General features: G+C 47.4%; 3 protein-coding genes across 3 annotated transcripts; 2 read left to right on the top strand and 1 right to left on the bottom strand.

Moving 5' to 3' along the window:
• Positions 1 to 10,813: 10,813 nt before the first annotated feature.
• On the top strand, positions 10,814 to 52,379 carry LOC119181934 (thimet oligopeptidase). The gene is made up of 16 exons (XM_037433180.2): positions 10,814 to 11,391; positions 13,840 to 13,979; positions 14,764 to 14,879; positions 19,669 to 19,838; positions 20,651 to 20,763; positions 24,347 to 24,401; positions 24,910 to 25,074; positions 32,350 to 32,511; positions 33,724 to 33,789; positions 35,806 to 35,910; positions 36,975 to 37,082; positions 38,100 to 38,173; positions 40,166 to 40,397; positions 41,543 to 41,674; positions 47,403 to 47,519; positions 51,972 to 52,379. Exons 1-16 carry the CDS (start codon positions 10,999 to 11,001, stop codon positions 52,059 to 52,061), a joined length of 2,238 nt encoding a protein of 745 aa, XP_037289077.2. The 5' UTR covers positions 10,814 to 10,998; the 3' UTR covers positions 52,062 to 52,379.
• An 8,052-nt stretch (positions 52,380 to 60,431) lies between these two features.
• Positions 60,432 to 139,378, top strand: LOC142774724 (uncharacterized). The gene is made up of 2 exons (XM_075875658.1): positions 60,432 to 60,711; positions 138,604 to 139,378. Exons 1-2 carry the CDS (start codon positions 60,452 to 60,454, stop codon positions 138,827 to 138,829), a joined length of 486 nt encoding a protein of 161 aa, XP_075731773.1. The 5' UTR covers positions 60,432 to 60,451; the 3' UTR covers positions 138,830 to 139,378.
• LOC142774849 (uncharacterized) lies at positions 62,345 to 136,933 on the bottom strand. Its single transcript, XM_075875991.1, has 7 exons — positions 136,862 to 136,933; positions 136,502 to 136,703; positions 90,525 to 90,626; positions 88,409 to 88,628; positions 87,132 to 87,333; positions 63,840 to 64,030; positions 62,345 to 62,622 (listed from the first exon to the last, which is right to left on the bottom strand). The coding sequence occupies exons 1-7, from the start codon at positions 136,931 to 136,933 to the stop codon at positions 62,439 to 62,441; spliced, it is 1,173 nt and encodes a 390-aa protein (XP_075732106.1). The 3' UTR covers positions 62,345 to 62,438.
• Positions 139,379 to 144,179: the final 4,801 nt, after the last annotated feature.

Raw genomic sequence — 144,179 nt, 5'->3', positions numbered from 1 at the left:
GATGAATCGCTCTCACCGAGAACGTAAATGCACTTTCCCACACAGGCGGTGGTGTGATAGCTCCTGGCTTGCGGCATGAAGGTGCACAGTTGCCACACGTCGTCGTCGAAAACGTAGCGAAGGACCGCAGTACCTAAGACGAACAGAAAAAGAAGCGTGAATTTCACTCATCACTTCATGTCGATACTGTTTCTCTTCGCTACGAATAGAAAAGTGCAGAGGGTTTTTAAAAGTTCACAGCCTGCTCTAACCCACCCCCTATCCCTCAGATATCGCATGCTCGGTTATTTTTCCAAAAAACGCCACATTCCCGCTGGCTCCCAGGCTAGGTCTGTATTGTTATGGCGAAGCTTCTGTTGAAAGAACTTTCAACAGAAGCTATGTGCCAAAACAATACGGACCTAGCATTGGATCGAGTTCAAGTTGTAAAGCATCCAATAACAAATGCGGGAACGTTACTTATTCGAATCTTAGTTCGCGCTATATATATCCGCAAATGAATTTGTCACTGGCATACTATACTTACCTTCCGTCATTAAAATAAGTCATAAGCGGAACAAAATCACTGAAATATTTACCAATACTGAAAATTGCGCAAAATGCATGGTGCACCATGTTGCCTGTCATTATGTTCTTTTCTCTTTCCTTCGTTCTCAAACTGAGCTTTGCTATAGCAATGCGAAATTGATTTTTTTTTTGTAAGATAAGTTTTTTGTAGGCAAGGTAGCTAAATTTATGTAACTCCAGGCAAGGTGTGCGTACAAACTATGTGCTGCAACGATGCGCAACAAGCGACATACCCAAGTCCTCCCTCAGTGGTTCTTCAGGATTGATGCCTCCCAGGACAAGCAACACTGGACGCTCTGCCTGGATCTCTGCCACTTGGTGGAGGGATCGAAGGCCACAGTGGAGCGATGAATTGGACCTAAGATTAGAGAAGAAAAAACACCATGATATGAATGGCTGTGCGAAACCAAATTTACAGTCGTCAGTAAGCTTAACACGACCGCTCCGACGCGTCAACTGGACTAGTTTGACCGACGCCAGACTCTATGCGCTGTTGCCGAGATAATACCTTCGTATGCTTCAATAGTATGTCAGCAATCGTCGGTAACGTCTCGGCAACAAAACTTAAAAGCTTGAAGCGCTAGCGTGGATCAACTGTTTCAATACACGCTGCGGAGCCTATGCGTTAAGCTTTCTCATAACTCTACATGCGTATTCATATTTTTTTATACGCGAAAGATCTTAAGGTCGAGCTCAATCCGATGTGCGGCGTGACCACCCTTACTGCGCATGCTCGTTTCCTCCCCCTCTCTCTCTCTTTTCTCCTACGCTGCCTCCTCTCTCTCGTCTCGCAACGCTAACGCAGGCAGCGTCTGCTTGCGAGTTTCTTGATGGGAAACACCGACACCTCGTGCTGCACAACCCTACACTGGCCACCCTGTATATATAGGCGCTAGATGTTTACCTCTAAGGTAGTGTCGTTAAGAGGTTTCTCCTTCGCGTTGTTAAACTATAATGATTCGCAGCGTGTGTGCTATAACTAAAAGCGGACTGCGGGTCCCTGTATCCAGTCGAAGTCTTCTGTGTCTCACTGCTCATTAGCAGTGATTGGCATGTTCAAGTAGGAAACACCGGTCCATCACTGCGTGCATTGCGCCTCCCCATGTCTCTCTCCCGCGCGACGCCGCGATGAGCGCCACCAGCGTCAATGACGCCGCCAGTGTAAGCGTTAGCGCCGACTGCTTCGCATCTACACATGGTTTCCCATAGAGGGAAATGGTGTAACTTTTTCCACTTTTTTGTTTATTGGAATGCGCTTGTGTAAAGACAAGTTTTTTTTTTCTTGTTCCCTGCTGTTTTTTAGGTCCCGTGATATTACTGAATCGTTTAACAGATTGATTCAAATTAATTTAACATTGAGAGCACACGCCAAATCAAGATGTATTACGCGGCAATCTCTGGGCGGCCGTTCCATCCAATACTGAAACCGCGAAAAGAATCGTCAAGGGAACATGGCTAATATTACTTCGCTGGTCTGCAAATGTCGAGGGATTGTTTTCGTCACGTCACAGGTACACCCAAAGCGATAGCCCTTGGGTTAGGGTATTTTGGTTGTTACGCTTTTTACAGTCTGCTTCTATAAATGGTACTGTCACCGCATATTCGTTTGACCGTCACATATTTTTATCACCTGGCTTGGTTGTCTGAATAAGCAAAAACGGACGCTTTCCCGTTCAAAACCATACAACACGGTCGTTCTTTAGCATAGTACACTGGAGAACATAACGACACCTTTTGAAACAGAGTGTACTTAAATTATGCGGTTCAGTGATGCAATGGAAACAAGTTATGAAACGGCGGTTCCTTCTTTGAGTTCGCCCTGACTGCATCACTGCCACAATATAGAGTAGTACGCGATCACTTTACACAATTAGTGAACATTTACGCCGGTGGATTATTCGGTTCCAATCTGTCTGCCCCTTCTGAGCGAGTCGCTTCCGTCTAAATGTGGCCGGTCGAATTGATCTCCAACTCAGAAGTGCCTAAAGAGCGCTCTGCTTGTGTCCTTTACGTAACCAGCTAAAGCTGTCCCTGAGTCTTACATCGCGACACACAAATCGTGTACTGTTTCGCCAACAAAGCGTGCACCTTCTGAGGAGAATGTTGCTGCGACTCCTGAATTGCCCCCTGAGAGGCGAGTCCAGTCGAGCGTTGGCCAGGCGACCGATTCCGGATGCATCACTTCCAGGTGACCGCGTCGGTGCAGGGCACCAGCAAGAACTCGCCAGAGAGAAGCTCGTCGTTCCTTCCTCCTGCATCCGACGCCCCAATTAATTACTTATCATTTCACTCTTGAAAACGTGTGAACCAGGGATTGCGCCAGGATTTTTTGGCTGGGGGTGGGGAAGGGGGGGGGGGGGGACAGACACGTCTTATAAGACGTTTCGAGGGGTCAGGGAGGTAGAAAACTTATGGGTTGCGTTCTGATCATGTCCGATGTTGAGGGGGGGGAACAAAGGGGGCATGCGAGAATTGCGGAGGAGCTCCTGCGACCCCGCCTTTGCGTACGCCCCTCTGGCGCCACCCATGGTGTAAACATGGTGTTATCACATGATATAATTGAAGAGCATGGATCGAATACAAACACTATGGCACAGCTTTGTTTGTTAATTCGTAAATGTTGATTTCATATCCCATGGTGGTTCGTCGTCTGTCTTGTTTAACATAAACATACTAACTATCCCAGCAACGACTTCCGCTATGGTGCAACGAGTTAGCTAGAAGTTCTCAAACAATGTGCAGACGAAGATTGAGAAAATTAAAAAAAAGTCCCATCTGTTTTAAGTTGATAGAGCTGAGGTACATAGAAAATCCATGCGGATTTTTTTTTCAGGAATGAACCTTTCTAGTTGACGAACAGCTCGCTGTAGACCAGTATCCTAACTCGAGACCAATTCGAGACGATGACATTATCATCTACCCCGGAAGATCGACGCACGAGCGCGAATTCACTTTTCGAAACACATCGGCACTCGTAATTTAGTAAATGTCCATGGTTTTACGTGCCAAAAACCTAGATATGCTTGTCTGAGATGTCACGGTTAAGGAATAAAAACATTTCGACCTCCGGGGGTTGCTCCAGGTGCACAATTGAGCGCACAAGTCTCGAACATCTCGCCTCGAAATGCCGGCGCCGCGGAAGGGCGTTCGATCCCTCGGCATATGAATCAATGGTCCAGCGCCACAATAACCAAACCACGACGCCGTGTCTTCACAGAACTGTATATGAGAGATTAGTTTTATGAGATCGCAAGGGGAAGAAAGGTTACTCCGAAATCCTGAAGGTGTTTTAAACTTTCTCAGCAACGTTTTCACGCAAACTACGGCCATTTCAGTCGTTTGAGCTGGTAATAAGACAAGAAAGGCCTTCCGCGGAGAGTTAAAAGTTAGACTCACGTCATCAATGTTGTCGGCGAGGCGTCTCCGGTCGTTTCCTCTGACGCTCCCAATGGTGGAAACTGTCGACCAAGTGTCAAGCTCGCCAAGTGAGGACTCCGACTCGTCATCGCAGCTAGCCGTGACGTATTCGCCATCCGTTTCCCGTGATTGGCCGCAAACTAACTTCCGTTCCACCCTGGTCGACTCTCGGACCAATCGGCCGCCGGCGGCCCCACTCGGGTGCTCTCGCCGTTGCTTGATTCTCGGATCGTGTTCTCCATCCGTCCACCTTGAAGGTGCTGACGAAAATTGGCTGTCGCTCCCTTCGTAGAACGCGCCCTCAGCATACTCCTCCCCAGCTCGTATCGTTTCGTCGCTGTCGGCATTCGAATTTTCCGTCTCCGAGTGTTCATCAGTCTGCGCACTCCTGAAATTCGGAGCATTGCGTGTTAAGCTACGAATTCCTTCCGGTTCGCCACGTGCTGACGCATACCTGTCCGAACTACTTCCTCCCTGCCCTTGCGACGACAGCTTTACTGAGCCACCAGTCCTGCCACTTTTGAATGTCCCGTTCCGATTATAATGGTAATCTTCTTCCGTGAGCTCATCGTCGGAGCCTTTCGCCCGTTGCATCTTGAAGACGAATCGTCTGCTGTTGTGTTTGCCGCCCCCCGACGAGCTACTCGGCAGCAGAGAAGGCCTGCCACTGCTGGCAGTCTTGTACTCACTGCTTCGCTCATTTTTGCGTCCGCTTCTATTTCTACCCTTGCTGTCCAGAAGACACCTGATCTCGTCGTCTGTGACGTCGAATCCCTCGTAAACCTCGGCAGGTACTTTAGCATCATCGAGCGACCTTCGATGGCGTCCGTTTCTGGCTGCGACTTCGATACCACGTCCGTAGTAACTGTCCCTGCCTTCCGGATACGTCTTGCCCGTGATGACAGCCCGAGACTTGACTATGATGTCATCGCCGTCGTTCTTGCCCTGCGGATAAGCTGTGGCAGTCATAGATTCCACGGAGACTGCAGGGACCACCACGGGCTCTTCAATAGGCAACGTCTTTTGGCCATTACGCCTGAACGAGTGTTGCACAGTGGCTCGCTTATCGACGAAGCTTTCTTCTGCAGAAGCTCTCGCTCCTTTAGCATCCATGTTTTTCAGTTTTCCGTTGCCAACCGATGCCGCCACGCCACGACCTTCGTCTGGGGACCTGAAGCGGAACTCGGGGGCCGGCAAGCCAACCATGGAGCTTGAAGAGTTGGATTGAATTATTTCTTCGCCCATGGGTACAGCATTGGCTTTATAAGTGGCGTAGCCAATGCCCGCTTCTTTCTCCAAGTTTTCTAGACTCGTGTTGGCTGGCAGGATTCCATCGAACGCGCTCTCATCACCGAACACACCTCCAAGTTCCCTGGGAGAGTCAATGCCTGCTCCCTTTTTATCTTCACGTTTGATTTTAGTCTTCGCCTGCAACGGAGCAGCATCTGATGCTATAAACTCGTGTTCTCGAACAGAACTTGTGTGCCAGTCGCTGCGACCTTTAGCGGCGTTCCCGTTTGCGTTCGTGACGTTACCATTGCGTTTTTCAGCGTTCTTGCTCAAGGCGCCTCCTCCGTACTTTGGCTTTTGCTTTGCGCTACTTCCGACGTAGGAGGTGTCGGTGTTCACGTAATCGGCATCGCCTCTGCATGGGTCTCGTTCACCTTGTTTGTCACCATAGCGCCTAGCAGCAGGAGCAGAGGACACCGTCTTCGCTGTTACGCTCAAGGCTTCAATCGACGTGTCACCGTAGTACGAACTCTCTGAAACCACGCCAGACCCAGCATTTGCGCCTCTGACACTGATATCACGCTTGTCGTCGTTCGCGTCAGCGAGTTTAGAAGGCAAGGGTGCCATCTTGTTCTCGGGCACTTCTGCACGGTAGGACAAATAGGGCATTTCTGTTTTATGGGCCCAGTCGTGGCGTCTCTGAACTCCTCCGTTGCCGTGCTTACGGGAGACAAACCGCTGGTCGGGCTTTCTTGGGACGTACGTCGCTTCATCGTAGCGGTCTCCGTAGCTGTCGTCGTGACGGCGTTCAGGTTTGGCCTCGCGTTGACGCCTCACGTCGACGACGTCGCGGTCGCTTCCATCGTAGAAGAAGTCGCCCCTGGATTTGCGGAAGGATTCCGGAGTTCGAAAGCTGCCGTCCGTGCTGCGCCGTTGCATGACTGCTCGCGCACAGCTTCTTCTCACGCATCACGTGCTTAGTACGTGCAGCGTGACCACTTTATGGGGTGATACTATTATGGCTACTTTTAAAAAGAAGAAGAAGAAGAAGAAGAAGAAGAAGAAGAAGAAGAAGAAGAAGAAGAAGAAGAAGAAGAAGAAGAAGAAGAAGAAGAAGAAGAAGAAGAAGAAGAAGAAGAAGAAGAAGAAGAAGATTATAATGATGATGATGATGACGATGATGATGGATGTACCATCCTGCTTCTCTGTGGTACGTCTTCATGGCAAAAGAAAGAAGAAAAAGCAACGTTATTTATTCAACTTCTTTTAATCGACTTAGATTGCATTTCATGATTTCTAATATTATCTCCTTGGGAGGCTCCTTGTAAGATCGTTGTCACCGGGATATCTGTTCTGTTGTATAAAGATTCTTGATCGAGTCAGGGTTGTTTTGATCGCAAATCTCTAAATTATAGTTAACCTATTTCTTCCAAACATTTTATAATTCAATAGATGTACAATTAATATGTACAATTGTACAATATGTACAATTAGATGTACAATTAATATGTGATTCTATCTAATTATTCGTTTCTTGGCCAATACCCCAAAGTGGGTGCGAACCGTACATACAGGCCCTCACCATCCTCATAGAGGAACGACATGGCTCGACCCTAAGGAGCTTCGCCCCTATGTGTCCCATGGTTTCACTGGCCCTCGCAAAACTTGCAGATTGATGGACAAAATTCTGGCTTATAGAGTCAATATTCCTGGGCTCAGAAACGTTCTGCTTTGAAGTGTTAATCCTTTTCGGTGGGCTAGTTGCCTTAGTATCTTTGTACTGAAAAAAAACAACTCAAGAAGACAGGGACTGCTGTGGCCGCGTGACTGCCTGTTTCTTGATTAATTTATGGTGTGGTGGCTGAAATTTGCATCTGCACAGGCTGCAATGCTGCGTTATATGTCTGAAACTGGTCAAGTGGCCCTTTCACTATCATTCCCCACCCGACGTCACGGTCGAGACGGCGGCAGCGTTGATGGTGGGGGCTCCCGAGCCGCCCCGTGCGCCGCTTCGTGACGTTTCGCTTCGTGACGCTTCGTCGCTAGCGAGCGAGGTGGTGTGGGCGGGCGCCCGTCATATCTAAAAAAAAGGCGTTACTAGAGATTTTAAATGCAAATGCATTCCTCAGTCGGGCTATGTCAGGCATCCGGCGTTGTCCGCAGTGGTGTCCGCGCGCCGGCAGGTGTTATCTTCCCGCTCCCACTTCCTCTCTCATAGCAACAGCTGCGGGTGCGCGCGCATGTCCTCACCCCTAGCGACCGGAGCATGTGGTGCTAGAGAGTGAAGGAGAGCGTAGGTGCAGTGCTTCGCCGCTCCTTCACTCGCCTTTCGCTCTCTCTCCTCCCTGTGCCCCATTCTCCCGTCCGTTCATACCTCGCACCCCGCCCTTGGACTGCTTCGACCGGATCCCCACTTTCCTATCTCCTTCTTTTTTCTCTCGCTTGGCTGTCTTCTTCTCCGTCTATTTTCCTTCTATTCTTTTTATCCCTCCTTCCCCCACCCCTATAAGGCACTGCGCCGTGTCGCCTGAAGGCAGACAGAAATTAGGTGCCTTTTTCCTCTTCATTCTAACCACTACCACCACCACCATACCTCACTCTCGACCGTTCGCAGGCTAGGTGCCTCTGAAAGACATACGGAAATCTTTGCTCGAGACACTGCTGTGAAACGCCAACGCCGAGCCGAGAATGCTGGCGCCCCACTCTCCCGTCCGCTCACTCCTCAGTTTCGACCGTTCGCTGGCTGGGCGCCTTTCAAGACGATGACAAAAGTCGTTGAAGGCGAATGTCTGACAGCAACGGTACCCTCTTTCGGTGCAAGAAATGCATTCGAATTTCCTTACGATTCCTTTCGGGGAAATGGGGGAAGTGGAAGTCTAGCAGTGCCGGATAACTCGTCCGCAGTAGTCACCACGCCATGCTTTCGGCGGCGTGGTCTTGTTTACAGGGCGCGCGCATGCGCTATTTACACCCGGCAACTATTCCAGTACTCGCAAAGTATTTTTAGTATACTGGTGTACCGGGAAGACTAAGCACCTGTATTATTCTCGTAACTCGTAACGCATCGGGGGAGACGTGGTCGTTAACTAAGTTACGAGCTTCTGTCTGGGAGTCGCTGATTACCAACTTCGGCCGCGGTGGTGGCCACCGTGAGCGCGACAGACACTTCCGTCCGCTGTTTCCACATGCTCCGCGCGTACCGTGATGCTCGTCTTGCCAGTGTGGTGATCTATATGGCAGATTTAGTTGAGCATCCGCAACAGCTTTATGAACGCAGCCTGTCAAAATGGCTGGCAAGCTGCGTCCTCAGAGTTGCTGTGGACGTTCAAATAAAGCGCGTGCGTACCTGTCCGTGTCCACTAACACATGTGCTCTATTTTCTCACTTGCCCATGTACTGGTATCCGGAGTTCTGGTTCTTATGCGTGTTCTTCCGCAATTCTACAAGCCTTTGAAATCGCGCGCTAAGCGATTTGCAAGTGATCGAACGCAATCTTCCTGTGCGTGCAGTGCCCCGAGCCGCATCGGTGCGCTTTGGAGACCAGTTTCGACTGCTGCTTTTCACGCCTCCTCATCAAAACCTCCCTATACCACTACTCAAGACTCACCTCTTCGCCCATCACTACCTAATAGTCCTGCCACTCCCCCCACTTCATGCAAATTCTACTATATTCAGCCGCCTAAAACAATTTGCGAAGAAAAAGGCTTCTTTGAAGCTAACCGCGCTTCGCCAAGCGCAGTTTTCACGGTAAGTAACTGCATCTCTATTTTCACACTTATATAAGACCTAGACGGTACTACTAAAAGTGAAAGCAGCTGATCAATTCCCAACCTTTGGCCTACTACTATACTGACGCAGCAGAACCCGGGACAGACAACCATACATGATAAACCTCCCACTCGACTACACAAGCAAGGTAAAAGTGGTAAAAGGAAACGAAGGACAGCTTCATCGAAATGACGTGGGCATAACACGTTATCCTTAGCTAGGACACGCGGAGATAGTGCCCGAACATGTTTTGCAGGGCCGAAATATCTACGGTATTTCCCACAGAAGAGGCACACTAGAATAATGGCTGACAACAAATATGAGCTCACTTGACGCATAGTCTATTGCACCACCTTTACTATATCCTAATGGCTGTCTGGACAAAGGGGTCCTCAATGGCTGAATCAGCCAAGATTGACATGACCTGCAGAACCAGACGGATTTCCTACTTCCCACAAAAAAACGTCACACCGATTCGTGCGAACTGACAACCGTTATTCTACACGCAGAACCGCAAGAGAAAATGTTGATTGACTTCGCGAAGTTCAGCAGTCTCCAAAAGCTTCTGCGCGTCACAGCTTAGGTCTTCCGATTCGTGAATCAATGTCGCAGATGCGCAATAATTAGGCCGCAATTTCAGCAGAAAAGATAGTCGACGCCGAATTTTTGTATTTCTCGCGTACAACCAGAAGCTTTCCTCACGGACTTACAGCATATCATTAACAGACTCGGCAGGTGAGACTTTTAAGCCCGCAAGTCCGCTACTGGTCCATTTGATCATATCATCGAGCCACCGTACGCGTTAAGCAAGCTCCTCCTAAGGACTCCGGAGAGGAAAACGACACGTACACCGCTGGTCTAGCCTCCTTTCTCTGGTAGATCAAATTTTGCGCCAAAGGAACCATGTAAGTGAGAGCCAACCAAAGAGGTTAAAAAAAAAAGAAAACTGCAGGAGTGGAAGCTCCCGCAATGCTTTACCAGCAATAGTGAAGCCAGGTTTTGCCCTCCAAAGATCTCAGAAGGATACTAGTTTCTGATGGTGCCCATTTAGACATCAAGTGGCTTTAACCTGTTAGTCGAAAGGCGACGTTAATAATAAATTAAAAGATAGTTGTTTCTGATGAAGTAACCCACAGAGACGAGTATCAGTGACTAAATCTCCAATAAAATTTGCCTTGAATTTGAGGCTTACTAAAAAAAAAACTGGTAACAGAAGGACGCACTTTGGGCACTTTCTGACCATAAAAGGTTGACGCGGTTGCTGGGCGTGTGGGGAAAACACTCCTTCTCCGAGCGCAAACGCCGACAGCTCATCATGACCTCAGTAAGGTGGCGCCTGCCGCAGCCGCCATCTTACAATGGGTACGTCTTCACTCGTGGGCGATAATTTTCACTCCAGCGATTTTTCTAAACCTCATTGCAGCCAAGAGAGAGCATCCACGTTTTTGTCGTGCTGCTACTTGACGAGCAAAAAAGTAGTTTGATGTATATCAAGATAGCATCATAGAGAAATCTATGATAGCATTGACTACTTCTCCCAGATCTTCAGAATGATTCTGGGTTCCGCTTTTTCGCTGTAGTAGCACGAACCATTAACTATCATCAGAGTAAGCAGCATTCTAATACCGCTTGTTTCATGCTGCTTGCCCGGCCCCTGTTTTAGTGTACGGTGTTCCACTTGTGAACCAACAAGCCTAAGCTACTCCTCTAAGCTCTGACCACCATACTTCCACAATTGTAGTAACTGAAACCGAAACTAGCTACTAACTGAAACCGGAAGCCAGACCAAGTTTGGTAGCCGATCATAGCCGCTGGAACGCACATGGCCACGCTTTGCGCACGACCCCAAAAGCAGCGCCAACAGCTTTGTTGGTTCGCCGACCGGTGTTTTTGCTATCTCACCCCCTGTCGCGACTTTGCGCATCCGCCGTTTCGTCCATCGCCCTCGCGCGGCTTTCGATCAGGGTTTCGAAAGCGTCGTCGCAAAGCATACGAGGAGGAAAAGGAAAAGCACATATGCTCGTTGCTCTCGCAGGGATCGCCAGACTCACGAGCAGAGTCGGAGCATCGGCGTCGCACTTCGCCGGCTTATCTGGTGCGAGAAGAGCTTGTTTGACCGGGGTCTTATCCGGACTTCGACCACAGCAGGCGATCCTATCGGCCAGGTGCTACTGCGAGTCGTCGTCGCTAGCCTTGAACGTCGCTCGAAGTCGTCGCTCGGAACCAAACGCCTTCAGTATGGACGCGGAGAAAGGCACCGCCCCCGGAATTCTCAGGGCATGGGACTTCGACATTTCTCCCGAAGACCTGCACACCAGGGCGTCCAAGATCATGGACGAGTGCCGCAAGATCTGCGAGAAGGTCGGCGCACTGCAGGGCGACGAGATCACCTTCGAGTCCGTGCTTGGGGTGAGTGCGAGTGAAACTACCGTGTGACGCGTGGCCGGGTTGACAGAACACGGGGATCGATGGCCGCTTGATTTTACGCTATCGTCGACTACAACAGTTCTAAGGAAAACGTCTGCATACTAAACGAAAGGCGGACTTGCGATAGTAATATGACCAGTTGAAGCTTCGTCGCTACCGATCGTGATTGGCGGCTACCGATCGCGACTGGCGACGAAGTTTCCCAATCAATCTGTCGTTAAACGCTAGCTGCGTTGCGCTTGCGACATAAAAAATTGTGGGGACAGTGGTCGCTCTTCACTTGGAAACACATAGCGCTGCAATCGGAAACCCGATTTCAGTTTAACTATCTCTCGGTAGTACACGTGTGCTAAGCGGCATGGATGCCAATTACATTCCTAACGCCGCATCAATTTGCGCAACTGGCTGTCGTGTCAACTTTGATGCCAGCTGTGCAGAGGCGACGCCCGAATTTCCTCGCATATCTGTACAGCAAGTGTTCGGTTTTAGCGCGCTACAGACGTGGCGACGTCGAAAAGTTTCGTGGTAAACAGGTCATCCTAAAATGTGTTGTAATCGCAGTCCTGTTCAGCATAAACTGATTTATAGAGAGGCTCTTAAAGAGTGTACTTTGCGTTGAAACTTCTAAGACAGCGATACTAGTTTGCTGTGATTATAAAGGTGTCTTAACAGCAACAACTTTGCTGTTCAGGTCCCAACGTGAATGTGTGCAAGTTTAGCTTTGCGGCGCTACACAGCTCATTCCTGCGTGCCTTAAATTTGCACGGGGTGCGAATTAGAGAAAGCAGCAGCATTTTCCAAAAGATTTCAGCAAGAAGTTTTGTGTCATCTCATCGAGTAAACACATATCACAGCCTGTAAGACAGTGATTGGAGTTGTTTGTGAGGCACTACAACGGCATTTGCACGTGAGCGAACATGCATTTGCAATGTTGTACAACTGTGTGTAAGAACACTGTGCACTCATGCATAGGTCAGAAGAAACTTGTGGAGCTCACTCACGAAATATATTTTGCGCCTAGGACTCGCTTGGACTCAGACTCTCCAAAATTTTTCACAGCCGAACTCGCCCGAACTCGCAGTCGCGAACATTTTTCTTGAAGCGTACTCATTTTATTTTTTATTTTATTTTATTGCAAATACTGCAGGCCCGTTTGTGGCCCAAGCAGGAGGGGCAATTGGCATTACACATAACACTGTTACACATACATACAAAGAATAAAAACAATAACAATAAAAAGGAGTACAATGCAGATTGGTCAAGGCATAGCACACCATACAATGCATATACTTAGCGATAGATGCTTTCCTGTCCACTTGGACTCAAACTGACTGAAGCATGGCTCACCCGGACTCGCTCAGGCTTACTGCTCGATCTTAGTCGGGGTGAATCCGAGTATGTTGACACTCGAGCCTGTTAGCCTACAATTATGGTTTTTGACCATGATGTGAATGCTCTATAACACCAATATCTCACTTAATTAATGCTCTTCTTGGCGCCTTTTGATATAGCACCTTTGAATACGAGCCAAGAGTGCTCGTAAACTAGTAAGGTCATTTTTATTGAAAGAAATGGAAGCGTAAATGTATATTTATCAAAAACTTCATTGGAAGAGTTAGCGGGAGGGGAGTAAGACGAGGCCATAACCTACATCATTCGCACCTTTGATCAATGAATATTGAAATGTTGTAATGGTGTATGAAAGACCCTGCTTCGAAATATGTGCGAGTAGACATGAGTATAAACGTGAATGCATGTATGACATAGTAAAGGCTAGAGATCTGTAGATATGACAATAGATCTGCAAAAATGTGGAACTCACTCAGACTCTCTCAGGAAATGTATCTTGCGTTTCGGACTCACTCGGACTCTCCGAGATTTTTTCTAGTCGTACTTACTCACTCACACTCGAAAATTTTCAACTGGACTTGCTCAGACTCTCGTCTCGATCCGAGCTTGAGCGACTCCGAGTGTGTCAACTCACGAGTGAGTTCGCCGACCTACGCTCGCATGTGTGAACCTTTGAACAACTTTCAAAGACACGCTGCGTGATCAGTAGAGTCAATTTAGGTCAAACTTTTACTGAAGGTATTTTATATAATTAAGGGCAACCTTGGGCAAAGTAACCTTTTCTTTGATATTCAAATAAAGTGCTTTTAACAATTCTAAGTTCTCTTCAAACGTTTCTTTTGGGCTCACATGTGGAATTTGTGCAACTAAGATTATATTTAGGACATGGTACATTTTAGTTGTGTCTGTTTTACCGATCGCTGCTAATGTTGGCGAATTTGGGAAATGTAAACTATGTTCGTAGACCTGGCATATGTGTAATTGATCTCTGAAGACTGGCTAATCATCATAAACATTGTTCTTTATGTCTTTTGTATGCCCCAATTTTTTGGTTGTGACTCCGCTTTTCTCGTTTTGCAGGAAATCGCTGAGGGCCAGCGTATATTTGCCAATGAGAGGCTCTACCTCGACCTGCCCATGTATGTTTCAGCTAAGAAGGAACTCCGGGACGCCAGTGCCGAAGTGTCGAGCAAGCTCAATGAGTTTGAAATTGAGATCGAGTGAGTTGTCAGCTTGTACACCATAGTTGAGTGTTTGGCCTCGGTCTGTGTGCACCTTGCTACATGTCACCCATGAAAGATAAAATGATAACACATGGACACACACACACACAAAAATTGTTTTAACCCAGCTTTCTTTTCTTCAGCCCTTCTGTTACACATCATCTGCTTGCATATGCCATTAATTTAAATAATTTGTTCTTTTGGGCAAAACTTGTTCAAACCTTTACCTCTCTCTGATAAGCTGTTGGCAAAAGGATGCTAGCTAGGCCACCATTGTCACTTAATGTTCTCGAGTGCTATTGTCTAAACACTTCCTAAATAATTTAAATGGACATAAATTCAGACAGTTCTGGGAGTAACTTGGTCAGTTGATTTGCAGATTCCCTCTTATCACTCCCACATGCTACGAATTTTTTTAATTCAGACCCTTACACAGATGTAGTAATGACTACTCCATCCTTAGTGACTGGTTACGGAGTTTTTAACGGTTGCACTTCCACGTAATTGTACTCAATTTTTCTCTTGGAAAGAATAAATTCTCTGTATCGGCGCTGGGAATTGGATTAAATTTTGAGGTTATACTTGCAAAAACCGTCATAACATTACACTGCATGCATAGTGGAGGACTCTGTATTTGAAAGCGTACAAAGTACCCCCCCTCCCCCCCTTCGTTTTTTTTAAGTACTACTCTCAAAGCACTACTCTACTTGCTTTGACCACCTTGAGTTCTTTAACATTTACATAAATCTAAGTTTTTTTCTCTTCTTTAACTCCCAAACAGCATGCGGACCGACATCTTTCAGAAGCTGCTGGTGCTGGAGAAGAAGGACACCAGCTGCCTTTCGCCCGAAAGGAAGCGTTTCCTCGACAGGCTCATTAAGCTCCGCAAACGAGACGGTGAGTGGTGGAAAGGGGCACCGTGGGACTTGGCTCATAGTAATAGTACTTCGGCCTGCAATCAGCTCTACAGTACTCACAGTCAGCTTTTTGTTACATTAAGTAGGAAAAATGGCGCTTAAAATCGAACGAGTACATGTGAAACACGACACAGGCGCTATTTCGTGTCTTCTCTTGCATTCGTCCATTTTCAAGCACTGTTTCTCTTACTTAATGATGAATCGCCAGCTAGCCTAAGTTGCTCTTCCAGTTTCACGTTACAATGTACGAAAAGCTAACGAGGCAGAGCTCTGGAAGAAACCCTACTGCACCCGATTAGTGTGGCGGTGCTTGAAAGGGTTCTCTGTTTCTTCAGAACAGACACTGAATCAGCATAGCTTTTGCGTTCAGTGGGTTACTTTTGCCTTAACTTGGAACATATTAAACGGAAGAGTAAGTCAGAGGGAATATTTGATATGGTAATCTGTCGGATTCGTTTGCTGTTGTAACTAGAATGTTTTCTCTTGTTGTTGGCTTCAAGGAGATGTGAATAATAATGCGAAATCTTTCTCGGGAGCAGTCTTGCTTTGGCAGACGTTGCCTCTTTAATTTATCATGCAATGCCAGAGAATGTTTGTCAGTATAGTGGTTGTGATTCCTTTCGGGAGGGGGGGGGGGGGGAGGTGCGGCGGTGGAAAAGAGATATTGAGAGAGAGAAAGGCAAGAACAATGAGAATTGAATGTCATAAATGTGCACTGCTCCTTATTGCAGTGATGTGCAACTGGTTTTTTGTTGTCAGTATAATAAACTACTGGCTCCCGTAGGTTACATAGCAGCTGGAAATGCATTGTGTAGGCGCTTGATACTGGCTGTGGTGGAGCACTAAATATTGCAGAGCAGCAAGTAACCTATAGATACCTCTTGACTGTTTGCGAGCAGTTTTGTGCTTGCATGCTTTTAGCAGAGATTTTCTCCTCATTCTGACCAACTTTCACGGAGAGAGCGACATTTATGTCTTGTGGACGCCCGCTCACTCTTCCTTTCCGGGCAACGAAACCATGCACACCCTAGCTCAATAGTTAGTGAGCCGAGCAGGTGCAGGAATGACGTGAAGCCTGCGTTGTGGAGAGAGAGCGCATGGTCTCGTACAATGAAATCACCAAACACTACCGATTAGGGAGGCAGCATTACCCTTCACCGCATTCCTTATTAAATAAACAGCAGGCGACTGCATGGCACCTATTACAAACAAGTACATTCCCAAGCTCAATAGCTTACAGTCATTGCTATCCAGATGTCTACTCCTACTGCAATCGGAGTAGACATGTAAAGAGATGTAAAGTCTGCAGTCAGTGGGAAGACCTGAAACACATTATCGGGGCATGTCCTAACCTCGTGAATGGGCCAAGCACAGCAGCGGGAGACCGCGCTGCTTAGCGCAAACGTCCAGGACCAGCTACAAGTGGTCAGGCAAGCCAAAGATGCTACTTGGGCTCAAGGACTCTTAGCTACCATCTAGGGGAAAGAATATAATTCCTCTGAAGCTTGCCCTTTTGTTTAAAGTTTTCTCTCTCTCTCTCCCCTTAAAAAATGCTGGCAAGTAATTCGTAAAGTGCCTCCAATTACTAGTGTCATTGGTCTGTGGGGCTTTTGCAAGACAATGCGAGATGTTGCTGTATTTTGTGAAATTCTTATTTTGCATTCTAAATGGAGTATAAGTTGGAGTGATGCTGCAGGGAAGATCGTGAAGAGTGTAGCGAGCTTTGTGCGTGTTGTGATCTTATAGTCTAAGTTATCCAGAAGGCAGTTGTGCCTCTGAGCATTGTCTAATTTTCTTCTTGAACGGCTATATTAGAACTGGTTTTCCCAACAAAGCAGCTTTAAATAGGCAAATCGGCACTTGTCATTTTATAGTGCCTAATCCTGCAGATCAGTATAGCTTTTGTTAGGTTAGCCAAGATGTTCAGCACTACGGAGACGCACAGCAGAGTTTCCAGAGGCTGCCGAACTAACAAGCAGATGGTATTCAATAAAGAAGCCCCCAAAAAGTGGCACGTTTTTTTGCAAAAAAGTGGACATTCAATGATTTCTCCAATTTCTGGAAATGTTTTTAATTCATATAATAAAATTTCATGAGAGCTGAAACTGTGGCTAATTACTTCGTATGACAAAAGTATGTGCAACTATGAAAGAAAGAACCTATTTACTTTTCAACTGTATCCAAGGTAGTCTACATTTGATTGAATGCAGGTTTGACAGAACATAATTAACTTAACTGGCTTATTCCTCGAGCATATGTTTGACTTTAACACTTAACTACTGAATGTTGCCGGTAGATGTGCTATTAGTGAAGGGCAAATCTATTGGGGAATGTGATGACCACTAAAGTAAGTATATATGCCGGAAGAACGTAAATGAGGCCGAACAATACGACAGGTGACTGGAAGATTCTCCTAGTGTCTTTGTGAAAAAAGAAGCCCAAATCCGCTTATCATTAATAGAACCGGCAACTTTGGCAGACAGCCAAAACAGAGCAGGTTTATAACGAAGCAGTGATGGACGTCATAACACTTACTAGCAAAGCTACAGGCCTGAAAGGTGTAGTTATGCCTATTTTAGAAGCTGAGTTTACACTTGTACAAATCTCTTACGTACAGAGACCACTCTGAACTAGCATTAAGCTCTGTAAATGCTGATAAGCTACACTCGAATCTCATTATGGTGTAGCTTCATCTTACATGAAAATAATTTTGTTATATCAGAAAATTTTATATAAAGATGTATTTCTAACACTTATCTATTACAGGACTATTTTTCATTTACCGTAACATCTGAGTTCGTCATATCTAGATTTGAGTGTATTTCATTTTTATATAAAAGTCAGTTTTCGCATAGGGCACCTAGTAACGTCGACACTGCTGTGACGTTAGGCTACAGTGTCTATTATGGCAACTTCACACACACCAGACGGTCTAGTTGTGGTGGGGTCAGGTATCAGAACATGCATATAGCCGCTTGGGCATCACCAGAACATTCATTATGGCTGCACGCGCATTGCCTACCTAGCCACGCAGCGGAGAGGCTGTGTAAACGTCATGATCTCTCATGTGAGCACGTTGTGAGAGGCTTGTACCATGTTGTGACGTCGGGGTACGGTAGGAACCGAAACAAATTTTTAAAAGCATGTCATGAATAATTTTTCAGTGTGCACTCGCACTTATTAGTAAATGTACTGGACTCGTCAGGACCTTGTCTTTCATACAACAACAAAGAAATAAAAACGATTGAAAATTTTGCATTTTGTTTTTTCTGTTGCAATAGGTAGTCAATAACCCACGTATCACATCTGGAAAGCTCCTTTGCTTGAGCACACATCGATTAATTACTTGAAGACTGTTTTATAGTTCTCAGTTGCAATTTCAGTTTCAGAGCTCCCCAAATGATGTGGGACCCAGAGTAGTGTATGTGCAATATGTGGCTGGCTACCTGAGCACGCAAAATCGCATACGCATGGGATACCTGAGCTCCACATTGACTTTTTATCAGTGAAGGCTTCCTGGGTGCTGCTACACAGTGGAACCCTTTTATAAGAGACCCTGATATAAGAGATAAATGGGTATAAGAGACATTAGTGTGCCTACAGTAAAATACGGGTCGATAAGAAAGTGCATACGAGGTACCCTGCTTAACAGACATCATTCATAAAAGCCAATAATTACTGCCCGGAGCATGCCTCTTATAAAGGTGTCTAAATGTAATCTCCTTCGAGGCGATGTAAACATGCGTAACCCCCGCAAGTGCTCTGTGGAAGCAAGGACGTCGGCATTTGTGCTCCCATGCAAGTCTGCCCCTATCTTTCTGTTGAACATGTCTGCCAGGAGAGAGTGCTTGCAAGGATCATGGCAGCCAACACACACTTGTGATGCAGGGGGCAGTTGGAGGTTTACACAGAAACCGATGGCAGGTTTTGCATGCAGTGGTGCGATACTTACTTCGAGATGGATTTTAAATACATTCTAAGCTATACAGTAGGTTTGCGATAATTCAAACTCTGAAAATTCATACTTTTAGTTAATGCAAACAAAATTCAATTTCTTGGTTGGTCCTCTATACTTTCAATGTATTTAAAAGCCTCTTAATTCAAACTCATCATTTGATTAATTCATACTTTTTGCAGTTTTTATACAAGAAAATATCTGCTGCTTTCCCGCTACTATTTAAAAATTTGCATGCTCATATAAATCTAACAGTCTGAAAATGACGAATAAGCACCTTTGGCCTTTGAGGAAAAAAGGCTTTGCGAGTAAACAAATGTTTTAGACAAAGCACACGCGCAACAAACTGTGATGCATCTCAACTGGTATAGAAAGGTTTGTGCTGAAGGCACATATAGCAAAGAAGCAGTTGGCCATTCATGATTTCCTTAAACGGTCTGATCAGCAGTAAATGTCCAATAAACTTGCGGACCTTACACCTCTGATTTCTTTTTATTGGATGTAGTTAGGTTTAAAAAAAATTTTTAAATGTGATAAAATTAATACCTAGTCATAATGTGTGCTGGCAGCTAGCCCAGATTTATACATATGAGAACTTCTGAGAGTTCAAACTTCTTGATAACTCAAACAAAATTCAGAGGTCCCTTCAAGTTTGAATTAACGAGAGCCGACTGTATTATTCATTTATATGTCTTAGATGACGCATCTGTGTCCACGCATATGTATCCCACAAATTATCTCGCTTTCAAAATTTTGCATCGTTACTCCTTCAAGAGGCTGGCTCGGGTCATGATGCACTTCTGGGCTTTTTCAGGTCTCCACCTGGATGCAGAAGTGCAGAAAAAGGTGAAGCAACTGAAGAACGACATCAGCGAGCTCGAGGTGAAGTACAACAAGAATTGCAACGAGGAAAACACGGTGCTCGAGTTCACCGACGAGCAGCTTAAGGGCATGCCCGAGGACTTCATCAAGAGCCTCGAGATGGTGCGTTGATCGTTTAGTCTTGCAGTAGTTGGTGTGGCTCCTGTCGCGATTGTGCTTCAAGAAGTACTGGAAGCAGCAGCGGAGAGTCGTAGCTTTAATGTTTCGGATCGTACTTGAGGTAGTGGTAGGCCTGGTATCAGGATTAATAATAGTAGTAGCTACAATAGTAGATGCAGCACTATTCCTAATATTGTAGCCATCTGTTATTATACATTCATATTGCTATAGTGTGATACAGCTTTAGAAGTCAGCGGCGTTACACTGCTCGAAAACGGATGCATACAAGCCTACACCAACGGGCTCACACTCCCGACTAACATCATGAGTTGGACGCCCAATGACCCCACCTTCAGAGAGCTTTGCTAAGTGCACAGCACAGGACTTCTTCGGTACTTGCGGAGGTGTTCAGCTATCGCGCTTCGGTCCTCTGAGCTTGGCCTCTCCTGACTTCTTAATGTATCCGATTATAGTGAAAACGCTTATACACTATAAAGGAAGTCACAGGACGACTTCTTATACACTAATACACAACTAATATGCTTATCTTAACTTGCTTATCTTCTATCTTAACTCTGCTTATCTTAAGTAGCCTATCAGCTTGTTTTAGCAATGTTCCTCGTCCTGTTCATCACTGTGCACATCATCATACTACTAGCCTGGTTTCACACCCTGAGAATGCAGCAAGATCGTTTCGCAGATGCTCAGAATGTTGCTCAGGTATTTCAGATGCACAGTGTCACGTTTAATGTGGTGAATTTTCAGCTTAGTGTACTGAGGCAATTGGTGTAAGTTGTGTAATTCCTTTCCCCTAGGTTGAGTCTGGCAAACGCAAGGTGACGCTGAAGCACCCGCACGTGATGCCCATCATGAAAATGGCCGCTGACCCAGAGACTCGCAAGAAGGTCAACTTTGCTTGCGAATCCAGGTGCGAGGGCCTTTGTATTTGCATACATCCCTTCACATGTGCTCGTCATTTACGTTTGTACAGGCATCTGCTTTGTACTAAAGCCTGCACATTTTTTTTCCGTCCACGTATGTGTGGGTGCGATTGTGCACATTTCCACACAGCTGGTTTGCGGTCCTTATCTCGAGACACGTCCTGAGATATGTCCTTGAATATTTTGGACGAGTCAAGGATGAAATGTGTCTGTAAAAAAGCTAGCCAAAGAAAGATTGAGGTGACAAATGTGTCTCAGTACCTAGACATGAAATAATAAATGTCCTGACAGAACCACCTAAGGTTTTTGCCTTTGTGCTAAAAGCAGCCACTAAAGCTTTTAATTGAGAATACAAATAATAATATAATAGTGTATATAATACTAGTAATTAATATAATATGGTAATTCAAGTGTTGTTGCTTCTAAGACTACAGGTCAGGTAGCCAACATATGGCAAGAGGAGTCAACATTCACTAATTGCTTAGTCAAAGTTAGCTGCTTATACTTAGTGTTGATAGAACGCGAATGAGTACACTGGGCTGGGACACCACTATTCGCAGTTTATAGACCTCTGGGGGTGAGTCCTTTCTAGTTATCGAGTCGCTTTAACAACAAAAAAAAAAAGTGGTATGTGTGGGAATGAAACAAAAATGCAAAACTGCTTCTGTGATCATGCTCCCACAACACAGCATTGCGCTTGCTCAAAAAGTTTGAATTTGCCTTTGGGCAATTAATGTAGTAAAACTGTGAAGGTTACTGGTTGGTGCTAGTTGGTAGGAACTCAAAGTGCAGTCACTTGCGCTCGTTTAAGAAATTTACCCCTATCCCACATTCGTAAGATGAGCACAAGAGACAATAATACAAATTCTATGTTTTTATTATCACATTAACCTCGAATTTTAGCATACTAATAAAAACCACCACAAACCATCATCAAAACTTCTTTTTTTGTTTGTTTGTCATGAAAGAGTAATGAAAAGGCACCTGTGGTAGAACACAACTACGTAAAACCAAAATTTTAAAAAAAATTACAGCTTCGCTGCTAGGGTGATGTAACAAATGTGATAGCAACAGATTGTAATGCTGTACGAAGATAGGCTGGCAGCTAATTCTTGTGAATCCAATCTTGCGCATCTCTGCAAAATGCTGGTGTAAAGGACGCACGTTCCAGGGACACTTTTTGCACAGCCTCTTATAAGAGTGCAGCTTGTAGAACGGTGTACAAGCAACTTACTGACGGCTGCCGAGATGGTGTGCGCACCCGTGAACGCAGGCCACACCTGTAAAATCAAAGTTCACAGTTGCCGCTCGAGCAACCTCTTCTGCTCCCGTTCTTTCAGGCTCGTTAAATGATGGATGGTACATTTTCTCTCTGCTTGAAAATTCGACAGATGGTCTAACACGCAAGGGTGACCTTATCGCACGCGCATTCCGAGCGACAAAGTCGAGCCAGCACATCTGATCCCTGCTTCAGCTGTGTTTGTCGCCCCCGCTCATGTGAGATTACCCGAACGTAGAATGTGCCAAGGGATCTTATCAACTTGGACTTTATACGGGGCGTGATGGCAACGGCAAAAACCTGTTTAAACTGTCCATGTAATTACTATCACTATAAAACGTTTCATTCCAACACCCTGCGTAAAACTATTTTATTCTTTTTGCAACTCGTGCGTGATAATAGCAATATGTGTTTGGTGCAGCGAAAGTCACAGGGTGCAGCAAAAGCCACGAATGTACTTCTGCACATTCGTATGCTGGACAGCTTGTAACGCCCCACTACATCATCGTCACATTTTCTTAGCCAACACGCCGCGCCTCTCGCGCAGCAGGTATAACTCGAGCTTCGCAAGGACAGATCGTGCTCACGGGCCTGGCGGTTTGGGACGCTCAAGCTGCCGTTGCTCCGCTACGGCAAATCGCCTTGGATAATAAAGTAGCGAAAAAACGACACGACCACGTTGGCCGCCGTCCCGTCTTTCTCTCTCGCTACATTCGCAGCAGCCTGCGTCCCGAATAAAGCCTTGACCTCGGCATGGGCTCGTCGCGACCGTCTCGCCACTCCTTTCTCGACAAGCTTATTAATGTGTCTAACAAGAATGAAGCATCTCCTTATAGATGAAGAGTGTCAGTTTCCTAATGGAAGGGGAGATGGGTGTATGCACGTTGTTCCGAGGTTTGCTACTCACATCTGGCAGCGTGAGGCAATTTAAAAGTGTGTAGTGTTGCACACTATCGTGAGAGTGTCAAAAGAGCTTGTTTCGCAGAAATTCCAGTGTTGGCATCGAGGTGGGTTGTTGGTCGTGAGCGACGGCAATGTCCGTGAGTAAAAGGATCGAAATAGATAAAAATAAGTAAATAAATGAAAGTACAGTTCGAGGGAGGTAGAGTCGCTCCCAAATTCGAAATTGTTTAGGAAAAAAGACACTATGTGAATGTTAAGTAGTGCGAGGAGGGTCATTAAAACGCGTAATATTGCATGGCCAAAGTGTAAAATTTCAGTGAGCCTAAAAACATGTGAGCTGTACAAGGCGTGAGTGGTTTTACCCCTAACAAAGTGCTTTGGCATGGTTGATCATCATCATCATCGGGAAAAAACGTGAACGAAGGGGCCAGATGTGCAGGTATAGGTATATAGCGAGCACATTGTCAATTGGCAAAAGAGAGTTATGTCGTAATGGCTGATCCCCACCTGTGCTTGTGGTAGGCATTCTAGGATTGCTTAAAAGGGCCTATGTTACACGCACAGATGCTTCTGGCATCACTGGGGTGTCTATTGAGAAGCTAAGGTAGGCTAGTGAGGAGGCAATGTCTACGGGTCCTGGTTATGCTATTGCATTCTTCTCTTGAAGGCAAACGCTCCTAAGAGACGCCTTCATTTTTTTTTTGCATGCCCATATTGCAACCTATAAATCATGGCTCTTTCTTGCAGAACAAAATTTGCCATTATCTTGTATTCCGTGTTGTATGCACTCATAGTTTTTCAACTTTTTCCCAGCATGATCTAGCATGATGTCTGTGTACCTGTAATTTTAATGCCGTTGGTCGTATGTGGTTTGCCATCGCCCTCTGAGTGACTGGCGAAATTGCTTCTGCCTGAAAGCTTCTTACCGATCACCAATGACTAATGGTGAATTTCGAAGAAAATTAGGTATACTAGGATAGAGCAAGGAGTAAAATACACTCAAACGTCAATCTAAAGAACCTAGATATAACAAAATTTTGGTTATAACAAAGTAAATGAAGCAAAATCTTCCAATAGATATAGCTTTAGGAATATACTTCTATAACGAAATTTTCATTATAACAAATTTATTTTCATGTAAGATGCAATAGTTGTAATGAGGTTTGAGCATACATAAAATGTAATGACAGCTGACTTCTCGTGCCCAGTATGTGCAGCAAAAAGAAAGAAGCTGTGAAAAGCCCTACCGTCACGCCAAGAGTATATTCAGTCTTCATTAGACACGAGCGCAAATGCTTGGTTCACATGCAGTAATGGGGTTGGTTGTGCTGAAAGAAAAATCAAGATGACAGTAACCAACATACAATTTGCATTCATTGTATATTCAGGTGCGTTACGGAGAACATACCCCTGCTTGAGAAGGCCATATCTCTGAGAGACCAGGTATGTACTACTTGCTGGTTCCAGTTTATAGATAGCAGTAGTGGCCTTGGAGTCATGTTCCAAGTGTGAAGAGAAATAAATGCTTCTTGTGATGCGAGTTGAAAAAAAAAAAAATGCGAACGCGGGTTGTCGCTGGGGTCGATGTTCTGACAAGTGGACTTGTCTTCGTTACGACAGCGACTGCTTTCCTCAGCGCGTGTATATAATATGCTTCGCACAGTCTCCTTTAACACTTCGTTCAGTTTCGAGGAAGGGGTACAAAGCATAGAGTACATACATGCACTAAGGAAAGCAGTTGCGGTTTTGGAGAAAACAAGTCTGCCTCTCCAAAGTTTGGTATCGCGACGCACCATGTTCACAAATTTTTCATCGCTTCAGGCTTCCACCTTCTCCAAAACTTTCACTTTATTTATTTGTTTATTTTTGTGGTTCGAGTGCAGCCCTCTGTGCAGTTGTTGGGGGAGACACTGCTATGTTTATCTATAATATCCTTCTTCACTGTTTTCAGAAAGCCCAAATACTCCACTATCCTACTCACGCAGACTACATCACCGAGCTGCTGATGGCGCGTTCGGCCGCCAACGTGAAGCGCTTCCTCACTGAACTGGCCGACAAGCTGCAGCCACTGTGGGCGAAGGAAAAGAAAGTTCTGCTCGAGCTGAAAGAGGAAGAGGTGGGTTGGTTCTGGATTTCAGAATTGCTCTAGCATTATTATGAATGAAGGTTTGCCATAGTGTTTGCGTAGTGTGCATTTGAAGCGGTACTTACCTGTGTATCAGCCTATGGAATGATCGGGACAGCAGTCCGGTGCCCGAAACCATAGTAGGTCGCTGAGAACGAAAAAAAAAGAAAAATCTAAGCTCCACTCATTAAACTATGGCACACCTGCCCTTTTCCTGAAACAGTCGTGCTACAGAAGGTTGAGCTACAGTCGTGCTACAGATTTTGCGATAACGCATAACACGGCACAAGAAGCAGATTGGACATGCGTTTGTTATCGTGGTATCGTTTCTGATGCAAGATGAACTACCAACATGCCCAAACGTCACCTGTTTTGAACAATTGTGCTAGCTGGTTTCTGCTCGAACCCTGATACTTTTTTTTAGTGTAACGTAAGTACTGCATATGTTAATAAATGAAGGTTCGTCATTAATGCCTCAAACATTGTTTTACGAGAGATGAGTGATTGATTTCGAGTGGACCTTGAAATTCTAGGCCACATGATCCACTGTGTTTGGCTTGCACGTTCTCAGTAAGCTCGACTACTAATCAGCAGCATTTTCTGACGATGCTCAAAAAGTATTGCAGAGCCTCATTAAGGACCTCTGACTCCAAAATTGAAACCTCAGATGCTTGAGGCCTGTGTGCACGCATTAAGATTAGGCTTGTGCGAATAGTGAATTTCAGTGTCGAAGCGAATTCGAAGCGAATAGTGATTTTGGTCGAATAATTTCGAATCGAAATCGAATAATATGTATGACATATAAAAAACGGGAATATTTATCATAATTTAATTAACCTGCACGATATTTCTTTTGAAATGAAATAGAAGCTCTATGCAAATGCCTTTTTTTTTTTCGTTGAAAGGAAGTCGAAACAACCTTGATTAGTAGTTTCGGTAGGATCTGAGTGATAACCTGTAAGATACATAACGTTTTAAAATTTATTATACTTAAATCATATAAACCATCATAACAAGCTTAATAAAATGGATTGATTTGAGGGTAACATGCTCCTTTAAAGGTGCCCTGCAGCACTTTTTCAAGTATACATGGAGCCAGTAAAAATGCTTGTCGTCTCATAAATTTACTGCCGCAAAGTTTCTAGAATCCGTCCAGTACGAGCGCAGTTCCAAAAATTTGTCGCATGCTGCAATTGCATTCTCCATTCTTGACCCGTCAAAAGGTCTGGAAGCTCAGTAGGGAAGGATGGCACAAGAACAGAAAAAAACGTCATGAGCGCCTAGCGACCTTGAGCATCTTTTCTCTTTTTTCTTCGAATACGAGGCCTTTCAGTGCGATCCTGTGCATACTTGTGGACAAGCGGCGGCCTCACGCGGTGGTCCGATAACGACGAGCGCGCCATGCTCAAATCAGCCAATGATTGTGACCAGAGCCGTATTTTCTTTCTTGGCTGTGACAAGTGATTTTTGAGCTTGTAGTGTCATTTGCTGAGGGAAGAGAGCAATTTTTAGCTTTGAAAGTTTATTGTGAATTTCAGGCCGCGTGCTGCGCAATAATACTTGCCTCGCGTGTTCTCGGTAGCCTCTACTACCGATCGGCAGCGTTTTCTGACCATGCTCAGCAAGTGTTGCAGGGCCCCTTTAAATCTAAAGGGGGGCTTCGCGGCAAAGCAAATTTCTCCTGAGTAGGTTCTTTTACGGCTTCGCATTACTACATTGCAGTGAAACCACCTTGACAGGCGGACTAATGTACATTTATTTGTTTATTGTGAATACTTCGAAAATATTCGATAATTTAAATTCGTATCGAAGCAAATTCGAATACTCACCTGTTCGTTCGAATATTCGAAGCATTTGAATATTCGCACAAGCCTAATTAAGATTCATCTTAAAGAACCCCAGGTGGTCGAAATTTCCAGAGCCCTCCACCACTGCACCTCTCATAATCATATAGTGGTTTAGAGACATTACGGGGGAAGGTACCGCGGAAACTGAACTTTTCTATTTGTTATGATATCTTCATGAAACTTTCAAGGTATGTTCACTTCATTAAAACTAGAAAAACTGCAAAGTTTTATGGAATTGTGTACAGGGCTTCTAGAGTTACTAAGGTCTAACTTGGTGGTTCACTTGTGTGCCTGAGGAAGAGCCGAAAGAAATCCCAGGACATACCAGAAGGCTGAAATTTTAAAAATTTTATGCAACTTGATGTAGCCAGTAGATATGACATTTATCAAAAGATAATTGTTTATCAATAATTAATGGCACCAATTTTCAAAAAAAGAAGCTTCTTACACCCTGGCAAATCATCCAGGAGCAGAATAGAAGAAGTGGCACACAAATTTGATAAGCAGTTCTTGATAAATCGCTTTCCTTAGCACCACAACTAGCTAAAAAATTCATTTTGAGAAAATGAACTTTAAAAGTTCAGCACATGTGTTTTCCTCAAAAAGCTCCAGCAGAGTAGCTTGAAGTGTCCTTGCGCACTTTTTTCCTCTTTTGTCTTCCCTCTATCTTCTCTAAGTGCCATTTAGAATGTTTTTTCAGACGTAGGGCATCTTTTTCAAGAGCCAGCTGCATCAATTCGAATTTTTTTCGCATCGCTGACGTGGATTCGCTGGCGTAGATGGCGTCGCCTGCGCGAACGGCGTTTCGACGTCTTGCATTCGCATCGACTTCTTCCTTAATTAGGAAATGCATCCTCAGATGAAGGGTCCACGGCCCATGCATGCTATTGGCCCAATGCAGACGAAGTGCTGGGTCTGGTGATTTTAGCAACACTCGGTGTTACGCTCGACGGTACCGATTCAGAGCACATGCTGGATCCGGCGATCTCGTACACACTCAATGCATTCGCGGCTCCAAGTACACACAGTTTGAAGTATTCTAGACTCGTGGCACAGTTTCACCAACGCAAGCATCTACGCACTGGGCCTTTGCAGCAGAAAAGCAAAATTTCGATTCTCGTAGAATCTGCATAACGCGTTTCCATGCTCCGAACTAGCGCACCATCATCGCGGGTTCGATTCCCGGCTGCGGCGGCTGCATTTCCGATGGAGGTGGAAATGTTGGAGGCCCGTGTACTCAGATTTGGGTGCACGTTAAAGAACCCCGGGTGGTCAAAATTTCTGGAGCCCTCCACTACGGCGTCTCTCATAATCAAATGGTGGTTTTGGGACGTTAAACCCCACAAATCAATCAACTAGCGCTTCGTCTTCGTTGCCGGCATCACGCACAGCAACAAAAAAAAGGGCACAGAACTTGTGCGAAAAAAAAAGAAGAGAAACTGATCAAAAATACAGCGCAAAGCAAAATGCGGCCTGTAGCAAATGTCTATCGAAGCGGACGGAGCATAGAGCAACAGCAAGACGAGTGCGCCGGACGTGCCATCGCCAGGAGGGACCGCCCCCGCTTCCAGCGCAGCATCCACTGGCAGACGCATTTTCGCCCGCGAGATATGAATGAGCTGCTCTGCCCAATCAGCGCTCCACATCGCATCTTTTAGAAATGCAGATAGCATCTGAACCGCGCCGTTGATGCCATTTTGAAAGGCGGCAAACGAGAGAGAAGGAATTCACGGTCAAAACAAGACCAAAATGGCACGGGACGGCCGCATGGTCTTGGAATGGCACGCTCGGAAAGTTAGTTTTAATTTTAGCTTTTGCGTGTGTTTCGGGCACTGCGGCGGCCACGATACTAGCATATCTTTGGCCTTTAGGGGTTGAACCAGGCGTTGATATTTACAGAATAGGTAGTTTGTTTAGGTGACATAAAACCCAAAAATATGGTTTCTCAAACGCAGACTTTTTTGCGATCTTTCGGTTTTTAAGGGCGGCGTTCCCCATTAAGGAGGCGAACTGGTCTTTTGGACTAAAAAGCGACAAATAAAATTTATTGTTTAAAATTGACATATTTGGTTTCTGCTGGTATTTGTCTATCTGACTGCAAATTTTCACACACCAGGAAGTGGCAATTTCTTGCAATGTCATTCTAACTGTCCAGATTCTTGATGCTGTTAATATGCAGAATCTGCAAAAAATGGGGAACAGACTTCGAGGCTCCTTTATAATTTGACAGCACCTGGGTTTGAAGATCTGCTACCAATTTATTAGCACTTTATTCTGTTGAAGATCTGCTACCAATTTATGAGCACTTTATTAGCACTACGCAACATGCACACCGTGATTGTTGCTTTTTGGAGAAGCTGTGTGTTATCTCTTTTTTTTTTCATTTTATTGCGATGACAATTATATGGACACTCTCGGCTGAATTTCGGCACCGGCGTGGGCGTCGATGTCATGCACCATATATGCACACGTATTTAGTATATATATGAAAACGCAAGAAAGAAAAAGATCCAAAAAAAAAAGACTCCGGCGTGCGGAATTTTTTCCTGAGAGGGCACGTGTTTAGCAGCCCTTAAACATACAAAAACGTTGTTTTAATTTTTTACCGCGTGCAGAGCTCCTATTAGAAAACTGCATTTTCAATGACACCGAGCTTGTGTGCATGTTATCTCAGGCGCTCCCTCACTGTGCAGAACTAGTTTCTTATGTTTTCAGGCGGGCGGGCTGGAGTGATGCAAAATAAGTTGCACTTAACAACTTGCAACATAGATCATACATTGCACAGCATCATATGCAATTAAATTGCACTAGTATCATAAACAAAGCTACAAATTGCAGTAAAAATGGTGCAAACAAAAAATTAACTGTCAGGGATTCTTTAAAGGGGTTCTGAAACACTTTTTCAAGTAAAATGGAATAAATTCACTGGAAGAGCTTATCGCCTCACGAATTCAACGCCGCAAAAATTTCAAGAATCCGTCCAGTGCGAGTGGAGTTACAAAGGTTTGTCGCATGCTGCAATTGCTTTCTCCCTTCTCTCATCCCGTCAAAAACGCTGCAAGCTAAACAGGGAGGGATGGCAGGGCCGCAGAAAAACGTCATGCGCGGTTCGTGACTTTGAGTTTTCTCTCTCTTTTTTTTTTCTTCAAATGCACGGCTTTTTCAGTGTGATTGCGTGCGCGTGGACAAGTAACGGCCTCCCGTGGCGATCTCTGTAACGAGCGAGCGCACCATGCGAAAATTAGCCAACAGCTGATAGATGGGTCGTTGATGTGTGATTTTTGGGCATATACTAACAGGATTTGTCTAGAGAAGAAATAAAAAAATGGCAGCATATCCACGGAGTGAATGATGGAGAGTGGGGCGAAGCATTTGTCCGTCCATGCGTCCGTCTGTGTGACCGTCCATGCGTCTGTTTGTGCGCCGGTCCCTGCGTTCTTTCATGCATCCGCCCCTGCGTCCGTTCATGCATCCATCCATGCATCTGTTTGTGTGTCCGTTCGTCCATCTATTCAACACTCCAAGTCCCACCATCTCGCATCTTTTTATCATATATTCCCCATATAGAAGCACCGCCATCCAGCGGACATTCCAAGGACTAAACGAGAGGTGGCACACGCACACTTTCTTATGGCCTGCGCTTTGGGTCCACTTCCCACCTTTAACCACCTCGAGTTCATGGTATATTCTAGTTCACTGTATTCATGGCACTGCGACCAAACGCTCGCTAAACCTTTCGAAAACCAAGGAGGTGACGCCCAGCGAGTATAACTAGCAACCTTTCCCTGTCAGATAGGGCTCAATTTACTTGCCAATGGCTGCTAATGAGAAATGAGAGACAGGAGAATTCGGCTTTTACTTTCTTACGGCTTGCGCTTCGTATCTACTTCTCATTTTTAACCACCTTGAGTTCATTCATGGTATATACAAGTTCATTGTATTCCTGGCACTGCGGCTCAACGCTCGCTAAACCTTTCTAAAGCTAAGGAGGTTACATTCAGCGAGTATAATGTAGCATCCCTTTCTTGTCCGATAGTGCTCAATGTACATGCCAATGGCTGCTAATGGGGATCGCAGCGTGCGCGTTGACTAAAAGCCGAATGCTCATGTCTCTCATTCCCCATTAGCAGCCATTGGCATGTACATTGAGCACTATTTTTTATTGTTAAACAACGCACAGAAGAAATCTCTCACTGGCACCACCTTGGAGGTCAAGTGTTATACCTATTTCGGGTTTGTGCCACTGGTGGTTACATACGAGGGACGCCCAAGCCACGCCATAAGGAGCTTCGCCCCTAAAAGCATTTTTTTTGCTGACTTTGATCATTTGTTGTGAATTCCGGGCTGCGTGCTGTGCTATAATATTTGGCTCGATGTTGTTGGGAGCCTCTACTACCGATCGGCAATGTTTTCTGACCATGCTCAAAAAGTGTTGCAGAGCCTCTTCAAGGAACTTACTATGATGATAACCCAGTCGACCCATGTAATAAATTTCTGCAGTGGGCCTTGTCTGGCATTAATGCCTTAGCCCCCCCCCCCCCCCCCTCCTTGCATTTTTTATGTGTTTACATTCTTAAAGGCAAAAATTAAATCGTCAAAGGCATTCGGAGTACAGTCTCATATTCTTTAAGTGGTGCAGGTGGCAAGTGACACTCTTGTTTCTTTACCAAGCACTTGTCATCGAGCACTTCAGTTTTTCGAATATTCAGAAAAGTTGTTTTAAATAGCAACACTGGAATGAAATCAATAGTTCCGGGTCAAGTTGAGAGTTATAATGAGTACATATGATCTCATAATAAACAATTGATGTAGTCTAGGGAAATCTATTTAAGGGTTTACTTGTCAAGAACAGCAGTTTTCTCTCTTGCTCTCCTCTTCCTAGTCCTCCGTTTTGTGGCCAGACTCATACGCGATCCGATTGCGTGCGGCAAAGGTAGTGAAGGCACGGGTGGCGAAGGCGCAAGTCGTCGTGGCCGATTCTTGTTTCTGCAGCGCGCCTCTGCCTGCTGGGAGGGCACGCATACTTTATTAAACACTGTTTCCTGGCATGCGTCAATATCTAAGCATAAGTTTACTTACAATAAGTTCTAGTTAACTGTATGTACAATTAAATAAACTTAATTGAACAAGCTCATTGGAAGAGATGAAGGCAGTTCTTTTGAGCAGCTCGCTGAGTTGCAGCAGCTGGCGAAGCAGGTGTCGACCACATGTTCTTTTTATGTAGCCTCCGAGATCCACTTCGGCGGCACGCGGAACTACAAAGTCAATCCTAGGAATACACCAGGGCAGACGAACAAAGATGTGCAAGTGCTGTTACTAGACACCCTAGTTAAGGATTGGGCTCACACTAGACATCTGAATCAAGGATTAGGCTCGCCTCCTGATCTCTTTACCCTTTCCTTCACCTCCTCTTTACCAGTGTAAACGCCAGGGGATCCCCTTCGATGGTGAGCTTCACTGCTGGGACGTGGCCTTCTACAAGAATCTGGTGGAAGAGCGACACTACAAGGTGGACCAGGAGAAGCTGCGGGCGTACTTTCCCTTGGACGTTGTCATGAAGGGCTTGTTTGGCATATACGAGGTTGGTACCACAACCGTGGCACGGAACTACTGTTCACCCCTTCCTTTTTTTCTTTCTTTCTTCTTTTTTTCCCTCAGAACTTTGTGTCCTGGTTGTGGCCTCTACCTGTCAACACCTTTCGCTCAGATTGAGGAACGTATCTGTTCTGTGAAGTGAGACACTGTGTTGTGCTGAATACTTGAAAATACAGCTTCTGTTTGACATTCCGAAGACCCTACACACTAGATTACTGGCAATACTTTAAAGGACACCCATGCATCACGTATTGTGAATCTTTGCACATGTTATACTGATGGAACACTACCATTTTTGAAAACAAGTTTTACATGACTGCAAATCAGTTTTGCGAAATCGCACAAGGTGGTGGAAGGGTTAAAGAAAAAGGAAATTGTCAACTAACCATTCGCAGCACGAAGCCACAAAGAAATCCATATGAATTTCTCGGAAATAAAGCTTCTTGGTGCCAAAAAATTGTTTCCAGTCCGGGAATCAAACCCGGGACCAACGTCTTTCCAGGGAAGTTGTTCTATCGATTGAGCTAAGTAGGAAGCTAGCTATTGGCTGTGTGAAGGGGAGAGTTCATGGACAACTAGGAGCATATGCTGCTCGTGCTATAAGAGTTTGGTTGTCAATTTCCCTTCCTTAAGTTTCACTGAGCTCTCACTCAGTTTACTGCTTTGCATGTGAAAATTTCAAGAATGCACTCGTATCATTATCGTACAGACATTTCAGGGGCGTCAAGCGGACAGTCACGTTCAACCCAACTCAAGGGCTAACGGGATTAGAGCTCATGCAGGACTTCAGAGATGTGTGTCTAAAAGTGGACCTCTGGGGGCACCATTTGTTGTGGCGATACGCATTTTGTCTGCGGGGCGTTTAAATGATGTTGCTGCGAGACATCTAAATGATGTTTTGGAAGAAAGGTCGGAAACAGATAATGCGGTGCTCGCCAGCTGCAGCCAATCAGGAAAGGCCGAATTGGACATGCCCATGAATCAGACACCGCGAGAGTAGCTTCCCTGGTAGAAATAACTTATTTTAATAATGACTGTTTTGCTGTACAGCAGTATACAATTTTGATGAGTGCTGTTAGTGCACTATACGTGTTTAGTAATGAAGCTTTCAAGAAGTCTGCTTAATAGCATACAATATTTGTCAGTTTGAAATACTGCTATTTCTTGCATTAATATTGCACTTCTGTTCTTTGTGCAGCTTCTTTTGAGGCTGAAGTTTGAAGAGATAGAGAAACCTGCCCTATGGCATCCTGAGGTTCGCATGGTAAGTGAACAATGCCATTTCTTTCATTTTTTCTTTCTTATTCCGGTATCAGCGTCGGTATCGGCCTGATTGATTGCGGGCGAAATATCGTCAATTTGTCCATGAGCTAAACATAAAAAAAAAGATCATAATAAAATAAATTTTTAAAAATTTCCTGGTTGGGGTGAGAATCAAATCCAGGCCATCTGTGTAGCGAGCAGCCGTTCTACCATAGATCCACGCTTGCTTGAAACGGCAGTGAAAAAAAAATCACTGCAGTCGAACCTCGATATTTCGAACGGCGATCGCGAAATAGTTCGATATATCCAGAATTCGATATAAAAAAATCACGAAAAAAATGCGTCAACAGCTTGCTGAAAACAACCAACGAACCGTTCAAGCGTGGTGCAGTAAATACTCACTTGAAGATTCAAACATAGTACTTATTGTGTTGGTTCAAAATATTGAAAAAGAGTAGCCTGCTTTTTGTTGGCCATGGCGCATTTGACGACTGCGTCCTCAATATAGTTCAGGCGATCCATTAGTGATAGGCCGGTGCCTTCAATCGCGCCGCAGTGGCGGCGCACAAGGGCCAAGGCAGCTACGATTTCAGCTGATGTCGGGAGTGGGGCACCATCAGCGCTTGCGAGATCCACCTCGGCAGAGTCTTCATTTGGCTGCTCAGCAGTAGCTTTGGCGACAATCTCCACATCCGTGAGCTCCGCCGTTCGAAGTTAGGCCTGTCGCGCACCACAGCGTGCGACAGGCCTGACTCCGAACGCACGAGCACTGCGAGCACAACGACCGATGCCTGCCGATGATACGGGGGAGGAGCTTGCAACAAGGGCGCAGTGTGTCGTTGACACCATAGAGACTGCAACGACTGCAAGCTGCAAGGCTGCGGCGTGAGTCCGGGTGTAAAGCGCGCACATGGCGCGCCCATGCCAGCTCGCCTGACTGCTTTTCCTTTCCCGGTGACAGCGGGGGCCGCGTCCGAGACAGTCGTCTGCGTCCTTTCCCTCCTACACTTTCCTCCTCAATCTTTACCTCCCACTTCCCCTTCCCCCGCGCGAAGCCGTGTCGGTGCCTTCGTATTGAAAGACAATAACAGCTCCGCGCTTTTCTCTTCACTTTCCTCATTCAATAACCTCTACCGCAAGGCTGCGGCGCGCGTATGCCGCTACGTTAAAGTGGCGCTTTCGGCGCCATTGATGTGTGCAGCATTCGTAAACGCCCGCCGCTCTACCGCTACTTTCGAGAGTTGCGGGAAAGCTCGCCACCTGTCAATGAAGCGCGGGCGGTTTGGGGTGGCTGAGTTCGATATATCCATTATATGTCAAACTTTGTTTGAAATAAAAAAATCAATAATGCATGCGATTTCCCGCGTGATATAGGATCCGTGTTCGATATATTGAGGTTTGACTGTATATATGAATGAATGTCATGTAATATGAGTCTCCTTAACGCATGTTATATTGCGTGGCAAAAGCCTATAATCGTTCCAAGCATAAAAAGACGTGTGAATGTCACTACAAGTGGGTGTTTTAAAGGCCCACCTATTACAAAGTGGTCAGACATACTTAATCAACATCAGCAGCAAAAGCATAACAAAGGGGGCAGATGAGTAGCTTCATGTGTCGCCTTACGGACACGTAGTGGATCCTTCGCTGATTTGCTAAAGCCACAGTTACGGCGTAGTGGTCATTTAACAACTTCACTTGAAGTTCGAAGCAACTAACGTTACACACGCTGTCATTCATTTCCTTGGGGCACGGCTGAAACATACACCGAGAAGCGAAGCCAGGCTAGCATTTGAAGAAGCGAAGTTGCCAGATCCTGATTGCGCTATCACATTCTACTCTTGAAGCGAAGCTCAAACATCCTCCAAGTTTTTTTCAATATAAACCTGGGAACTTGCACGTAAGTTTGTAATGTTAGGCTCACTTGTAGGGGTTTACATAACTGGGTGGGCACTGAAGTGCATTGATTACCCCACGTTCACTGTTATTTAGACGCTGCCGCATTTGATCACTGCAGTTCAAGGTGACCGACAGTGAGACCAAGGAGCTTCTCGGCTACTTTTTCATGGACCTGTTCCCGCGAGAGGGCAAGTACAGCCACTTCTGCAACATTCCACTGCAGGTAGGTGGAGTTAATGGTTGCTGAATAATTCGACGCTGTCACTTCCTGCCGCTGGTCTGGTTCAGTCGTAACTTCGTCAAACATCCAGAGGAGGCGACAGAGCGTCTTTACTGGAGTGGCATCCACGATCAGTGAGGACATGGAGGCAAATAGGTTATGCATTTTGTTTTGACTGTTTGCTCTTAGGGGCGGGTAAAAGTAAAATTATAGCAAAGGTGGCAGTGTGAGCTAAGCTGCTTGAGAGGTGTGCAGCTGCTTGACTGAACGCAGGTACTCGGAAGGTGCGCACTTGCTCGAGTGTGAGATCAGATACCCGAGAGTGAGCCTAGCTACTCGAATGTAAGCATAGCTACTCAACCAAGCACAGCTACTCGAGAGGTTTGCAACTACTTGAGTGGTATAGCAGCTACTTGAGGGGTGCACAGCTACTCGAGTATGAGTGCAACCACTCAAGAGAGCTACTCGACATAGCACTGCTCTTCTGTCTCCCAACCTTTTTTCCCTTATACATCTTGTGCTAGTAACTATGTCACGGAAAATGCATCAGCGCTAACTAGCCCAACTTTTTTTGTTGATGTCTTGGGCATTTCCCTAAACTTTTTTGTTTAAACATTCATAGAAAGGGCTAGTTTACAAAAATCTGTCTGACAGGTTGTTCATTAGTGGCAAAATTTCCAGAGCTCGAAGTTTTACTATAATATCTGCAACGTTGGTTTGCTTGAAACATTGGTGTTTGCTACTTTAGTTAGCTGATATACACTCACATCTTGTTATAGAATGAACATGGAAATAACTAAATATTGGTTATAACGAAGTAAATCAATTATTATCTAGCAATAGGTACAGTGCTTTATATATACCTTTATAACAAATTTTTGTACTTAACGAGCTTATTTTTGTGTAAGATACAACTTTGTTATAATGAGGTTTAAGGGTATTAGTGTTGTATTAAGCTACTAGTGCTTATAGTCACTACATTGGAACGGTTTTGGTGCCAAAGCTTTCTCTGGTAATTGTGGCTTTAATTTGTAGTATCTTTTTTCATTCGTTTGTTTGTTTTTCAGGCAACTTGTCGCAAGCCAGATGGCACTAGGCAAATTGGTGTCGTGGCCGTTGTGTGCAACTTCCCGAAACCCACAGCGGACAAGCCATCTCTGCTGACGCACAGTGATGTGAGTAGCTGTCAAAACACCGCATATTTTTCACCTTCAATAGAGATCAAGATACGTAGCAGAAGAAAACTAGACGCATGAGTAATATGAGCAATCGTTGATGTTATCTGTCTTGGCAGCGCTTTATCAGGATAACTTTTTTAGGCATGGAGACAAATGCTAACTTTTTGTTTCTTGGCACAGAATGCTGAAATTATTCGTACGGAATGAACTATGATAAACATATCGTTTTTCAATTAGGTAGCTTCATTGTTTTCTGTTTTACGTAAATTTGGGAGTTCTGCTCTGATGAAAAGCTTTTCCCAGTAATAAAAAAATGTCAATAGTGAGGGTTTGGGGGGGGGGGGGATCATATTTGTGAGCACCTTCTTGTCACACTAGGATAATTGTCATCCATTTCATGTGTCTTTTGGTGTATTATTCTTGCGCACCCGCTGTTTCGTGGTTATGAACAAGGGGCTTGTCATTCACATGACAGAGCATTCGCAAATAACAAATGGGACAACATCGTGCTTTTCAAGAAAGGAAATGCTAGCATGTCAGATGGCTATTATTGGGGTGTGACACAAACACAACCCAAACACTATCTCTCTCTTTTTCTTTTTGTAAGAGACTAGGAAGCTGGAACTAATTGATATTACTTATGTGTAGTGTAGATAAAAGGAGTGCTGAATTAACTGTGGTCTCTATTATATGCTCATGACCACGTTTCAATGCATAATTGCACACTGTAATTTTTTAATAATAAGCAAATCTAGGTCTAATAAAGTTACGGACTGTCGTCATTTATCTTGTTGCAAAATTGGTTTTATGTAGTGTGTCTCTTAAATCATTAGAATTACGAGCAGCTAACAGCTGCAAAGCGCATCAAGAATATTTCATTTGCGAGCTAGAAGCCGTGCTGATAAAACTGGCTGTTGAAGGTTTCGCGCATTGCGCAGTGGACGTCAAATTTTTAATGCGGCCACTCGTGATTGCTCCTTTCTTACCCTCTTTCTTGACTTTATTTCTGTCCAGGTGGAGACATTCTTCCACGAGTTTGGTCACACCATGCACCATCTTTGCAGTCAGACTGAGCTAGTCATGTTTGAGTGAGTGCAGCTTCCTGGTACTTTATGGCGAGCCCTGTAGAATTGAAAGCTTCCCACCATGCTGATTTGTTCGTCCTTTAAAATGTTTTAAAATCTTGAAAGACCCTGCAACACTTTTTCAAGTAATGATCGGATGTCTTCATTAAAAAAAGCTTATTACCTCACGAATCGACTGCTGAAAAAATTTTTAGAATTCGTCGAGCACAAACAAAGTTACAAGGATTTCTTGCACACTTTAACCACTTTTTTTTCATACCAGAGTGCATGCAGACGGATAAGCAGTGGGGGGGTACGAAGCGTAGACACGCTAGCGCTTAAAAATATTGGTTCTGATCTACCCTTGAGCAAGACACGTTCGTTTGTAAAAACATCGGCTTGACACAGGCTCAGCAGTTGGTGACGCTCACACGTGCCAGATGGCGCTGGTGGCAGTGGTGCTTGCATTAATTATTTCATCGCTTATGTGACCCAAGGCACTGTTGCATGAACCACGTGACAGCGCAATTTCAATGAAACTTTGTTCCATTGAAATCGTAGGCGACTATTTTGTAATGTGGAATTCAAGAACGTGTAGTGTTATATGCAATCTCATAAAGTCGGAAACTATGTCATTGTAACAATCTCGCTACAGCTGAACCTTTTTGTTATATAGACACTCATTGGAGAGCACTTCGTATCCCTTAAAGGGCCACTCACCAGGTTTGACAATTTTGAGCTGACAAGCGCAATGCGTAGATGAGACGTTCGGTATCACGTCTGCCAAAACTAGCAGCGCTTCACGCCACGGAAATGGGTCAAATTTCAAGATGAACACTGCTCCTCTTTCCTTTTGCGGGCACGTGCCCAGTGAATGAAGGCATCACGTGTGCATATGAATGGCACTACGTACACGGCAATGCAGTGATGTTGGTCCTCTACATAGACGACTGTGCTCTGACGTTGCCAACAGTGGCACGTGACATGGTGAAAATAATTTAACACGTCGTACATAGTTTATGTATTTGTTGCTTGAAGAGTATAATAAATCTCCAGATAAATAATCAGACGCAATAAGGGAATGTGAGCAGCATTTTTCAAAAATTTTTTTCTCCGCAAATTGCAATGAGATGCGGGGCTAATGTGCCGACATTTCGCATGCGTTTGTGTCCCCACGATTCCACGGTCAGCGCATCGAGCAGACGACAGCTGTGGAACGCTCCTACGCGTTCGCGCATTCATTGTGCTCATCCATTCCAGTGCCTATTCTGTCTATTCTGCCGCGTCTATGCCAGCGTTTCCAAACCATCCCACAGAAACGAGCAGTAAACCTCAAAATAATGCTGGACAAAAAAAAAAAAAAAACGCTGCTCTCGTGCATGGGGGTTGGGCTTGTTCGGGCACGTCATGCGCATGTGACCTCTTGGTCAGATTCCGCAGAGGGTAGGGAAGAGATTTGGCTTGCGAAGGCTACGCGCAAGAACGGCAAGGGTTTCGAGCTCGCTTCGTCTCATACTTGTTTCGCGCCACTTCAAAAAGCGGATTTCTCAGCTCGTAATGAACTGATTCAAATTTTTTTTGTGGCAATGTATTTCTCATCAGACACCCAACAATTTCTATAGTCTAACTCAAATTTGGTATGGGGCCTGGTGTGTGGCCCTTTAAATAAGGTGTCTCTAATAAGCAGGGTACCATGTTCTCATCTCATGATCAACCCTTGTTTTTATAGAAGCACAGTGGTGTGTCTTATACCCATTTGTCTATACCAGCAGTGTCATGTATGAAGAGGTTAAACTATATAATATTTAAGTTTGTGATGTGGACAATTAAACTCTACTGCCGTCTTTGCAATTAAAGGGGTGGTTATGTTTCAGTGAGCAGTGTGTGGCACTTCTACCAGGTGCTGCTCATAATCTGAAAACACAATTTAGAAAAATGCTTGTCAGGACTGTTTGGCACTTGTGCCGTCACATCGCTTCAGTGCATAAGGAGATTCGTGCTGTGTTTTCGTCGCAGGGGCACGACAGTGGAGCGCGATTTCCTGGAGTGTCCGTCTCAGATGCTGGAGAACTGGTGCTGGGACATGGAGAGCCTGGGCCGCATGTCCAAGCACTACAGCTCGGGTGAGCCGCTTCCCAAGGAGTTGGCCGACCCACTGATTGCCTCGCGGCTCGCCAATGTGGGCCAATTCAACCTGCGCCAGATCACCCTGGCCTTGTTCGATTTGGAACTACATGTCAAACCGGAGGTACGACTGTTGGAACGCATGCGTGCTGGTTGCGCTGCGAAGCTGGCTTTGCCTTTGCCTGATGGTTATACCAGAATGTACCATGACTGGTGTAAAAACAACTACCCTCAAAAGTCGATGTAATGAATCCAGGTATAATGTAATATTGGTTATAACGAAGTAAATGGAAAATAGTCTTGCAATATATATTGGGAATAAATCTTTACAACAAGTTTGAAGATATAATGAACTTATTTTCATGTGAGATGCAACTTTTATAAAATGAGGTTTAAGTGTAGTGTGTTGCATGCATAGGCTAGACAACCACTGGACCACAAATGCCATAATCGTGGTACTATTGTGAGTCTTCCTTTGCTGGGCACAAGTTTAGCCATTAGATAGTCCAGTCTTTACTAAATTGATTGCTGCACTTTTCACTCTTCCAACGGTGCGACATTGTAGAGCCTTCCACAACTTCTTTTTTTCACTTCCTTTGTTGCTGTTCAGTAAACGTAGATTCAGACTGAATTCTAGGGTATTCCTTGGCAAAACAATATGATAAGATCTCAAGGCATGGCTGCTCGGAAGACTCGTGACTTAACATGTGCACGCATTTAAGTGCACTGATGTTTCTGCAATTTGCCACCGTTAAAATTTGACCACTGTGGTTGGGAACAGAGCTTGCACCTTCGGGTTTAGCAGGACAGTGTCATAGCCACCGGCGCTAGGCTAGGTGTTCAGCAAATGCAGGGAAGCAAAAATACCCTGGTTTTGGTAGTTGAAGTGCCAGAATATAAATTTTTCGGTAGGGAAACTACAGTGGATGCCAAAGCTTTAGGAAGAGGCCTGGCTGAGGGAATTTCTTGGCACATCAACATTTACTTTCTTCTGCGCACTGAACTCTCGTTGAACAAGACCTGAAAGGGCCAGCAAAATGTGTTCCATTTAACAGGAGTTCTATCTACTGAGCGAGGAGTGGGGTGCAGGATCAAGCAGGAAACCAATCATATTGGGGGCAGTTCTGTTGAAGCAGCAGTCCCGTTTAAGAGATTGTCGTTTACCAAGAGTTTTCGTAGTTCCTTTTTGTTTGTGTTGGCCGTCCTTGTAGATCCTGTCAATGCACTTTAGACTGTATTTTTCTAACTCTGACCACGTCTCGGTTTCAGGCAGAGACGGCCAAGCTGTTTGCAGAGATCCAGGAAAAACTTCTCGGCTACAAGCCGCAGCCGGGGACCAACTTTGCTGCTAACTTCTCCCATCTGATGGGTGGATATGACTCCCGCTACTACGGCTACTTGGTGCGTATAAGGGGTCAGTGGAGTTACCTTGGTGACTGCCACGGGGTGTTTCGAACAAAGTCTCTAATATATTTTTGGCAAATCTTATCTTGTCTTTGGCTATGTCGTCGGGCTCTACATAAGAAATCTGCAGTTTGCGATTCATAACGGTCCGGCTTCATTAAGCCAAAGTTTATTTGAGATGGCCATGCAGCCACCGGAATTAATGCTGGTGGCCATGTAAGCTTTCAAATCCGTGTTTTGCACGCAGCCTTTATGGTATGATCTGAAGCATTGTGATGCATTATGCACCGAGCGTTGATAACGGTTGTTTGCGGGTGAAATCCCAACACATGGAGAATAAAATAGTGTGCCAACATAGTGCTGCGTTTCAAAAGCAAGAACTATGCCTATATTCATGGACACAGTTTAATAGTTTAATAAGGACTGGCACTTCATTAGTTCCATGGAAGAAAGAGGTACTGAAGTAAATTCCATGGAAGAAAGAGGTACTGAAGTAAAGGGTAATTAATTCTACCCTCATTAAGTCAGAAAATTAGATAATTTGGACATGTTCTACAGTCCTAGTCGGCACATACATTGTTTAATGGAATCAAACTCCCATTATGTTGGTCATAATTGGCTGTAACCTGGTGAATTCGGGTTATCCTGAAAGCCCGCCAAGCATGAAGCACTGGGGCGCAATTCTCGTGGTGTCAGATTCGGCAAAGCGCGTTCAGTTACGCAAAAAAAAAAAGAAAAGAAAAATAAGTCGTGGCACTCTTGACCACACACTGAACCTCCCAGCTCATTCCCAGCGTAAAAAGAAACTGCCTAATGTGGACTAAATGTACCGGAACAAGCTTTACAAATCTGAACATGCATATGAACGTGTTGAGATGTTTGAAGAGCGATGCAGGGAATGCGTAACGACCTTACAGGGACATCAGGCGAGTGGCCACGGTAAACTTAAGTCAAGGGCTAACATGATTACAGTTCATGCACGGCCTCAGAGATGTGCGTTCGAAAGCGGATCTTTGGGGGCAGCACTCGTTGTGGCGAAACAAGTTTCGTCTTTCTCGTTTGCATTGAGAGTTGTGAAAGCTGCGTGATGTCAAAATGGCGTTGAGGAAAAAAGACTGGAAACAAACAGCTCGCCAGCTCCAGCCAATCAGTGGAGGCCGAATTGGATCCACCACGAGTATAGCTCCCCTTGAAAAGAGCAAAAAGGGCGTTTGTGGACAACTGAAACAAGGCGGTGCAGTCCGCTTTGCCATGGCCATTATTGCAAACCGCACAGTAGCGATCGGAAAGCTAGAAATCTTCATGCCTGTTTACATTTACCACCCCATGTGACACTTCATTGGCCACAGGTGTTCATAAAGGTGTGATCGCCATTCACACTTGCGTTGTTGGTGGCCAAGGTTTTTGTAGCTGCGGCAAATTTATTTCGTTTACCATTGTATACCTGCCAAGTCTCCCGGATTGGCCGGGAGACTCCCGGATTTCAACCGTTTCTTCCGTTTGTATGGTTGTGGTGAAATTCTCTTGGAAATCGAAATTTCTGTGCGTGATCTGGCTGCATTGACAAAAACATAGCTCAAGCCACTCCAGTATGTTCGAACCTACCCCATTTTATTATAAATGAGTTTAAGAGGCGTTCATCTAAATGAACAGTATAATCTCAGTGATGCGAAACTGCGGCAGATACGAATTCTTGAAATTCCCTAGCGAAATTCCACTATGTTTATTAGGCCTCAATTCGAATGTTCCGAACATATTTCAAATCGCGGTGGGTGATACGAAGTTTAGTACGGAAACCGTCGAACGAAGGCAGAGAGCAGCGTGCTTGAAGCTTCAGAAGTATGCGTGCGACCAGCGCACGCACTGCCTTCTACAGTGCGTGTGATTGCCGTTGCCACAACCGCTGTGGACGATACCGCTGTCGCTCTTGACACGATTATGTATGGCGACGACGCAACTGACAGAACCCCGAAAGTGCGCGCTCAACCAGTCAAAGCAACGCTGCTTTCCACTAACTCTGCGGATGAGACTATGACAGATGCTATAGTAGATGGCATAAAACGACTTAGTTTTGAAGGCGCATGCGCAGCCGAGCGCACGGGGATTGTAAAATGAACTACCTTTTGCCACAACCGCAGTGCACGAAACCTCGGTCGCGGCAACGCGATAGCGATCTACGAGCTCCGAGGGCACGCAGTGGGGGGTTAAAAGCAGTAAATACATAAAAAATTTTAAAAGTTACAGTTTCGCCGCAAAGGCGAAGCAAGAAATGCGACAGCAACAACTTGGAATGAACAGCAAGCAGATCGAAATGTGCAGCGCGCTGCTCACACACAAATGACGCACGAAAACGATTCTCGCAGGACGAGAGCGAACTAACAACGTTTACCACTCAATGCTTAGTGCACCGTTTGAACAAAAACGATGCATGATAAGGTACAGATGATTACAAACTAACAAGTGTCTCGGTTGTTATACTCCGTAGTGTATGAAAAGCATGCTGTTTTTGCAAAAGGGGCGTGTGCAGAGACCAAAGTGACCTTTGTGGGCCCGGCAACTAGCGCTTTCATTTCAGTGAAAGCCGAAGGCACACGATTCCCCCACCAAAGGATAAGCGCGCGCGCGCACAGGCAACTGCTCCCTCCCCTCTATCCATGGGGCAAAGTACACGTGAGAGGCAAGCACGCGTCGGCGCATCCCGACGAGCTTGGCGCCAATACGGGCGGCTTTCTTTCTTTGAGTGTTCATATATATAGATACGTATACATACATATACGGTGAAGGACGGCGGTGGTGGCGACGGCAAAAACACAGCCTTGACTGTTCATATAGTTGCTATCGTAATAAAGAGAGGCCAGACACGTTTTCGCACTCCTGTCGAAAGCATCTAGTAGTGAGCAAAGCTTTTACTCGCGCTTTTGCTGCAGCTAGCTGCGCCATCCTGTCCGTTCACGTGTGTCCCAGCAAGACACACGCGAGTTGTTTTGACCGAAATAGATTCTGCTAGTTGTGTTGATCGTTTGAGACTCTTACCTTAGTGAAAAACTCTACCCTTGTGTGTTCGGCCACCCCCAGCCACTATGAAACCGCAACGCTGATGTTGGTGCTTGCGATTGAGACTCCCTGTCCACCCCCTTTTATTTTTCGCGATGTTTTGTTTGTTTGTTCGTCCTTGTTTTTTTTTTTTGTGCCGCGCACTCCCCCCTGCCCCCTTCGTTGTGGAAATCGCCCAGATTCAGAATTCTTGAACTTGGCAGGTATGCCATTGACAAAAAGCATGGCCACATGCGATTGTGTTGGTGGCTGTAGTCGTTTTAGGAGGGTTGCAGATCACATTTTGGGCTAATGTGGGGGTCTTGCACTGTGGTAACACTGTGAGAGAAGTCGCAGCATGAAGAATATTGTGGATTTTATGCTGCTCTCAGCGAAAATAAGTGCAGGATTTTTGTATTCATCAAGAAAAGGAGTGTGTACTTGTGTCAATACGCATTTGTTTCTTCTTGCCTTGGTACTCCTGATAATTAGTAATTCAGTTAATTCAGAGATTTTTTTCTATTCCTGCGAAAGCTGGAACTAACGAGCTTTTAATGTAGTTGCTTGCATAGTTATTGTCTGCTAAAAAACTTGAGTAAACGAGCGTAGTTAAGTTTCCCATCATTGAGGCTTGCACTTTGATTGGAGCGAAATTAGAATGTGTCTAGTGAGCTCATAAGTGATGTTCGTAGTAATAGTTGGACCAGCCTTGCTGAAAAAATCACAGCATATCTATGGAGTGAATGATGCTGAGTGGGGCAAAGCTTCGGAGGGTTTTATCAGTAAATCGTAAATCATCCATCCACTGGCCGCTTCCATCTGTCTGCCTATTTGTGTGTCAGTCTGTTCATCTGTCCATCCGTACATTCGTCCATCTAGTGAGCACTTTAAGTACTGCCATCTCGCATCTTTTCATCATGTATTCATCATATTCAAGTACCGCCATCCAGCAGACATTCCAAGGACTAAACTACTACGGTCAACTGCCGATTTTTCGGACCCTCTAGGGAGAGAAAAACCGTCCGAAAATTCGGGCAGTCCGAAAAATGAATGCAAGCAAAAAAACGCATTATTTTACTAATAATTTTCAATTCAAGCGAAAAAAAGCACTATTTTGCTAATATTTCTCAATGCAAGCAAAAAACGCACCATTTCATTGGTATTTCTTGGATCAAGAGGGTCAAGGTCGAAGTACCAGACTTCTGGAACTCTGCCAAAGCATCAGTGGGGTGGCTCTGAAAAGAGCCGTTAAAAAAAATGCATGCAGCCGACAGCGGGTGCCGTCAGGGCAGCCGGTGTTAGAGCTGCAGTGGCTTGAAAAACTTGTTGATCCTTGTTTGAACGGCGTTCCGCTTGCATGTGATCACATTCGCCTTGATCTGAGCAAGGGTCATGTCATCACTGTACACTGATGACAGCGTCATCAATACTCGCATCAATTCGGCGGTCGTAGGTAGCACAGGCATTGGTTCCTTTTTTTTGACATCGGAGTCGTCTGAATCCGCCATAACCTGACTGACTATTTCGTCGTCGGTTAGCTCTGCGCAGAAGTCGAGCTCGTTGTCAGCGTCGACAAATGTCAGTCAGCCTACGATCGGCCACTCTTCACTAACTTAATAACAGCGGCTTTTTTCTTCATCATTAACCGACGGTACTGTTTTCTGCGCTTCGATGGCATCAGCGAGGACGACGAAGGCGGAGTGGGGGCCATCGCAGGCAAGCGAAATCCTCACAATGTGAACAAAGGAGTTTGCTGACGAGCGTCGAAGCACCTAGGCTTGGAGCACCTGAACACGATCGCACAACCACGCACTAGGCCACAGAACACGTGTGGGCTGCGTAAACAAAACAGCGCGACGGTGCCTTGGATACTCCGGAGGTGGCGCTGGTAAAAATTCAAGATAGCCAGCGTGGCCAGACCGAATCGGCGTGTGACGATTAGTTCTAGTTCAAAGTAGTGAAACGCTTCGCGAAAGCGCTGCGCGGGAAGCCAGAGTGGCACGCACGAGCACAAGTGCTAAAGTGAAAGGAACGTTATTGGCGCCAAAAAATTTCCGGGTGGATAGTTTCGATTGTCAGCGAAGCACCCTTGCAGGATAAACACGGCCAGTGTTAGAAATCTCGAAGGCCGTGTATGTTTCTCCGCTAACAATCAACGAGTCCAAGCAATAGATGCCGCCACAGTAGACCGTCTCGTTCATTTATGCGATCGTAATCGCGTGTGAGGCAGTTGTGGTGGTTTCCATCGGAGGTCAGTGGTGGTTTCCGACCTCCCGTCACGTCAAAAAGTCAGGAAAATTGAACTCCGGGTGGTTCGAGCATCCGAGATTTCAGACTTCCTTATACATTGATTCTATGGGGCTCGTGGCGGTGCCGCGAAGATGTCTGAATTATCAGGCATGTTCGAAAATTCGGGTTTCTGAAAAATCGGCAGTTGGCTGTACTACATACATCGGGGACTCCCAACCCACGGCTCAAGGAGCTTCGCCCCTGAAAGTGCAAGACTGCTCTTCTCGATTTGCTGTTTGTCTCTTTATCTACCTTTCTATCTGCATATGTACTATCTGTCTAATTTAATTCTACATGCCGATGCCTGCAGCCATCCCTAACATTCTCTTTCTTGCATGCGTGTCCTCTGTCGCTCTCCTGTCTGTGCCGGCGAACGTCACCCACTGGCCCCCCGTTGCAACAGTGGAGTCAAGTGTTCAGCATGGACTTGTTTGACACGCGCTTCAAGAAAGAGGGCATCCTGAACCCCAAGACCGGCATGGACTATCGAAGACAGATCCTTGAGACTGGCTCGACAAAGGTGAGAGGTCAACTGTCAATTGTAGAAGTTTGCTCGCAAACCTTAACAGACTTTCATCGAAGAGACTCTGAAGTAAAATGCAGAATCAGTTTAGGCAAAGGAGTCTTCTATAACTCTACTTTCATTCATTTTGTGATTAGAGGTTCTGAAGTTGAAAGGGTATTTCAAGCCAAAGCTCTATTTTCTCAGTTGAGTGCCATAACCCCAAGGATAGTTCATAAGTACAACATCAGAGGTATAAAAGCTTTTTTTTTTTTTTCATTTTAACAGTGTTCATTTAACAAAGTTCCTAAATGCTGCCACATTGTCATAATGCTATAAATTTTTATTGATAGAGAACTGCATGCGCCCAATTTTTTTCCTCGTGCACATTTTCTTGTTTACCGATCGTGCGTTCACAATAAGAGTGACCTTGTTTGATTGTGAGGATTAATTTACTAATTCAACTGAAAGCAGTTTTCTTGTTATTGATACTCTCAGCTCTACAGTTAGGAATCTTGCTGGTATAGAAAAAAGATTGAGGCATATAAACATGTTGTGAAGATTCCTCTGGTGTTGCTTTCATTTGCTAAAGCTTTAAACTTTTATGTCAGTCACATGCTGATTAACAGCTCTGAAGTTCTTGGTTCTTCAGCTCTCTGGAAACAATGCTAACTGACACATACTATATTTATTTGCTCTAAAAGACTGTTTATTCATAAATGCTTGATATAAAACATCATCACTTATGCGTTACAACGATGTACAAAAACACGAACATGACATATGGTGTCTGCATTCTACTCACCTTCCACCTTGTAGTTTCCTCGTCAACTCACCTTCACGTTATAGATTTTGGCTGTTTGCCAAGGGCTAGATGATATTTCATTGTCGAAAATGGGCACTGTTTAAATTTGGTGCCCAATTCGTTGCATGAGCAATCGCAAGTGTTTGTTACCCGCACACATGCATTGCATGCTGACCTCTTGGGTACGTATATAATGATCTTGAAATTAGTACAAGGAATGCAAAACATGGGCACCCAATTCTGGATGTCTCTTGTGAACTGTACTGTGTTGTATGGGAGCTAGAGAATTAATGTGGAGAAGTTTCAGGAGCTGGATTGAGTCAGTGTGGCGAAAATATGGCTAAAATGAAATCTGGTAGGTCACATCAGGGCATTCAGGGCCTGGCGTATAAAAGCGGAATTTTGGCTTGAAACTTCAGCCTTTATTTGTTGGCATCAACAGCAATAGGGCTCAGACAGAATAACTCATCAGTCTGAGCTGATTTAACAAACACGAGTTAATTGGGTGCTCATTTCTTTGTTTGACATAACCTAGTTAAACTGACTGACACTGAAGTTAAAGCAGGTATAGAGAGCGTTGTTTGCGGTTTTCAGGTGCAGTGTAGTAATTACGAAGGTGCAGTGTGGTAATTACGAATTGGTGGAAATGGAATTGAAGTGGATGAAAATGATCTCGTACTATTTCAAGGTTGTTTGGTTTCTGCCAACAGCAAGTTCATGTTTCGTTCACTTTTGTTCCTTTCATTTTCATCATGAATAAGTACTATACTGTATATTGCTGCTAAATTCACTTAAACCTCAATATAGTGAACCCGGATATAATGAAATATCGGTTATGACCAAGTAAATGAACAATAGACTTGCAATAGCTATTGGCCGCGCAATCAAGCGCAGTCGCCGCCTGGTGGAAACTGGCTGAAGTGCGCAAGTGTGGATTGCTCTGTGCGTCGTCTGTTAGCCACGTCGTGTTTCTATGTGTGCGTACGTCATGCACATTCTCAAAGGGTGGTTTGTCCAGTAACATCAGTGCGAGGGTAACTGTTTCTACGTATGCCTGAAACAACGTACGAAAGCATTTGGCCTTGCTCGGCTGCTAATGCATTCTAATAAGATCGGTGAGTGCAACTTTCCAGTGTGCTGTTTATTGTCGTCGTGCCCTCCATTCACCAAAATTATTTTAGAGTGGGTGCCACTTCTTCAAGCATATCATAAAATGCTCTTGGTATCCTCCCAAATGTGAGGACTATTAAGTGTGAATGCAGCATTTTAGCAACATTTTTGTACAAAATAATGATCGAGGCCCTAGGCCACGCCCTTGCGTGCTGTTGGTAGGTGTACAACTGCCGCACTGTAGTTTATCGATTATGCAAGGAGCCTTGGTTGTATTTATTGGGCCATGGTACCACTGCATAGGAAATAGAAATATTTTATCACATAAACTGTGATACTTCAGTAAATGTAAATAGTCTGTAAAATGGAGTGGCCGTGCGCGCATCCGTATGCTTAGATTTAAAAATTCTTTGAAGAGCCCAGACGTTGAAAATAATTCAGATGACATGCCTTGAATTTAATGTTGCATAATTTCAATGAAAATCTAATCTATTTTACAGTCTTGAGTGTTTGTGTGGCATTGTTATTGACCGACGGAAGGCAGTGGTCATTTTTCATTTGAAATAAACAAAAAAAACATGCTTGTCTCATAAAGTAACCAGACCTTTGTTGTAGCACTGTCATGCATGTAATTCATCGATGAAGCTTTCTGCTGAGTGCTTACAAGTTTTTTTATACAGTAGAATCCTATTATAGGGACAGACTAGTCTTAGACATTTTTTGTTTATTTATTCAGTGATCTTGACGAAACTTCACATGATTCACAAATGCAGTTTTTTCTGCTGATTTCAAATATATTTAATTAGTTTTCTTGAACTCATCTTGTTCCTAAGATAACTTAAGTTCACCCTCTATTGTTTAAGGTCACCATAGAAAAAAAGTGCTTAATTAAAAGTGATATGGAAAATATGCCAATAAAGACTTATGACTAGAGATTGAAAGTATGCAAGAGTATTTTGTTTTTAGGCTTTTTTTAGTTCTATTACACTAAAATGAACTATTCGTTTTCAAAATTACTTGGAATTGTGTTATAATTTTGACGAGTAAATAATTAAAAAGGCTTGTGCTCTAAATTCTTCTCATACTTGCATTCTACGCACATACAGGTTTCCATTACAAAAACAATTATTGTTGTACCTGCTCTAGCTGCAGAGATATTGAGACCTCAAAATTCAACAGTCGTAAATTTACTTCTTTGAGAAAAATTTAAAAAACTGAAAACACACAGCTTCTTCAAAAAGCAACACTCATGGTGCAACTGTTTTGCAATCCTCATAAAGGTGCTCATAAATTTGTAGCAGAGCTTCCAACACAGGTGCCGGCCAATTAAGCAGCAGCTTTGAAGTCGGCTCCCGATTTTGTTGCAGGTTCTGCATGTTAACAGCTCCAAGAGTCTGGACAGTAAGAATGACATTACAAAAAATTACCATGGTGCGTGAAAATTTACAGAGAGATAGAAAAATACTTGCTAAAAGCAAATATGTCAATCTTAAGAAAATGATTTTTTTGTCACCTTTTGGTCTCAAAGACCAGTCTGCCCCCTTAAACGAAACTCTTTTAAATGAAATCGCTCCTTAAATTGAACAACTGCCCTTAATATGTTCATTTTGGTATTTAAATATTATACCCCTGTTTATCTTTCAGTAAACGAAACCTAATTTAAAGGAAACACATTCCTGGTCTCTTCAAGTTTTGCTTAAAAGAAGTCTACGGTAGTTCTACTGGTGCAAGAACATGTGCATATACGTGGTAAATGCAATTTAGCTCAAAGTGCTGTAAGGCACAAAGCTTTCGTGACTAGACTTATAGACTGTCCCACACTTCATGATGAACATAATAAGAAAAAAACTGCATATGGATATAAGTGCGAATGGTAGTACTAAACTCATCGCTCAGATATGTGGTCTTTCTACAATTTTTCTTTCTCTCTTCTTTTCTTGTATGCAGATAACGAAAAGCAGTTCTGCCTGCTACGCTACAGCAGTGCGTAGCAGGCAGAACACAAGCTAAACACTAAAACAATACTGCAAAAGCATGATTTAGTGAGAAAGCGCGCAGACATTCACCCAAGGCGAGCATCCCTTTGAAAGCCACAGTGTGTTTCACTCGCTGGTAATGGTAATGTTGCTTCTGCTTCATGCACCGATTCAGTAGAGAGGATCGTGATATTACCAGTAAACAGCAATCAACGCATTTTATTTGCCGACAATCGGCTGAGACCGCATGCACAGCACTGCCGCTGGGTGTATTTGTATACCCGCCGCCGACCACCTATCCGCATTACCGCAGAAACGGTGCTGCCACTTATAGGCTGATCTCGCCACGAATAATGTTAGAAATGTATACTTTAAAATGAATTTTTGGATATAACGAACTTATTTTCGGGTAAGATGCAATTTCATTTTAATGAAGTATGAGTGTACTACAGGCAATGTAGACAACAGACAATGGCTTCATTGTCTATTGGTTTAACTAGGTGAACGTGATTTTGTGTTTCACTTCAGCATCTCTAAAACACTTGGCCAACCATCAACTCGCATGTAACTTTTTCACAGGACGCCGAAGTGATGCTGCGAAACTTCCTGGGCCGGGATCCCCGAATGGATGCCTTCCTTGCGAGCAAGGGTCTCGCACCTCCAAGCTGATGTCATTTCTCATTTCCGTTGGAATGTTCTCCCAGCATACTCGCTCCTCGCGGTGGCCTTCTTTTTTCTGTAACTTTCTAAAAGCTCGGACCGTACCCTCCACCTCATCGGGAGTTTCCGATAGATCTGTATTGCTTGTCGACGAAGAAACCAGTGTGCTTTGCTTCTTCTTACGTGCCATGATGGCGTACGTCTTTGACGGGCAACGTGAAACCAGGACAGAGTCGTGACTTGGCGTCACGCGATACGCCTTTTCTTTTTTTTACTCATTTTTTTTTACTCTGTGTGTTCAAGTAAAAGACTTGAAACATTGTGGTATATGTATTGTATGTGCCACTTCTTCATTAGGTCCCTAACAGGCGACCTCGCACATAATGAAGCTGTTAAAGTGAACTTCAAGCTTATTGTTTGAAGTTCTTTCTACTTGTGTGTGGTCCCTTTGAAGTGTGCACTGTGCAAGTATTAGAAAAAAAAAAGGTTATTAATGTTTCGTATGCATGAAGTAGCTGTGATGCCTTCAGCAAGGCTTGTAAGCAGTTCTTGCCTACCTTACTACACAAAATTGGCCACTGTCACATATTTTTCGGGTTATGTTTAACATATAATAATTATATAATTATGAGGGTTTCATTGAGAAAGTATTTTGGTACATAAAACATTGTTCACAAAACATAGTACAATGAAAATTTGTAATGTCTTAGAAAGAGGCATCAGTAACAAAGGCTAATGACAAGGGTGTAGTAAGAGGGTGCACGCCCACTTGCCTCTTCACATCTCTCATTTTGCCCGAAGTTCACAGGGCTCCTTTCACTAGGCCACATACCTTAGTATGCTCCACTCTTCGGCTACAAACTTCTTTAAACATAAGGCGGGGTTGTGACAGCTGCGCCAATCTGATGCAATGTCCTGAAGCCAAACTGAAAGTTGGGCTAGTTAGTGGTATATTGGGAGAAAATGGTGTGCGAACGGACGGGACAAAGGTGTGCTGTCTGATAACTACCTTTGCCCTGTCCATTTGCGTGCTGTTTTTTACCATAATGTTTTTACCATTTCCTATTTCTTCATTAGGCTGCCAGCACCCAAGTGCCATAGTGTTTGCTAAGTGTTAAAGCTTCCTTACATTGGTGTTTGTTAGTTTGTTTTAATTTTGTCATTTCTCATTACAGGATCCTCCGTTTTATAGCTGCCGTTAACTAGAATCGAAGGCAGTGAGTGCCTAATTAAGAAATTGCGACTATTTAACTCTCATCTGATCGCATTATAACTTGTATCTTTGCGATTCAAGCTGGTGTTGCTGTTTAACGCACATACGAAAGCGGATGCCCAGAATGTATCATAAAATATTTGTTTGTGTTCCAGTTAAGCTTGACCTCCACAGTTCTGTCAGCTCCCTCTCTCTTTGCTCGATCGAGATATCGCAGAGTTGCGACGTTCACATGGTATTGATATTTTTAACGCACCTTACGAGCTTTGCGGGCGTAACGTTGGCGTCTTTCACTTAAAGGGGCCCTGCGACACTTTTACGGAAGCCTTATTTAGCACCAGAACGTGTGTAGCAATGATTGCTTAGACGAATGCAACAAGCACGATGGAAATGGGTGCATGAAAAGTGAAGGTATAAGTCCTCCAAGTTCAAAACTTGAGTAGAGGATGAGGATAAATGTTTTTTGTCGCGTTTCACTCGCCTGCTGATGTCAAAAACCACTTCCAATCACTGCGTACATCTCATAAAAACATACCGAAAATGTTACCTCATGGTGGCTTTCACACAATGCCTCCACTACCTCTCTCTTTCACTGTGTCTTTAGCATAATTACTACGAACCACGTGCGTCGGGTAGCAGACGCACCCGTGGTCACCGCGTGTAATATGCATACATATGTTTTAGGTGGGTTCTCGTGTTGGTTTGTATGCAAGACGAGTTATAGAAAAACACCGGCGTCTGCCGCATATCGCATTTTTGGCTCGCTAAAAACGTGGCATTCTTTTCCATCTTTAGTCACTGCCATACCATAGCCTCGTTCGCAGACTTAGTGTCGTGCTCATAGTTTTCAAGATACATCTTTTAGAAACAGTAATTATTTCTTTCTGAGACAGTACTAAAGTGTTTTTGCTGTTTTTAGCATTCACACGTATGACCTAGCTACCATCATCTAAATATTGCACACTACTTATCGCGTCAAGTCAATCAAAAGCAAACTTTTGTCGTCACGCGACATGACATGACGCTACTTTTCTTAACAAAAATAGCTGATGTGTGTCACTGTAGTCCGAAATTAAGACAATTTGTCCGGTGAATAAAAATTATAACACTGTCAATTTTGGCGCTGCCACTTGCGCAATGCTATTGGTGAATTCTACAGTACCAAAAGAACCGAGGAAAAATGCCCCCTCCTCCCCTAGGAGAATTGCGAGAAAATTCGAATGCATTTCTTGCGCCGAAAGAGAGTACCGTTGCTGTCAGACATTCGCCTTCACAGAGTTCTGCGATCGCCTTGAGAGGTGCCCAGCCTGCAAACAGTCGAGAGTGAGGAGCGAGCGGACGGGAAAGTGGTGCGCAGGATGGAGAGAGAGCGAACGGCGAAAGAAGGAGCGGCGAAGCACTGCACCTGCCCTCTCCTTTCTCGCAACACATGCTCCGGTTGCTATGGGCGAGTATGAGCGCGTGCGCCCGCAGCTGTTGCTATATAAGAGGGAATGAGAGTGAATAGATAACCCCGCCGGCGCGCGGACAACGCCGGATGCGTGACAGCCCGACTAAGAAATTCATTCGCATTTAAAAGACTTCGGCGCGCGGAATCGAACGTCCGATCTCTTGATTGTGAGTGCATGGGGTTAGCCACTGAGCCTCGAAGGAGAACCTTCTTCGATGTTCAAAGAGTAAGCTGATTGACTGCCACTGGCGGTGCCCATCTCGGGGAAAATATTGTGTTTTCAGCATTACCAGCGAGGTGGTGCAATAAGAGTGCGTCGCCAGATCTTCACGACGCCTGCTGGCGCGCGGACGCCGCGGAAAACGCCGGATGTCTACATAGCCTGACTAAGAAATGCGTTTTCATTTAAAATACCTGCTCAAATTATGTCCCAGGGCCCCTTTAACGGAAGGCCACGAGAGATTAGCGTACGACGCATGCACAGTTGCGGAAAACGCAAAGTTTGCTTTACGCTATCCTAAAAAAACTGTTATGACGACGATCCTTTTACCACGTTCCTAGGAGTCTGGCGAAATGCAGTCTAATGACAACTCTTGTGAATAAATATTAAGGACTCAACCCTCAACTTACAACTTTATTTGGAAAAAAAAAAAACTCCTTTTTATATGCGTGCAGACATGAGCGCTATTCCAGTTGTGCAGGACATGGTTGAACGATTGCACACTTAAAGCATCATGCAAGCAACTAAGAAAAATCACAGTATGTCTATGGAGTGAATGATGAGTCAGGCGAAGCTTCGAAGTCTTTTATCGGCAAACCGTGAATCATCCGCTGGCTGCGCCCGCCTGTCTGTCTGTACGTATGTCCGTCTGTCCATCCGTCCGCCGTCAGTCTGTATGTCCGTCGATCCGCTTGTATGTCCGTCCGTTGATCTAGTGAACACTCCAAGTACCGCCATCTCGCATCTTTTCATCTCCACGCAACGATACATCATCATCATGCTTCATCATATACAAGTACCGCCATCCAGTGGACTTTCCGAGGACTAAATCGATAGGTGGCTACTACCAGAGTCCTTCTGCTACTACTTACAGGAGACGCACTACCCGCGCTTTAAATGGGCTCTGAAACACTTTTTCAAGTAACCATGGGTTGAAATGGCTGAATGAACTTATTGCCTCGCGAATTCAACGCCGCAAGAATTTTAAGAATCCGACCAGTGCGAGTGGAGTTACAAAGGTTTGTCGCATGCTGCAATTGCATTCTCTCTTCTCTCGTTCCGACGAAAGCGCTGGAAGCTAAGCAGGGATAGAATTACTGTATAAGCTACTCTAAGCAGGGAGGGATGGCAGGGCCACAGAAAAACGCCACGCGCACTTCACGACCTTGAGCACTTTTCTTTTTCTTCAAAATGAGCTGCTTTTTCACTGTGATCGCGCGTGGACAAGTAGCGGCCTCCCGCGGTGGGGTTTGTAACGAGTGAGCGCGCTATGTTCACAAATCAGCCAATGGCTGATAGATGAATTGTTGACGTGTAATTTTTTGGCACATAACGTGATTTGTTGAGAGAAGAGAAAGCAATTTTTAGCTGATGTTGCTAATTTATTGTGAACTCCAGGCAAACGTTGCTCCAAGCCGCGTGCTGGGCTATAATACTTGGCTCGCGTGTTGTCCGGAGCCTCAACTACCGATTGGCAGCGTTTTCTGACCAGGCACAAAAAGTGCTGCAGGGCCCCTTTAAGAAGCTTCGTTTCTGAAAAAATGCACTTCAGGTTTGCGCAGGGTGACAGACTGATACACACATCTCGTTTAGCATTGATAAAACGAACCAATAACACGTTCTAGTGAACTCGTGTTCTCTGTTAACGTCGGAATGCGTTCGTGTACGTGGCATACGCGAAACCATGGTCCTATTTAACTGTTGCGCATTTGTATTGCGTTTCCAATACGCTCCTTGCCCGTCTAAGTTGATCTGAGCGTCGCTACTGCGCAATTTGCAAGGCGCGTAGCCGGTTCAAATGAGCCGTCACGTGATTTATTGATTCGTTTTCTATGCAGCGGCCGCCCGTGCCGCTCGCAACCCACTTTCCTCTCGCTCGCGGGAGTCATTATCGGGTATTCGTGGTCAAGGCTGCTGCACACCAGACGGGACTGTCTGAAAGGGGCGGCACGCCGCAACGGGCTTTATCCAGCCCACGTTGTGCAGTCGAAACGCGTGATAACCTAATCGCGCCGCTCTTCAACGCCAAAAGTAACCTCGTCAAAAGTAACCTCGTCTTAGCTACTAATTACAAGTGAAACGGTTGTCGCGCTATCTGTGGAAGAAATTTTTAAGTAATTTTCATTGTCTTGCCGCGTTTCAGTGCGTTATTTGGTTTACTCTCCCATCGTGAGGTAGCGCTAACATCGGATAATTTCTGAGATTGCTGATTTACTGGCAAGATATCGAAGGCGGAGTTTTGACAACTGTTGCGAGTTGAACGACTAATTAGCACTAGTGCGCCCGGCATGGAAAGTATGCAGAAAGGAGAAACCAGGTGAAGGTCTTTTTGTTTCTGGGGGAAAGTTGAAATGAGCCTGCGGTGTCGTTTCATGGGCGCCTTGCCCGAACGATGATTGAGCATTGCAACAGTGGTGACGAAGACGGCGGCCGCTTGGCTGGCGCCGTAAAGCGATCCGTAAAAGAAAAGTGGAAGGGTGGGTGTTATTGTGTTGTTCCGTGCCAACTACTAGTGTGTCACGTGTCGAAGCTGTCTCTCTCTCTGTGCTTTTCTTTTTGTATCTTTTGCAAACAGCTACCGATGAGATAAAACGAGACGGGAGGGATCTTCTGCTGTTGGCAGCGGCACCTATTCTTCCGCCTTTCGGTTTGTGTATTGCATGTAACAACATTAGGGAGTTTCCGAATAGGGGCCTGAAAAGTTTGGGGCCTCAAAGAAAATAGCGTTTAGGTCACTTTGCATGTGCAAAGCGCAAACCGCGTTTGGGTTGGGGATGCTGTTTCTCGAATTTAGCGGGAGCCCCAAAGTATGCCGCAAACGTTTTACGTCAGACATACATGACGGCACCCACTGAAATGACGGCTCTCGGCCAAGACTAGAGTGACATAGAATAGAGGGAGTGTCCAAAGCGCCGTAGACCCTATTGGAAAACTCATCGCTTCTGCTCGACCCAAAGGCCTGTGCTGTGGTGGCAGAAAGAGAATGTGGTCTAGAACGCGCCAGTTCTACATCGTCATCGAGGGGCGACTAGACTCTAAAGAGCTTCGCCCCTAAAATGGTTTTCTTACTCGGCTGGTCTTTAGCAGAGCCTACGGAAAACCTGCTTCTCTAGGTCTAGCCACTTTGAACGTGAATCTTTTGGACTACGTTGTAGCAGGACTTGGCTAAGAAGGACCTTGGACGGGACTTGGCGAGCTAGTTAAGAGGTGCATCGCCAAGTCCTGTCCAAGGTCATCCTTGACCAAGTTAGTCCGAGACGGCTGTTTCACCTCCCAGGTGGCTAGACTCTCAGAAGCAAATTTTCCGGAGGCGCTATTGACAACCGTTTTTAGGCGTATGTAGCACGGCTTCTGGTGCTAGCACTGGAGTAGGAGTGGAAAGCCGCGCTCGTCCTGTGTATGGTTATATCGTGCGTGCTTTCTGCTTGAGGTGCGCGCACAGCGGGATCCATGCTACTTGCCGTTCTTCGCGTGGCATTACAATTTGTTGCTATAGTATTCACTGCTTCGCACTGCACAATAAACGCTCAACTGTCTCTGTAAAAACACGTTTCTCTTTCGTGTTACCCGTAAGACACCCATCGAGCGTATTACGTAGGGGTTGGGTAGATATAAACACGATGCAAACATTACAACAATACAATTGGAAAGTAATAACTTGTGCAATAGGGGATGGCCCATAATTCACTTGCTAATCAATCGAATGAACACAAGTGTTCGTCCTAAACTGGATCAACACTTGAACAATTTATCAAACAACTTGAACTTAGTGTACAGCCGCCCAAATCTTTACCTATTGTGAGCGAGCGCCGACTTTTTGATGCGTCAGCGCCGTACGACGGAGCCGAGCTGTAAACAGGGCGAGAGGCAGTGCATGCCCACGCTCAGCAGGGTCCATGGTCTTCCCGGCTGTTCCGTCGTGAGAACGTCGCCCTGCATTCACTCACTCCAGACGAACAGGCTGCGCGTCTTGCTCGAATCTCGTATTCCGAAGATCAGCAAGCAATCGCGAGAAAATGAAATCCACAGATACGTCACACGCCCCCGCGCTTGAGATAAGCTGACAAATGTGGATCGTCTGAAGTGAGTTGAGGCGGGGCGACGTTCTCACGAAGGAACAGCCACGCAGACGATGGGCCCAGCTGAGCGCGCTTCGTGGCGCTTAGCTGGGCCCATCGTTGCCCCGTGTGTACAGAGCTGACGCAGAAAAAAAGTCGGCGCTTGCGCTCGATAGTTAAAGGTATGGGCGGCTCTACAGTGTCAATTTTTATGAATGGGAACACGGGAGTGCGTGGCCTGCGCGCTCCGGCGGCTGCTGGCAGCGCGTTAGAGCGGGAGCGAGAGCAACTATACTATCTTGTCACGTCATCTCGTGGTGAGCAATATAACCGTTCGTTGTTGATCTGGAACCAGCGGCAAGATTGCGACCCCCTCCCCCTTCAAGGTGATTACCGGCGAGAGCCGGTAATCGCCTTGAAGGGAGAGGGGTTGCAAGCTAGCCGCTCTATATCAGCAACGAATGGTTGTTTTGCTCGCCGTGAGATGACGCGACAAAATAGTGTGGTTGCTCTCGCTCCCGCTCTAACGTGCTGCCAGCAGCCGCCGGAGCGTGCAGGCCACGGGTCGCCGTGTTCCCTTTCATAAAAACTGACACTGTACGTGGTGAGGCGAGTATACGAACCCACCTTCATAGCTTAGCGGGCAAGGTGCGGTGCTGCTAAGCTCGAGGATGCGGGTTCGATTCCCGGCCACAGCGGCAGCATTTTAGATGAGGGCGTAGCTCATATTATCAAGTCACCGTTATGACGCGCGAAGCCCTGCCAATTATTATTGAACGTAAACGTCCGTGTGGCCATTATCGTCACCAACAATCATCTCACCCACCTCATGGCGCAAAAAAAAAATATCACAGCATACCCATGGAGTGAATGATGATGAGTGGGGCCAAGCTTCAGAGGGTTTTATCGGTAAACCGTGAATTGTTGGTCCCCTGGCCGCGCTCGTCTGTCTGTCTGTCTGGTCATCCGTATGTCCGTCGATCTAGTGAACTCTCCAAGTACCGCTATCGCATCTTTTCATCATATATTCCTCATGTACATGTACCGCCATGCAGCGGATGTTTCATGGACTAAACGAGAAGTATGCCTACCTACTACTACTATATACCTCGAAGATGCACGGCGCACAACTTAAGAACGTTCGCCCCTAAAAAAAAAAAGAAAGAGAGAGAGAGAGAGACTTTGGACATTTGCATAGCGCAGTTAGAAGAATAGTCTGGTGCTCACTGCTCGCGCATGCATGGACCCAACAGATTCCAGTCGATTGCGCAATCGCATTAGACGCGCCTGCCTGGCTGTCGATTTGTCGATGGGGTTCACGACGGCACCGGGACCGATCGTGCCGCGTAAGATGCGATAACCTGATAATATCAGTGGCAACTCGGTTAGCGGAGCAAGGAATGCCGACTCGGGCTTCTGAAAAGGACGTAGTTTTTCCGGATGTAGAATGCCTACGTCATGTGCTCGGATTCGACCGGCATGCCGTGCGGTGTTGCACCGTGTTTCGAGTTTTTATGCGTTCGCTTCTTCTACCCAACGCTTACGCCAAGTTATAACGCCACGTCCCAGGCGCTGCGTAACGTCTCGACTAAAAAGACGTGTCGCTGTTCCACAGCTGCGAAACCTGAAGATGTGCGTCGCACGGACACCCAGCGTATCCCGTTCGTGGAGTTCCTATTGCTCCGTGTACCGAAGCATCAACCAGACCAATTTTCGAGGTAAGCACGTGTGCTTTTTCCCAGTCACGGGTATGAATATCGTTATGCAGATCGGTGCGCAAGTTCGGTGCGCTACATGCGAGCTACTCTTTGTTGCTTCACAACTAACTTCACGGCCTTCGACCAACGAAGGCACTGTTGAAGTTCCTGCGAGCGACCCGCCCAGTTAAATGATTGTGGCACTCCTGAGTGCTCCAGTGTGTTTGTGTGTTGCTACTTGACTCCCTGCATTGACGTCTGCAGTGGGGGGGGGGGGGGGGCCGCAAATGCCGTCCCCTTGCCTACCCACACTGGCATTGCGTGCGCACGCACACTCGCACGCACACACAGAGAGAGCGAGAGAAAAGCTATACAACAGCGCTTAACCACTCCCCTAGGCGCAGTGCAAATGGCTTTGCGGCTCCACAAACTTTCCTCGCCTTTCTTGATCCTCGTCAAATTTATCTGTACCTGTCCATCGCTGATCCCATTTGATGCTCACATCGGTTTTGAACGTCAGAGATTAGCACTGCGCCCTGCGGTACGTGTGTTGCATCGCGAAACGGAAGAGTGGTTGGGGGGGGGGGGGGGGGGGGTCGCTGATTATAGAATACGATACTTGCTGAACGACTATCTTTGCCTCCCTTTAAAATTCAGCAGCGATTAGTCTCCAAGTTTTCGTTGCAGCGGAAAGACACCTAATGGAGCGTAATGTGGACGATTGCTACCGCATTTGTGCGTTTATCCTCGGCCAACCAGCCCCGTCCGCGCCAGCATTGCTTAGCGATGGCAGATTCTGTCGCCTGTCCAAGCGAGTATCGGGAGCGCTGATTAATATGTGGCGTTTAACGTCCCAATACCGCCATATGATTATGAGAGACGCCGTAGTGGAGGGCTCCGGGAATTTCGACCACCTGGGGTTCTTTAACGTGAACCCAAATCTGAGCACACGGTCCTACAACATCTTCGCCCCCATCGGAAATAAAGCCGCCACAACTGGGATTTGATCCCGCGACCTGCTGGTCAGCAGCCGAGTACCTCAGGACCTTTAGGGCCGTTCCGCGCGCCTGCCGCACAGCCGCAACGCACGTGCCGGTACCCCTACCGCATTAGGAAGAGGGGAGGGGGATGATTTTTACTTCAACCAACCCAGACACTTCAGTGGATGGGATGAGTGCTGTAGAAATCTAGCTTTAAAAGGCGTGCAAAAACGAAAATGATGCCATGGCCTGTGGCCTGTATTTCAGGGGCGTAGCCATAAATTTTTTCGGGAGGAAGGGGGATTCAACCGTAATTTTTTGATGTTAGTACGTGCGTTTCTATATATATATATATATATATATATATATATATATATATATATATATATATATATATATATATATATATATATATATATATATATATATATATATATATATATAATCACTTATAGTAAATACCGGGGAAGAAAGTTCGACTCCCTATATCCCCTATGGCTTCGCCAGTGGAGGAGGGGACGTCGCCCCCGCCCCTCCTATTACCTCACCACATCTCCACGCCGATGGTCGAGCACGTGTACCCAACTGATGAACAGGAAAGTACGACACCAAACCATTTCTCAACGCAACTACAAAGATTCATTTTGCTGGTACTTGCTTTCCACAAGCATGCGTTTGGGAAATGGGGAAAAAAGTTCTCACGTGAGAAAGTGAGTAAATAAAAAGGGAAAAAAAGGTAATATTTGGAGAGAGCCACTGTCGAGCCCGTCACTTCTTCCGGACGAGGCGCTTGAAGAAGCCGTCGATGGACCTCTGGCTAGACGCAAAGTGATGGCTGCCTTTCTTTCCCGTCGTCGACCAGGCCTCCTCAGACGAGGCGGCGCTCAGGGCGTGACCCTCCGGAAGGAGCACGCCGCCAGATGCCCCGGGGCAGCAGAAGTCTCCAGAAGCCCTGCATTCGTTCAGAAGGCGCTCAGGACAGGGTCGCAAGGACTTCGCTTGCCATCGATACTGCCAACTAAATTTGCTAGTTGGGCTTGTCGGTATATCGCATATTTTGTAGGGCTGCGTGAATGTTCAAACATTCGCTTATTTTGCGTATTGTACTTGCTATTTGATTGCTATTCACAGGAATTTTGCTACTCGAAGTTTTCTGACTTCTAGGATAAAGACATAACGTTGCTAAATATTGAGAAATAAATAAACCAGCGATAAAGCATTATGCAGCGTGCTAAATCTTGCGTTTTGGGGCGCGGAACTTCTTCCCGGCTCCATGGGTGCTCCGAGCGGTTGCTGCCCAACAAGCTTGGCCGGAAGTTCCGCTGCCGATACGCGAAATGCCCATCCACGATTTGAAGCAGCGCAATTGTTTTCTAAATGGACTTCGACCCGTAAACACAGAACTAGGGAGAACTCGTTCCTAAGTAGCATGATTTTCGACAACCGCGGCCTCGCGACGCCCTAGAAGCAGACGACGGAGGAATGAGTAGAGTCTGGCCAAGGCAGAAAATGGTTCAGTGGCTGTGATGCTGTGGCTCCTGCTACTTTCGCTCTCCTGCTTCTAAAGGCCCTTTCACAGGCCCTTGATGACATTCGGTTTTGTCCACCGCTATGTCTTATTAGCATCGGTGGGTAAGAACTGCGTTAGAAAATAGCCCGCTAATTTTCTACATTTTCCTTTCTTTATTTGGCAAAATATATTCAGATAACTGTTATTTTGAGCTACATAAAGGTTTGAAAAGATTCTCTTGAACATTGCGCACGTTCTATTTATCTCAAAAACCAATAGAAGACTTTCCTTACCCTTGAATAAACGTGAAAACCTTCTTTCAGTTTCGACTTTAGGAGTTGGTAAGTGAGGTGACTGGAAGTTTTGTTGGGGTACAAAGCTTGCAATCTTGAAACATCTATAGCGTCGTCGGCCGAGCTATAAATGTGGCAACGTTGGGCACGGCAACAGTGACGTGAGAAAGACCGCTTTCAGGCGGGTGATTTGAAGTACGCCAACGTGATGCAGATCGCTAAAACGTGATTTCGCTTCAAGGTAAGTACTTTCTTGGCACAGAAGTAGCACAACGAACCTTCTGGACCGCTATTTGAACAATGAACGCCGACTTCATATTTGCCTTTAGTGTTCCTTTAAGGGGTGACCATGGGTGACTGACTCACCTTGCGTGTCCGGCGTCCTGCGTCTTGACCGCCACGGCCGTGCTAGACTGAGCCCTGCGTGAGATGCCCTTAAAGTGCGTCGGACCCAAGCCCAGCAAGAGGTCGCCTGCTGACGATGACGCCTTGGCGGTGCCACCGGCGCAGCCAGCGCCCCCACTGCAGGCCGTAGACATGTCCTCCGAGTACGCCTGCTGTTGCGACAGAGTTCTTAGTTTCGTGTCTGACGCGTATAGGAAGGTATTCACGTGGCGTCCCCCGCAAGGGGTGCTAGCATAACAGCCGCCATGAAGCACCTCTGTTCTACAGTGCATATAATAATATACTTGTTCTATTCACTGTACTTATACCTTTTTTGGAAAATTCTCATGGCTCCCTCGTCCACCGCCTCCTCCTCTGCGCGTCTCGATCTTTCTCTTTACTTCTTTCTTTCGACAACATCGCCCCGTCGGAATTAGCAGTAACTTGTTTTAGATCGTTCTGGTTATTTCGGCAAATTTAGCTGCGCGCTCTCCACGCCGAATGCACGGCATGGTTACTACAGTCAGACAAAAGTGTCGTTAGCCGTTACGAGCTGCAAACGCCACATTCTTGTTAAGCACAGCTCTCTGGACATTTCGACCGTCTGGTGTTCGCTAACGTGCACTGACACCGCTCAGTGCACGGCCCTCCCGCATTTGGCCTCCATAAAAACGCGACCGCCTCAACCGCAATCGAACCCGCGACTTTGGGGTCAGCGACCAAGCGACGTGACAATCACGGCAAGCATAGTCGGTTGCAGTCTCAAAATAAGCCCCGCCCACAAAATCATACCATATTCTCAAATAGAACCCTGGTGGGATACGAAGCAGCAGCGTTGCTCAGGGGTGGCGTCATGGGTTGAACGGTGCTAACGCGGGTGCTGCGGTGAGCGATGGAAGATTCGCGAGTTTTGGCCGCAGTAGCAGAGCGAGCGGTGGAGCGGCGGCTGCTGCTGGTGAACGGACGAGGCGGCAGCTGTGGGGGCTGTGGTGAGCGCGAGAATGGCGAGGGTCATAGTGACGTCAACGGGCAGCTGCAGCGTGACCTACTTGGCACCGCTCCAACACTTCCGCCCAGGAGAGCGCGTTGCCGTGCGTTCGTACGGACGCATGGAGGGACAGCGTTACACAGGCTAGTCAAAGAGCTGCTTCCCATCTAAAAGACGTGCTTCGTCAGTCCATCGTATCCCTGTAATATGGAGTCGCCTGTTTTCGGTCGAAGTGCATGCGCACTTTCTACTAATGTGAGTATTTGTAAGTATGATCGGCGCATCCAGGATGAGTGAAGAAGGCGTTAACTGAATCTTTTTTATACTTTGCACGTGTGTATGCAGATATAAAAACGCACGCATGAACGTGCATGAGGGCTGCTTAAAAGAAAGAGCTGAGGTGTATGAGCCGGGCTATTTCTTAAAGGGACCCTGCAGTACTAGTTGAAAAAATGTCTGAAAACGCTGCCCATCGGTAGAGTTGAGGCTCCCGAGAACACGCGTGCGAAATATTATAGCGCAGCACATGGCCTAGAATTTACAATAAATACTCAGTCAGCTGAAAATCGCTTTCCCTTCTCTCGACAAATGACGCCACAGGCTCAAAATCACTGCGTTCCAGGCCAAGCATTGGTCATTGGCTGATTCGGACGTGGTGTGCTCGGCGCAGGAGACGGCGACATGCGTGCGTGTGCGATATCACTGAAAAGCTGCGCAGTCGAAGAAAACACTTCGCTAGCAGTGGATGAATCGGTGAGGCATTAAGCTCCTTTAGCGATCACACAAGGGCGCTTTGGTGTGCTGCTGGGCGCATCGATGCGCTTAAAACAATTAGGCGAAAGATAGCGGGACACCCTTTGCCCTGCACAAGTCCCGGTGTCATTCGTCCGCTTCTGTTTAAAAAGGGGGGATATCCATAAAATATTCAGCCGAGGCAACCGCGTAGGCTAATACGTACCCGGTACGAAATAAAAAAACGCCAATTTTTTCCTATCTAAAAAAAAACACAAAATTTGTTTTGCGCTTTTTGTTCACTCAGCGCTATCTCTTGGTTGCCCTCGGCAATTACATGCGCCACCGCTGCTTATCTTGCGTACTGTTGTCGAGGCCACAGTTTCCCTTCTCTAAATTAGCTCTTTATTCTATGATTCGGTCTCTCAGTAGCCATGAACCAATGAACGCGTCTTCACGCTCCGCGACGCTGACGTAAACGCTCACGACATTACCGTCTCGTCCGCCATTTCGACCTTCCGCTGCGCCGCCTATAGTCGCTAGAATGATCGAAGTGCAGCTAGGTATGCGTGCCTCGCGAGTCGGACCGGGCACCGCCATTTAAAAATATTTCGTCCGTGCGTGCGGTTGTTGCCGTCGTCGTGTTTGCGTTTGCCCGTGAGAGGATTGACTGACAGCGTTGCATCATCGTCACCCGCTGAAGACACAGCACAGTATACAGAAGACAAAATTTGTGCTCACGAGGCAATGAAACGCAAGAACTTTTGTACACGGACTAAACGACTAGAGCACAAACATAGCGCGAGGCACAAGGTGGCCAGCGTCACTGCCAGCGTCGCTAGATTAGCGAATGCGTTGTCATTTGAAATATTGTTAATGCTTTATTTGCTTCAGACCTACCTAACAGTGTGTTTTCGTAAAAACCACATAACGACACAGAGAAGCAATTAGCGATGCAATTAGGATACTTCTCCGAAAACCGAACAGCGCCGGCTCACGGCAACTATTGCAACTTTGTCGTCATTGCCGTGTGCACAACTCCCTAAGGGTGACCCTACGTTGACGGAGTTTGTTTTACCCTTTTCAGCCCTGGTGCCCTATGAAAAGGACAGGAAGAAATTTTGCAGCCAATGTGACATAATGAGGCGAGAAATTCCAAAGCATAAGAGGCGAGAAATTACAAAGGCTATCCGAACTGCTTTCAGTACACCTGCGCAAGCGTGGGCAGTAATTTGTTTGTCGTTGTCTTCTTCAGAACTCTGCAAAGTGGGAAGTAAAATGGTGGAATGCGATAACGATGACACTCGCCACAACCAAATAATAAATGACAACTTACTAATTAACTATTAGATCATTAGCTATTGTAACTTTTCATGTTGGTTTTGAGATATTTAGCTTGATACTTACAAAGTGGGTCTTCTCTAACACTAACGTATCACTCGCAGCAGTGGACAATCATCTGCTTCATCTTCATGTGCTAAATATAGAACACCAGAGATCACTGGTTGTCAGACCTCTGAATGCATTCAGGCCAATCCAGATGTGTAGCTCTTGTAAAAGCTCCTCAAGTCTCGTTATGCTAGTCGAGAAACTTGCCCACAAAACTTAGATAATACATAAGGGGTGTATAATATCGAGATACTACGTAATGAATTTCAATTTGCATTATGAAATATAGTAATGGTGCCCCATGGAGCTAGACAAAGACGACGATGAAGTGTAGTTCACTCAGCTTGCCCTTGCAAACATGGGCAGAATTCTGGGGCTGCAAAGCGGGATTCGGCAATTCTTTATGATAGTGGATCTTCCAAAGTGTTCGATAAGTAGACGTTGGTCATTCAAGCGCAATGAGAACCTGTGTATCACGAGCGCAAAGATTTTCTATTGGACAGTTTAGGCGTTGTAACTAATACGTGGTTGCTGTATGTTGATTTCACAACAACTTGCACTTAGACGGTTAAATAAATAGATGTATTTAAATTCACCATATTTAACTTCACATGCACTAAGCCCTGATGTCCCATATTTACGACATGGAGCATTTTTTTTGTATACAGATGGGACGCTCAACAAATCATTTTTGTGTTCTTGAGGTTGTAGTAACTTTAAATCAATGAGAAACAAAACTAGCTGCCGGTTAAAAAAACTTCAGGGCCGAAAGGGTTAGCAAAGTTTGGGGGTGGCAGTGTGACAGGGGTATAACTTAAAATAATGTGTCTTGGACTTATAGCGTTGCGGGTATTTAGTCGACGCTCTTTCGATGGCCACGACATAGTGGTTTTCAACGAAACAGCAAATTATTGGCACAGAAAGCAGACACTCAGCGCGTTTTGCATTGTCGACGCACCTTCGGTGTCAATGTCGTGGCGCCATCTGCTCAGTTCACATAAAAAAAAATTAACTGATCGGTGCTACATCGTTAGACTATAGGACCATCGAAAAAAAAAACGACCGAGAAATTCAACCGTACGAAGAATAATGCTTATTTTCAGCAGGCATGCCACAATGTTCCAGTTTGTAAACTTAATTTACAAACAGAAATCTTATTCAGGGTCCAACCTGGCATTTAGGCCTTCAGGTACGAGTCATAAAAGGAGGAGGAGGGGCGGGGGGGGGGTACAGGGGCCATGGCATAAAATTGGCTCAGTGGCTGGAGATTGCCGATTGCTGACTTAGGTATTCCAAAAAAGTCACAGCGTATCGACGGAGTGAATGACGATGAGTGGGGCGAAGCGTCCGTCCCTCCGTCCGTGTATCAATTTGTCCGTGTGTCTGGACGGACGGACGGTGGGACTGAGGCACGGAAGGACTGACAGATGGACGGACAGACAGACAGGCAGATGCATGGACGGACGGAAGCATGGACGGACAGACAGACTGACGGACGGAGGCAGGGACGAATGGACGCACGGACGGAAGAATGCACGAACAAATAAACGGACGCACGGATGGTTGGACACAGGGACGGACGGATGGACGGACGATTCGCCCCACTCATCATTCACACCGTGGATGATAGTGATAATGATGATGAGTGCGGGAAATGCGAAAAGAAGCTCCACTGGCTCCGCGCAGTTTTTTTAAAGTTGCAATCGAATAGTGGTGCAACTTAGGCATTGAAAAAGCTTCGGCTTTTCACTGTACATAATTTTATGCTAATGAGGCTGGGCTTTAGCTGTTGTGATTTCCAATAAAAAGTTATATGCTGCATAAGAAAAAAAGTGTTGTGGATCGTATGAGTACTGATATATGCGCAAGGTAGATGGCTAGAAGAAAAAACAACTGAAGAAAACGTTGATCCACTTTGAGTCTGAAACGGAAGACTTAGTACAAAAACACAACGTCAACCTAACTTGCTCCGTAAACGCTATCAGGTCTTCTAAGTTGATGACACTTTTTCCGGGACGGCTTTAAGCTCTCCCTTAGTAGAGTACCCTGTGCTCTAAATCGTTACCCCCTTTTCTAACCTCCCCCCCCCACCCACTTTTTCTAAACACACGCATTATAAAATGTCCTACGCAGGGACAGGGACGTGCCCTCCCGTAGTACAGTACCAAGTATTATAAATCAGTTAAGGTGGCGTTTCACAATAGTTCTCGCAATAGTTCGAAAGAAGTCACCAGACGACACCTATCAACCACGCTTGCAAAAAAGCGAGAAAATTGAGCACGCAAGAAAGGTCAGCGACGCGCGAGGCGGCCGAAATCGGCCGATGAAAAGCAAGGAGCACAAAAATTTATTGGGTTGAAAAACAAGATGGCAGCATATAGGCGGATCGACGGAGTGAATGATGGAGAGTGGGACGAAGCATCCATCCGTCCATCCGCCTGTTCGTGCGTCCGCACGTCCATCTGTGCGTCCGTCCCTGCGTTCATCCATGCATCCGCTCCTGCATCCGTCCATGCGTCCATCCCATCTGTCAATGCAGCCATCCGTGCGTCTGTCCATGCATCTGTCTGTAAGTCCGTTCGCCAATCTATTCAACACTCCAAGTACCACCATCTCGCATCTTTTCATGATATATTCTGCATATAGAAGCACCGCCATCCAGCGGACATTCCAAGGACTAAATTAGAGGGGGCACACGCACACTTTCTTACGGCTTGCGCTTCGTGTCCACTTCCCACGTTTAACCACCTCGAGTTCATGGTATATACTAGTTCACTGTATTCATGGCACTGCGACCCAACGCTCGCTAAACCTTTCTAAAACCAAGGAGGTTACGCCCAGCGATTATAACGCAGCAACCATTTCTTGTCAGATAGTGCTCAATGTACATGCCAATGGCTGCTAATGGGGAATGAGAGACAGGAGAATCCGGCTTTTAAATAACGCGCACGCTGCGAATTTTTCATTGTTCAACAACGCACAGGAGAAATCTCCCACCGGCACCACCTTGGAGGTCAAAACGTAAGACTGGTTACACACTGCGACTACGACTACTGCGAGGGACGAACGGGTGCCGCTTTCTGACAACCCTAAAAAGAAGAGGTTTAGTAGCTAGATGGGCGGGGCCTCATGTCCAAAGCTCCACTGGCTTGCACCGCCTGCCGGACGTGGTCCAGGTGTGCTAGTGGCACCTCCGGGTCCGAGCTAGCGAGGAGTGGCTCCCACTGCTCCAAAGAGTTTTCCATTCTATACATACGCTGTAAGCGATTGGGTTCATTTGGAAGACGCAGACGGCGTCTTTCACTTATAATCCGCCAACTGTGGCCATCGTTTCAACGAAACGGTGAAAGGTGCCCCAGTGACAGCTGGCGGACTGAAACCGGCGTCGTTTCACTAAGGTGTAAACACACGAGCGTACGCTCGCATATACACAATCACACACTCTCTCTGTCTCTCTGACCCTGTCACGTCCATGGAATAACGATTGAACATGGCATCAACCAAACGCTTTGGAGCGTTTGAGTGCACTGGCATCGCCGCTAACCTTCTTTCTCATGTAGAAACCTTGGTCCTGGCTTGATGTAGCGTCGCGTGAGCGCGTCCTTTTAGGGGCGAAGCTTTCTATAACACCACCCGTTCGTCCCCCGTAGCCGTTGTAGTATGTAACAAGTATAACATTCTGACCTCTAAGATGGTGCCGGTGAGAGATTTCTTCTGTGCGTTTTTGAACAATAAAAGATAGTGCTCAATGTACATGCCAATGGCTGCTAATGGAAAATGAGAGACAAGAGCATTCGGCTTTTAGTTAACGCGCACGCTGCGATTCCCATTAGCAGCCATTGGTATGTACATTGAGCACTATCTGACAAAAAAGGGTTGCTACGTTATACTCGCTGGGTGTAACTTCCTTAGTTTTAGAAAGGTTTAGCGAGCGTTGGGCCGCAGTGCCATGAATGCAGTGAACTAGTATATACCATGAACTCGAGGTGGTTAAAGGTGGGAAGTATATCGAGTCGGATTGTGTAATCACCACCCATGGGACAGCTCTATACTCTCCCATAGTACAGTACCTAGTACTCTAAATCGTTAACCACTTTTTCAAAACACATAGTATACCCGAAGCGCAAGCCATAAGAAAGTGTGCGTGTGCCACCTCTCGTTTAGTCCTTGGAATGTCCGCTGGATGGTGGTGCTTCTATATTGGGAATATATGATGAAAAGATGCGAGAAGGTGGTACTTGGAGTGTTGAATAGATGGACGAACGGACAATCAGACAGGTGCATGGATGGACGCATGAACGGACGCAGGGGTGGAAGCATGGACGAACGCAGGGACGGACGCACGAACAGACGCACGCACGGACGGGCGGATGGACGCATGGACGGTCACACAGACGGACGCATGCACGGACGGAAGCAAGAACGAACTGACGGACGAATTCTTCGCCCCACTCTCCATAATTCACTCCGTGGATGGGTGGGTGGTGGTGAAAACATTTAATAACCATTAAATGGTTACAGAGAGGTGATTGGGTTGGGGCCTTCTTGGCCTCCTACCCTCACAGCACTAGGTGGAACCCCTATTCCGGGGCTCCATTGGCAAGCAACGCCGCCCGCGCACGTTGAACCAGAGCCTCTTGGGCCTTCAGGTCTTGACAGCCGAGCAGGGCCGCCTCCCAGTCCTCTCTCGTGGGATTGGGGTTGGGGGGGATAGATGGATTAGACTGGCACGCCCAGACGATGTGAAAGGTGTCAGCCACCTCACCACAGAACTGGCACGTGCCATCAAAGGATGAATTGAAATGTTTTAGCACCGCCGGGCACAGTACAGTATTGGTAAACAGTTTTAAAAGGAGGCGCTCGTCAGCGCGATGCAGTCTCTTACAAGGGTCTGGATAGCGCCGGTGCTCCTCCTTGTAGTAATTGGTAATATCTTTGAATGAAAGGGCCGAATTGTCTGATTGCGAGTAGGCTTTCAAAGACAGGGAGATAGCCCGGGAAGAGAGTGCGCGGGCGGCCTGATCGGCCTGTTCGTTACCCCTGAGTCCTTGGTGACCGGGTGCCCAAACCAGATTTCGCGGAGTTGGATTAACGTATCGGCAGCTAGGTTCCAGTATGCGCTGAGCAAGCGGTGAAGCCCACCCTAGCTGATAGTTCCGACAGGCCCCTCGTGAGTCGGTGATGATATGTTTAGAAGAGGGATAGGTGAGAGCCAGAGCGATGGCAACCTCCTCCGCGTGTGTTGCGCTGTAGGCTTTGAAAGTGAGCCCGTTTACGGTGTTTGCGTTGTGTATGACTGCGGCAGTATACCACCCCCCATGGTGCGGGCCGGCAACGTCCACGTAGCACACGTGTTCCTCTTGACCAAAGTGTCGCTGCAACGCTTCCGCGCGCGCCTGGCGGCGACCACTGTGGTTTTCTTTGGACATGTTGCGGGGAAGGGGTCGGACCCGGAGGGCGCGTCTCCAAGGTTCTGGCACTCTCACCCTTTCCTCAATATAGTAATCGTGTTTGATGTGTATTCGGTCCAAGAGGCGGCGACCGGAATGGGTCTGTGCAAGGCGCGTGTATTGGTTAACGAGGTGGGCTTCTCGAAGTTCCCGGTAGGTATTCACCACGCCTAGGGCCAGAAGTCTCTGGTTGGACGTGGTGATAGGGAGGTCGAGAGCCCGCTTGATAACTTTACGGTGGATGACCTCGAGTTGATCATCCTCGTGTTTGCGTAGGTGCAAGTAGGGAGTCGAGTAGAGTATTCTACTCGTTACGAAAGCATGGGCAAGCCGCATTGCATCCCTGCTTCGTAATCCGCCCCGCTTGTTGGAGACCCGGCGGACCATACGGCCCACCTGGTCTCCCACCGTGCGAAGTTTGGCTATTGTGGTGTCGGCCTTGCGTTGGTGGTGTATGAAGAGGCCAAGGACGCGGATCTCCTTGGCCTCACGGATCGGTCCCGAGGGAAGACTGATATGGAGCTGAGTTGTGTCCTGAGGGGAGGGACGTACGTGCACAAATTCTGACTTAGCCGGGGCACACTGGAGTCCGCAGTAGGTTGCGTAGTCGTCGACTACAGTCGCTGCTGCTTGCAGGCATGACTCCATGTGACCCAGGTTACCTTGCGTGGCCCAGATCGTGATATCATCCGCGTAAAGAGCGTGATGTATCCCTGGTAAAGAAGCCAATTTGGGGGGAAGATGAAGCATGGCTATATTAAATAGGAGAGGAGAGAGGACCGCGCCTTGAGGAGTTCCCCTCGAGCCGATGACGTAAGGCCCATGTTCCTCATCTTGTATGCGTATGTAGGCTCGACGGTCTGTAAGAAACTGTCTAACATAATTGAATGTTTTATAACCACAGTTGGTCTGACTGAGGTGGTCAAGGATTACCTCATGCTTCACGTTGTCGAATGCTCCTTTAAGATCCAAGGCCAGGACTACCTTGTCATTGTGGGGGCATTCAACAGGATCTAATATGTCATGGTGGAGCTGTAGAAGTACATCCTGGGCTGACTTCTGAGGGCGGAATCCAAACATGGTGTCCGCAAAAGTGTGCTGTGTTTCTAGAAACTCGGAGAGTCTGTCGCGCACCATCGTTTTCATCAGCTTGCCGACACAAGACGTGAGGGAGATGGGGCGAAGGTTCTCCACGTCAATAGGTTTACCTGCCTTCGGGATGAAGGTCACGAGAGCTGATTTCCATTCAAGAGGGAGAGGAGTTTCTCCGTCCCAAATGCTATTGATGTATTTGAGGAGCGTGGCGTAGGCTGCGTCGGCAAGATTGGCCAACAGTTTGACCGTAACCTGGTCACGCCCTGGTGCAGTGCCACGCTTCATATTGCGTAAGGCCGCCTGGAGGTCGTGGAGCTGGAACGGGGTGTCCAACTGCGTGTTCTTTTTGCCTGCGTAGGAGTATGCGGCCGTCCGGGGGTCCTTGGTGGTGCACAGGTATCGGTCCCTGAGCGTGTTTGCCAGCTGTGTTGTCGTTCCTGTAAAGTTGTGCATGACCTTATGTAAGTGACGTTGAGTTTCCGTGCGTGTTTGTGTTGGATCGATGAGAGCGCGAAACAGGCGCCACGTGTTGCGACCAGACATCTGGCGTGCAGCCGTGTTGCACCTGTCCACCCAGTTAGTGTCGGCTAGCTGAGCAGCATATTCCGCAGCTTGCTCCGTGAGTTCTAGGATGCGTTTCTTGAGGCGTCTGTTATGTTTCTGTTTTTTCCATCGTTTGGTGAGGCTGCGGCGGGCCTGCCAAAGATGGAGGAGGTGGTTGTCTACGTCCGTTTGAGTTTCCGTGAGCTGTATCAGCTGTTCGTGTTGTTTCAGTGTAGACGTCAGTGATTTAGACCAGGTGTCGTATCCCGACTGGAGAGGGTCTACAATAGGTAGAGTGGTGCGGAAAGTTGTCCAGTCTGGGATACGAGCTTGTGTAAGTGGGCGTTTTAAGGGACGCATGTACACAGTTGTGTTTAATACACAATGATCACTACCGAGAGTGTCCTGTGTGTTCAGCCAGTCGGCATGGCGTATGTTGCGTGTAATTGTGAGGTCCGGGCAAGTATCTCGTTGAACAGAGTTGCCTACACGTGTTGGGCTGGCGGGATCAGTGTGGAGGGTGAGTCCAAGTGTAGAAAGAAGTTCCGCAAGCTTCCTTCCACGCGTGTCCTCTCGTGGGTAACCCCATAACCTGCTTGGGGCATTGAAGTCGCCGACGATCAGGAGGGGGTCTCGTCCTGCCACCTGCATAGCTTGTGTGAAAGTTTCGCTGAACGTGACGTTCTTAAGCTTTGGGGGACAGTAAATGTTTAAAATATGAACAGGTGGGTCAGATCGCCTTATAGGCAGCACCGACACCATTGTGTATGGGAAAGGCGGTGTTGTGGGGAGTGTGACTTCCTGGGCGGTATATTGCTTGTGAACAAGTATACATGTCTCCGGGTTGTGTTGAAATGTAGTGTAATTTGTGAGTTTGACGTCCGAGCCGGGTTCCTGAAGGGCAACCACGGCAACAAGGAACTCAAAGGTCTCAAGATAGAGGCGGAAATGAGCCCGCTTCTTGTGGTTCTTGAGACCTCTGCAGTTCCACTGTGTTAGTAACAACGGCTGAGTTGCTCTGGCTCGCGACCTAGGGTTGGAGGCCATGTTCGGAGATAGAGGGTGGGGTTGTGTTGTTAAGATTACTCAGTTCACCAGCACCCTGTGCTGACGTACTGGAGTCTTCAGAAAAGTCCGACTCATCTGGAGTCACTCTGTTAAATTTTGAGGGGCGATTAACGTCCTTAATTGGCCCTACGCGCTTGAGGACGCGTGGATTGTCTTGTATCCACTTTTGGATAATGTGAGTTACTGTTTGTGTCACCTGTGCGATGACTGTCTCCATATGACGCGCGATGGTGTCGTGGATAATTTTGGGGAGGCCGGCCAATTGTGTTTCTATGGCATTCACCTGGGTCTCCAGGGCCGCGACGCGACTCTCTACAGTAGTAGGAATCTCCCTGTCTGTTATATTTTCCTCTTCGTCGCTCAACGAGGGTTTAGTAGTGAGACTGGTTTTGAGCGAGTCAAGTTCGCTGGCTAGTTTTTCATTCTGAGATCGCAAAAGGGCGAGCTCATGCCTGAGTTTTTGTGTTTCGGTAGTGCTTGTGGCAGAAGGAGGTGGAGAGGAGAGAGAGGAGGGAGAGGAGGCGACCTCCACCCAACTGCCCACCTTGGGTTGGTTGCGTGCAGCGTTGCCAGATGGAGCGCCGAGAGCTGGAGATTCCGCCGCGCCAGGTGGTAGCGTTGCCGTTGCTGCTTTGCCAGGAATTGGCACTTTGCCAGTTGACCGGTGCTTTGGTTTTGTTGGGGTCCCCGATGTCCTGGACCCTGGTTGCTGAAGCCTGATGAATTTTTCAGTGCATTCGCGGGAGCTGGTGAGGTGCGGACCCCCGCAAACTATGCACGTTGGGTTGCATTCGTGGGGGGCCATCCCCTCAGGACCAGCGCCCGCGTTTTGGCCACAAAGGCTGCATCTTTCGGTGACCGGGTTGGGACAGATATCCGCCCGGTGCCCCAGTGCACCACAGCGGTAGCACGCTGGCACTGTCTTCTTGTACTCCCTGACGGGAGTCAGTTCTGCGTTATAGTGGACGAAACGCGGAACCTTCCTTCCCGCGAAAGTCAACACAGCTACGTTGGAGTTCCCCAGCTTGCGCGCATAGACTAGTTCACCGCCACGCCACTGCACACTATGTTTCAGAGACGCACTGGTTTCGAGGTTGTGCACAGAAATCACGCCGCGACACACATCACCGGTGAGCTTGAGGTGACCGCGAAGCGGCAGCGGTCCTTTGCTGGTGTTGATTTGAAAGTCCGACAGCAGTTTCTGAGCCACCTCGTTATTCTGCGTGCCACAGATGATGATGTTTTGCTCCCAATTGGGAGAAATGCTGATGTCATTCATGTGCTGCCTTCCGATGAGTTGGGAAATGGCAGCGCCGAGGTCACCTTGTTGAAACGCTGCCTTGAGGGCTACTGTGATGCGTGGCTTGAGCACGATCACGTAGTCGCCAGGATTCATCCTGACCGTTGGTTTCGGCGTCCACTTGGAGACTGGTGAAGTCTTTTGTGGAGCTTTAGGAGATGGAGCACGAGCGTCTCCAGTGGCTGAATTGTTGAGAGGAGTTTTCAGTGCAGACGCTCCTTCCGAGTTTCTTCGGCGGCGACGCCGACCCTCGATGAGTTGAAAAATGTCGGCTTGCTCCGCCGAAATGGTGGATGGGCCGTCGTCTGATGGATTTGTCGGGATATACGACCACGACAGAGTCGTAGGGTCGTAGCCACGTAGTTCAGGCAGCGCCATGTTGAGGAGTTGACCGAGCGGCGTCTCCGCATCCAGCAGCGGCGGAGCCGCCGCCGTGAGGCTTAGCTCGTTCGCTACGTTGTGATGCAAAGTTGCTCGAAGTGGCCGAAAATTGGGCGTACCTGGGTGAAATCGGTGTCCCCAGAATCTTGCTGACTTGGCAGATGCAGTCACACAAGTTTTAGAGCAGCCACATTGAAGAGAGCACGGTTCCAGCCGAAAATCGACGGAGCCGATGAGCGTCGCGTCCGATCACTTCGCGAAGCGCCCGCGTCCCCGTGGATATGCTGCCAATTTTTTTTATGCCACGCGAAACTGCTCAACCTAAGCCAATGTATCTTACGCTACAATAACGGCCAGGTACATTTCAGCTCAAAATAACCTGAGAATCCTGACGTTATTTGCTATATTTCACCCTCTCCAAATACAATCCAAGGGTTACCTATATAAAGTGCCTCTTGTTGATTATTAGTTGGACAGATGAGTTACACTAATAAAGAGGATTTAGAAGCTCCTAGAGCCCATGGTATTTGTTAAACGTTTTATGAGAAATACGTGGACCACCTAGTATATGTGATGACGTGGGATAATCCATAAGTTGGTTCACGATGTCTCCCATCTTGCTTTCACCATATTTGTTCTAGTGACTAAATGAGGTAAACTAAGCTCCTACGAAGTGTTCCCTTTAGGAAATTCTTCATTTTCGCCAAGAGCAGATTTCCAAATGTGACGTAATTGCGCGAACACACAGATTATCGAGTAGCTGTACAATAGAGCTCAGCGTCGCACTTAGTGGGAGGGCGGGAGAAAACGGGGTTATGCATATTCGAAAATCATAAGAAATTTTAATGGTACCTACAAAAGAGTCACACTTCTGAGCCCATACTCATGTGTTCTACGAATGTCTTTTCCTATACCCCGTTTGCTACATGAAGTGCAACGCTGTGAAGGCTAGCGAGAATTTTGGCAATGAATGCAATCGCACAAAGAACTAGTACGGTTATTTTTGCATCTGAGACAAGATTTATTCTCTTCTGTCTGCTTTGTGCGTCGAGGATGAAAAAAAAGTCCCGTTTTTTACGGCTTCTCTTTGTTCTTATTTCTTGATGTTTTACTTGTAGCCTTTCGCGACGCTCTGCAGGTGCGTTTGTGCGCGTCTCGCAAGAGCGTTTACAACGTTGAAATCTAAGCTCGAGACGCGCGAAGTTACTAATATTTCTGGCCGAACTTTTTGCATAGCTTTCACAGCGTTGCACCTGATGTATGAAACGGAGTATAGGTACATCTGTCAGCATAGGCGTGCACACGCAACACCATCTAGATTGCACACGAGGAAGACACTGCGAACGCCCCTCCCCCCCCCCCTCCTTTGTTCCCTAATAGTCGGTGCGCGAATTCTGTTTAGTATATAGTGCCTAGAATGCGCACCCATACAATGCATTGATAGGGAGAATGATGCTGCGATTAACCATTGACTCTCCTTTGAAGGGAAATCCTCCGTACGTGTATGTCCACCAGACGACGCCAGTGATGCTAAGATTATCAATGAGAGTTACGTAGCACCCTGGGGTCATTCAAGGGTGCTTTAAAGAAAGGTATATGGTGTAAACATGCAGTGTCTGCATAAGGTACAGTTCTTTGCTAATTTTCCTCGTTGTATAGATTATCGACTTCGTGTAGCGTAAATTGTACACGTATTTAAGCTTTTACGTGATATCCAAGATTTATTTCTTTTCTGCTAGATCAGTTGCCATTAACTGGAAAAACCAATATACACTTCAATCGGTGATATTAGCACGTACGATGAACACTAAAAAAAGCTGATGTATTACAATTATGCAACTGTAATAATTACGCGCGTAGATACATGTGTCAACGAGAATACAGTATACCGAAAATCACGTGTTGCATATTTCTGTCGTTCTTCTTCTTTCAGTGTAGAGTAGTGCAGCGTTGCAGAGTAGTGTGCTTGCGAAAATGATGTGACATCACAGGATGGGGCCGATCGGTAAATATATGGAGTGATTTGGAGAAAAGGTTCCATACGAAATGGTTTTTCTATTGCGAATCATTTCTTAGCCAACATCGGCGATATTGAGCGTATCCGTCCGTCCGTCCATCCGCCCGTCGATCCATCCATCCATCCATCCATCCATCCATCCATCCATCCATCCATCCATCCATCCATCCATCCATCCATCCATCCATCCATCCATCCACCCACCCATCCGTCCGTCCATCCATCCATCCATCCATCCATCCATCCATCCATCCATCCATCCATCCATCCATCCATCCATCCATCCATCCATCCATCCATCCAGCCGCCTACGACTTTTAGCTCTCCTGGCCGTTTCGACAACGGTATGACACCAAACTTGGTATGGCATAACATGACTGTATGAAAAACATATTTGACTGCTCATAACATGAAAATTATGACGTGTGTCATGAATGTCATGATTTACATTTCATGGTCCTGCCGCTGTTGCGGTGGTTTCGTTGACATGGCATGAAAAACTGTTATGGTATGACATGATTGCATGGCGAATACAAGCGACAGACCATAACATGAAAATCATGACATGCATGTCATGTAACAACATGACTACATGCCACGCTCATGATGCGCTTGCGGCCATTTCCCCTGCGTCACATATACCAAATTTGGTACTACGGTACGTGAATGGATGATGAAGGTATGCGACTGGTGCAAACATGATAATCATGTGCTGTGTCATGTAACAACATGACTACATGCCAAACTCATGATGCGCTGGCGGCCGTTTCGCTACTTCATTTATACCAAATTTGGTATTACGGGACGTGAATGGATGACGAAGGTATGATACTGGTGCAAACATGATAAACATGAGATGCCGTGTCATGTAACATGACTACATGCTACGCTCATGATGCACCCACGGCCGTTTCGCCAGCTTCAGATGTACCAAACTTGGTACTTCGTGACGCCAATGGATGACGAAGGTATGTGACTGGTGCAAATCGAGAGATGCGTGTCATGTGAGAACATGACTGCATGCCACAGTGAAGGCGCCAGTACATTTCGACGTCACGTGGTGAGCGTGCTCGCCGGCGTTCATTTCGTTGCGTCGCGCCAGCGTTGCCACGTCAGGCGCAAGTCCTGCCACGTACTCGCAGGCGCGCGCCGCGCTGCGTTCGTTTCTTTGACGCATGCGCGTTTCAGTGCGTCCTGCGTCCCTCCGTCACGAAAAGAGGGAGACGCAGTGTTGTCCGGGTAACGCATCCACACGAAATGCAGCACGTCGCATTTCCCGCCGGTTGCCACCGGGCCGCGCCGACGGACGCTGGTCATGCCTGGCGTTTTGCTAACGTAGCGTCGCTGTGTCCAGTGTGCGCGCGCGTAAACGCTACATTGGAGTATATTGGGCGCTTCATGATGTGCGTGGCCGTTTTGCTAGCTCCAAATACACCAAATTTACTGTTACGTGATGTTGTTGGATGACGAAATATATGACTGGTGCAAACATGATAATCCTGACACGCGTGTCATGTAAGAACATGACAACATATCACGCTCATAGCGTGCTCGCGGGCGTTTCGCTAGCTCCACATATACTAAATTTGGTATCACGTGACACGAATAGATGACGAAGGTAAACGACACATCCAAACATAATAATCATGACACGGAAGTCATGTACGGCATCATTTACCTCCACCTCGTTACGTTGTGCTGATTTTAAAGTCATATATCATCCTTGCTCAGTCGTGCTTCGCATATCATCGATTCTCGCTGTACGTGCGATCTGCCAGTTTTTATTTTTTGCTGTCATTTTTTTTTCTAGCAAGCACGAATATGCCGGCATTTCTAACGAAATCGGAACGCATAACTTCTCTTGGAGCGAAACAGTTACAGAATCCAGTTTTGTTTTATGCTTCTGCTATATCAGCAGGAATACACCTACTTGTTCCGTGAGGTTGTAGGTTTTCTTTATATTTACTATCAGGCACCGTAGACAAGTTTGCCATTCGGGTTGCCACAACAGTTTTTCAAAAAAATAAATCGGCATATCCTACGTACCATAATAATCGACGTTATGCGGAACATGCGTAGGGAAGGTGACCATGTGTCGATTTTTATATCGCGCACGTCGTAAAATGACGGTAAATATATGTACAAACCTTGCACGCACAGACACACGTTGCAGATGCTTGTATAATCAATTTTTTGCACTAGCGTGATGATGTCAACGGTGAAGATGAGTATTAGCAACACCAGAAGCGACAAGCTGATATGAAGCGTTGATGCTCGCGAGGATGGTACCCTTGAACGCTCTTACATAAATCGACTTCAGCGCATGGCGCTTAACTACAATTGACGTTAATCCGACGTCACAATAGTACCGTAGGAATACATTCGTTATCATGATATAATTGGATAGCCAGCACGGCAACCATTACTAACGTTTCACGAGCGTTCGGGTATATTTGAAAAGAAGTTCTGACACCTGGCGTGACTTTGTGGTAGAATGCTTGATTGCCATGTATAATGCTTGGGTTCGATTCTTGCTGAGATCTTGACATTTATTCTTTGCATTCGCAGGATCAGCGTTGCCGATGTCAAGTGTTTCGCAACGCTCACGTGTTAAAACTGCTTTTATGTGTTCTCGTTGTTGCTGGGTAGATTCCAAGTGTCGATCGCCTGTGGCACATACCGCCATACCAGTGGCACATACCCGCCCGCAGGTTTGTGCCCCTCTTTAGTGAAAAGTGTTTGACGGCGTACGTGACGGTATTATGGAAGTATTCATGCCTAGACTATCGCGTTATATTCATGATATCTTATCCTCCTATATTATTTTGGTTCACACGATCACTAGAGCACCCAGACGTAAGCGGCTGGATAGATAGATAGATAGATAGATAGATAGATAGATAGATAGATAGATAGATAGATAGATAGATAAATAGATAGATAGATAGATAGATAGATAGATAGATAGATAGATAGATAGATAGATAGATAGATAGATAGACGCCAAAAGTGCTTGCAGTACGCAAAGTAATGCTTCGCACTAAAATGTTCGTCAGTGCTACAGTATATGTATCAGCACTATTTTTTGCATTTGGTCATTCTCATGGGCGTCGAAGTCATGTTATTCTTTGTTGACCATGCATGCTTACTCTGAAATTCTCGGCAATTACAAGATTTGAGAACGTCCACCGAAAATGCCGACTCAGAAGTGCGATCTGTGTGACAATACTTCTGTGAATCAGTGTGCCAGTTTTTTGAAGTGGTGAAGGAACAAGATGATGTACCAGAGTGGACTGTGAGCATCGGACCATTGCTACGAATGCCAAAGTATTGACCAAAAGTCAGCTGAGAGCTGACGACTCTTCATTGTATTTTGTGGTACTTTTGTATTTTGTCGAGTATGTGAAATTTGAACAGTCTTCATATTTATTTATTTGTTTATTTATTTACTTATTTAACAATACTGTAGGCCTTTGCACAGGCCCATAAGACAAGAGAAAAAAAAACTGGCAGATCCCACGTACAGTGGGAATCGATGACATGCGAAGCACTAATGAGAAAGGTTGATATGACATTTTGAAATCAGCCTAACGTTACGAGGTGGAGGTAAATGATGCCGTACGTACATGACTTCTGTGTCACGATTATCAAGTTTGGATGTGTCGTTTACCTTCGTCAGCTATTCACGTCCCGTGATACCAAATTTAGTATATGTGGAGCTAGCGAAACGACCGCGAGCACGCTATGAGCGTGGTATGTTGTCATGTTCTTACAAGCCACGCGTGTCAGGATTATCATTTTCGCACCACTCATATGCTTTCGTCATACATTGACGTCACTTAACACCAAATTTGGTATACGTGGAGCTAGCAAAACGGTCGCGAGCGCATCATCAAGGGCCCAATATACTTCAATGTAGCATTGACGTGCGCGCACGCTGGGCCAGCGACGCTATGCGTTAGCAAAACGCGAGCACTCTATAGTCCGACGCCAGGCGCGACCGGCCCCCGTGGGCGCGGCCCGACGGCAACCGGTGCGACATGCTGCATTTCGCGCCGATGCGTTACCCAGCCAACACTGCGTCTCCCTCTTTTCGTGATGGAGGGGCACCGGACGCGCTGAAACGCGCATGCGCCAAGGCAACGCAGCGCGGCGCGCGCCTGCGAGTAAATGGCAGAACCGGCGCCTGGCGTCACAACGCCGGTGTGTCGCGTCGAAATGAACGCTGGCGAGCACGCGCACCGCGTCATGTCGAAATGTATTGGCGCCTTGACGGTGGCATGTAGTCATGTTCTCAAATGACACGCATCTCATGATTATCACGTTTGCGCCAGTCACATACCTTCGTCATTCATTGACGTCCCGTAATACCAAATTTGGCAACAGCCGCGAGCGCATCATGAGTGTGGCATGTAGTCATGTTGTTACATGAGACGCATGTCGTGATTATCATGTTTGTACGTGACATTTACATATGTCGTTCGCTCGCGTCGTGTAATACCGAGTTTGGTACATGTGAAGCAAGCGAAATGGTCGTGAGCGCATCATGAGCGTAGCATGTATCATCATGTTGTTACATGACACGCATCTCATGTTTATCATGTTTGCACCAGTATCATACCTTCGTCATCCATTGACGTCCCATAGTACCAAATTTGGTATAAGTGAAGCTAGTGAAACGACCGCGAGCGCATCATTAGCGTGGCTTGTAGTCATGTTAATACATGACATGCATCTCATGATTATCATGTTTGCACCCGTCAAATACCTTCGCCATGCATTCACGTCCCGTAATACCAAATTTGGTATATGAGAAGATAGCGAAACTGCCGCGAGTGCATCATGAGTGTGGCATGTGGTCACGTTGTTGCATGAGACACTTGTTATGATTTTTATGTTATACGGTCTGTCGCTTGTCTTCGCCATGGAATTATGCCATGCCATACCGGTTTTTCAACATGTCATGTGAACGAAACTACCGCAAAACCTGCAGGACCATTCAATCTAAATCATGACATTCATAACAAACATGTCATGATTTTCATGTTACGACTAGTCAAATATGTTTTTCATACAGGTATGTTATGGCATACAAAGTTTGATATCGATACCATTATTGAAACGACCAGGAGAGCTAAAAGTCGTAGGTGGCCAGATAGCTATACGCTCAAAGTCGCCGAAGTTCGCCGAGAAATGCTTCGCATTTAAAATACCATTAAGTAAACAAAACAAACAGCGTTCTCGACTCGGGGTTGGCGTTTCACAGTGGCGTCTCGAGCACACATTTTTGGATGGTCTTGATATGCGCCCAGCCAGCGAACGGTCGAGAGTGAGGCGCGAGCGAACGAGAAAGTGGGACGCAAGGAGGAGAGAGCGTACGGCGAGAGAAGGAGTGGCGAAGCACTGCACCTGTCATGGTACCTGATTAGTTAAAACCTCCTTGATTGTACCTGACGGCCATAATGTCAGTGTCTTATCAACACAAACGCTACAGGAGGAGGATACAACTTTATTAAAAGAGATTTCATGGGTTTCGAGCTGGCCGCTTGTCTGCGGCGACCTCTTGTGCCCATGCAATGACTGTTTTCTGCAGTTTTTCGTCGAGGGACCGTATTAAGGTCTCCCATGTCGTTTCGGAGGGAGCTGGCAGAAGCTCTCTGGGTGGGGGAAGGCCCTCGCATTCCCAGAGGATGTGACTTTGGTTTGCTATGGCATTTTTGTCGGAATTTTTGCATGTTGAGTCAACCACTCCACCTTGGAATATCTCTAAGCGGTGAGGAGTGGTTAGGCTGTTCCTTTCAATCGCACTGCCCTGAGGCGGTGGCAAGTCACGTTCAAGTCAAGGAGGTGGGGGCTCTGGTTGCTAGGGTAGAGTGCCTCTATGAGGTGAACCAGCGCATCGAGACACTCCAGGGGCGAGGCTAAGCGCGCGTGCCCGCAGCTGTTGCTATGGGAGAGGGCGGTGAATGGATCCCGACGGACGCCTGACATAGCCCGACTATGAAATGCATTCGCATTTAAAAATCATACCTGATGCTTTGCCCTCAGCGTTCGGTTTAGGCGACGCGATGACAGTTTGTATTTCCTATTTTCTTGTTGTTCGGGCAGATGGACAGTGAACAGCACACATTCCGATGAAGGCAGGTTATCTGCGCTGTATGGGGGCTGTCATGTTACTTTGCATAATCGCGGTTAGGGTGTTTATTACGGTTACCAGGCGGTATTCGCTACGGTAATTCCGAAAGTGTGAAAGGCATGCGCGGAGGACCTACCAAGTAATGCTATTACGCATCATGCAAGAAGCATGACGAGAGCCCTTTTACCTCGAGGATAATGAAACAGTCACACCCTACATTATACCTTATGTGCTGAGCAAGCATACTGCCTGTGCACTGCTCGTAGCTTCGGCAGCGCTGCAAGGTATTTCTGAGTTGTAGCTCAGGCACCGCGGTACGATTTGCTGAGTATGATATCAATTCTCAAGTATGTTTACAGCGCACTTGTTTACACTTGGCCCGTTGGCGTTGGCAAGAAACACCTTCGAGCGATGAAGTGAACATGCGTCGCGTAATAACGCGTTGGACGAAGTGAAGAAAGGAGGAGAAGAAATCAATAAAATTAAATAAAAGTTATCTTCGAGATTCGAACCCAGACAGATATACCCACGGTCCAAAGGTGTGAGCACAGGGATATTCAGAGACGCTAGTGGAACAACCATTCATGGGAACCCTATGATTGTGTTGCTCAGTGCTAGAGATGAAAAAAAGGAGTACAAGAAAGGAGGAAAAGAACAAAGAGAAAAAAAATCAGTAAGAGGTAGAACCTCAACTTCACCTTCCTAAGCTTTCTCAAGCTTAACTGCCCCTCTCTGTGCTCATATGCCCGTTTCCAGGCATTATTGGCTATCTCTTGGCTAGGCTTGGCTCGTATGCAAAGGAAGGACTCTCATCTCTGCCCTTCCTTGAGGCTTGCCACCATCAGTGTGAAACTTCACTCCTCCCTCCTCTTTTTTTTACTGGACACTTCAGGGTGATTGATTGATATGTGGGGCTTAACGTCCTTGTCCTGAAACTACCATACGATCACGAGAGACGCCGTAGTGGAGGGCTCCGGAAATCGCGACCACCTGTGGTTCTTTAGCGGGCACAGAAATACGAGCACACGGGCCTACAGCATTTTCGCCTCCATCGAAAATGCAGCTGCCGCAGCCGGTATTCGACCCCACGACCTGCGGGTCAGCAGCCGAGGACCTTAGTAACTAGACGACCGCGGCGGGGCTTGACTACAAATAGCGTCTCTGTTAAAAAAAATTGCGGTAGCTTCGCACCAGTTTTGCCGAGCCTGAAGTGAGTGCGAAGCCGGGAAGCCTAATTTTGGGGGCGAAGCTCCTTATGGCGTCACCCGTTCGTCTCCCGTTATCGTTTGTAACCACTGGTGGCACATACCTGAGAGAGCGGTCCTTGGAATGTCCGCTGGATGGTGGTACTTGTATACGATGAATTCCTGATGAAAACTGGTGAGATGGCGGTACTTGGAGTGTTCACTAGATAGATGGACAGACGGACAAACACGCAGATGAACAGAATGATGGACGCACGAACGGACAGACAGAAAAAGGGGCGGACGGACGGACATACAGATGGACAGACTGATGGACGCACTGACGGACAGACAGACGAACAGACGGATGGATCGAAGAACAGACGGATGGACGGACGCATGGATGGACACACGGAGGGACAGACGCACTGACGGTCATGGGGAAGGACGGACGGAAGCACGGAAGGACTAACGAACGTTTCGCCCCCAATCATCATTCAATCCGTGGATATGCCGTAATTTGTTTGTTTCGCTTCGTTTTTATTTTTCTTTCTTCTTTCCTTCTCTCTACGTTTTCCAGCTTTTTTCTCTTTATATAGTTTATTTCACTTTTTCTGCCCACTGTGTCGTTTTGCTCTCTCTTTTTCTCTTTCTCGCTTGCTCCTTTTTTCATCTTTTATATTTAAAGTTTTATTTAAAGTGATTCGCACTTAATATATTATTCAAAGTGCTCGAAGAACAAGTGGAGGAGTTTCTTTGGAGCGATCGCGTGCTCAATATGCTACAGTTGGCTATGGTTTGCGTAATTTTGCGTGCGTTACGCCTTGTCTCGACGGCAGCATACGACCGCCTGCCCCCCCTCCCCCTCCCACACGCCCAAAACTGCTCGACTATCTCTGTTCTGCCGCAGATATATTTCGAATACCTTGGTCGGCAGAGTACACGGTGACTGGATATCTTAAATTACGTGGCGGCACTACACCGTTCGCACCTCGGTACAGTCCTCCGCACGGGGTCTTCGTAGGAGCGTCTTGGCCTCCTCGGCCGACTTGGCGTCGTCCATGAGGTCCTGCCTGAGCGAAGACCCTCCGTCGTCCGAGGCCGTCGCGTGGTGATGGTGATGGCCGGACGTCCAGTGGCGCAGCCGATTGAACGCCTGCTGCGCCAGCAGCAGCTTGGCGGACTTGCGGGTCCTGCGAGACGCGCATTGCTCCTTGTAAGCGCTTTCGCAATGTCCTCGCAGCTCTACACCAATTGCTACCCTATAGACCCTTGCAGAGGCACAGAGACACTTTTCATCTGTAAGGTGCTTCGCAATCACATCAAAGAGCCTCCAGATGGCCTTACAATTGTCAGTTATCATCCGTGGTTTTCGTTACCTCTCGTTATAAACTTCGCTGCACTCACCGCGCGCCACCACCATCTATCTTACGAGAGGGATCTCGGGCACTGCATCACTTGCAAACCGAAACTTTCCACATCTTGTCTCCCTGTATAGATTCTATCCGAAGTGTTGTGCTGGCTATTGTCCGGGCTGTGGCGGGTCACCCTCAGTGTTCCATGTAACGATCGAGTGCACCGCAAGCTTCTTCCCTCCATTGCCAACTCTCTTTTACACGCTAAGCAAAAAAGAGCTGTGGGACGATGCCCTCTCGGCGGACCTGCTGAGGTCTTACGAAGTATTATATAGCGGGCTGTATACGCATCGCCAGAATCATCCTATGGATCCCGGACTAGAGGTTCCTCCCATGCTTTTCGCTCAATCGCAATTAGTAATAAAGATAATTCTCTCTTTCGCCCACGTTCAAGACGACGTGTTGTCACTTTCAATTTGCTTTTCATGCTATGCTCGTGAAATGTTAGTAACAGACCTTGGAAAGGTTTCAGGTTAAGGATGGCACTCATTTTTGCAACTCATTTGGGTGCACTATGCCGTATTTTAGAGGGGAGTGGCAAAGGGAAGGTAAAAACCGAGGGATCGCCTCTCTACAGCCTCTTTAGTTAAGTGCCTGAATGAATACGCTTAGCAAGGTTAAGAAGCAGCGTGGCTGATGTCAAAACATCCTGCATGCTTCAAGTGAATTATCCGCAAACGGCGTAACTCTTTCACAGTCAGATGCTCTGGATTCAAGGATTGTACTCTGCTTGTGAACTGCACGTGCTAGTACATTCCTAGACGATTTGGCTGAGATATCGACAGCCCCGTCTCCGTCTTACCGTCGACAGCTCCTACCGAAATAGTGAGGTTTCCCTGAAGTATGAACCCACCTCTTCTCGTGCGTCGCGAGGTTCGAGATCTGAGCCCTCCAGTCAGCGTCCGACGCCCACGTCCCTCTTGTAGGTGACGATGACGAAGCAGCCGTGGTCTTATCAGAGTCTTGCACGGCGCGTCCCTTCTGGCATCCTTTGTCGGCGAAGAACTGCGCGAACAGGCCCGGGTCTGGACGCGAGGACAGCTCGTACGTGATGCTTTCCGCCTGGGACTCGGCTGCAGCAGCGGCGGCCATGGCCGTGTCATGCTGGATCGCGTGGCTAGCACCCCCAATACTTCAATCTATGCCACTCTATTTCGTATGCATAGCCATATGGCTTTACGCTTTACGTACTGTACCAAAGTGGGGCTGGTGATTTTCTGCGGTGAACAGACCAAAGCAAAAAGTTGATAATACCTAATACTTTCATTGTGGGCATTTGGTTTGGTTATTTGGGCGATGTGGATGCGCTTTGAAAACGCGGACAGACGGGGTAGCTTGCCCACACAGAGTTGCAACGCGCTGAAGATCGAATACTTGGTCGTGAAAACGCCTCTTGTCCAACATTTCACTTGCCATGCGTACAGTGCCTAGAATATACTTGCGTTTGCTCTTCTGTATACGTCGTCGACCTTTGGCGCTAGAATAGAATGAACTGTGCGTGTGCGCACGCTTCGAAATGCGTTCAAATGTGCTCTATTCCTGAGACCCACAAGGTTCAGCAAATGTAATGGGGCCAGGATGTCCCCCACGTAGAACTCGACAATACTTATTGAAGTTTTGCGATGTCGAAACGTGTGCAGAGACTGTGTTGTTCAGGCGCGCCTTGTCTATATACCTCCTCTAAACATCTTCCCCTGCCCCTATGGCTGGACAGTTGAAGCGTCCGCGTGAACGTGAAACAGCTACCCAGGTACCATGCATGTGATTTCTTCTATCCTAATCCGAAAAAATAACGAATATTACGAATGTAAGTATAAGTGTATAAGCATAACGACCGTGAACGTGTTGGCGCAGACTCAGACCTGAGAATTGATCTTACAGGTATGTACATTAGGCTGGTATCTATTATGCTTCGACGCCGTCTTGTGTCACTGGGTGCCTTCGACTATCCCTCCTTGACAGTTCTGGACTGGAACATCGCATATTCAAAAGCGCATTGGTTGATGGCACGAGTAGTCAGGCAGTGTATTCGTTTAATTCGAGTATCACGCATTACTCCATCCATCGCAGTGAACCACTGCTAATACATGACGCAAGAACCTTTGTCAAGCTGGTTGATAGCAAATCTTTTTCACGTCCTCGTGTTCGTTATCTTGCTGTAACGAATGCCAAATAAATTTATTGATTGACTGATTAATTTATTGATTGATATATTGATTGGCATCGTGGACATATTTTTTATTAGTTTTCGACTCACAGGCTTTTGCTGTAATAATGCACTGTTATCTAAACCAGCACCTTTGTTTTTCCTCCCAAGTCTATTCGAGAACCCCGCTGAGTTCAGCAGAGCACTTCCCCACGCTCCCGCTCCTGGCTGAAAAACACGCTACATTTCCCCAATAATACAGTTTCAGAGCCATGGCTTCCTAGGTACAGGGTTTTCAAGTTTTTTCGTTCTCTCGCACCCACCCTGCGTTTTTTTTGAGCCTTGCATTAACCCGGAGAGAGTACAAAAGAACACAAGAACTTGGGGACGCTTAGCGGCTGGCGGTACCAGAACTAAAGCCTGAACCACAGTTGCGCGTGGCAGCGCGTGGCGTGTAGACTTGGCGCCATGCCCTCTCCCTATCAAGGAAGAGGGTGAACGGCTACACGATGCTGTACACCCTCTCTCTCTATATATATAAGGAAAGTGCACGGCGTCGAGCTTACACGCCACACGCTGACGCGCTGCCTGCAACGCGTAAGTGTGGTCCGGGCACAGAACTCCATAATTTCCGGGCACTTGATGCAGTGCGCCGTAATGACCAATCCTCTCGAGAGGCGGCGCGGGCACTTTCCCGTTCAATCGGGGAGAGGGGGGGCAGCGAAGGGATGCCCTGAAATGCGCTCACTGAAATCGCAGCCAGGGCTAGTTTCGAGGACAGAAGTACGGAAGTAAGGTTTTTGAGACATGGCGCAGTGCTTACCAAGCTCCCTGTAGAAGATGTCGCAGGCGTCGCTTTTCCAGATCCAGTCGCAGTGGGCGCAGCCGTCGAACAGGTGTCGGAAACCGTGTTCATCACTGACTTCTGCGAGAACGCGTTACGACCACCGTAAAACATGGTGGGGCAACCCACGAGGTCGGCCCCCACAACTCTTTTAGATGCGAAGCAGCTTATGGCGGCGGCTTTGTCCCTCCATCCTTCCAGCGGCGCCCCCCCCCCCCCCCGAATGCGCATGCGTGTTAGCTGTCTCCCACCCTCCTCTAGGAATATACTTTATACGGAGTGGCGCGCACAACAGGTGGTCCTATAACAGTGACATCAGTGGTCTACAGGCTGGCGATGCAGATTATAAAGGAAAGACTGCAGGCATGGATAGAAGATGAGGGGGTGCTGGGGGAACTGCAGAATGGGTTTCGGAAACACAGGAGGTTGGAAGACAATCTGTTCTCACTGACGCAGTGCATCGAAATAGCAGAAAAGGAACACAGGCCCCTGTGGCTAGCATTCTTGGATATCAAGGGAGCGTACGATAGCGTGGTTCAAGAGGAATTGTGGGGAATACTGGACACACTAGGCGTGGAACATGTAGTCACTAATCTTTTAGAGGCTATCTATAAAGGTAACAAGGTAGTTAAAAAGTGGGAAAAACTGGTATCCAAGCCTGCAGAGGTAAAACGGGGGCTTAGGCAGGGGTGCCCCCTGTCACCCTTATTATTCATGATGCACCTACAAGGATTAGAGGCAAAATTAGAGGGAAGTGGGCTGGGCTTCAACCTCTCTTTAGTCAAACAAGGAAAACTTATTGATCAGGCACTACCAGCATTAATGTACGCAGATGATATAGTGCTAATGGCCAACAACAAGGAAGATTTGCAGAGATTGATGGACATATGCGGTAATGAGGGAGATTGGTTAGATTTTAGATTCAGTAAGGAAAAATCAGCAGTCATGATTTTCAATGACAACGAAGGTAGTGAGCTTAGGATACAGGACGTCACGCTAGAGATAACAGATAAATACAAATATCTGGCCGTATGGATAAGCAATGGGACCGAGTACCTGAAGGAACACGAAATATACGTGACGACTAAAGGTAACAGGAATGCAGCAGTGATGAAAAGTAGGGCACTGTGGAATTACAATAGGTATGATGTTGTGAGAGGAATATGGGAAGGGGTCATGGTTCCTGGGCTGACGTTCGGCAATGCGGTCTTGTGCATGAGATCAGAAGTTCAAGCAAGATTAGAAATTAAGCAACGTGGAATAGGTAGGCTTGCTTTAGAAGCTCACGGGAATACACCAAATCAGGGAGTACAAGGTGATATGGGATGGACATCATTTGAGGGCAGGGAAGCTAGCAGCAAGATAAAATTTGAGAAGCGATTGAGAGAAATGAAGGAGGAGCGTTGGGCTAGGAAGGTTTTCAGCTACTTGTACATGAAGAATGTCGATACAAAATGGAGGAAGCGAACCAGGAAGTTGACTGGTAAATACTTAGCAAACAGCAGGTGGCCAAACCAAAAAGAACTATCGGTTAAGAAGAAAGTGAAGGAAACGGAGACTTACATGTGGAAAATGGGCATGATTAAGAAGTCCGTACTAGAGATCTATCGAACTTTTAAGCAGGAAATTGCCAAGGAAAGGATCTATGATAATACTCGGGGTAGTTCTCTACTGTTTGAGGCAAGGACGGGAGTACTGCGAACCAAGATATATCGGGCCAAATACGAAGGGGTAGACACAGTATGCAGTGCGTGTGGAGAGGAAGAAGAAACTGCCGAACACTTGATAATGTTCTGTAAAGGGCTTCGCCCTATAGTTCAGGATGATGGCGCAGAGTTTTTCAAAGCACTGGGGTTTAGGGACCGGGAGGGCAAAATAGACTTTAAGCGGGTAGACTTAACTAGAATGAGGTTATCTGATTGGGGGCTAAAGTCAAGGCACGAGTGAAAATTAAACTCTTCACTGCAAAGTACGAATCCTCAAACTCACTTTTTAAGGAAAAAATAAATAAATATAGTTTTGAGTTCATTAAGTATTACGGCTTGGTGGCGCTAGCCACCGTCCGATCTTAGGGTACAGCCATATCCATCCATCCATCCATCCATCCATCCATCCATCCATCCGACAGCTGCATACTCCACTGGGGGCGCGCAGGAGTTTCGTGGTATAAAATGACGAAGCGCGCGTGCCCATGTTCCATGCTTAAGTAGCAACCACTGGCACGCGTATGCACGCGCCTACGCGTCAAAAGCGTCTAGTCGCGCCTGTGGAGGAAAAGGGCGCGCAACTACTGGCACGCGTCGACCGCGTTGAAGCCCACGCGTCCAAGGCCGATGCACAATGTTGCTTGACCTTTTGGCTTAGAACTCTCCAAGTTCAGCACAGAACGGCACGTTCATAACTGGAGCGGGTTTATATGTTTTAGAGGATATGAGAACACGTTAAAAAATTGATAGTGCTTCACCCACCACAGTTTAGACTACTTTAGAAGTAATTGACATTCCAGTGCCCAAAGTAACTACAGCGGTATGCACCAGAAATCAACATCGGGGCGTGCGCCACTCCCGCGAATGAACATTCGCGTCTAGCATACTGTACGTCTATCATAGGCGTGTGCAGAGTTCTCCTTAAGGAGGGGGGGGGGGGGGGCAAAAGTTTGTCACAGTGCCCCTCCCCAGGGCTGACTTAGCACCCCCTCCCTATTATGTTAATATATGGAGTTGACATTGAGCTCCCCCCCCCCCTCCTCTCTGCGGTGAATGAGGCGTGGCTGCCCTCCTGATCAGGTTTACAAACCACCGGGTTTCTATACCTGCACTACCAAAGTTACTAACAATATCTTGCATATGCTGGTACCTTCAGTATATTTACACAACATATTTTATATCAGTCAACTTAATAATCACGCCTGCAACTTCATGATCTGACAGATTTAAGTCAGTCATCAGACTACAATTGAGGCCAGAGTAGCAGGCTTTTGGCTGATGTGTGTGTTCGAAATATCCTTTAATGCAACAAAGCACACTTGGTTCTTATTGATACAACTGATATTGGCCATAAGATAGGAACCAAATACTGCGTAGAATGCCTTCGGCCATTTTCCATAGTCGAAATGTGCTCTAATGCAACTAACTGTGCCTGACACTTCATGGTGTGACAGATATCGGTCATAATATTGCAACTGAACCTTGCATTGGAAGACTTCTGGGTATTTTCTTTAGTCAAAGTATTCTCTAACACGACAAACGACACCCAACTATTGATGAACTCACATATATCAATCATAATATTAGAACTGAAACCTTAATGCAAGCCTTCTGGACGTTGTCTTTAGTCAAAGTATTCTCTAAAATGACAAACGACACCCAACTGTTCATGAAGTCACAGATAGCGGTCATAAATATTGGAACTGAACCCTGTATGGAAGACTTCTGGACGTTGTCTTTAGTCAAAGTATTCTCTAAAACGGCAAGCGACACCCAACTGTTTATGAAGTCGCAGGTATCGGTCATAATATTAGAACTGAAACCTTAATGCAAGACTTCTGGACGTTGTGCTTAGTCAAAGTATTCTCTAAAATGACAAACGACACCCAACTGTTCATGAAGTCACAGATGTCGGTCATAATATTAGAACTGAAACCTTAATACAAGACTTCTGGACGTTGTCTTCAGTCAGAGTATTCTCTAAAACGACAGACGACACCCAACTGTTCATAAAGTCACAGATATCGGTCATAATAACGGAACTGAATCCTTAATGGAAGTCTTCTGGACGTTGTCTTCAGTCAAAGTATTCTCCAAAACGACAAGCAACACCCAACTGTTTTTGAAGTCACAGATATCGGTAATAATATTGGAACTGAACCCTGTATGGAAGACTTCTTGACTGTTCTTTAGTCAAAGTATTCTCTAAAACGACAAATGACGCCCAACTATTCATGAAGTCACGGATATCGGTCATAATACTGGAACTGAACCCTTCATGGAAGGCAGCCAAAATGTTCTCCAATGCAATAAAACACACCCGACACATCATGATGCAACAGATATTAGTGACCAGATCGGAACCGAGCACAGTGTGGAACACTTTCGGATAGTATATTTATTTATTTTCAAATACGGCGGCTCACTGTGAGGCTACTGCAAAAGTGGCGTACATATATACAAAATGAAAGGATTTAAACAGTAATATCACATCAAGTGTGCCAAGGTTAACAAATATCACTACCCTTGAGTGCAGCCCTGTAATAAATGAGAGAAATAGGACATTAATATAATACAAGTGCCTCCAAAAAGTCAGACACACTGGTATTAGGAATCAAACCAAGTAGATCAATCCAGTTTTTGATAACTTTATTTGAACGTGTTAGAGAGCTCCACAAATGACTTCTAAGCTGGATGGTGATTGCGGATCAGTGCTGTGTTGAAGACTTCAGCACTTTGCTGGTAGTTTGAATATCCTTTAACATCTACAAAATGCATCTGACACTTCTTGATGAGACAGACATTGGTATTGAGATTATAGCCAAGCACTGTGGCTTTCACGTGTCATCAATTGTCAAAATACCCTATAATGCAATAAAGCATGCCAAAAATTTTTGATGGGACAGATACCGATCAAAGGTTTGCACCAGAGCACCGCACAGAAGTTTTGGCAAGTTTTCCAACAGAACTAAACTGAATTTGCTTAAGTGCATGCGTATATATAATCAAAGTTAATGCATACACTAAAAAACTGAACCGAAATGAAGGACTCCTTGCAAACACATACAAATATTCAATGTTCGGAACCATCGAATATCTTCAGCTCATTACAGTCTGGAGGAACAGATAAATACAAGCACAGCTCTGAAAGGTCTCATAAGTCACTTGAGGTACTTTTTGCATTTCTTCTATACAAAGTGCAGTACCATACTAGTGCACCTTCATTCATTCTGTGCATACATGTGGTGATCTTCTCTTCCAACAATCGTGTCATCGTGCAGCTGATTTCAAATCAGGTGCTTCTCACAAGGTTTTCAGTTATCTGTCCAGCTGTAAACAGAATGTGCATTATGTCATAGTAAAGTGTAAAACGACGAAGAAGCGCCATTGTATGCCTATAGCTATGAGTATCAGAATGAACTATAAATTAAGAATGTGTGTGTTAGAATTCCTCCAAACAACGTATGTGCTACTGAGCGTGGCAGAGAAGCAGAAGAAGCGAGAAGTGAAATAGCAGGCAATACCAGCAGCACTTAATCATGCAACTTTCTTTTTCGATCACCACAGCAACGCACGCTCGAGTTTCTGTCTTGTACGTGAATGGAAATGAGACCGCTGACAGCTCAATGTGTCAGCGTCGCTGGTACCCGACATGAAGTCACATCTCACTGCTACCAACCAGCGCACGCTTGTTATTAGCTTTGCAACACACGAAAACGATTAGCACCGAAGCCAACGAATGTTTCCGCGTCATACAATTCGCGAATACACTTATATAAGTGCGTACGTTTTCACATCACGGAAATGTGTTGGCTAGTGCGAGGTTCGCTTTCGGCGATGATGAATACCGATGTTGAAAACAAACACAGTGCAGATAAAAACTTCTCCGTATGAACTACGCGATATTTCGGGCGTCGTATATGGTGTCTATGTTGCGACGGAAACTACCGTAAAGTTTTTTCAGCCGATGTGCCTCGCATGTGCTGGTTCATACGAACTAGATGGTAGAGACCTGCGCTGGATGCAGATGACACCGATCTGAATTGCCTCCGCGGTAGGCGAGGGCTCACGCTCAAACCTTCGAACCTCCTAAGTCTGTTTACACTCGTTTTTAGCACAGAAAGTCACAGATCAAAGCACAAGAACACCCACATGCTCCTTTCGCTCGGCCGACGATCGCACACGGGACCGGCGCTAGCATAGCCGGCCGGCATTCGCTGGATTTGTCGGCGTCGCTTGAACTCGGCACGAAACCGCGTCACGCTGGTAGCACTCGCAGTCGTTCGTCGTGTCGTTGTCGTTCTAGGTTACGAAGCGGTCATTCAAAAACGTTTGGAGTAGTTTTCATGCTTGCTTTCAGCACTCGGCTGTCTTTTCGAAGCGGCGGCCATTAGGCACAGCATTCGGAGTCATCGCGGTCTCTGGTTGGTTTGCGCCGCTGTACGCGTGGTGACGTAGCGTACGCGAGGCGAAATATCAAGCCCGGCTTGATCCCTCGCGCCTGCTCGCGTATGCCCCTCCGACGTCGACGCCGAGAGGCGCATTTGACGCTTTTGACGTGTAGACGCGAGCGTACGCGTGCCAGTGGTTGGCACTTTACTCTCTTCTGCGCAACGCTGCGGCCAGCGCCAGCGCCAATGCCGCCACCTGTGTCAGTGATGCGGCAGCGCAAGCGTCCGCTCAGGCGAACCATCTCCCCGCTGCTATTCATCTACACATGGTTCCCTTTAGCTGGAATTGGTGTATTTTTTTCTTTTATCACTCCTATTCCCTCTATTCTTGTTCTGTCAGCTATTTAGTGTGATCACCTGCTTTCTGGAATGTGTGACACGCGACCGCAAACGCTTATGTCACAACCTCGACAGTGCATTTCTGGGTAGTCATAGTTTTGACGACAGCCCAGGGACGATTACGGCGGCGCCCATGCAGCCTTCATACGCCCCACTTATATTTATAGGGCTGCCCTCTGCCGCTGTGGTAGGGCCTTATTCGGGGCAGGGCGTGGCCTCCGAGACAACGGGCGCGCGGCCGTGCACCCGCGATCTCGGTGGGTATGGGCCGGGACAACCGGTATTGCCAGGCGCAAAGCGCCCAAGATGAACAGACGTTTCGCGATTTTCCCGCAAGGGTGCACGCGCCGAGGCACCACGAAAAAAAAATTCGGCAGACTCACGTACCTTGGGGAATCGATGTTATGTGAAGCATGTGCATGCATGACTGTGTTGTAACTTTTTCATTGAGCGAAACGTTACGAAGCTGCGCTAAAGATATGTACAAATGCACGCACAGACATACGTTAAACAGCCGCATATGCTTTATTTCACCACTTGTTTACAGTTGCGTAACGATGCTAACAGCAACATGGATATTAGCAACACCAGAAGTGTGGTAAGCTGACATAAAGCGCTGCTGCTCGCGAGGATCGCAGCCCTGGACACTGCTAAATAAATAAACTTAAGCGGATGACACCTCACTACAATTGATATCAACCCGATGAAATGCTCATAAAATTGGATAGCCCCGGCACAGCCTCCACTATTGGCGTTTCACGAACAGGGTCTGTTTGAAAGATAGTTCCGAGGCATGACGTGACTCTGTGATAGAAGACTTGATTGTCAAGCATAATGCTAGGGTTTGATTCCTGCTGGGACGCTGACATTTATTAATTGCATTCGTCCGGTCAACGCTTCAGATATCCGCTCTTTTTTCTTAACGTTCAAGCGGTAAAATTACGCATTCGTGCTATCTCCGTTCCAGGGAAGACAAACTGTCTAACACCTGTGGCATAAGCCCGCATACTAGTGGTACACAAACACAGGCAGGCATGTGCCACTGTTTTTCGGGAAGTGTTTGAAGACCTGTGCGATGGGATTGTGACAGTATTCATGTCATGACCAGTGAGTCGTATTTTCAATGATGGTGTAAATGCTGCAGGCCCGTGTGCTCAGATTTGGGTGCACGTTAAAGAACCCGCCCCGCCGCGGTGGTCTAGTGGCTAAGGTACTCGGCTGCTGACCCGCAGGTCACGGGTTCAAATCCCGGCTGCATTTCTGATGGAGGCGGAAATGTCGTAGGCCCGTGTACTCAGATTAGGGTGCACGTTACGGAACCCCAGGTACCTAAAATTTCCGGAGCCCTCCACTACGGCGTCTCTCATAATCATATGGTGGTTTTGGGAGGTTAAACCCTACAAGTCCTCATCATCATGACGTCAAAGAACCCCAGATTGTCGAAATTGCCGGAGCCCTCCACTAACGCGTTACTCCAAATGCTACCTTGAGGTAGCATATACAGTAACTCTATAGCTAAAAACGCAGTACAGCGCCGGCTCCAAAAGGCGGCAGGAAAGCAAAAGAGACTTATCCACGCCACGGGCGGGAGTTCAACCCAAAGTTGCCCCAAGCCCGTCTACGGAGGCAAAAAGGCTCACGGCGACACGTCGCTAAGGGAAACAATCAGGGCCCTATCACTCGAGCGAGGGCAAACTCTGTTCGCATCGACTTTGATATGTACGGATCGACGTAGTACGACCACGCGTGAACACACCGCACCGCTCCTCGGCACAGCGTTCGGAAGGGGCAGCGACAGGTCGCAAGGCGCCGTTGACGAAGCGAGCTCGTCTGGGCGAGCTCCAAGAACCAAGGAGCCGACAGACGGGAAAGGAAAGGCGTGCTCATCCTTCGCTGTCCAGAGGATTTCTCACTCCCGCCGGGCACGCATGCGATACGTCTCGTGAGACCAGAGAACACCTATGAGACCCGGAGCGCGGCGCCACAGTCGAGATCCGGTGCGATCAAGTACCGAGTGAGGGAGGTCAACGTTACTCCCGCTATCTCATCACCGGCTGCCCGCGGAGGAGCGGAGTCATGTTTGGGCGTGAGAACGGTAGAAATAGGTGGAAAAGCCATCGCAATGGCCGTGGGCTAGCCTTTTTGACGAGCTGACTACCAAAGATTAGAAAATGTGCGTTCCAGAACAAATAGTTACTGCGTCATATATATATATATATATATATATATATATATATATATATATATATATATATATATATAGAGAGAGAGAGAGAGAGCCACCGAGAGGGTTTTTTTCTTTATTGTTGAGTCACCGAGAGGTACCTCCTTCAACATTCAAACGGCAAGATATTCATATCTACCACTTACCGCTGTTGGCGGGCATATCGGGGGGGGGGGAACTGTCGTGTTTTCAGCAATATCAAGAAGATGGGGCACTGAGAGCACGGCGGCTCATATCTCTCACGCGTACTTTGCACCATGTAGAGAATAAAAGGGTGTACGCTCGATCGCGCGCCCTTATTTTGCAGGGGGGAAAATCGTACCTCTTGGCTAGCCTTTGAGATTCGTCGGAATGATTCTGTTGTAGTTGCCGGGCGCACAAAGGTCACTGCAATCGTTACAGAGCCTCCGTTTGCGAAAAGGGTGCGCTTTTCAGCCACAGCGAAGTACAACCGAGACGTTTATTCGCGTTAATCTGTACCTGTGAGTACGTTTTGTGCGTCTTTTGTGCGTGAGAAACGCGGGGCATGTTTCGATCTGCTTTCCATTCTACGCGTGACCTTCCAATTTGTATCTATCGCGTTCATTGCTTCGCCTTTGCGGCAAAGCTGTGATTTTTTTTCTAAACACACCTCTGGGAAGCAATCGACGTCTTGCTGTTGTTAGGCCTTTTTCAGAAATTTTCGTGAGGCCCTGGAAATGTAAGATAGCCAGCTTGATTACAAGCGCTACTGACTAATTGTGCTATTTCAATGACACATGCTACAAAAAACAATATTCCTGGCTATTTCCTGCTTTGTTTTCATTTCAAATAGCTTTTGTGTTTTGCTGGACTGACTGAAGGTGACAGCAGTTCTGTAATGAGAGGTCGTCATATGCAGAATGAATTGAAAGCTTTTCGTCGTGTTTAAAGACGCCATGACATCCAATTTTCGCTCATAATCTGTGTTGTGTGGGTGAATTCTTGGGCGTTCGCAAACCAGCTAGCGAAGTTTCAGCACATTCGATTAGAAACTTAATTTAAAACGAGCATTTTTATAAATACGCAAGCAGCCTAAAAGTCTGGCAACACAGGCGCACTCACAAGCCGTGACGTAACAAGCCGGTTGCTTTGCAGGCGTCTGTATTCTGGCGAACAATCTTTTTTCGTGGTCAGTTGCGCGTGCAGCGGAGCTATTAGAGCTTGCTGGAGCACGCCACTGAAAACTAAACAATATGCAGCGGCTGAAACGGGTAGAAGACGGCGGCTCTACTCCGTTAAGCACATGACGTCACACACGCCATGTCAAATTGGCGGTCGTTGGCGGTGGGCGGGGACTGTGGCGGTGTTTATAGCCGCTGACTTCTAGCGGGTTCATTTTGTAACGAAATATTCTTTTAGAGTCCATTTTTTAATACACGCGCGATAGACTCTCCACTTGTATATTTTGCTAAATACCGCAATTGGGTGGGTGACGGTGTCGTGGTCCTTTCAACAAGCATGCACAAATCATCATGAGCGGCCTTAGTGATGGCTTCTCTGGGAAACCGCCTTTTTTTTTCTCTTTGTCTGCTGGTTCGGCGCCCCGCATGCCTTTGCCGTGCCAATTAAGTATACGCGTGTTGAGTAACAACCAAACAGGGAGGTTTGGAGAGAAACAGAGCGAGAGTATATACGACTGAAAGTCGGCTGAGCTCATACGGATTCATTAATTTAAATACGGCGTGATAAAAAAGGACTCAGAAGACTGTTCTGGTATTTTTAGTCTTTCCGCCAGGCCGTCTTCCTAAAATATAGAAAATACAAAAATATTTGGCCAAACGGGAAACTGTTCGAAAGTGCAGTAGGTAGGAGTACTTATCAGCCACTAAAAATATGCCCACGTATACTACTGTAAATCATGGAATACGCAAGTATGGTAAATTGGAGATTAAAGCACCAGCACACAAGCTGAAAGTACAAGAAAGGCTCTACAGACTTGCAGCTGACCCAATCACAACTATGCCTTTACTGGGGGCGAGAAGTGAACTACAAGGACAAATCTGTCTCTGCAGCACCTTCAACTGGCGTCACCTTGAGGCCATTTTTATGCAACTCATCATAAAATGTAGATAAAAGACGTAAAGTGGTTGTTAATATGATGCTGTTTACTTTCAACAAGATACCGAAGAATTGAGCCACAAAGCGCACCGTGTTTATGCGTTGTTAAAAGTGAATTGGCCATGAATATTGACGCTAAATGACAATCTAGAAATTTTCTCTTATAATCTAGGGATTTTTCGATGGTTAATCTAAAGGGCTAAAACGCTGTTTTAGGTTGGCATCACGAAATTAGTAAAAAAAGTAGCTGCTTTAGAGGGCGCGAGCGCAGTGAATTGATGGGGGAACTCCAACAAAACGTGCGTTAGCTGTTGAGAAGTGACATGCATATTTCAAAAAAAAAGAGATACGCGAGCTAAGCAACGAAGGTCGAGTAGTTAATGAGCAGGCAGGTATTCGGAGCGTCGTTTTGAATCATTTTGCAAAGCTTCTTGGCTGTAGGGACATCTTTTTATGAACGACCGCTTCAGGGATGGTTTAATGTGACGTATAGACGCGGTTCATAAAGCAGAGATCACTATTGCAGAGTTACAAAATGGGTAGACGCCAGGTCCTGATTGATTGAGAACTGCTTTACATACTTTTTTTTTGAACCTCAGCAAGAGCCCCAACAGGTGTCACCGTCTTTCACAACGCGTATATTGTATCGATCCACAAAACAGACGACGCTGATAAGCAAAGTTAGTAGAATCTTACCACCCGATAAACCTTACCAACGTGGATTGTCATTTTCGTGAAAGTATCCACCAAAACTGTCATTAAAGCTCTTGTTGGGACTTGTTAAACACGTGGTATTGTTGAAAGGTGTAGTATTGCAACTAATATACAAATTGTGTGAAGTGTGTTAGCAGTTTGTGACGTGGTTGGTGACCACGCAGCAACGATTCAGTTGGACATCGCGAAAGCATCGGGCCTTGTCCACTCACTTACGCAACTCACCATGAGGTCATATATTTTCGATGGTGTCCGCTTGAAGACAACAGAGTCTTCAAAGGATAATTTATCAGACTATAAGCGGATTCAGTGTTTCACTGTGGGGAATCCCTAAAGTGCACCTCTATTAAGTGCACGCGTGCTTTCTTACATTTTCGCACCATCGAGATGCGGGCACCATCATCGGGAGTCGAACCCGAGTCCTCGAACTTTGCAGTGCAACCGAGAAACAAAGTTAGCACTGCGACGTCTAGTAGCTTACGCGCCAGGAAAATAAAAAAGAGAAACGCATGACGCAGTTCTCGTGCATGGCGTAATTAAGTGACGTCAATTCGTGAGGTCTCGGTGGAACGATTGTACGCCTGTTAGTTGTGCAAACGCTGGTGTATGGTATCCCCCGCAGTTCGATGACGGCTCATGACGCAAGTGCGAACGAGCGTCTTGAGCCCATGGTAGGTAATGAGCGTGCTGGTTCGTGCGTTGTTCGATCATTCGTATCAATTGCTCGACGGAACAGAAGTTCACAGTCCTTTCAGCTAACCCTAAGGAGTGTGCAGGCGATAGCCCATGTTTTAAGGAGAAGCTAATTAAATCGATTTGATATATATATATATATATATTGTAACGCGGACTGAAAGAGCGAGGAAGAAGAAGAGATCGGACGCGCTCGAGCGATGGTGATTCGGCAGTGACGGTAGAGCGCTGACATTTTTCATTGTAAATAAACCCATCACATCCGTAACAGCTTTGGTGGAGCGGTGCTGGGTAACTTGCCATCCTGGACCCCGCAGCAGAAGTTCTTCGAAGAAGCAGACGCTTAGCTGGCCTACCTCCGGACAACATCAGCATGAACGACGACACAGCAATCCCATCGACGTCCTACGCTGCTGCATCCACCAGTGCCACCAACACGGCACAAGGTGGCCATCGACCTCGACAACCAGACTACTGGGCACCTGAGCCACGAATTTTCTCAGGTAAAACTGACGAAGACGTGGACGCTTGGCTAAAACACTTCGACAGAGTGAGCCGCTACTACGAATGGGGCGCACCGGCGAAGCTCGTGAACGTAGTATTCTTCCTTGCCGGGACAGCCTTGCTTTGGTTTGAGAACCATGAACATGTCCTCCCCACTCGGGATATATTTGTTAAGGAACTGAAGGCCTGCTTTGGGGACACGAGTTCCATGAAAAAGAAAGCTGAGCAAACGCTGTCACGTAGGGCTCAGTTGCCCGGCGAGACGTGCACAACCTACATTGAAGAAGTGTTGAAGCTTTGCGGAATTGTCAACGCAAATATGTCTGACGAAGACAAAGTCGGTCATTTGTTGAAAGGCATCGCCGAGGACGTGTACAATTTTTTGATAACAAAAGAAAACTTGAACACTCCTTCGATTTTCAGGCAGCAGTGTCGCGCATTCGAGGCGTTGAAGACCCGAAGAATTTTAACCAAGTTCGGGCGCTTGGACAATGTTCCCACTGTCGCAAGTATGGACGTCGCCACCTGCGAAGACATTTCCTACCTCGTACGTCGGGTAGTTCGAGAAGAGCTCGTACGACTTCAAGCAGGTGACGTTCACCACCAATGCTCGTTCGCCGCGTGCCCCGAACCACCTCCCTACTGGATGCGAGAGCGTCACGTCGAAAACCGACCACGCACAGAAACTGCAGATTTTACCCCGCGGCTTCCGTTTTCCCCGACGGGTCGTGGCCACCACCGGATGTCATCATCTCGACGTGCCGCTGCGGACCCCCGACCGTCGTCAACCAGACCTCTACCAGAAGATTACTATGCTTCATCACAAAATGTTGCTGCGGAGCACGACCCGTCTCCGCGTACTTCTGCCACCTCTGCTCCGGCTAACGTAAGTCGACAAGTCCCCGTTTGCTACACATGTGGTCTCCCAGGGCATATTTCGCGCTTCTGTCCCAGACGGCCGCCTGCACCGCCACGTTTTTCGACGTATCCGGCTCGTATGTACGAAACGCCTGTGCCGCCACGTTTTTCGACGCCCCCGCCTCGTATGCACGAAACCTGGACCTCTCACTCGGCCGACCACCGTCCCTGACAGCAATGGCCTAACGAATTTCGCAGCGAGCCCCCTGCCTCCGAGAGAAGCCTGACGCCGCCTCCGACACGGTCCCGCCGGTCGCCGTCTCCGCGTCGTCGGTCACCTTCCCCGCATCAGCTGGGAAACTAACTGGTGCGACCGATGGAGGTGCGGTCGCGGGACGGTCAGTTTCGCCAATTCCTCCTTCTGCTGTAATGTTGATGAACAAAGTGCGTGTGTGTATAGACGATGTAGATACTCTTGCTCTTGTAGACACTGGTGCTGCTGTTTCGGTTATGAGCCTTCGTTTCAAACATCGTTTCTTGGGTCACAAAGTTATGTTCGCGTGGAATCGTAAAGAAACTTTTCGTGGAGTTGGAGGCGAAACGTTATGCCCTGTTGGTATTTGTTCAGTTGTACTCACGATTGGTGGACAAAATTTCCGAGTTGAATTCACCGTACTGGCTCGCGCAACTCATGACATCATTTTAGGGATAGACCTCCTTCATGAATGCGGCGCTACGCTTGACTGTGGAACTGGAGAGATTCTTCTACAAAGTACGTTGCCCGCTGCAATAGTTGACGATTTTCCGACTCTGCCCATCGATGCTCTTTCGTTGTCTGAAGATGTGACGATCCCTGGTCGGACAGCAGTGTTTGTACCCGTATGCTCTTCTCATGTCCGCTCAGGACCCTGCACTGGACTTGTGGAGCCTGATCATGCAAACGCCATTAAGAAGAATGTGCTGGTCCCACGGTCTGTCCTTACAGCCATCGACGGACATGCTTGCTTGTGGGCACTCAACGCAGCCTCAGAGACTGTTGTTCTACCAGCCGGATTCAAACTGGGTACGTTCGAGGAGCAGGCCACAATTGACGTGAGAATGGTCTCAGAGTCTCCAGCTATCAGTAAGACTGCGCCCAACTACTCAGCCGAGATTAAACGTATGATCAACAAGTCGTTGCCTCCTTCCGAGCAGAATATCCTTGAGGAGGTACTTACACGCTACGCGGGAGTCTTTGATTTCGCTCAAAACAAGCGTTGTTCCATGTTGCCCGAATCCCGTATGCACCACCGCATCAACACGGGAGATGCTACACCGATACGCCAGAAACCCTATCGCGTATCCCCGTCAGAGAGGCAAGTGATCGCCGATCAGGTCAACGACATGCTGCAGAAAGGCGTTATTCAAAAGTCAAGCAGTCCCTGGGCAGCTCCTGTTATATTGGTAAAAAAGAAAGACAACTCTTGGCGATTCTGTGTAGACTACCGCCGTCTCAACGCCGTCACAAAGAAAGACGTGTATCCGCTACCACGCATCGACGATGCTGTTGATTGTCTGCACTCGGCCGCCTACTTTTCGTCTGTCGACATAAGGTCTGGATACTGGGAAATACCAATGCATCCGTCTGAAAAGAGAAGACTGCTTTTGTCACGCCTGATGGATTATTTGAATTCAACGTTATGCCGTTTGGCTTATGCAATGCCCCAGCTACCTTCGAGCGATTCATGGACTCCATCCTTCGCGGTCTCAAACGGGAGATATGTATGTGTTATCTCGATGATGTAATTATTTTTGGCAAGACATTCTACGAACACAACCATCGGCTTAGCGTTGTTCTAGACTGCGTCAAACAAGCTGGTCTCGTTTTAAACGCAAAGAAGTGTCATTTTGGTGAGCGTCAAGCCCTTGTGCTTGGATATCTAGTTGACAAGGACGGTATACGACCAGACCCGCACAAAATCAGTGCTGTCCGAGGCTTCAAGCAACCGACGTCTTTGAAGGATCTCCGTAGCTTCGTGGGCCTGTGTTCTTATTTTCGTCGGTTTATCAAAGACTTCGCCCAGCTTGCTCATCCCCTGACAGAGTTGCTCCGCAAAAACACTCCATTTCGATGGACCATTGAGTGTGAGGCTGCTTTCGAGCAGCTGAAGTATTTGCTTACTTCCGGGCCCCTCTTGCGCCATTTCGACCCGGAGGCACTCACGGAACTGCATACAGATGCTAGTGGTATCGGAGTTGGTGCCGTGCTAGTTCAATATCACGATAGCCGGCAGCACGTCGTGGCGTATGCAAGTCGTACTTTGACTAAGGCGGAAAGGAACTATACGGTCACCGAACTGGAATGTCTTGCAGTTGTTTTCGCCGTCCAAAAGTTCAAACCTTATTTGTACGGCCGGCAGTTCAAGATCGTCACAGATCATCATTCGCTTTGTTGGCTTGTCGGACTACGTGACCCAGCTGGTCGGTTGGCTCGCTGGGCCTTACGGCTTCAAGAATATAATTATTCTGTGACCTACAAGAGCGGTCGATGTCACGCAGATGCCGACTGCTTATCTCGTCTTCCATCCCCAACTGTGGATGCTGATGATGATGATTTTGACAACTACCTGGCCGCAATCTCATCCAACTTCCCAAATTTGGATGTCTTTCGTCACGAACAACAGCGTGACCCTTCGTTGAAACCAATGATTGATGTGGCTCGTAGCTCTAAACGCGTCACGCCATTCGTGATTCATGACGCCCTAATATATCGCAAGAATTACTCCAGCCATGGTTCCACACTACTACTCGTCGTGCCAGAATGCCTGCGTCTTGCGGTATTCCAAGCCATGCACGATGACATCACGTCTGGGCACCTTGGATTTGCCCGAACGCTTCACCGTATCCGACAACGTTTTTACTGGCCTTGACTCTGGAAGACCACCAAGCACTACGTCGCAAGTGTTGATGTCTGCCAACGCCACAAACAACCTACCACACCATCGGCCGGCCCACTGCAGCCGGTTAAGCCACCGACATCACCATTCGAAAAAGTCGGCATAGATTTACTGGGCCCTTTCCCCAAGTCTACCACCGGCCGCCGCTGGATTATTGTGTGCGTAGATTACCTGACGCGGTATACTGAAACGATGGCGGTTGCTTCAGCCACATCATCTGATGTGTCATGGTTTCTTCTACACTCGATCATACTTCATCACGGGGCCCCTCGTGTGGTGATAAGTGATCGCGGCCGTCAGTTTACCGCTGACGTTGTCGAAGAGTTGCTACGGCTTTGTGGGTGTCAGTATCGCCATTCCACGCCATACCACCCTCAGACCAACGGCCTCACTGAGCGCACCGATCGTACCATCATCAACATGCTTTCAATGTACGTCACAGCGGATCACAAGAACTGGGATGCCGTATTACCTTTTGTTACATACGCCTTTAATACCGTGAAACACGAAGTCACAGGTTATACGCCTTTCTTTCTTCTCTATGCTCGTCATCCGCAAAGTTTCCTTGACACCATACTTCCATTTTCGACGAAAGAAAACGCCAGTGTCGCGCAGACTTTGTGTCGCGCCGAAGAAGCTCGTCGACTTGCTCGGCTCCGAACTCTTTCCGCCCACGCTCGCGCGAAAGACCGTTACGACGCAAAACACCCGCCCGTGACTTTCGCTACAGGTGATTTGGTCTGGCTGTGGACGCCTGTTCGAAAAAAGGGACTTTGCCAGAAGTTTCTTTCTAAGTACTCAGGACCGTTTGTCATTACTCAGTGCTTAAGTGACATCACTTACGCTGTCGCGAGAGTGACAGCTCAGAACCGGCGTTCGCGCAAGACGCAAATTGTGCACATTGCCCGATTGAAGCCCTACAACAACCGATCGCTTCTACTCGCTCGGTGAGCTTCGTCTGGCCCGGAGGGAAATGTAACGCGGACTGAAAGAGCGAGGAAGAAGAAGAGATCGGACGCGCTCGAGCGATGGTGATTCGGCAGTGACGGTAGAGCGCTGACATTTTTCATTGTAAATAAACCCATCACTTCCGTAACAATATATATATATATATATATATATATATATATATATATATATATATATATATATATATATATATATATATATATATATATATATATATATATATATATATATATATTGCCACGTTCCATTTCCCAAGTTTTTTGTTATCGTTCCGAAACGCCACACGATTCTCGGCCCGCGCCTGCAGGTTTCGAGAAGGTTCCGGACTGTAGTATATCATTTCGATAAGATCACGCCCACTGTGCGAACGGTACAGATTGTTCTGGAACCTACGCCACCGCCAGCGATAACGCTAGAACATTCGACGGCAAGAGTATAAATGCCGACGCGCTTCGCCGCTTGTCAGTTGTTGATCGAAGGCCGACGCTCCGTTCGCCGCTATCAGTCCGAGACTGCTATCTGTGCGAGACTGCTGCTGTAATTGGACTTTCCGTTTACCGGGCACAGGTTTGCCCAAACAAACAGTTAACTCCCAACACGAAGTCTCCTGTCTTCGGCCACGTCACGACCCCGTGACATCTGGTGGAGGTGCTGCTTCGTTCATGTACCGGAAGCCCCCGTCAAGCCGTGAACCCCGCCCACGTCGCGGAGAAGACACCGACGCCAACCAGGAGCAGCGAACAAGCCGCCGACAGCAAGGGCTACCACCGGAGTACGGGCTTCTACAAGACAAGGCGCGGAAGACCAAGGCCATGACCGCGACTGCAGCGACAATGACAACCGCAGCGTCCCAGCCCACGATGGTCATGCATCAACCCAGGGAACCACCAATTTTCCATGGGTCATCGTTCGAAGACCCGGAGTCCTGGCTAGAAACATACGACCGTGTGGCCGCCCTCAACCATTGGGACCATGGCGCAAAGCTGCGTCGTGTGTTCTTCTATTTGGAAGACACCGCAAGGACCTGGCTCGAAAATCGGGAGTCCACGCTCCGAACGTGGGATGTTTTCTGCGGCGCATTCCTGCAAACGTTCGCGAGCGTCGCTCGCAAAGAGAGGGCCGCTGCTTTATTAGAGACCCGGGTTCAGCTACCAAATTAAAATGTCGCTATTTTCACCGAAGAAATGACCCGACTATTTCGTCACGCTGACCCAGACATGCCTTAGGAGAAAAAAGTTCGTTTCCTCATGCGAGGGGTCAAACAGGAGCTCTTCGCGGGACTGATGAGAAACTTACCGAAAACCATCCAAGAATTTGTATCCGAAGCGACCACTATCGAAAAGACCCTGGACATGCGCACCAGACAGTATAATCGTCGCCTGACTGCAGACTGCGCTGCTGCTCAAGCCAGTAACTCCGGAGACCTGCGTGAAACTATCCGAGCGATCGTGCGGGAAGAGCTGCGCAAGCTGTTGCCTTCGGCACAGCCTCAAGTGGATTCAATCGCCGACATTGTGCGAGAAGAAGTTCGGCAATCGCTTCAAGTTCCCCACGCACCGCTGCCCGAGCCGGAAGCTATGAGCTACACCGCTGCACTGCGCCACAACGCTCCTCCCCGTCCACGCCAAAACGCCGCCCCATCGCACTTCCGTCGACAGACGCCACCGCCGCCACCACCCCCACCAAAGTCATACCGTTCGCCAGCGGCCCAGCGCAGTGCACCGAGGAAGACTGACGTCTGGCGCACCCCTGACCATCGCCCGCTCTGCTACCACTGCGGCGAGGCCGGACACACATACCGCCGTTGCCAGTACCGACAGATGGGACTGCGTGGCTTCGCCGTCAGTGCACCGCGTCCACAGCCAGGAGAACGACCACGTGACATCACCGACTACCTGACAGGAACTCGGTGGACACCACGAAGCCCTTCGCGTTCGCCGTCGCCCAGCCGCCGCACGTCACCGCACCACCGGCAGTACTCTGGCCCAACGCGGGGCCGGTCTCCTAACCCGTATCCGGGAAACTAAGGGCAGCAACCGGTGGAGGGGCGGTTGCTGTGCGACGAACTACCGAAGATCCTCCGACGACGACGACGCCGCGACGGAGCTTTCCGAACGCAACGCCAAACAGGCAAAGCCCTGACGACGAAAGCTCACTTACCGAAGGTGGCCTGACGACGCAACATGGAAGCAGCGGAACAAGCCGACGCAGCCGTGACCCGACGCCACGCCCTAACTGTAATGCGAGACGGCGAACTAGCCACCTCGACGTTCTTATCGACGGCCACAGTTTGACTGCTCTCGTCGATACTGGAGCCGACTATTCTGTCATCAGTGGGTCGTTCGCCGTGAAGTTAAAGAAAGTTAGGACAGCTTGGAAAGGCCCTGAAATCCGCACAGCCGGAGGTCATCTCGTAACGCCTGCAGGAATCTGCACAGCGAGAGTCACCATTAACGGCCGTATTTATCCTACAGACTTCGTAGTCCTACAGCGTTGCTCGAGAAATGTCATCCTAGGCATGGACTTCTTATGCCTCCATGGCGCTGTCATCAACCTAAAAACAAGGTCGATAACGTTATCCACAGAAGAAGCACTACCGCCGCGCACGCCGTCAGGACACCATGCCTTGAATGTGCTAGAAGAACAAGTCACCATTCCGCCTCGCTCAAGCGTCATTATTTCAGTCAGTGCTCCTAAATCACCTGACTTGGAAGGCGTCGTTGAAGGCAGTCAGCATCTGTTGGTCACCCGAAATATTTGCGCCGCAAGAGGAATTGCAGAGCTGCGGGGAGGCAAAGCATCGGTTATGCTCACGAATTTCAGCAATGAGTACAAACATGTGAACAAAGGAACAACGGTCGCATACATCGAAGAAGTTGTCGAAGCCACCAGTGCTTTCGCCCTCGCCGATTCTGCGGAACCTGCTCAGAGGAACCAAGCCCCTCCCATAGCTTTCGACGTCAGTCCCAGACTTCCGAACGATAAGCAAGAACAGCTCAAGGCCCTGCTCCTGCAATACGAAGATTGCTTTTCGTCGTCATCGAAAATTCGGCAGACCCCAATCACGAAACATCGAATCATAACCGAAGAAAATGCCAGACCACTCCGTCAGAGTCCGTACAGGGTTTCGACGCGAGAACGTGAGGCCATGAAGAGACAAGTTGATGAAATGAAGTCCTTATCACCGACAGAGGAACGGAATTCACTGCCGACCTAACTCAAGCGATCTTGGCATACAGCCAAACAAACCACCGCCGGACGACAGCGTACCACCCACAGACCAACGGCCTCACCGAGCGGCTTAACAAGACGATCGCCGACATGCTGTCAATGTACGTCGATGTCGAACACAAGACATGGGACGCCATTCTTCCGTATGTGACCTTCGCATACAACACGGCGGTGCAGGAGACGACGCAGATATCTCCATACAAATTGGTCTACGGAAGGAGCCCGGCAACGACGCTCGATGCCATGTTACCCAACGTCACCGACGAAGAAAACCTCGATGTGAGTGAGTACCTTCAACGCGCCGAAGAAGCCCGACAACTTGCGCGTCTCCGTATCAAGAATCAACAGACGACCGACAGCCACCGTTACAACCTTTGACGACGCTTCGTGGAATACCAGCCCGGTGAACGTGTTTGGGTGTGGACGCCGATACGCCGACGTGGACTAAGTGAAAAGCTTCTGCGACGGTACTTCGGACCGTACAAGGTAGTTCGACGTCTCGGCCCACTTGATTACGAGGTTGTCCCCGACGGCATCACGAACTCTCAACGACGCCGATCGCGTCCTGAAGTCGTCCATGTCGCGCGCCTCAAGCCGTTTCATGCACGTTAACAAACTGAAACAGTGTTTTTTGTATTATTGTTGTAGTGTAATTTATTCATTGTTTTTTCTTGCATTATTATTGTACCTTCATCTTTAGTTAAAGCATCGGGACGATGCCCTTTTTTCAGAGGGGAGCAATGCCACGTTCCATTTCCCAAGTTTTTTGTTATCGTTCCGAAACGCCACACGATTCTCGGCGCAAACCGCGCCTGCAGGTTTCGAGAAGGTTCCGGACTGTAGTATATCATTTCGATAAGATCACGCCCACTGTGCGAACGTTACAGATTGTTCTGGAACCTACGCCACCGCCAGCGATAACGCTAGAGCATTCGACGGCAAGGGTATAAATGCCGACGCGCTTCGCCGCTTGTCAGTAGTTGATCGACGGCCGACGCTCCGTTTGCCGCTATCAGTCCGAGACTGCTATCTGTGCGAGACTGCTGCTGTAATTGGACTTTCCGTTTACCGGGCACAGGTTCGCCCAAACAAACAGTTAACTCCCAACACGAAGTCTCCTGTCTTCGGCCACGTCACGACCCCGTGACAATATATATATATATATATATATATCTATATATATATATATATATATATATATATATATATATATATATATATATATATATATATATATATATTTGTTCAGCCGTCACACCATACATGGTCATTGAGGTGCCTATTCACGCTTAAATCACATAATTTATTCGCATTTTATTCAACATTCGATTCATTCACTGTTAACTAACCTTTGATTCAACTGCAGTCAATTCATATTTAGTTAGTTTTTATTCTAACTTATTTCGCCTAGTGGACGAATCTTTACGTCTAATCACTCTGCATACCCTTACTACAGCAAACATCCCTCCTCTAAGCTTTTTGCAATTTGTCCGGTGTCGCAGCACATTCGGCATCAGCCCGTCTTTCCATTTCATATGATTTCGTTTATATACGTTCAATGTGCATAAAGTTGTTGCAGAGGGATGTGGGTATACAAAAACAAAAACACGCATAAAATCAAACATAAGAATACAACATATCGATAAAAATACGTGTTCAAACAAACTAAGCTATCGTAGGCTCAAAACGTGGTCAGTTAGTGCAGCCTTGCATGATTATGCCTCCTCGACGCAGGCGATGCAGGTGATAGAGGGGGAAAGGCGATTGCAGTCAGCGCTCGTTGGTAAAAAGGAGTCTCGAAAAAACATTAGTGCGGCAAAAAAGGTATGACAACTGTATACCGATGATCAAGACGCGATGATACGTATGAAGTTCTGTTCGTGTATGATATGTATTTTTATTTTTTATTTTTATTTTATTGGTACCTAAAGGGTCCCGATTGATTGATTGATTGATTGATTGATTTGTGGGGTTTAACGTCCCAAAACCACTATATGATTATGAGAGACGCCGTAGTGGAGGGCTCCGGAAATTTCGACCACCTGGGGTTCTTTAACGTGCACCCAAATTTGAGTACACGGGCCTACAACATTTCCGCCTCCATCGGAAATGCAGCCGCCACAGCCGGGATTTGATCCCGTGACCTGCGGGTCAGCAGCCGAGTACCTTAGCCACTAGACCATCGTGGCGGGGCTAAAGGGTCCCGACGGACATTACATGAGGGGTGGGTATCATAAGTGAAGAGAAAATGATAAACATTATAACAATAAACATCAATAAGACTAAAATACAAAATGTTGATACAAATGGCGGCAATAAAAATAAGACAATCTATTTCACAAAGGCAAGTCCAAAGGCATCAATTCATGTATGTTCGATAGTATATCGGAAGCGTGTTGCATCACGGACAAGTGCAACATCTTTCGGAAGGCCATTCCAGTCTTGGGCAGTTCTGACGAAGAATGACTGATGGAATGTAGTGGTGCGGATACGGGGGGTGGAATTACTGCGTTAAGGTGGCTTGTTCGGGATGTACGATGAGTCAGTTGAATCAACCGACTGTCACGAGGCATGGTGTGAAAGAATATGTGGTAGAGGCAAAGGCGTGAGATGCGGCGACGAGAGGCAAGGGGTACCTGCTCCTGCTTAGACGTTAGGGACGAAACGCTTGTGCGATACGAGTACTCAGAAAGGATAAATCTGGCGGAACGTTTTTGGACTGATTGGAGAGCTTAATTAAGATTAGATTGGTGGGGACCAAAGATAGCAGAGGCATATTCAAGTTTATGTTGCACGAGCGTTATGTATGCAAGTAATCTTACATGTGACTGAGCCATGAAAAGGTTTCGGCGAAGGTAACCAAGCATTTTGTTCACTGAATTGATAATGTGGGTTATATGATCCGTCCAAGATAAGTCTTGAGTCAGGTGAAGCCCTAGGTACTTGAAGGAATGCACATTAGCTATAATGCTGATATTAATCTTATACACGGAGGGTGCATAGTTGGGTCGGCGATGGAATGAAATGTTCACGGTCTTACTGGTGTTCAGTGACATGAGCCATGTGGTACACCAGTCTTGAATACGTAGTAGGTCTTCCTGAAGAGTACAAACGTCGGAGGAGTTATTGATAGGGCGGTACACGACGCAATCATATGCAAAAAGACGTATTTCAGAGGTTACAGTAGATGGCAGGTCGTTGATGTAGATTAGGAAGAGGAGCGGCCCTAGAAAAGTGCCTTGAGGCACGCCAGACAGAACGGGTGAAGTGGATGATGTGTAGTTGTTAGCGTATACAAACTGTTTCCGGTTGGTTAAGAAACACTCAATCCAATTGCGAACAAGCGGATGAATGTTTAGGCGCGACAATTTCAACAAAAGACGAGAATGAGGAACCTTATCGAAGGCCATTTCAAAATCTAGGAATACAGCGTCGGTTGGAATGTTACTGTCTAAGTTTAAATGAATGTCATGAATGAATAGAGCAAGTTGAGATTCGCATGAGTGACCCTTCCTGAAACCATGTTGATTTGGATGAAAGAAGTTCACCGAGCTTAGGAAATGAGCAACTTGGGAGTAGATGACGCGTTTCATAATCTTGGAGCATATGCTGGTGAGGGAAATGCGATGGTAGTTTCCAGGGGAAGATCGGTCACCTTTTTCGAAGACTGGAATGACCTTTCCTGTCCTCCAATCATCTGGCACTGTACCTGTGTCAAGTGAGTGCTGAAAGATAATACAAATAATCGCACTGCACGCATATTTTGTACTTTTTAGTACTTTCGTCAGCAATGGGTGTCCCCGTGTTATCACATAGTGAAATGGCACTTTTATTATCAGGCTTAATCGCTTTCCAAAAACGGCGTGGGTTAGACTGCAGCATATTTGGTATGGTAGTGGAATAGTAGTCACGCTTGGCGCATGCTTTTAATCAGTAGTACTCTTTAACGACCTCATTATGCTTTTGCCAGGCCGAGGATGAACCAGTTCGTTTAGCAACTCGAAATAATCGCTTTTTTATTATTAAGACATTTTAAAGACTTGTTAAACCAAGGGGAACGCGCTTTTTCATTTATAGTGATAGTTGGGATGTAAAGATTCATTAAACGCTGCATTTCGGCTTTGAATAGTATCCAAATGCTGTCAGTTGAATGATGCCGATATGTAAGTGCAAGTTTCTCGTGAAAAACAGAAAGTTCACGGTTGATGCTGGAATAATCGGCTTTGTCGTATAGCGTGAGTACTTTTTTAGATTTCTTGCTTTTTAAGAGGTTGAAAGGAAACGTTGCATGAATGACGTTGTGGTCACTAAAACCAGGGATATACGTAATGGGGGGGGGGGGGCACATTATCGGGGTGTGACGTGAAAAGGAGGTCCAAGACTGTTGACGAGTGTTAGGTTACTCGGGTAGGTTTATTGACCAGTTGTGAGAGGCCAAAAAGCAAACATATGTTTATAAATTCTGTAGCCATGTTATTTTGTGCACGACATGACGCAACATTACTCCAATCTATTGAAGGAAAATTGAAATCACCGAATAATAGGACGGGAGTGTTGGGATACGTCGTTGTTAGTTCTAACAATGCTTCGTGAAAAGATGAAAGGAAGGAGCTATCGGCGCTTGGTGGACGGTAGCAACAGCCGATTAACATGCGCGGTATTTGGTACTACTGGTGTTCACTCCGCCGGTCCACGCAGGATTTTAAAATAATTTTCACTCGTGATAGCCACAACTGCGCATCTATACTTCCCCGATTTCAGTCTGTGCATCTGTGCACGGAACGCCTGCCGCGGCCTGTCGCTCAACGTAGCGCGCCTTTCGGGCAACATCTGCGCCTGCAGCTGGCGATAGAAGGCACAATGAGGTGATTGAAAAGCGGATATAAAACACGCGAGCGATTGGGAAAGCAGCGTAATATAGAAAAAGAAATTGCACACTTTTTTTCGGCATGGTCAGAAAAAGCTGCCAATGGGTAGTCGAGGCTCCTCACAGCACTCCAGCGAGACATATGTGGCGCAGCACGCGGACTGGAAATTACAAACTGATTGCCAACGACATCTACAAATCGTTCCTTCTTACTTATATAAATTTTCCCATATTCCCAAATGACCGCGAAACGTTCATCGCCATTGGCCGGTTCGGAGATCTTGAGCTGCATAGTTACAGCGGCTGCCGCAAGAGGCCACTGCATGCCCACGTGCTCTCTCGCGATCACGCTAAAAGCAGACCGTGGATTTGACGAAAAAAAAAAAACTTAAGCTCATGTGTGACTTGACTTCCTTTCGCTCGTGCAATTCTTCTCTGATTGGCTTACAGCGTGCTCACTGGGGGAGAGAAGAGATAAAGCAATTACAGCGTGCGACGAAATCTCCGCAACTCCACAGTGTACTCAACGGATTTTATAGACTGCTGCTGCCGTTCATTCGGGGGGCATTAAAATGTTTTAGCGAAGCCATACGATGGGTATTTAGAAAAGTGCTGCAGGACCCCTTTAGCTTTCAACCACAGTAGCTCGCCTAGTGTTCCAGTCTCACCGTGGCCACGTCTTTTACTGAAGACGACGTAGACTGCAAGCCGTTTTTCTGCCACGGTTCTTGCACTTAATCTGCAAGCCGTCAGAGCTGCGCAATGAGCGAAGTGTACAACAAACACTCTTGTTCTCACGAACAAGAGTGTTAGATGCACGATTCTCACGCCTGTTTCTGTGGGTTGTGGGGCTTAAAGCAATGTCATCGGCGTCTCATTTAAACGAGTCACGCTTGAACTTACCCTATAAGCAGGACATCAGGCGTATTCTTCCTTTTTTTTGTTTAACATTGTAGTTTTCTCGACTTAAGCAAGTATATGTTGGTGACGAGGGCGCGGGCTTCAATCTAGGTCACGACAGCCGCGGTTCCTGAAAGCTAAATGCGGAAAAAATCCCTGGAACTTAAATTTACGTTCAGGTAAAATAACTGACAATTTGTTGAAGCAAATCCGAGCTTTCCACCGGCTACACCTGGCCAATATGCATCTTGGTTCTGGCTCATAAACCACAAGAGTGTTGCCGATTTGTTTTTTTTTTGTTTCTTTACAAAGACTTGACAAGAATGTAACAATCGTATTGTCGGCGCATACGCAGAGTGCCCATTGAGGAGAAGTGAAGGTTCATGGCTTCGCCTCCCTCCCTATTGTGTAAATGCCCCGCCGCGGTGGTCTAGTAGCTAAGGTACTCGGCTGCTGACCCGCAGGGCGCGGGTTCAAATCCCGGCTGCGGCGGCTGCATTTCCGATGGAGGCGGAAATGTTGTAGGCCCGTGTGCTCAGATTTGGGTGCACGTTAAAGAACCCCAGGTGGTCTAAATTTCCGGAGCCCTCCACTACGGCGTCTCTCATAATCATATAGTGGTTTTGGGACGTTAAACTCCACATATCAATCAATCAATCCTATTGTGTAAATGTATGGGGCTGACTTTAAGCGCTCCTCCCGAGTTGCAGCGCCCTCACCTCTCTATTATATCAATGTATACGGGGCTGATTTTGTGCCCCTTCTTAATTGACAAGGAGGTACCCCGCTGCCGCCCCTTGTGCACGCCTATGGGACGTATCCTTCACAGTGGTCCTCATACAATCACCTACGATGAAACCGCTTTACGAAAGCGTTCTGCCCCTAACGTGGCTTTGTAGTGCCGCCAGGATCGTTGGCATTGGAAGGTTTTTGCACCTCATCTAATTTAGCACTGCGTCCCGGATCAACAAACTTCTAATCAAGCGGTGGTGTCACGCGAAAACGCTATCAATTGAGGTCAAATGTGAGATTATGGTGACGTCTCAAATTTTTGTGATATATGACATCATTGTGACGTCATCGCGTGAGGACTGTCTTCGGATCACTCCAGTTGACACCACCGACGATCGGTTTTCGTGTTTTTTAAGGCATCTAAGGCTTTCGCCCGGATGGGGCGTTTTCTTTACACAGCGGACAGTCGCAGAGTGCGTTGCCAACCAGTATGTATGGTTTCGTCGAAAGCGTCGCCATGACCGTGACACTGACCCGCAACTTTCACGATAACCTTATCCTACTCACAAGATCCAAGACGGCGAAAAGAGCTCTGCGAAGGGAACAAAAAGGTGCGAAAATACAGAACATTGTAAATTCAAGTGGTACTGTGTAACAAGGCGCGAAGATAAATCCGAGGGTCGACAGTGGAGTCCTTTAAAAGTCAGTTTACGCTGAAGAAACTGTTCTCAAGCTACGCTTGCCAAGACAGCCAGACGAGGCAAGGAGGAAAACGAAAAATAAAAACGGGGGGCACATTCGTTTCCTTGTCGTTGTCGTCGTCTGCTAGGAAAAGGCCCCGTCTGCTTAAGCCACGGCGCAACACGTACGGTGGCGTCATCCATCCAGATGGCGTGACGTCTTTTCTCCCGCGCTGGCATTAAGACGCCAGTCGACGCGTATACGGCGAGTTGGCACTGAACTCGTGCCCTCCATTGTGTGTCGCATTTAGCTTCTTTCACGGTGGTTTGTCGTCGTCGTTGTACGAGTGAAGCGTTCATTTCCTGTGGCCACACGCTGCACAGATCAAAATCGGTTTCTTGACCGACCGCGGGTGGTGTGGACTGTCGCATTGCCTGCGCCTGCCATTGCGCAGTTTGACCGACCCGTGAGGCAAGTCACGTACACGTAGCAGACACGCATGGTTGGCTTACTCTTTCGGGACCGTATGTATCGATAGGTTAAGCACTGCTTTTTGCAAGCACCTCTTTTCTACGGAACAACCAAATCTATCTATCTATCTATCTATCTATCTATCTATCTATCTATCTATCTATCTATCTATCTATCTATCTATCTATCTATCTATCTATCTATCTATCTATCTATCTATCTATCTATCTATCTATCTATCTATCTATCTATCTATCTATCTATCTGTCTGTCTATCTGTCTGTCTGTCTGTCTGTCTGTCTGTCTGTCTGTCTGTCTGTCTGTCTGTCTGTCTGTCTGTCTGTCTGTCTGTCTATCTATCTATCTATCTATCTATCTATCTATCTATCTATCTGTCTGTCTGTCTGTCTGTCTGTCTGTCTGTCTGTCTGTCTGTCTGTCTGTCTGTCTGTCTGTCTGTCTTCTATCTATCTATCTATCTATCTATCTATCTATCTATCTATCTATCTATCTATCTATCTATCTGTCTGTCTGTCTGTCTGTCTGTCTGTCTGTCTGTCTGTCTGTCTGTATGTATGTATGTCTGTCTGTCTGTCTGTCTGTCTGTACGTATGTCCGTCTGTATGTCTTGTCTTTCTGTCTTGTCTTTCTGTCTTGTCTTTCTGTCTGTCTGTCTGTCTGTCTGTCTGTCTGTCTGTCTGTCTGTCTGTCTGTCTGTCTGTCTGACGACCTTCGGTCTGTCTAACGACCTTCGAATAACGCGTTCGATGCTCGAAGGTCGTTATTTGAAGGTCGTAGGTTCGATTCCTGCTCACGGCTGGTTATTTTTTCATCCACTTTTCTTTCTTCTTATTCACAATCCATTGGTTCTAATAACTTCCCCTGTACATTCCTTGGCATTACTGTCTGTTAGATCTCATTAATATTGTGTCAAAACACGGAAAAACGAGCCCTTAGGTATACACTTCTTTCCCATATATATATATATATATATATATATATATATATTGACACGTGCGGTTCTTTTGGTTTACGAAGAAAGCCGCTATCACTTTCTGTTAAGCGCAACGCAGGCCGCGTTTATCTTGTATGCCACTCTGGAACGCGTTATGACGCGTGTATAAAAGACTGACACGTGCGGTTCTTTTGGTTTACGAAGGAAGCCGCTATCACTTTCTGTTAAGCGCAACGCAGGCCGCGTTTATCTTGTATGCCACTCTGGAACGCGTTATGACGCGTGTATAAAAGGCTGACACGTGCGGTTCTTTTGGTTTACGAAGGAAGCCGCTATCACTTTCTGTTAAGGGCAACGCAGGCCGCGTTTATCTTGTATGCCACTCTGGAACGCGTTACGACGCGTGTATAAAAGCCGGCGCAGTGTGCCACTGGGGGGTCTTTTTTTTCCCGTCGGCCGACGACTGTCCACGCCGCTGTTGCTGTGAGTTGTGTTTGGCCCTGTTTTGCTGGGCACAAGTTCGCCCAATAAACAGTTCGCCTGACACCGCCCTGACTCCTGCGTGCTTCCTCTCAAGTGCTGCGTGTATCTCAACCTCGTGACATCTGGTGGAGGTGCTTCTCGGTCCATGTACCGTACGCCCCCGTCCAGCCGTGAGCCAAGCCCAAGCCGCCAAGAGGACGACGCCGACCCGGTCGTTCGAGTGAGCCGAAGACAACAAGGACTACCGCCCGAATACCTGCCGCTCCCCGACAAGGACAAGAAAACAAAGGCTGCTACGAAGCCGGCATCCACGATGACGGAAGCAAGGTCTTCGGAAACCGTGGTCGTCAACCAGCCCAAAGAGCCGCCTACCTTCCGTGGATCGACCTACGAAGACCCGGAAAGCTGGCTTGACATTTACGACCACGTCGCAGCCCTCAATAAGTGGGACCCGGACGACAAGCTGCGTCATGTGTATTTTTACCTGGAAGACGCCGCAAGGACTTGGTTCGAGAACCGCGAGTCAACGCTTCGAACCTGGGACGACTTCCGCGTTGCTTTCCTGCGCACCTTTGCAAGCGTCGTGCGGAAGGAAAGAGCCGCATCACTGCTTGAAACTCGGGTACAGCTCCCCAACGAAAACGTAACGATCTTCACGGAGGAGATGACGCGACTTTTCCGCCACGCCGACGCCGACATGTCTGAGGACAAGAAGGTTCGCCTGCTTATGCGAGGAGTGAAGCAGGAGCTCTTCGCCGGACTGATCAGAAACCCGCCAAAGACGGTACAAGAGTTCCTCTCCGAGGCTACCACCATCGAGAAGACTCTTGAAATGCGGACCAGCCAATACGATCGGCGCATGTCGCCAGACGTCGCAGAAGTCCGAGGACTCTGCCCCGACGACCTGCGCGAGACCATACGCGCTATTGTTCGTGAAGAACTGCGCCGCATGTTGCCATCGTCTCAGCCCCAAGTCGCCTCTCTCGAAGACGTAGTCCGCGAGGAACTACAGCGCTCACTGAGCGTTCCTGAACGGCCACAGCCCCAACCGGAGGCGATGACCTACGCCGCTACTGCACGACGACCTGTCGCCGCTCCTCGCCAACACCAGGACCCAACGTCTCCGCAGTTTCATCGCCAGCCACCGCCGCCACCCCCGACGCCTTCCCGCTCGCCAGTAATCCAGCGCTCGCCGAGGAAAACTGACGTTTGGCGCACCCCGAACCACCGCCCACTATGCTACCACTGCGGCGAAGCCGGGCACACCTACCACTACTGCCAGTACCGTGAGATGGGACTGCGTGGCTTCGACGTGAACGCGCCGCGTCCGCGCCCAGGTGAGCGACCTCGCGACATCGCCGACTACATCGCCGGATCGCAGTGGCAACAACGACGACCATCCCGTTCACCTTCGCCTGGCCGCTACGTCTCCCCGGATCGCCGCCAGTACACCGGCCCTAACCGGGGCCGATCCCCAAGCCCCTACCCTGGAAACTAAAGGCAGCAACCGATGGAGGTGCGGTTGCTGCACGACGCAATGCCGAAGATCCTCCTCCGCCGCCGCCGCCGCTGCCGATGACGACGACCACGACGCACGAACTTTCCCGACGTAGTCGCAGTACGCCGCCTGAGCAGAGTCTTTACGACAAAGCCTCGCCGCCGACGCGACATAGCAGCACCGGACCAAGCCGACGCAGCCGTGATCCGACGCCCCGACCTAACCGGAACGCCAGACGACGAACCACCGACCTCGACGTGATCATCGACGGCCACAGCGTCACCGCCCTAGTCGATACCGGCGCCGACTACTCTATCATCAGTGGTCTCTTCGCCGCTAAGCTCAAGAAGGTAAAGACTGCATGGGAAGGACCGGATATCCGAACAGCAGGGGGCCACCTTATAACACCGACTGGAACCTGCACGGCAAGAGTCACGATTCACAGCCAGACGTATTCTGTGAATTTTGTGGTCCTGCAGCAATGCTCGCGAGACGTCATTTTAGGCATGGATTTCCTGGACCAGCAAGGCGCCGTCATCGACCTAAGATCCAGGTCAATCACGCTGTCCACGGATAATGCAACGGCGTCAGACTGCAACGTCGCTCACAATGCCTTGATGACAGAAGAGCAGGTAACCATCCCGCCACTGTCGAGCGTCATCATTTCCGTCGGCATCAAAGCGTCTACCAACTTACAAGGTGTCATCGAAGGCGACCAGCACCTGCTCCTAAACCGTCAGATGTGCGTCGCAAGAGGCATAGCCAAGCTTCATAACGGTGAAGCCAAGGTAATGGTGACGAACTTCAGCAACGAATATAGGCACTTGAATAGGGGCACGACGGTAGGACATCTAAGCGAATTTGTGGAAGCGAGCAATGCCTTCGCCCTCACCGATTCTCAGGGAGCCGCAACGTCAACAGCAGTGTCCGCGTTCGCCTTCGACGTCAATCAAAGCCTTTCCAGGCAGCAACAAAAGGAGCTCAAAGCCTTACTCCACCAATACAAGGACTGCTTCTCGTCGTCATCGAGGCTTCGTCAGACCCCTCTCGCGAAACATCGCATCATAACCGACGAATATGCCCGTCCGCTCCGTCAGAGCCCCTACCGAGTTTCTGCACGGGAACGCGAGGCCATCAAGCAACAAGTCGACGAAATGCTGCGTGACGACATCATTCAGCCGTCTACGAGTCCATGGGCATCACCCGTGGTGTTGGTGAAGAAGAAGGACGGAACCCTACGTTTTTGCGTCGATTATCGTCGCCTGAACAAGATCACGAAGAAAGACGTGTATCCCCTCCCACGGATAGACGATTCTCTGGACAGACTCTACAACGCCAAGTATTTTTCGTCGATGGATCTCAAAACTGGCTACTGGCAAATCGAAGCAGACGAGAGAGACCAAGAGAAGACTGCCTTCATAACACCAGACGGCCTATTCGAGTTTAAGGTCATGCCCTTTGGTCTTTGCTCGGCGCCTGCGACGTTCCAACGGGTTATGGACACAGTACTCGCAGGCTTGAAGTGGCAGACTTGCCTCGTCTACTTGGACGACGTAGTCGTATTTCTTCCAACTTCGACGAGCACCTCCGGCGCTTTGAAGCTGTTCTTCGGGTAATCAAAGCCTCGGGACTTACCCTGAAGCCAGAAAAGTGCCGCTTCGCCTACGAGGAACTATTGTTCCTTGGCCACGTTATCAGCAAGTCGGGAGTGCTCCCTGATCCACAGAAAACAGCTGCGATCGCCGACTTTCCTGCACCCACCGACAAGAAAGCAGTACGCCGATTTCTTGGCCTCTGCGCTTATTACAGGCGCTTCGTGAAGAACTTTTCGCGGATCGCCGAGCCACTGACGTACCTCACGAAGGCCGACGTCGACTTCAAATGGGAAACGCCGCAAGTCGAGGCATTTCAAGAATTAAAGCGACGCCTGCAAACGCCGCCAATACTGGCGCACTTCGACGAAGAAGCTGACACCGAAATTCACACGGATGCAAGCAGCACAGGGCTCGGCGCCGTGATCGTGCAGAGGACCGACGGACTTGAAAGGGTCATCAGTTACGCTAGCCGGTCACTTTCGAAGGAAAAAGCCAATTATTCCACGACAGAAAAGGAATGCCTTGCCATCATCTGGGCTACATCAAAGTTCCGCCCCTACCTGTACGGCAGGCCTTTCAAAGTCGTGAGTGACCACCACGCCTTGTGTTGGCTAGCTAACTTGAAGGATCCATCAGGGCGCCTCGCACGGTGGAGTCTCAGACTACAAGAATTTGACATCACCGTCGTCTACAAGAGCGGACGAAAGCACTCCGACGCCGACTGCTTGTCTCGCGCCCCTGTCGATCCGCCGCCCCAGGATGACCAGGACGACGACTCTTTCCTGGGACCCATAAGTACCGACGACTTCGCGGAACGCCAACGAGCTGACCCAGAGCTCAAGATCCTCATGGACTACCTGCAAGGCAAAACCGCCGACGTGCCGAAAGTATTCCGCCGAGGACTGGTTTCGTTTTTTCTGCGAAACAACGTCCTCCTGAAGAAGAACTTCTCGCCGCTCCGCGCAGACCACCTCCTCGTGGTGCCTTCAGCGTTACGTCCAGAGGTTCTGGAAGCATTTACACGACGACCCGACAGCCGGACATCTTGGTGTTTCCCGCACACTGTCACGAATACAAGAGAAGTACTATTGGCCTCGCCTCACTGCCGACGTCGCCCACTACGTAAAAACATGCAGAGACTGTCAGCGACGCAAGACGCCGACAACTAGGCCAGCTGGACTTCTGCAACCCGTCGAACCACCTCAACGGCCATTCCAACAAATCGGCATGGACTTACTGGGGCCGTTCCCGACGTCAACTTCTGGCAACAAATGGATTGTCGTAGCGACTGACTACCTCACCCGCTATGCCGAAATAAGGGCCTTGCCCAAGGGCACTGCCGCCGAGGTCGCCAAGTTCTTCATTGAGAACATCGTCCTCCGCCACGGAGCCCCCGAGGTCCTCATCACCGACAGAGGTACGGCCTTTACGGCTGACCTAACGCAAGCGATCTTGAGGTACAGTCAGACAAGCCACCGCCGAACCACCGCGTACCACCCACAGACGAATGGCCTCACCGAGCGTCTAAATAAGACCATCGCCGACATGCTGGCCATGTACGTGGACGTCGAACACAAGACGTGGGACGCCATACTCCCGTATGTAACCTTCGCGTACAACACGGCCGTGCAGAAACGACGCAGTTTGCTCCATACAAGCTCGTCTACGGACGGAGCCCAACAACGACGCTTGACGCCATGCTACCGGTCGGCACCGACGAAGAAGACCTCGACGTCGCCAGCTACCTGGATCGCGCTGAAGAAGCTCGACAGCTAGCCCGCCTGCGTATCAAGAGCCAACAGACGGTCGACAGGCGCCACTACAACCTTCGACGACACCACACCGAATACCAACCCGGCGACCTTGTCTGGGTCTGGACGCCGATACGACGACGGGGATTGTCTGAGAAGCTCCTGCGACGCTACTTTGGACCCTACAAGGTAGTCCGACGTCGTGGTGAACTGTACTATGAGGTCGTGCCCGATGGCTTAACGTCATCCCAACGACGCCGTGCACGACCCGAAGTCGTACACGTGGTGCGACTTAAACCTTATTACGCGCGCTGATTAGCTGTGACGCATTGTTAATGTAATTTATTGCATGTACTCTCTCTTATGTTCTGTCTTTAGCATCGGGACGATGCTTTTTCAGAGGGGGGTAGTGACACGTGCGGTTCTTTTGGTTTACGAAGAAAGCCGCTATCACTTTCTGTTAAGCGCAACGCAGGCCGCGTTTATCTTGTATGCCACTCTGGAACGCGTTATGACGCGTGTATAAAAGACTGACACGTGCGGTTCTTTTGGTTTACGAAGGAAGCCGCTATCACTTTCTGTTAAGCGCAACGCAGGCCGCGTTTATCTTGTATGCCACTCTGGAACGCGTTACGACGCGTGTATAAAAACCGGCGCAGTGCGCCACTGGGGGGTCTTTTTTTTTTCCGTCGGCCGACGACTGTCCACGCCGCTGTTGCTGTGAGTTGTGTTTGGCCCTGTTTTGCTGGGCACAAGTTCGCCCAATAAACAGTTCGCCTGACACCGCCCTGACTCCTGCGTGCTTCCTCTCAAGTGCTGCGTGTATCACAACCTCGTGACAATATATATATATATATATATATATATATATATATATATATATATATATATATATATATATATATATATATATATATATATATATATATATATATATTCTAAATAAAATGAAACAGGACAAAAACACCTTTGCCGCTTGCGGGATCCAAATCTAGGACCTTCATTTTAGATAATACTTACTGCTCTAAAGTTAAAGAAAAGATAACTACTAATGCCATCCGTGCTTTCCTCAGCCTAATTGTCTGTTGAATTCTTGTGCTTGTATATAACAAAAGAACAGTCCACTAAAAAAATCTCTTTTTTGCTCAGTCTTAGATCTTGCATCTTCTACAGCTTGATTGTACATAGTGACTACACAAGGACCACACTTGGCACTGATTGTGCCATACAGAAAAAAATTGGCAGATCCCACGTACAGTGGGAATCGATGATATGCGAAGCGCGAATGTGGAAGGTTGATATTCCAATTCCAAATCACCACAACGTTAAGAGGTGGATGTGAATTACGCCGTACACGACTTCCCTGTCATGATTATCATGTTTGCATGTGTCGTTTACCTTCGTCATCTATTCACGTCACGTGATGCCAAATTTAGTATATGTGGAATAGCGAAACCGCCGCGAGCACGCCATGAGCGTGGTACGTTGACATGTTCTTACATGACATGTGTGAGGGGTATCATATTTGCAGCAGTCATATTACCTTCGTATCCAGTGACGTCACGTAACACCGAATTTGGTATATGTGGAGCTAGTGAAACGGTCTCGAGTGCATCATAAAGGGCCCAATATGCTCCAGCGTAACGTTGACGCGCGCACAGCGATGCTACGTTAGCAAAACGCGAGCACTCTATACCCGGCGACAACTTTCTGTGGCAGCACGGCCAAGGCTACGTGGGCGGAGCCTATGCACATGCGCTACTGCGCCAAGTAGTCCGACCGCTTCGACGGGTGTTTCGGTTTCGATTTCACCAGCGCAGTCCGCGTCTCGCAGTCCGCGTCGGCTCGCGTTTGCTCGCGTTTCGCTGCAGGAAACGCGAGTCGCATCTTTGGGAACTCGAGAGCAATTTTTAATAATATTGTGACGTGATTTACTGACGCGTGGACCGAGGTTGCTGGGTGAATGATACATTCAATTATTCATGTAATGGTTACACAACTCATCATGCACGTACCGTTTTCGGTGACTTCAGGGTTCCACTGTTAACGTCGAGCTTAATCCGGAAGACACTGCGCTCGCTAACACCAGTGAGCTCGCTGACTTTCCGACATGCGGCTCTCACAAACAGCTGCGGGTCGCTTTTCCTTACTTGCGCGTAAACGTTGTACGCCACCTTCTTGGCCTGTACGGACAGCTTTTGATTTGACAACGCCTGGTACGGCTGCGCAGCTGGTGGACTCGCGGCACGCGGCGGTGTTTCCTCCGTAAGCGACGTTGACGAGCTGTAACCGGCGGACGCCATCTTTCACAGTGAGGAATGCGGTGAGGTAAAAAGGCGACGGAAGCCGAAAAACCCCCAAAAAACCTGAGAGAGCGTGAAACGAAATTTTTTCTACTGCGCAACGTTTTTATTCACTAATTGAAAAATAAATCCGCGAAAAATGTAAGTGATGAATGGTAAAATCTTAGTTACCCAGAACAGTATACAAACGTTTTCGTTGAGGGACTACATGCTGTGGCGCAGTAAGACAAGCGTGCTTCGGCTCCGTAGCCTTGGCTGTGCTGCCACAGAAAGTTGTCGCGGGGTATATAGTCTTGACGCAAAGTGCGACCGGCGCGACCAGCGTCCGTCGTTACGGCCCGACGGCAACTGGCGCGAAATGCGACATGCTGCATTTGGCGCCAATGCGCTACCCAGACAGCACTGCGTCTGCCTCACTTCGACACGGAGGGACGCCGGAGGGACGCATGCGCCAAAGCAACGCAGCGCACGCCTGCGAGCATATGGCAGGAGCGTCACCTGGCGTGGCAACGCCGGCGTGACGCGACGAAACGAACGCCGACGTCGAAGTGTATATTGGCGCCTTGACTGTGGCGTGCAGTCATGTTCTCACATGACATGCGTATCATAATTTCCATGCTTGCAACAGTCATATACCTTCATCATCCATTGATATAACGTAATACCGAATTTGGCATATGTGAATCTAGCAAAATGGCCGCCAGCGCATCATCAGTGTGGCACGTAGTCATGTTGTTACATGACACGCATGTCGTGATTATCATGTTTGGATGTTACATTTACCTATGTCGTCCGTTCGCGTCACGTAATACCGAACTTGGTATACTTGGTATATGTGAAGCTAGCGAAACGGCCACCAGCGCATCATGAGCGTGGTATGTAGTCACGTTGTTACATGACATGCATCTTATGATTATCATGTTTGCACCAGTCAGATACCTTCGTCATCCATTCACGTACCGTAATGCCAAATTTGGTATATGTGATGCTATCGAAATGGCGAAATGGCCGAGAGCGAATAATGAGAGTGACATGTAGTCATGTTGTAACATGGCACGTATGTCATGATTTTCATGTTATGGTCTTTCGCTTGTGTTCACCATGCAATCATGTCATACCGTAGCAGTTTTGCAACATGTCATGAGAACGAAACCACCGCAAGAGCAGCAAGACCACGAGAAATAAATCATGACGTTAATGACATACATGTCATAATTTTCATGTTATGACCGGTCAGATATACTCGTCATATAGTCATGTTATGCCATACCAAGTTTGGTATCTATAGCTTTATCCAAATGGCCAGCAGAGCTAAAAGTCGTAGGCGGATAGATAGATAGATAGATAGATAGATAGATAGATAGATAGATAGATAGATAGATAGATAGATAGATAGATAGGATAGATAGATAGATAGATAGATAGATAGATAGATAGATAGATAGATAGATAGATAGATAGATAGAGAGATAGATACGCTCAAAATCGCTAAAGTTCGCTAAGAAATGCTTCGCATTTAAAATCTGTCATTGTTGCACTCAAAATTTACGAGTCTTTTTATGCAACGCTAATTGCTGCTGCGGTACTATGCGTCCAGAATAAATTACAACGGCTAGGAGATGTTGCTTAGGTACGCCGCATTTGCTGGCACCTCCGCTTTACGAGAGTTCGACGAGAACAGAGTGTGAAATAAGGCACCACGAAAAACTGCGCAAGGCACGTAGGCTGTGACCTTGAGCATCGCGATCACTTTCCGAACTGCGCGTCACACTTTTCCCGCCAAAGTACACGACCACACGGCACTACATTGACGACCAGGGGCGGCACTTCTTGTCTTGCATTCTCGACACCCGAGAACGAAGCTGGAGCCGATGTAAAACGATGGCGGCGTCTCCGAACAAACGCCGTCTCACTTGCCGCCATCTTTGTTCCTCTCCACTTTCCGCCAAGAGGCGTCACGTAGAAGGCCGCATGTGCGCGCTTCCGTGCACTTCCCGTAACGGGCAGACATCTTGAATCAGACGAGTTACGAAACTTTCCATGAGCTCCATGCGTCAAAATCCGGACTCGCCATTGTTACCGAAGTCGCGATGACCTGCTTGTTGTTGCGTCATCTCAAGGCGTAAAAACAAGGTAATAGGTGGAATTTTGGGGCGGGGGAAAGGGGGGGGGGGCGTTCCGGCGCTCAAGTCGGCAGTAGATGCGGAACTTACGAAGGGAACATCACTGTTTCAAAGACGATAGTACTTTTTAGCGTACTTCGACGCAAAAAGTTGGGTCTGTCTGTCTGTTTGTCCGCCGCAACGATACCCCAAACGGCCAACCCCATCTGCAGCGCCCACCAATATTGCTAAAGTGTCAGCGTTCATACTGGTGTGATTCTCAATTAAAAAGCAATTATTGCGAATATCTGAGGCACCATAACAACACATCAATATTTTGTATGCGTGTCTTTACACTAGAGAAAGCGTACATGAGTAATTCTAAAGACCGCAGCGTTTATCACGCTGCGCTTACAATGCAACGTGATGCTCAAAAAGCCAAGCCTTTCCAACCTTTTGCCAAGGCGACATGGTGGTGCCACCTGCCCGTCGCTTTGTGTTCTATAAGCTTCCGAGACAGGCGCGCCCGCGCCTTCCTTCGTTTTCGAAGATAACTGCCAGATGGCGCTTGTGTCTAGTGTGCCTCCATGCGCTCGTTCGCCTTCGTTGCACGGATCGAGAGTCTCTCATGCGATGCCTCCAGAATACAATTCACCAATTTTCTCGCGCAGAACATGAAATAAACGTTTTGTTCACTCTCTTCAGACGCAAGGCTATCGTCTTTCGACGACATTTGAAGTGAAATATGCAGATACGGGGCCAATTTTTTACGCTTGCGGCAACGGCGTAGCGAGAAATTTCTTTCGGGGGGGGGGGGGTCAATTTTACTTTATGTATGTTTCTGCTTGCGTTCGTACGTGTACATATAATTATACGCAAGCAAAATTAAAATACTTTACGGAAGTATAACCCCCTTCCCCCTTCAGTTACACGTCATTGGCTTCAGGTTTACATTTCGCAGGTGATACTGCCTCTATAGAGCTTGTAAACTTTTCTCAAAACACTTTTGTTAATTCTTCATGCGGAAAATGAACAAAAACTCATGAATACTTTAGTGACCACGGCTGTTTTTTTTTTTTTTCTTACCGCCCCCAGATGTCGCGTCAGTTCGCAGTGCTCCGCAGATTCATCCGTAGGCCGACTGAGGTATAGGTACGAAGTTTCGCAACGGCTGCTACTGAAGAGCTATGGTAACGGGCAGCGGTATCGGCGTACGCCTTGATACGCGCGGGGATAGTGTTGCGTCCTACATACGAGACGCTGCAGCGTAACGGCGACACCTCTTCACGCGGCACGTGAGACGTGGCGCCACACTTTCTATATGTGCGCACTTGCATGCGGGAGGTGCGCAGAAAGAAGAAGTGTCGCCTGTCTTCGGCGCGCGTAGGGGTTGTTCCGTCTTATCGTTTTTCAGACGGTGTCCTTTGTTACGTTCGCTACACCGCGGATGTGCGAAGTGCGCTCTCGGTTCGGCAAGAGCGAGTGATATGCTGCTATCGGCTTCGTTCGTCTCATTTCGTTTCGTATGTTGTACCCTCAATCTCACAAAACTTTACATTGGGGAGTGGGGTACATGGTCAGTATAACAAAGCAAGCAAAGTAACATTTAATAACAAGTACAAAACACATCAAGACACGACGTTAGTCTGATACAACATAGGGTGAATGCAGATACGGTGAAAATCGTGGAGCAAATAAAAAATTAAAAAAAACATGTTTTGCTTGAATACGTATAGTACTTGTGTAATTGAACAGAAACGATCAGTTGTACACGTTCCTCTAAAACAATGACACGGAAGTCATGTGCGGCCTCGTTTACCTCCACCTCGCAACGTTGTGCTGATTTTGAAGTGACATATCAACATTTCTCATTCGTGCTTCGCATATCATCGATTCCCACTGTACGTGGGATCTGCCATTTTTTAGAAGTTATGTCGTTCATACGAAAAGACAATACGCTTTTCTTGTTATCGGATAAACGTGTATGTATTGTACGGTGTCCGCTCGCTACGTGTTAGTTGTGTGCGCGCGCCCTGCAATCACACATTTTACGTGCACGATCGCGTATACAATACAGTGGTGCCTTCTTACCGACGTGAAGTACGTCGAGTACTAGGCTGGCGTTGCGCGGAATAGCTGCGAAGCATTCTCTCAGAATCGTGCATTCTACACTGACACTATACATGAGCAAAGAACTGCTAAATCGGCCCGAAGATGGGAAAACCTGGCTGATAGAGAAAAAAAAAAAGGCCTTGCGAGTAGAACGCGTAAATCACTGCCGGGTGAATTCGAGAACGATGATGCAGAGACTGAATGATTTTGATTACGAGACGTACCGGTGCTTTCTATGTTGTTGCACAAAAACACTCCACTTCAGCACGCCACGCTCGGGCCTGCCACGCACGAACAGTTTCGGAAAGGTGTGCCCACAACATTTTACTGCATGCAAACCATACAATACACGTTAAGTTGACGCCGGGGCTATAAGTCCGTGCAGAAGCGAACCAGCGCTGAGAGCACGCCGCGGAGCGCCTGCTGTTTTGTTTGCTCCATAAATTTCACGTCACTTCCGCCACACTTCTCGCAATGCATTGGGATAGGATAAGGCCTCTCCTCAGTTTTTCCTTCCTCCATGGCTGCGCACCAATTGCTTTCCCTCGCTACCTTGACGTCACGCAAAGCCGTGCTTGCGTCAAAGCCACGTCGCCAGCAGTATGACGTAGGAGTCGCCGCGCCTGACTATCCAACGCCTCCTCTAAACAATGCCTGCGGAATGGTTCGCGCTCCCAGCGGAGTTGCTCCGCCTTCAGTTTTGAGCAAGCGCCGCGCGGTGGCGCTCGCGACCGAGAAAAAAAATAAATCTAGTTTTTGGTTCATTATGTATTACGGCTTGGTGGCGCTAGCCACCGCCCGTTCTAAAGGGTACAGCCTTATCCATTCATATATCCATCCATTATCACGTTGACGGGCGGTACCAGTTAAGCGTTCTTCATCTGCGGCCCATAGGGGCGCGTCAGTCGAGAGTTGTTTGAGATCTGCAACTGTGCACCGCTGTTTCGGAGGCAATGCAAAGTGTTGCGTTGTTGCACCGTCTGCCACAGGTGACGCTAGCGACCGAGAACATTTTCAAAATGAAGGAGGGAAAGGGTGGGGCAACTGTTTTTTTTTTTCTCATACGGCAGACATCTTCCTAGAGGAGGCGTTGGACTACCACGACATCTATGGTGACGTCACGCCGAGCCATGCATGCGCCGCGCAGCAGCTGTGTGGAGACCGCGCCATGTTTAAAATTGGGGTCGCTTAGCAACTGTTTACGTTATAAAACACGTCGTAAATAGTTACTGCACGTGTGGGTGCCTTCGGAGTCATAGCGACGGGCCGCGGCCCGTTGCTCCGAGAGAGTTTTGGCAAAGGGGCGCCCGAAGAAGGTCCGTACACCCGAAGGAGAATATACCTATCGTGGGGCTCAACGTGTCGCCGATCGAGAACGTAGCCGTCGACGACGAACCGATCCAGCCTTCGTTGACAACGAGATACGTAGGACCGATCGTCCCGGGGTCGAGCTCAACCAAGTAAAATTTAATAAATTTAAGAAGCTTGTACTGACCGCGAAAGACTTGAAGCAGCCAAGCTGGTCAATCTAATGGCCATGTGTTTAGAGAAAATATTTAACGATTTCGAGTACTTTGTACTCAGCTATGGGAGAGCACTGATCCGTCCCGCTAAAGGATAACACAAATTAAACTCACATCTGTGGAAATTCGGTGGAGGTGAACATGATAAGCTAAGGAAAAGGCTATCGGAAACCACGGTCAGACCGAGAATCAGCCAAGTTCAGACCTAGACATCCTCCACCCCCTTAAGGGTAACCTGAAGGGGGAGGGTAACCTGAAGGGGGTGGAGAATGAAGGTTCCTCGCAGCCTCCACCCCCCCCCCCCTTCATTGAGTCAATGTAAGGGGTAGACTTCGAATATCGGGTTGCCGGGCGATAGTGCCAAAATCTTGCGATGCTTCGTGCTTCAACAATTACAGACACGTTTGTTTGTTTTCGCCCAGTGTTCTTTAGAGAAAATTTTATTTTAAAATTTAATTCTGTCAATATTAGGCCAATGTCATGAATTTAAACAACCAGAAAAGCAGAAATAGGACGAAGAAATCAGCGAAAAACCACACGAACACAGCGAAGAACCACCACACAAGACGAGCGCTAGAATATCGGGTTAAGCACTTCTCTTGCGTCCTTCGCCCAGATAGCTACGTTACAAGAAAGTAGGGTGAACCAGTTTTCTCTATCAACTATTTCATTCTCGCCTGGTTCATCTCGGCCCTGCCAGATGGCACCATCTTCCCAGCATCTCAGGTTTAGTGCTATACGGTGTTCGGTATGATGCTGGCGCAATGAAGTTTGCAGACAGACTACTTCCTTATGGCTAAGGAGGGCGGCCACCGTCGTTGACACCCCTTTCCGTGCGTGACTATGCAAATGATTGATAGGTGGGTTTTAACGTCCCAAAACCACCATACGATTATGAGAGACGCCGTAGTGGAGTACTCAGGAAATTTCGACCACCTGGGGTTCTTTAACGTGCACCCAAATATGAGCACATGGGGTTAGAGCATTTTCGCCTCCATCTAAGATGCAGCCGCCGCAGCCAGAATTCGCTCCCGCGACCTGCGGGTCAGCAGCCTAGTACCTTTAGACACTAGACCACCACGGCGGGGCGCACCTATACAAAAAAGGCGCGCAGAGCGGAGTGCAGCCTTTTTCCTTTTCCTGTGCTGCTGTCTGGCGATAGTGTAGGGTATTGGTAGGTGCCAGAACAATCGCTACCGCCAGAACGAGAGCCTCCGATATCAGAAACGTTTGGTAACTAGGGGAGGGCGCATGCCAAGTGGCATTACGATAACAGTGGACTCACGTATGTCGGTGAAGAGGAAACCAGGCGGGCAAATCAGCCTTCTTCATTATTCCCCGGTGCATGTGCCCTTCCCTAGAGGACAAATTGCAAGACGCCTCTAATCTCGGAGGCTTTTTTTTTTCAGGCAACACCGCTTCCCTACCAAAGCGGCAGAGCAGCATCTCAAAAAAATGGAAACGGCGGCTTGCCTGCATATTCCTGTAGTTATGTTTCTGACCATGGAGGGAAAAAAAAAACTAGGAGGGAGCATGACGTGATTCCGCTAGGCTTAGGGAGCCTACATGAACGGCCGTTTTTAGGGTGGAGACATCTTAATAAGTGCCTTCAAGAAACTCAGCCAAAACCAGCGGGCAACGGGGCACGCTGTTGCCAGCTTTCACCAAATTCAGCATAGTTTTCTGTGCGCCGCCATTTTGGAGCCAGCCGCCGCTCCCTCCAGCTACGCGAAGTACGGCGCAACAAAAAGGAGCCTGGGATTTTGACAGCGGCGGTTCTCAGGGTCGTGTAAGCGACCCGGTTCTCAAAGTGAGCGCACGAAGAAATTCGCAGCCCACACACAAACACTTGCGACATAATACTGAGGTTACGCTGACACGAACGCAAGCGTGGCAACAGCTCAGACTAGCGAGCGCGTCTCCGTACGAACGCGCGGACGCGTCCCGTTTGTGGGCTTCCTACTCGCAATGCGTGGACGCAGCAACGACAACTTCGGTTATCTACTCATTCGCATCCAGGCATTCTAAGGCTTCACCGGCAGCGTTTCACACGCTACCGCAACGTTCGACGCCGTATTATTGAGAACTAAACGCAACCAGGCGTAGACGCAGTGCGGGCACCAAGATGGGGTGACGGCGCAGCGTTGCTGTCTGGCAACATTGTGTTCTGGCAGGCGGCGGCATGTAGTGGGTCAAAGGCTGACATCACCCTAAACACGGCCGTTCATGTAGGCTCCCTAGCTAGGCTCGGCAGTCAGCGCCCTCTGCCGCCGCTCCTCCAGGCCAGCGAGCGTCGTCTCCAGGGGGCGATTAGTGCCCCGCAGCCGTTACGACCAATGCAAGCAGATCAATATAGCAGTATCGTGTCACCAGGGCCTTTACCGCAAGTGCTAAGTTCAGACTGTGTTGTCGTCGTATTGTGAGTGCCAGTAATCGACATGCAGGACACGTGGCCAGAGGTAATAAACAAATAAAAGAAATAAATATTACGGTGGTGCTTGAAACGATGATGACGATTTTCTGCACAAAATACCGGGAAAGCAATTTACACCACAGAGTTTCCTAAATTTAACTTGAGGGGACTCTGGCGTGGTGACCATTGAGCCACCATGGGAATGAGGAGTAGTTCACAACTTTGCCTATTCTCCATGCTTGCGGGCTTCGGCCACACTTGTGGCTTTGTTTATTGTTGTTTCAGTCTTGTTTCGAATAAGAGAATAGACTGCTGTGAGTTTCATGAGCTGATTTGAATGGGTGAGCCTAAAAAGGTCAAGGTGGCGAAACATAACTGTTGAGCCTTTGCTCAACTTCGTCTGGCGGCAAAGTGTTTTCAGGTTACAAGTTGTCAAACGGAGCCGAAAGAACAAAGTTTAAACAAATCCGTGTACTACCCATCATTCCCACGTTGGCTGAAACGCCGTGCGTTGCAGCTCCCATAGACATTAGTGGCAGAGTTCACTCTAATGTATTTACGGGAAACGGTAATTCACGCCGCTGTCCGAGCCCGTGGGTCACGGGATCTCGCCTTGCCCAATCAAGTGTTGGCGAGCGTGTTTTAAATCTAGCGGCAGGTTGGCCACAACCATGTGATGTCACCTACTGCTAACACCGTGCATCTCATTAGCAGCATGGCTTCGACATCCGACGGTATTTGCGTGAGGCTGGCAAATTTTTATTTTTATTTTTCTCGCATAAATTTACTTGGCTCCGAGACGACCACGTCACACCCTCCCCTAGTTTGTATTCTTCCACCGTATAGACTATCTGAAAGACTCGCACCTCGGCCTGGTCCCTTGGTGGCTGACGGCCTCGACTCCTGGCTGTTGGTAGCGCGTCCCATCGCTGCCGGAGAAGGGGGAACCGACGGCGACCGGGGTTGCTGCCTGCCTATTGGTCGTCCCTGCTGGTGACGTACATGGTCGCTGTTGGTCCCCCCGCCCACGTTCCTCGCACGCTCAATGTCCGCGTTTGGTCCGGCACTCTGCGCGTGGAACCGTAAGACACATTGTTAACGCCTGACCACATGTACGCGTCGCAGTGCCTCCGTGCGTAGCTTCTTGACGCGCTGCAATGCGCATACGTGTGGCCAGGCTTTTAGAAGCGGTAAAAAACGTTGGCGTACCCTCGACCGAGTCGCACCAGGCTGGGGCAAAGCATAGTTGGTCGGCACTCGACTGGCCAGGTCTTGACTGGGCAGACGTGCATTCTCATGCCGAAGCACTAAGGAATCACGTTATCATGTAAATCTTGAGTATTGGTTCAATACCGATCGGGTTTGATTGCGAGTCGCTTAGCAATCACAAACGTAATCGGCTAAATGTCCAACGCTTGTCCTGTTTCCTTCTCTTGTGCGTTTCCTTTTTTGCGCTGCCCAATTATGTCTTAATTAGCCTAGTTACTCTAAATTGTATTGTTAGACTTTGCATATTCAAGGATTGGGGCAGCAAAACTTGGCCGGCACTCGGTTGGCCAGGGCTTGAGCAGGTACAGGCTTTGAGACCAAGGGTTGGTCTGGATTAGCTTGCGCCGGGGCTAGCTTAATATCCTAATTAGCACTATAAACGCGCAGACTTAGTTAAACCTAGTTATGTTAACTAGGCTCATCTTTATGAGCTCGGCATGGCTGGGCAATCCAACACTTCACCTCGGTATAATTAGGCTGATTTAATTAGCTTGATTATGCTTAGCTAAGTGTTAGGAACAAGCATTACCCTGAAAATATTATGGCTTAACGAAAGCAAGCGACGCCTGAACGTCAACCCAAATAAGGCGAATGCATCCGAGAATGGGTTGAATGGCCTTTGGGGATGCGTCTCGCTGATTTCGCTCACCCTTTGCCTTAAACCTGTGCAGTGGCAAAGTTTTGAAATCCGTGATGTCGTGTTACATCAGGTCGATGTGCCTTCAACCGCCGTGCACTGCTGCCATGGACATTCGTAGTTTCGTATTAGCTTTGACATAAGCCGCAACACTTGAATATTTCTGTATACCACTCAATATGCTAAAAGGCTTAAAACAGAAAGAACACAAGGAGAAGAACGTCCTGTTTACTGGTATACTTTCATGCCTCTTTCTCAATGTCACGTAAATTCTTTAATCAAATTTCACAGCACTCATGAATACAATGGACTGGCAGAATGCAATACAAAAGTATTGGCGCATAAAAGTACTTAAAACTTTTTTTTGTCTGGTATATGAAATTTCTCTATCAAGCAGTAGGTTTTGCAACTTATGGAATGACTGAAGCGTGCTATGCGTAGAGCAATACATTTAGGACAGCATGGCTTGCGTAGCTGTTACGGTGTTTGTTACACTTGAGGTGTGAAATATTATGTGCCGTCTACTAAAGCGCCTAATCCACATACCACGATTCGAAGACACTCGGTATTAGGTCCCAACGCAGAAAATGTAGTGCGTTTTGTGCGAGGTTTTGTAATCAATTGAAATTAGCCTGTAATATAAGTATTAGAATAATATACCGTCAGTCATGTTTCATTTTGACGCCGAAAGAAGGAAATCACAGACTCCAAATGTGGGCGCGATATGTTTTTGCGTGCATCTACTTCGATAAAAGAAGAAAAGTAGTACTTTTCGCTTTGTTTGTGGAACACGGCACGTCGAATGACCCGCCAAACATGATAGTGCCTTCAACACAGCGGTTGATTACAGTCAGGTGTGGTACACTGAGTTTCAGTCAAGGCATAATGGCAATGTCGAAGGTTCAATTATCCTATAAGCAACTCAACGTGTTATCATTTGGCCATAGGTTAATATATATTCAGCATAAAAAGTTACGTATACACAAACATAGCACTGCCGCTGAAGGGGTTAAAACCGAACATTCAATTAAGGCCACTCCTTCTGGCATTGCCCTTTCGCAGGCGCAGCTGCAGGTTCTCTACGTGGAGTGAGGCTCAAGCGTGTGTTGGTATCCAAGGCCAACATGACGACTACCAGTGCGTGAACCAACCGATGGCGTCTTCAGATCGGCCTTACCTTCGAAGCCATGTGAATGACAGTTACTCGTACCGCATTCGCAATCCGAGTCCGTGGAAGAATACGGGGTCTTCAAGATGGCCGCCACCGCCACACTCTGCTGACCAGTGAATGCGTTCTTGTTCTTGCTCCTCTTGGTCGGTGGCCGCTACCCACTACTCAGGGAGATCGGTCAAGGTGGAGAAGCGGATTGAAAAACGAAAGCACACGTAGAAAGGTGTCTTTGGAATAACTATAGCTTTAGGCATAAGCTTGAGGTCGGAGAACAAAGTACACGCCCGTGTTGGTTTTCTGTCTCACTGCGGGCAGTGGACGTCTTCTTCTTTTCTCCTCAGCGAAAGCCGGCTGCATAGAGTTTCCTACACTTACCTAGATAGAAAACTGGCGCTCCGAGCTGTTGCACGCGTTTTGCACAGGATATGCGACGTACAGACTGAATGAACTACAAGAAACACCCGGTAACGTCTCTAAATCCGCTGATTCTACGTTCGCACTGTCCTTATGATGCTAGAACTTCCAGTGGACTGAATGTTTTTAGTAGACAATTGCATTTGCTGGCCCGTTTTTCTGTCAATCTTAATTTTGATGTGCTTTCCTTTCAGTACAATATGATAAGCATACATGTATAGGAGAAACAAAAAAAACTAGGCCTGCCCGGAACTTGTCGCAGAAATATTTTTTTTTATGGGTCATAACTGGTGGAAACTTGAATCGCATGCGCTGCAAATTCCTGGTTCAAGTCTTCCGACCCATGGACATGCATGCGGTCTCTCGTTATTGAGCGATATTTTATGTTCGCGCTCATTATTAACCTACGTGGTAAACACAGCGCTAATATCAGTCTATAGACGCTACGCGGCTAATCTTGAAGACGCGTCTTCATTCCCTACACAGGGCAGTAGTACTTCAACGGGGTCTAATTGCAGGTACACCGGTGTGAGTGCTCGTTAAATTGTTGAAATTCATACGGCGGAGTTTCCGTCTTCGATGATCTTACTTCAGGCAGTTTTTTAGGCATTCCCGTGCGTGGGTCTATCGGTGTGTGTTTTGTTTATGCGCGCAAAATTGAATACAAATGTTATTCTTTGTGTGTGTGTGTGTGTGTGTGTGTGTGTGTGTGTGTGTGTGTGTGTGTGTGTGTGTGTGTGTGTGTGTGTGTGTGTGTGTGTGTGTGTGCGTGTGTGCGTGCGTGCGTGTGTGTGTGTGTGTGTGTGTGGTTGTTTAGACATGCAAATCTGAAAACGACTTTTAGCAGTGCAACGAACAAAAGGGGGAGTGGCTGAAGAGAGGAGGTGGTGGCGGTGGAAAAAGTTTATTAATATATTTACATTGAGAATAATGGATGGGGCGAGAACGTACCTCTCGCTTCTTTGTCGTTGCTCTGTTAAGATTCGTAATTATGGCAAATGGACACGCCTCAACCTAATCTCTTCAAAACTGAATGCTCTCAAGAGTATGTGTGTGTGTGTGGGGGGGGGGGGGTGTTATGAACTCTCTTTTTGCCTGGCTGCGTCAGTGCACCTGTACCACACGTTTCGGTTTCGCTGGTTAACCATACATACGAAGTGCTTGGGTGATGAACTTTAAAAGGCCATTCACGCATAAATTTTGCATCTTGTATTTCGGTGTTGCAGTAGGTTGCTAACCGCCCCCTCATCACGGCTGGAAAGCTTGTTGACTCGAACGCGCAACGGTTAATTATTCAGTAGCGGTTTTATAGCCCTCACTTGCAGTTTCGGTGTAAGACAGCACCTAGCGGTGCGGAACACAAAGTGTTGGGTGTAAACATAGCTGGACTCGTAAGCACACAAAATCGTGTGCCCATCAATACCGTTTTGGCAACTCTTCTCAACCGAAGCTTCCTGGATGCTTTTTTTTCTCATGTGTTGCATATATGCGTGACCTCCCTCCCCCCATCCCTTCCCAAACAAATAAACAACAACAATGCACTGCAGTGCCGGGGCAAGGACATCAAGTTTACTACTCTCCTGTGCGAGTGTGTCATCTCTTTTTTTAATTGAATTGAATTGTTTATTTTCAACATAACACATGCCGAGGGACGGTACGGCTAAAGGCAGAAATGACTGCCTACAATGGCCCTGTCCAACAGGGTTGTGACTATCATTAAGAAATTATACACTAGAAAGCGGAAGCTCTGCCCGGAAATAAAGAAAAAGAAAAATAACATAGCGCTATTTGCAAGGGATGGCGACATAAATACAGGAATAGTACAATTGAGTTTTTTTTTATTGAATAAGTCTGCGGTAAGAAAGCGCTTGCAATAATCGTGGCAATCAAACATATGCGTGAGCGGGGTTTCTATTCCGGGAGGGGGGGGGGGGGGCGAAAGTTCGTCGAGCGCCCCCTCTTCCAATCGTGTCAATGTATAGGGCTGATTTTGCTCCCCCCCCCCCCCCCCCGCGAGCGTACGCCTATGCAGCCAACATAAACTCGCCACGAGTGGATGGTCGTTGACACGAAAACCAAAGCCGCGTTGATTTCGCGTGCAGTGGCTCGACGCGCACTTGAGAATCGATATTAAATACGCTCTAGTCTATATTATCCGTCGATATTGCGTACAAGATGAGTGTGTGTCCACACAAATCTGTCCCACAAGCTATCTCACCTTCAAAATTTTGTGTCAGTACTGTTTTATAGAAGCCCGATCACCTGAATATGAAAGCTCGCTTCGCAATATTGTGTTTTTTTGCTACGCACAAACCATACGCTTTGATGCCACCCACCACGGTGGTCTAGCGGCAAGGCCATTTGGCCACTGGACCGCAGGTCGCGGCATCGAATACCGACCTCGGCGGCTGCATTTTCGATGGAAGCGAAAATGCTTCAAGCCCGTTTACTTACATTTAGGGGCACGCCCTACCACGATGGTCTAGTGGCTAAGGTACTCGGCTGCTGACCGGCAGGTCGCGGTATCGAATCCCAGCTGCGGCGGCTGCATTTCCGATGGAGGCGGAAATGTTGTAGGCTCATGTGCCCAGATTTGGGTGCACGTTAAAGAACCCCAGCGGGTCGAAATCTCCGGAGCCCTCCACTACGGCGTCTCACATAATCATATGGTGATTTTAGGACGTTAAACCCCACATATTTCTCTACATTTAGGGGCACGTTAAAGCACCCCAGGTGTTCAAGATTTCCGGGGCCCTACACTATACAGCGTCTCTCATTATTATACTGTTATTTTAATACGTTAAACCGCAACAACTACACTATGATGATTTTTTTTTCTGTTTGCTTTTCTTTCTTCGCGATTCCGGCAGTATAGTTGAGCAGCCGCAGCGCCACATTTCCCTCCGCCATAAATGATAGGAAAATGTATACTGGCAAAAAAACAATCCAGGCGCCTCGACGGTAATCGCGTGCTTCTCGGGAGTTGACGAGCGGACGGCACGGACAATTGACTTCCTTGGCCGCGACGCACGCTCAGTTCGCTCGGTGGTCAGTTTGTTCCGCGTTTGTGCGGACTGTATACATCTGGGTTCCCACATGGCGCGACCACGTATACCGAGTGTGGCGTGATGCGTCGGCGTCGCCGACGCGGCGCGCACTTGTGCAAGGTTGTTTCCTCCCGCCGCGTTCATTGTATACATAGTCGCATCGTCTCGTACTCGTCGGTGCCACGCGCTTTTTAAGGGCGAAGCCCCTTACGCCGTGGGTCGTGCGGCCGTGATGTATACATGTAGTAGTAGGGTGTTGGAGTAGTAGTAGTAGTAGTAGTAGTAGTAGTAGTAGTAGTAGTAGTAGTAGTAGTAGTAGTAGTAGTAGTACTTTATTTACAGTAAGCCGGATACAGAGCTCACTGCAGGGGCAAAGGGCTAAAGGCGAACAGCCTGACAAAGGCCCTTGTCCCTCCGCAGTCCGTGACAGTGCAAAGCTTAAACAATATATATATTCAATACATTGGTTTCAAGCAACCTGCAATTGTACACACAAAATTCAAACATAAATAGCATAAGAAGTTTACATAGTAGTAGGCAGCCACCTCCATGGCCGGACTAGAGGAGCGACATGCACGCACTCATTTGAATTAAGGAGGAAACCCGCGCACGTTATTCATAAATAAAAAGATAGTTGTTCCTGATGAAATAACCTACAGAGACGAGTGTCGGTGACTTGATCCCCAATAAAATTTGCCTTGAGTTTGATGCTTACTAAAAAAAAAAACTAGTAACAGGAGGACGCACTTTGAGCACTATATGACCAAAAAAGGTTGCCACGTTAAACTCGCTGGGCGTAACTTTCTTGGCTTTAGCAAGGTTTAGCGAGGGTTAAGCCGCAGTGCCATGAACTAGAAGTGGTGAAAGGTGGGAGCTAGACACGAAGCGGGGGCCGTAAGCAAGTGCGCGCGGGCCGCTCCTCTATAGTCCGTCCATGCCACCTCTCGTTTAGTCCTTGGAATGTCCGCTGGATGACGGTACTTCTAATGTTGAATATATGAGGAAAAGATACGAGATGTCAGTACGTGGGCATGTTCACTAGATGGACGGACGAATGGACAGACGCACGGTAAGAGAGCCAGAAAAATGCACGGACGGACGGACAGACGGACGGATGAATGCATGGACAGACGCATGAACAGATGGATGTACGGATGGACGCACAGAGGCACGGACGGACGGAAGCGCAAACGGACTGACGAATGCTTCGCCCCACTCATCATCATGCACTCTGTGGATGTGCTGTGATTTTTTTTGCGCGAACTGCCCGTCGCTCGATGATATCCTGACGCATGCGCAGTAAGTGCGGGCGCTGTTGAAGTTAGTAGAGCACAATTTGTCGCGCTGAGAATGCCCCGAACAGATTTTAGGGGCGTGGCTCCCTGTAGCGGCACCCGTTCGTCCCTCGTAGTCGTAGTGGTAGTGTGTAACCAGTCTTACAATTTGACCTCCAAGGTGGTGCCGGTGGGAGATTGCTTCTGTGCATTGTTGAACAATAAAAAATTCGCAGCGTGCGCGTTAACTAAGAGCCGAATCATCCTGTCTCTCATTCCCCCTTAGCAGCCATTGGCATGCACATTGAGCACTATCTGACAAGAAAGGGTTGCTACGCTAGACTCGCTGGGCGTAACCTCCTTGGTTTTAGAAAGGTTTAGCGAGCGTTGGGCCGCAGTGCCATGAATACAGTGAACTAGTATATACCATGAACTCGAGGTGGTTAAAGGTGGGAAGTAGACCCGAAGCGCAAGCCGTAAGAAAGTGTGTGTGCGCCACCTCTCGTTTAGTCCTTGGAATGTCCACTGAACATTCGGTGCTTCTATATGGGAATATATGATAAAAAGATGCGAGATGGTGGGACTTGGAGTGTTGAATAGATGGACGAACGGACACACAGACAGATGCATGGATGGACGCATGAACGGATGCATGAACGGACGCAGGGGCGGATGCATGAACGAACGCAGGGACGGGCGCACGAACAGACGCATGGACGGTCACACAGACGG

This window comes from Rhipicephalus microplus, chromosome 10, assembly GCF_043290135.1.
Source record: "Rhipicephalus microplus isolate Deutch F79 chromosome 10, USDA_Rmic, whole genome shotgun sequence".
NCBI classification, from domain to species: domain Eukaryota; kingdom Metazoa; phylum Arthropoda; class Arachnida; order Ixodida; family Ixodidae; genus Rhipicephalus; species Rhipicephalus microplus.
Note: the sequence above shows the minus strand (reverse complement) of the source record. Positions and strands in the feature narration are given on the sequence as shown.

Coding starts and splice junctions, on each gene's coding strand:
- LOC119181934 (XM_037433180.2), top strand. CDS start 10,999: ATGCTCGTTGCTCTCGCAGGGATCGCCAGACTCACGAGCAGAGTCGGA. Junction 33,790..35,805: donor GGCATCCTGAGGTTCGCATG/GTAAGTGAACAA, acceptor TGATCACTGCAG/TTCAAGGTGACCGACAGTGA. Junction 38,174..40,165: donor ACTGAGCTAGTCATGTTTGA/GTGAGTGCAGCT, acceptor TTTTCGTCGCAG/GGGCACGACAGTGGAGCGCG.
- LOC142774724 (XM_075875658.1), top strand. CDS start 60,452: ATGTGCTCGGATTCGACCGGCATGCCGTGCGGTGTTGCACCGTGTTTC. Junction 60,712..138,603: donor CAACCAGACCAATTTTCGAG/GTAAGCACGTGT, acceptor GCCCTTTCGCAG/GCGCAGCTGCAGGTTCTCTA.
- LOC142774849 (XM_075875991.1), bottom strand. CDS start 136,933: ATGAGAATGCACGTCTGCCCAGTCAAGACCTGGCCAGTCGAGTGCCGA. Junction 136,704..136,861: donor CTATGCTTTGCCCCAGCCTG/GTGCGACTCGGT, acceptor TTCCACGCGCAG/AGTGCCGGACCAAACGCGGA. Junction 88,629..90,524: donor CATCTTCTACAGGGAGCTTG/GTAAGCACTGCG, acceptor CCGCTGCTGCAG/CCGAGTCCCAGGCGGAAAGC.